This window comes from Scyliorhinus torazame, chromosome 15 (assembly GCF_047496885.1).
Source record: "Scyliorhinus torazame isolate Kashiwa2021f chromosome 15, sScyTor2.1, whole genome shotgun sequence".
Classification (NCBI taxonomy): domain Eukaryota; kingdom Metazoa; phylum Chordata; class Chondrichthyes; order Carcharhiniformes; family Scyliorhinidae; genus Scyliorhinus; species Scyliorhinus torazame.
The window spans coordinates 115,767,387-115,906,369 of NC_092721.1; the positions used below are offsets into that span (position 1 = coordinate 115,767,387).

The following is a 138,983-nucleotide window of genomic DNA, read 5'->3' on the forward strand; positions in this document are numbered from 1 at the left end:
CTGTCGATGAAGAAAGCACACATGAAACTGGATATGGAACAGGATAAGGCAACAGTTTTTGGAAAAACGGTGGACTTACAATTTACACAGTCGGGACACTATTGTATTCCATTACTGACAAATAATTTTTCAAGTAGAGTGGTTAAGGATGTGTTAATGGTAGTTGAAAATGGGACGTTAGCTGATAAAAAGCTTGTGGTATTAAAACTGCATAGGCAATTCGCACATCCATCTCCTCGGAGGCTGAAAAATTTATTAAAGGATGCAGGGGTAAGGGATGACGACTATACTAAACTGATAGACCAGGTTAGTGACCGCTGTGAAGTTTGTAGGAAGTACAGCAGGACACCAGCAGTAGTAACCCTACCTTTGGCCAGGGATTTTAACGACATTGTGGCCATGGACCTTAAGATCTGGGATAAAGGAAATAATATATTTATTTTGCATTTTGTAGATTTAGCAACCAGATTTAGTCAATCAACGATTGTACGAAGTAAAGAAAAGAGAGTAATTCTGGATCAAATCGTGGAAAAATGGATAGGGACAGGAATGGGTCCACCGGCAAAATTCCTTACGGACAATGGGGGAGAATTTGCTAATGATGAGTTTAGAAATATGTGTGAAAACATGAATATCAGAGTTATGAATACGGCTGCAGAAAGCCCGTTTAGTAATGGTGTCTGTGAAAGAAATCATGCTGGCATCGATGACATGCTTCGGAAAATATTGGCAGATCAACCAAATTGCAGCTAAATTCAGCTTTAGCATGGGCAGTACATGCAAAGAATTCATTGCAGATGGTTGGGGGCTATAGTCCTTATCAATTAGTGTTTGGTAGAAATCCTAAAATTCCGTCCATTTTGGATGACCAGCCTCCAACTTGGGAGGGGACTACAATTAGCTCCTATTTTGCTGAACATTTAAATGCATTACATAACAGTAGAAAAGCTTTTTTGGAAGCAGAAGTCTCTGAAAGAATTTGCAGAGCTTTAAGACATAACGCCCATCAGATGCCGTTTTTCAGCAAGGAGGCATGGTATACTATAAGAGAGACAATTCTAATGAATGGAAAGGCCCAGGGAAGATCATCGGCATAGATGGCAAAACAATTATTTTGCAACATGGTAATCAAACTGTTAGGGTCCATTCATCAAGGATAATGGCTACAGATTACAAATTTTCAAATTTAGACAGAGCAGACAGACATGACGAGGAACCAGAGTCATCTGGTACGCATGTGTTACAGAACTATGAGGACTTTAAATGATGTAGACAGGGTTTCTGTGGAGGAACACAACACTTCTGGTGAATTAAAACAGGCCATTTTTCCGAAAGGGCAACTGCCAAAGGTTGGTACAAAAGTGACATACTTGCCTGAAGGGTCTAGTCAATGGAAAGATGCAACTGTTATTAGTAGAGCAGGGAAGGCCACTGGAAAGTATAAACATTGGTTGAATGTACAGCATTCAGAGGAAGGAGTCAAGACAACGGATTGGGAAAACAAAGTTCAAAAATGGAGGGCACAGAAACGCAGTGCCAGTTCAGATAGTACATCGGATAGTGAACAGGTCCGCAGGAAAAGGTTGCGAACTATTGAAAGGACATCCCACAGCAGAAGGGAAAGATCAAGCAGTAGCAGTACAGAACGAGATACCAGGCAGGAGAGTAGTTTGTCAAGATCTCGGAAAATGAGTAAGACTACGATAACTAATAGGAGTAGAAGCAAACACGCACGTGGGATTTTGGTGGCTTCAAATAAATTAGATGAAAAAGTTATTAAAGAAGCTAAACAGCAAGAATTGCACAGTTAGAGTGAATTTGGGGTATACACGGAAGTACCAGATAGGGAACAAAGAGCTCTATCCCACAGATGGATTTGCACGGAATAGGTTCTTCCGGATGGAACTTATAAGGCAAAGGCCAGGCTTGTGGCAAGGGAATTTGAAGAAAACTTAGAAGATCAGGATTTAAGGGTAGATTCACCTACAGCAGGAAAGGTTATTTTAAAGATCTTCTTGGCTCTATTAGCCACAAAGGCATGGGAATGCAAATCTATAGATATAAAAGCTGTCTTTTTGCAGGGGCATCAGCTCCAGAGAGACATTTTTCTCCGTCCTCCTAAAGAAGCAGCTAACACAGAAGGGGTACTCTGGAAGTTGAACAAATGTGTATATGGATTAAATGATGCATCTAGAGTCTGGTATTTTTTGGTAAGGTCAGTTTTGTTAAAGTTTGGTTGTTGCCAGTTGAACGCAGATCCTGCAATGTTTTACTGGCACTATAAAGAAATCTTTCTGGCATTTTTATGATGCATGTCAATGATTTTTTGTGGGGTGGGACTAGTGATTTTGAAGCTATTGTAATCTCTGGTTTGAGGAAAGAATTCAGGGTTGGAAGTCAGGCTTCTGGTGCATTTAAATATATTGGACGGGAAATTGAACAGACTAAGTTAGGGGCAACTTTACGTCAGCAATCTTATTTGGAAAGCATCACCCCAATAGCAATTAGTCGTGGCCGGATTTCACAAAAAGACGCAATGGCTTCAAAGATAGAAAAAGAGCAACTGCGAAGTTTAATTGGGCAACTGAACTGGTTAGGTAGACAGACTAGACCGGACGTGAGTTTTGATGTCTTAGAGTTGAGTACAAAAATGAATGATCCCAAAGTGGAAGACATAATAAGAGCAAATAAAGCATTGACCAACTAAAAATGCAGGAGTGTGTTTTGAGGTTCCCGGTTTTAGGTGACCTTAGGCACTTGAAACTCATAGTTTATAGTGATGCGTCCTACGCAAATTTATGTGATGGGGTTTCAAGCGCAGGAGGTTTTATAATTTTCCTTTTGGGGAACAATGGTAAATGTTGCCCGCTTGTGTGGGAAACAAAGAAAATAAGGAGAGTGGTAAAAAGTACTTTGGCTGCTGAGACGTTAAGCCTTGTAGAGGCGGTGGATATGGCCTTTTATAAAAGTATGATATTGACAGAAATTTTGGGATTAGGGGATTTGGGTAACATACCTATTGACTGTCACATTGACAATAAATCCCTGTGGGAAAATGTGCACTCTACAAAAAGTGTCAATGAAAAGAGGTTACGGATAGACATCGCAAGTTTGAAGCAGATGTTGGACAGAGGCGAAATAACAAAAATTAAATGGGTCAACAGGAGTTATCAACTGTCAGATTGTTTTACGAAAAGAGGGGTGAGTTCACAGAAACTTTAGGATATTGTCAATGAAGGGCGCTTGTTTCTGTGACTGTTTTTTTTTCTCTTTCTCGTCCAAACAAAACAACAAAAAAAAGGGGGGGACATCATGTGTGTGTTTTTGAGTGTCTTGAAATTTTGTTTTCATCTAATTATTTTTTTTCTCCAAGGAAGGGGAGACTGTTAAGTGGGTGAAGAGACATTGCAATTAGTTGTCTCATTTATGTTAAGTATCCATTAATTGACACTGATATGTAAAGGGGCTTCAGGTGGCCTCTGTCAGGTGGTGTGTTGTTAAGAGTTTTGTGCAGAGGCTGTGGAAGTAAAATAAATGGTGTTTGGTGAAAAGGAACAAGAACTTTAGACTCTTCATATCACAGCAACTAAAACGGCTAACAATGAGAACTCTAATTCGAGTCGGGACCATCCGAAGAAGATGTCGGCACCCTTCTGGGCTGGCTTTTATCTCAGGGATTTAATGAGTCCTGCTGTTGGATCTCCGTCCCTCAGAAACGGTTCCTAAACTAAAATATGCCATTCTCGGAACTGCTAAATAGATAAAAGACACTTCCCTACTGGCAAATACCAGGGTCGTGAATCTCCGCTCCTGCGACTAAGTGCCCACGCCGTCGTGAACGCCGTCGAGGTTCACGACGGCGTGAAACGGCCCCGATCTCGACCGATTCAGGGCCCGAAAATCGGCTAGGATTGGGGCCGCGAGAAACTCGGGGGGCGTGTCGCTAAAGCAACGTCGTCACCACGCGCCGGGCATTGGCGCCGCATCATCCACCGCCTAACTGGCGTCACCCGCGCATGTGTGGTTGCCGTCCTCCCCGAGGCCGCCCCGCAAGAAGATGTCAGATGGATCTTGCGGGGCGCGGAGGAAAGGAGGTCCTCCTTCAGAGAGGCCGGCCCGCCGATCGGTGGGCACCGATCGCGGGCCAGACCCCTTTTGAGTGCAACCCCGGTGAAAGAACCCCCCTCGCTCCCCCCACAGGCCGCCCCCCCCCCCCCCAGCGTTCCCGCGCTGTTCCCACCGGCAGCGACCAGGTGTGGATGGCGCCAGCGGGAAGCTGTCGTTTTGGGCAGGCCGCTCGGCCCATTTGGGCTGGAGAATAGCGGGTGTAGTGGAGAATCGCCCTTTTGGGTGTCCGGGGCGATTCTCCGGCCTGCGCCGCGCAGAACTCGACGGAGCTGTTCTCGCCGCTTGGGTGCATTGCGCGCGAGATGTCGTCGGACCGGCGTCGCGGGGAAAAATGGCATGCCAGGGGATTCTCCGGTGAGTGAAGAGAATTATGTAAAAGCAACAGATCTTTCCTCTCATTACAGCTGCAGCTATACTTAGGAGACATTATTAGTGTTTGTGGTTCTTGTAAAGGATATTGCACATTGGAATCCGATTACTCACTCACAGCAGGACAGAGAAGAAACTCTTATTTGCCAACTGTGAACAGATTAATGTGATGCTTTGCAGGCAAATCAGCAAATAAATCACAAAAATATTATTTTCAAATAAGATTATTTTAGTCATGCTTGGAAACAAAATTAAGATACAATGAATATAACAATTGATATGCTCTGTCATAAAAATATAACAGAACTGAAAATGAAATGAAATGAAAATCGCTTATTGTCACGAGTAGGCTTCAATGAAGTTACTGTGAAAAGCCCCTAGTCGCCACATTCCGGCGCCTGTTCGGGGAGGCTGGTACGGGAACTGGTGACCTAATCTGTGAATTAGTTGGCAGCTTAAACAAAACCTGCCTGATAATTGTTAAAAATGAAGGTATTGTTGGACATAACGGGCGGGATTCTCCGTCGGCCGATGCCGAAATCAGGAAACGCGATTGGGCGTAGAATCAGTTCCGACGCCGAAATCGCGGCCGACGCTGATTTGAGGCCAAATTGCAATTCTCTGTCGCCTCGACAGCGGAGTCAGTGCATTCCAGAATGCACGTACAGTAAACACCGTTGACATATCATTAGCGGGCCCGAACTGGTATTCTCTGCTCAGCCACGATTCTCCGCCTCCGATGGGCCAAGTGTCCGATGGCGAGGTTCACTTGTGCTTTTAAAAATCGTGAGATCGCGTCATGGCTGATGAGAGAGAGAGGAGGTAGGACACGGAGAGGTGCGACTGTGGGATGCTGAGCCAGAAACTGGCCGGGCTGGCTGGGGTGGGGACCCTGCCAGGGGCAGGGGGGTGGCTGATAGGGGAAGAGGCTATGTTGCCAGGGTGACCCCATGGGACTGGGGCGGTGCCCAGGCTCGGACTGCCATTACCGTGGCCTGCTGGCAGCCACCTTGCTGTGCACCCAGCTGACCACCCACCTTGACTCCTGGTTCTGCAGAGTGACACCAGCCATATGGGTGACCCCACCACGCCACCCGCGCATCTTACCCTTCACCATACCCACCACCCAACCGGCCGCCACCCGCCGGCGGGGCATCAGGCAGCCCAACCAGGGCAACACCCACTGTAGCCCCCACGGGGGCACCAGGCTGGGGCCACAGAGCGTACCCTGGCAAAGGCAGCACCAGCTGACGATACCCCAGCAGGGATGGGCTCCAGGGCCAGAGTCCTCACTTTGCCAGACACCGATGGGGCCAGGAGTACAGAGATTGGAGTGGGTTGGACATGTGGGGGCAGAGCCCGTAGTGCCATCTGGGGCCACTACACCACCCGGTGGACCTGATTGGACACAGGGGTACGCACCATGCTAACATGTCGGCCTTTCACCCCCTGCAGACAATGGATATTGGAATTCAACCAGCAATGGTCGCCTTCTTGCTTGTGTCACAGCCCTGGGGGATGCCCTGTGGTTGTATGAGCTGGAGCTGCTCGACGAGGAGGAACAGGAGGCAGCTGCCCAGGTTGGAGAGCGAGCCGTCCAATAGGCCGCGGAGGGGAAAGTGCAAAGAAGGCGCTGCATGGGGCCTCGTATGTGCAGACACCGCCTGTCATTCGGGGACCTGCCGGATTGGGCATGCCGTCAAGTCTCCAGCTGAGCAGGGAGTCAGTGCGACATATCTTCCAGATCATGGGGCACTGGCACCGCAGAGGAACGGGAGAGGACACCCACTCACAGTGACCGTCAAGTTGACAGTTGCCCTGAGCCTTTACGCCACGAGGTCCTTCCAAGCACTGAGTGGGGACCCCAACGGGATCTCACTGACCTCCGTGCATAGGTGCATCCGTGTCATCACGGACGCCCTCTATGCCCAGTCGGCACAGTAGACCCATTTCAATGTGGATCAAGTCCACCAGGATGCCCGGGCAGCCGGGTTCGCCACCATCGACGGGATGCCCCATATCCAGGAGGTTATCAACGGGATGCATGTCCCTTACGAGCACCTGCAGATGACACACCGCTCGACACAAACCGAAACAGGTTCCACTTGATGAACATGCGCCTGATATATGACCATCAAATGCGCATCATACGCGTCTGCACCTGATACCCGGACAGTGTGCACGATGCCTTCATCCTGACACACTCGACGATTCCTGACAAGTTCAAGATGGTCCCCTGGCTGTGGGGTTAGTTCCTGGTCAACAGAGGTTATCCACTGAAGTCATGGCTGATGACACCTATCTGGAGGCCATAGACCAACAGGGAGACCTGCTACAACAACGCCCATGCAGCAACTAGGGGTGTGATCGAGCAGTGCTTCGGCCTCCTGAAGATGTGGTTGAGGTGCCCTGACCCTCTTGCAGGGTCCACCGTATGACACTGAGAAAGTTGCCCGCATCATGGTGGCCTCCTGCATCCTCCACAACATCACACAATAGAGTGGAGACATGCTGGAGGAGGAGGATGAACACCAGTCCTCGTCCGACGAAGAGCATTTGGGGGAGGGCGTAGATGGGCAGGGTATGGGACCCAGGCAGTCATGGTGGACAATGTGTGCATCGGGACAACACGCACGGGACAACACTCTGATCGCCTCCAGGTTTACCGGGGTGGGGGTGAGGCTGGCCAGGGGCACGGACACCGCATCCCACCCCCACACCCCTCCCCTCAAAACAGCTCCCTCCATGATACATACCTGCTGTACTACAGGGTGCAGGCCCTGAGTTGGCAGTAACACCAGGTCTGGTCCATAGAACGGAGGATGATGGCAACCCGCTCTGCAATGAGCTCTGGTGCTCCGCATCGTAAGGCAACGTCTGACCCCTGCCCATGGTAGCACTTCCAACTGTCCACCTGGGTGATGCCTGCATAGGAGCAGGTCATTCCATCACATGGTCCTATCGGATCCTTGGGTGATGGTGGTGGGACAGTCGGGGGAGAGGGTAGGGAGCCCAGGCCACCCGCAACATCTGCCCTTCCCCGCCCCCACTCCCCTCCCATCCCCGCATCCCCTCTCCAGCCAGTTCAGACCAGCCCACCCCTCACACCCATCTGACAGAGCACTGAGGCAGGCTGCAACAGTGCAAACAGGTGTGAAATGTGCACAAATATATACAGATGTATGCCCTATCCCCTAAATTTAAACTGTGCCCTGTAGCACTGCCGATTTATCTGGTGTCTAACTTTCTGACCTTACTGGGCCTAAAGCTACGTCTAGGTGGATCCCCACACGGTACAGCAGGAGTGGAGGTGGCCTGCTGCAATTCCCGCCCTGTGACCTGGGTCCTGTTGGCAGCCGTCTTCTGGGGTGACTGGGCCTGGATGGGCCCGGCTGCTGCTTGGATGTTCCAGGTAGCGTGGTGTCGCCCTGTCTGCCCGCTGCCCACCAGGTACGCCAGAGACAGGAGCGGGGGGAGTCAGAGGTGCTGCGGTGTTCCGGCATCTCCCCGGTGGGAGTCACTGGCACAGGCTCCTATACCTCCTCCTCCCTCAGGGTGCCCAATGGCCCCCAGGCTACTCCATGGGGCTGGACTGCGAGCGGAGCTATGCCCTGAGGCTCCCCCTCCACCTGACGCTGCCAGTTCTGGAGGCCTGCTCTGGTCTGGACCAGGGTCCGCATGCTCACGACCATGGAGCACAGGGAGTGGACTATCTGTGTCTGGGACAGTGCCACATCACCCATTGACTGTGCCACCACTTTCTGGGTTTGTGTCACATCAGCCAGTGACTGCGCCATCTCCATCTGGGACTGGGCCACCTCGCTCTGTGTCTGCATCATGTGGGCCTGGGGAATGCCGCCAATGTTCCCAGCCATGGCCTGCTGTGACTGGCAACGCTCAGGGGCGCCGCTGCAATTTCCAGGTTGCTCTGGGACATGGCTGTCTGTGAGGCGGCAACCCTGTCCTGGGCCATGGCCAGAGCCTGCACAGAATGCCCCCGCGCTTGGACATGATGATACATAGCCAAAACCCTCCCCCTCCCCCCCCATGCCTCCACCACAGACGGTACCCGTGCATGGTCGGCACCACCACCTTCTCCTACACGTGGTTGGACTCCTCCAACTATACCTGCTGGATGCTCGCCAACATAGAACATAGAACATAGAAAAATACAGCACAGACCTCATAAAGTCCCTGGCTCTGTGACTGTAATTTCCAGAAAACCGAAATCCATCTGAATGGCAACTAGTTCCTGGAGTCGGCCTGCCCTCCGACCGTCTGCTCCCTCAGGAGTTCCTACCTCCACCTGATGTACCGGATCATCTGTGTGTGTGCACCAGATAGTGTCCCAGGAGCCTCTTCACTAAAGTGGCCAACCGAGGTGAGTGTCGCTGGGATGGTGGAGGGTATTGGAGACAGCTGTGACGGGAAATCTGTGTCATCCCCGGACTCGAGATCCGAGGGTCTTGGGTCTCTTGTTGAGGGCTGCTGTCTGTGCTGCTCTCCTCATCACTACAGGGCACACAGGAGGGCGCCGGCTGTGGCACCGGCGAGGGATGAGGGACACCAGATGGACCCGCGCCATCACCAACAGGTGGGGGTGAGGGTAGTGTGGGTGAGGGTGGGGGGTGAGGATGAAGGTGATGTGGGGGTGGTGTTGTGGGGCGGGGGGAGTGTTGGCATGTGGAATGGGGAACCGCACCTCAGCAGGGTCTCCCTTCCTCACCTGAGGTCGATCTCCACCCCGGCAACCTCCCTTTCCTCTGGGCTGCTGATCACATCCAGGACCCTCTGCTCAGCCACGGTGAGGGGGCGCAGGTCTGGCGGTTCCACTCCAGTTTTCCCCCATTCTCGGCTGTTATGGGCGGCCTTCTCCTGCGGGCGGGGGAGAACAGAAAACAAGAGTGTTAGACAGTCCGACGCATGCAGCCCATGGGATGGGTAGCTGGTGGCTTCAGAGACCAGGGCACCCCTCCATGGCAACCGGTATGGGTGGGGATTCGGACGTCCTCCGACTGGGGGGGATTAGGGGTACGGGTATTTTTGCCAGGAGCACAGTGTTGCCTATTGTCGTGGAAATTATAATAAAGACAAATTCTTCGAGGTTCGATTTAAGGACATTTATTTACACAAATATATTTGCGGAGAGAGAGTGTTCTGGCTTTTTAGCCAGTCCACAACATTCTGAGATTCGATTGAAGAAAGCATATCTTTATAGTCTGAAATAACAGCTTGAAGTAAACAGCCATGTTTATATTAAATAGACCTTGGAAAGTACGTAAGATGAAATACGTAGTACGTATGTTCTTGCCCTTGGCTAAAAACAACTCGAGTACACATTTTGTTATCTTTCGGAGGACAATGTGTTATCATAATAAGGCCAAGACCAAAATATTAAGCAGTATTTCGTTTATGTTGCCTGACCTACTTATTTTCGTTCAAAAGCAGTGTTAAACTATATCGTCAAGCATTTCCCAGCATGTTTCTAAGTTGGCAACTCATTCATTTCCCTTCCACACCTATTCATCCTGGCTGCCCTGAAGAGGTCGAGCAGTTTTTTATGGCACTGCAGTCCGGACCAGATGGTGTTAACCACGGTGATCACTGCCTCTGACACCTGCACCCAGACATGGAAATGGCGGGGCTGGCATCCTCTTTCCTGGGCAGGGGAACATGGTCATCTGCCTCTCCTCCACCAGCATCTAGGAGGGTCTCCAGCTCGGCATATGTGAAATGGCATGCCGCACTCCTTGCTGTCATAAATATATCAGAATATCAAATATATCATAAATATATGCATAAATATCCTGGCCGCGAGGTTTGCTAGTGTCACATGGGAGGGTTTAAACTAGTATGGCAGGGGGGTGGGAACAATAGGTCAAAAGGTGAGAAAATTGAGGGAGAACTAGGGAATAATGCCAGTATGGCTCTGAGGAAGAGCAGACAGGGAGATGTTGCTGAAAACAGCGGGAGTGGTGGCCTGAAGTGCATATGTTTTAAGAAATATGTTGCAAGAAGTATAACAGGTAAGGCAGATGAACTTAGAGCTTGGACTAGCACTTGGAACTATGATGTTGTTGCCATTACAGAGACCTGGTTGAGGGAAGGACAGGATTGGCAGCTAAACGTTCCAGGATTTAGATGATTCAGGCGGGATAGAGGGGGATGTAAAAGGGGTGGAGGAGTTGTGCTCCTGGTTAGGGAGAATATCACAGCTGTACTGCGGGAGGACACCTCAGAGGGCAGCGAGGCTATATGGGTAGAGATCAGAAATAAGAAGGGTGCAGTCACAATGTTGGGGGTTTACTACAGGCCACCCAACAGCCAGTGGGAGATAGAGAAGAGATAGGTAGACAGATTTTGGAAAGGAGTAAAAGGGTTGTTGTGATGGGAGACTTTAACTTCCCCAATATTGACTGGGACTCACTTAGTGCTTGGGGCTTGGATGGAGCAGAGTTTGTAAGGAGCATCCAGGAGGGCTTCTTAAAACAATATGTAGATAGTCCAACTAGGGAAGGGGCTGTACTGGACCTGGTATTGGGAAATGAGCCCGGCCAGGTGGTAGAAGTTTCAGTTGGGGAGCATTTTGTGAACAGTGACCACAATTCAGTAAGTTTTAAAGTGCTGGTGGACAAGGATAAGAGTGGTCCTAGGATGAATGTGCTAAATTGGGGGAAGGCTAATTATAACAATATTAGGCGGGAACTGAAGAACCTAGATTGGGGTGGATGTTTGAGGGTAAATCAACATCTGACATGTGGGAGGCTTTCAAAAGTCAGTTGAAAGGAATTCAGGACCGGCATGTTCCTGTGAGGAAGAAGGATAAATACGGCAAATTCCGGGAACCTTGGAGAACGAGAGATATTGTAGGCCTTGTCAAAAAGAAAAAGGAGGCATTTGTCAGGGCTAGAAGGCTGGGAACAGACGAAGCCTGTGTGGAATATAAGGAAAGTAGGAAGGAACTTAAGCAAGGAGTCAGGAGGGCTAGAAGGGGTCACGAAAAGTCATTGGCAAATAGGATTAAGGAAAATCCCAAGGCTTTTTACACGTACATAAAAAGCAAGAGGATAGCCAGGGAAAGGGTTGGCCCACTGAAGGATAGGCAAGGGAATCTATGTGTGGAGCCAGAGGAAATGGGCGAGGTACTAAATGAATACTTTGCATCAGTATTCACCAAAGAGAAGGAATTGGTGGATGTTGAGTCTGGAGAAGGGTGTGTAGATAGCTTGGGTCACATTGAGATCCAAAAAGACGAGGTGTTGGGCGTCTTGAAAAATATTAAGGTAGATAAGTCCCCAGGGCCTGATGGGATCTATCCCAGAATACTGAAGGAGGCAAGAGAGGAAATAGCTGAGGCCTTGACAGAAATCTTTGGATCCTCACTGTCTTCAGGTGATGTCCGGGAGGACTGGAGAATAGCCAATGTTGTTCCTTTGTTTAAGAAGAGTAGCAAGGATAATCCAGGGAACTACAGGCCAGTGAGCCTTACGTCAGTGGTAGGGAAATTACTGGAGCGAATTCTTCGAGACAGGATCTACTCCCATTTGGAAGTAAATGAACGTATTAGCGAGAGGCAGCACGGTTTTGTAAAGGGGAGGTCGTGTCTCACTAACATGATAGAGTTTTTCGAGGAGGTCACGAAGATGATTGATGCAGGTAGGGCAGTGGATGTTGTCTATATGGACTTCAGTAAGGCCTTTGAAAGGTCCCTCATGGCAGACTGGTACAAAAGATGAAGTCACACGGGATCAGGGGTGAGCTGGCAAGGTGGATACAGAACTGGCTAGGGCACAGAAGGCAGAGAGGAGCAATGGAAGGGTGCTTTTCTGATTGGAGGGCTGTGACTGGTGGTGTTCTGCAGGGATCAGTGCTGGAACCTTTGCTGTTCGTAGTATATATAAATAATTTGGAGGAAAATGTAACTGGTCTGATTAGTAAGTTTGCGGACGACACAAAGGTTGGTGGAATTGTGGATAGCGATGAGGGCTGTCAGAGGATACAGCAGGATTTAGATTGTTTGGAGACTTGGGTGGAAAGATGGCAGATGGAGTTTAATACGGACAAATGTGAGGTAATGCATTTTGGAAGGTCTAATGCAGGTAGAGAATATACAGTGAATGGTAGAACCCTGAAGAGTATGACAGTCAGGGAGCTCTTGGTGTACATGTCCACAGGTAGTCAAAAAGCATATGACATGCTTGCCTTCATTGGCCAGAGCATTGAGTATAAAAATTGGCAAGTCATGTTGCAGCTGTATAGAACCTTAGTTAGGCCACAGTTGGAGTATAGTGTTCAATTCTGGTCTCCACACTACCAGAAGGATGTGGAGGCTTTAGAGAGGGTGCAGAAGAGATTTACCAGAATGTTGCCTGGTATGGAGGGAATTAACTATGAGGAGAAGTTGAATAAACTCGGTTTTTTCTCACTGGAACGACAGAGGTTGAGGGGCGACCTGATAGAGGTCTACAAAATTATGCGGGGCATAGACAGGGTGGATAGTCAGAGACTTTTTCCCAGGGTAGAGTGGTCAATTACTAGGGGGCATAGGTTTAAGGTGCGAGGGGAAAGATTTAGAGTAGATGTACGAGGCAGGTTTTTTACGCAGAGGGTAGTGGGTGCCTGGAACTCGCTGCCGGAGGAGGTGGCGGAAGCAGCGACGATAGTGACATTAAAGGGGCATCTTGACAAATACATGAATAGGATGGGAATAGAGAGATACGGACCCCAGAAGTGTAGAAGATTTAAGTTTAGACGGGCAGCATGTTCGGCGCAGGCTTGGAGGGCCGAAGGACTTGTACCTGTGCTGTACTTTTCTTTGTTCTTTGTTCTGTCATCTTGTTGGCTGGGATGGTGTGTGGGGAGTGCAGTGTGTATATGCGGCTGCAGCTTGTCAGCTTCCTGAGTGTCAATCGTGAATCCACAAATCCTGCACCGTTTCTCATTGGAATCGATTGTGCTGCACTTGGCGCTGGTGTAGCCCTTCAACAGTCGCTGAATCGATCCAGGTGTGGCGCCAGTTTTGCTGTTGTGGAATTCCATGAATCCTGCCCTGGCGTCAATACTTAGGGTGGATTCTCCATCCTGCCGCACCCATTTTCTGGTGTGGTGCACCCCCGCAGGCAGCAGGATTCTCCGTCCCAGCAGCCGGCCAATGGGGTTTTCCATTGTCAATAATTGTCCACGACGTCGGGAAATCCGCGTGCATGAGTGCGCTGCCAGTGAAACGGAGCATCGCACCGGCGGAGAATCCAGTCCTTAGTCTCAGAAACAGAGAATCCCGCCCAATACCTTTCTCCTTTTTATGTAGTTATGCTCTTCACTGCTCTTCATATGAGTATTCTGGTTATGATAAATCCACCACAAATTTTCCCGACAACATCTGATCGAAAACAGGAATTTAATCATCCTTGTGCACAGATCAGACCTCAGTGCTTTAAACAATGCATCCTTTAAAAATTCATGCTTATACGCAATTGAAGATTCTTGTAGTCAATCCGGGTAAGGAAGACCATCAGGTTATCTTCTCGATAGGATATTCGGGAACCAAATGATTGTTTACAATGATCTGACAGGTCCACAGTCACTTTCACTGAGTTCATTATTTCCTGAATTTTAAACTGAATTCAGATTTCCAAACTGCCTCGATAGACTTTTATTCACATTCTCTGGATTGCTAGTCCTGTAGCAATACTGCTATGCTTCTGAGGTACGTGGATGAACAGGGACACCTAGGGATCCAAACACAAAAATTCCTTGAAAGTGCACTCCATTCATCAACAGCCTTTCCATTGAATGTGAACTATTTTCCTTAATTTTCTTTCCAAAAGATCTTCCCTATCTATAATAAATTGCATCTTTCAACTATTTTCCTTCTGTTATTTTTCCAACCCATTTATTACTTCCTTGAAGACATTCCTGCTTGATATTAGGTGAATTGGCCAATGATAAATTGCCCTTAATGTCCAAATTGCCCTTGGTGTTGGGTGGAGGTGTTGAGTTTGGGTAGGGTGCTCTTTCCAAGAGCTGGTGCAGACTCAGGGGGCCGAATGGCCTCCTTCTGCACTGTAGATTCAATGATAATCTATGATTAATCTAGGACAAAGGTTCGGCACAACATCGTGGGCCGAAGGGCCTGTTCTGTGCTGTATTTTCTATGTTCTATGTTCTATGTTCCAAGAGCCGGTGCAGACTCAAAGGGCCGAATGGCCTCCTTCTGCACTGTAAAGTCAATGATAATCTATGATAAATCTAGGACAAAGGTTCGGCACAACATCGTGGGCCGAAGGGCCTGTTCTGTGCTGTATTTTCTATGTTCTATGTTCTATGTAACCCTTCTTTTAGGTCATCAGTATTTTTAAAGATTTTATTCTCTATATTTAAAATTCAAAACATACAGTCCCCACAATTTATAGTGGGTGCATTCATGCAAATATGTTTTGGCCATTATACACAATAGGAGGTATAACATGGCGACACTATAACAATGTCATCGTCATTCATCATCATCTGCAGCTCCCTGAATTAACCTTTTTTCTCATAGGACATAGGCCTGATCAAACATCATGAACATCAACCTCATCCTGGCTGGCGTCATCAGGAAACAGAAGATGCAGGGAACAGAACAACCATTTAACAACAACAACTTTCAGTTATATAGTGCCTTTACTGTAGTAAAAGATTCCAAGACACTCCACAGGAGCATTCTAAAACAGAGTTAGACAGTAGGTTTGAAGGAGTGTTGAAAAGGAGGAAAGCGTCACTAACAACCGAAATGGGGAAGTCTCACCTTCCACGTTCTGGGAAGCACTGAAGGCTGTGAGTAGGGGAGAAATTATTGCCTACAAGGCATGCAGAGACAGGAAAGAGAGGGCAGTGAGGCAACAACTAATCAACTCCATCCTGGAGGTCAACAGACAGTACTCTGAGGCAGGGGCGGATCTACTACGAAACTAATGAAGCTTAAGCTTCAGGGCCCCTAATCCCAGAGGGGCCCAGAAGCGACATTAGTCCACATTGCTTAAAAATTTTGGGTCTACTGTATGAGAAGGGTTTTTAAAAAAATAATAATATTAATAATATAGTGTAATTCAATACAAAATAATAGTTAAAATAAAAATTAAAAGGATATTAAAGTATCATGTAAATGAAAAAATGTTCAAATTAAGGATGTTTCATTCTAAATATATTTAATATAAAATAATTATAAATAATTTAAAACACTATTAACAATTATGACAGAAATACAAACAGTAGATGACGAATCGTAACAAAGGGGAGCCGTTGAAAAGGCAATCACAATGCTAACGTGAATTTTCAACGTGATAGCACTCATGATAGCGATCTAGACAAGAATTTCTTTTCAGTAAAGTGTTCATAAGGATACAATATTTTAATTACCCCAACTCAAAAATAAATGTTATATTTAGAAAAGTAAGGTAAGTAATAAAGGTGAAGTAGTGTTAGATTAGCCTAAGCCTATTGTTTTTATGAAGAGGTGAACGGAAGGTAGGCTACGACCACATAGCCTAGGCTAATACTATATTACAAGTATTTATGAAAAAGTAATAAAAGGGTGAATTTGTGTTAAATTACAGGTGTTTATTATGAAAAGTGGTAAAATTGTGTTACATTACCTTAGCCTATGGGTTTTGGTGGCCTAGTCTTGCCTAACTTAGTCTAGCCTAGCGTAGGCTAGCTTGAACATAGCCTAGTTTAGCCTATTTAGCTTATTTATTATAAATCTTCAAATATGGCACTTTACTTTCTGAGAAGGGGTTTTTAAAAAAAAACTTTCTCAGAAAGTAGATCTAAATTTTTTTACTTTCAAAGCATGCGGCAACCTAAGGATTGCCAAAACCAAACAAAAGAATTTCGAACATAATGAGCCAAAATGGGGTGCATATGGGCCGCGGCGGGTAAGAAGTGGGTGGAATCCTCGGGTAGGACAGTGATCAATGCCATATGTGCTCTACCTGAGTGTAGCTGACCAGAGGGGGGGGGGGGGAGGGTCCTCAGGCAGGGCGGGGACCAATGCTGTTTCTCCACTGCCTGAGCAACCGGCAAGAACGGGTAAGAATGTGGTCATCGTGGGGGACTGCCTCTCGAATTAGGAGAGCAACTGTGAGTCGGGTTCTGTTGACAGACTAGTTCCTCTGAACTATTGTCTGGGACAAACTTGTTCCATTAACAGCCGGGGGACGTTAAAGGGGTGGTGACGTGGGGCCGTGAAAAACTTTCCGCGTTTACACACAACACTTAACGTTAACACTAACGAACAAACATTCAACAAACATGGTGCAGGTTCCATCAGAAAGGACACCGTATCTCTCCATCGGTTCCTTTTTTCTCCATCATCTGGACACCTCACTGCTCAATAGCGAACAGGGTCGCAAAGGGATTCGTTTGGTGGGAGTCAGAATCTAAGTCATCATCTTCTCCCGGCTGCCAAACTCTTGTCTGCAGTAACCGTGCTAAAGCTACTTGGGGTGAATTGGGGTCCATCTCATCATTCCGGATGAGCCTGAACGAATTGTCTTGGTGCCAGAATCGTGTGTCGAGGTTGGAGCTACTATGCTTCAATCCGTAATCGTCGGGCGGTGGGTCTGGGTCAGGGGCTTTGATATAGGTGATCTCAAATGGGTTGGTAGAATCATGCTCAGATTCACTGGGAGTGGGGCCTGGTGCAGGGGTGTAGTCGTAACGTGGTGTGCTGTGGCTATCGTCATCTTGATCGCTATCACTGTCGCTGCTGGTTGAGGGAAGGGAGAGGCGGAGTCGTGCCTCTGGGGGTGGAGTTGAAGTCGTGTCTGAGGACGGGCTGGAGTGGTTGGGGGAGGGTAGGAATACGTCATCTGTGGGCGGGGCATGCTCGTCTGCTGCTGCGAGCAGGATGTGGTGTGTGTGGTTATTCTGTGAGCCGGAAGCCTTGAGCTGGTTTATATGAAATCACGCAGACTTACCATTGGGATAGGTTATTTTGTATACTGAGGGGCTGACTTTGTCCGAAATGGAGTATGGTCTGGAAAATTTTGGGGAGAGGAATGAACTGGGGTTGTAAAGGGAAAGCATAACTTTAGCCCTACTGTAAACTCAGTGGCGTGTACTGTTTTGTCAAAACAGGCCTTGCTCTGTTTCATTCTGGTTCCAAGTCTCACTGCTGCGGCGAGTTGGGCTGCATTTATGTTCTGTACTAGTTGTGTAACCGCATTTTCATGCGGGAGGGCTGTAACTGCAGGGCTGGCCAAATCCAGTCCTAATAAATACTCAGTGCCTTTCATGGGGCGTCCGGTCATGAGGGTGTGGGGGGTGTATCCTGTGGATGTAGATACCGTGTTTCTTAAAAACATCAAAGCAAATGGGAGTACTGAATCCCTGGTGCTATTATTTTGCTGAACCATTTTCCTGAGGGTGGCTTTCAATGTCCTATTCATTCATTCTACAATACCACTTGACTGGGGGTGGTATGCGATATGGAAATTTTGTCTAATGCCAAAAATCGTGAGGACGTTTTTCATTACACGTCAGGTGAAATGGGAGCCTTGGTCGGACTCTATACTGCGTGGGAGGCCCCATCTTGTAAAGATGTGGTGTGTTAATATTTTAGCCGTCGTCAGGCCGTATTAGTTCGTGATGGAAATGCTTCCACCCATTTTGTGAAGGTGTCTATGACCACCAACACATACTTATAACCATTTCTGCACGGGGGTAGGGGTCCTATATAATCTATTTGGAGATTTGTACAGGGTCCATTAACGGGGCGGGTATGACTAAGTTGAGCTTTTTTAGCATATCTGTCCGGATTGTTCTGGGCACAGATTAAGCAATTCACTACGTAGTGTGTGATATCGATTTTTAAATCAGGCCACCAGCAAAGCGGTCTTTGGTGGGCTAGGGTGGGTTCAATTCCTTGGTGTCCATGATTGTCATGGAGCTGACAAATGATCTGGTTCCTGTCCTGGCTGGGAACTATATAAATGCCATCCTTTAAAATCACACCGTCGTGTGTGGTGATTGCATTTCTAAAATTGTTGTACGGGGCTGGGAAGGTTCCCTTTAAAACTTCCCTGAGTTTCTCGTCCTCTTCTGTGCCTTTGCGAAATCCTGAATGTTGTTCTGTGAGACCTGAACTGCGTGTACTGGGGTGCCTTCGGCGGGGGGGGGGGGTTCCAAAAATAACCATGCCTGGAGCCTGCCTTCGCTAAGGCATCTGCTTTAACGTTACCAGGGTGGGAAGAATGGTGATGACTGCGAACCTTAATTATTCCGTATTACCTATCTTTCGCTGTCTCTAAGATATGGCGGAGTAATGGGGCTGAGGGTAGGGGTTTACCATCCACAGAAACAAATCCTCTTGTTTCCCAGAGTGGTAGGAACTCTGTCAAACTATTGCAGACATACAAGCTGTCTGAGTAGATGTCTGCTGGGGTCGGGAACGAGTCTGGGTGATCTACAATATATGCAATCACTGCTAGCACTGCTGCCTGCGAGCCTAAGTGTCCTGGCAACATTAAGGAAATTTCATCTCGGGCACGTCCCTGCGCATCCTCTACATATATACAGCAACTGGTAATTCTCTTTCCATGTAACACTATGGAGGAGCCATGCACATATATCTTCAGGGGTGCGCACGTGTCTGTGGGCTGGAATCTCTGGGGTGTACTACCTGTTTTTCTGGGGGGTGTTTTGGGAATAAATGGGCCTGTGTTGTGTTTTGTGGTGATGCTCTCACATTCGTGAGGGGTGCCTGCATACTGCAGATTATCAGCAAGGAAGGTGTGGGTTTTGGTTCTCTTTACTGTGATGTCCCGTCCCTGTAAAAGAAGGGTCCAATGGGCTGCGCAAATTTGGCTGACTGTGCCATCTTTAAGTCGACCGTCTAACAATAGCTGTGTCGGTGTGTGTTCTGTGAGGATGGTGATGGGGTTGAGTCCTGTAATGTAGGCAAAGTATTGTACTGCCCAAAAATCTGCGAGCAGGTGCCTTTCACAGGCAGAAAATTCTTGCTCTGCGGGGTCTAACATGTGTGAGGTGTATGCTACGGGGCGTAACTGGTCGTGGTGTTCCTGGAGGAGCATGCCGAAAGGGTTCGGTCGGTGCTTGCTATCTCAGTAGCGTACGGGGAATGTGGATCTGGGACCTGTAGTGCGGGGGCTGTGCTGAGGGGCCTTTTTAAAGCGTCCACGGCATCTGTATGCTGTGGAAGCCATTCCCAAGGTGCCTGCTTCTTGAAGTTCGGAAAGGGGCGCTGCTTTAGTGGTGAAACCGTCAATATGGTTTCGGCAGTAACCAACCAGTCCTAAAAATGACCGGAGGGCTGAGACATTGTGGGGAAGGGACAATTTGACGATCGAGTCAATTCTCTTCAGCTCGATCTCGCGTTTACCATGTGTGATCACTGTTCCCAAGTAAATCACTTTTTCTTTCAAAATCTGAGCCTTCTTGGGGTTGACTTTACAACCAATTTCTTTCAGGAGTGCTAGGAGCTCGGCGAGAAGCGAAATGTGCTCTCCCTTTGTGTCTGCCTGTAGTAACAAGTCGTCTACGTACTGGACCAGACAATCGGGGTGGGAAAATTTTGCTAATCCATTTGCCAGCTGTCGGTGGAAAATGGAGGGGGAGTTGTGGAAGCCTTGTGGAAGGCACGTCCATGTGTATTGTTGCCCTTGGAATGTAATGGCGAATTTGTACTGGCATGCTTTAGCCAATGGAATGGACCAGAAGCCATTACTAATGTCCAAAACTGAAAATAATTTTGACTGGAGCCCCTGTTTGAGCATGGTCTCGGGACTCGTGGCTACGGTGGGGGCTGCTGCTGGGGTTACTTTGTTCAGTTCCCGGTAATCAATGGTCAGTCGCCATGATTCATCTGGTTTCCTGACGGGCCAAATTGGTGCGTTGTTTGTGGAGGCTACTGATCTGAGTACGCCTTGATCCAACAAACTCTCTATTACTTTGGTGATTTCTCCCTCTGCTTCCTGGGGAAATCTGTACTGCTTCTGGGGTTTAGGGTCGGGACCTGTAATGTGCACAAAGCCAGCCAAACTGCCACAGTCATGCTTGTGCTGTGCAAATGCTGGTTTATGTTCCTGCAGGACTGCCCTAACCTGTTTGTCTGCACTAATAGCTCAAAGGTTGAACCAGAAGGCTCCTACTGAGCTAATCCTATTTACGTATTCTCCTACTGTGAGCGTGGCGGGGGCTCGTGCTGCCTTTGCCATTTTCCATACACACTTGTTAACTGGATCAAAGGAAAGGTTATGGGAGCTCATGAAATCGATCCCAAGGATATGTTCTGTTGGCTGGGGCAGATCAACTAAAACTACGGGGTGCTTGGTTGCGATGTTCCCTATCTGTATTGCTATAGGGGCTGTGATGTGTCCCTGTTGTAAATGGCCTGTAAAACCGCTGAGTATAATGGTGTCCAGTTGTGGGCCACGTGTCTCGCTGGAACATCGTGGAGGACTTGAGTGTGGTGCGGGACCCTCCTGTGTCCCAAAGAAATTCCACGGATTGTCCTCAGACTTTGCCTGCTACTACCGGTCTACGGGACTTGTCCCAAAGGGTGTCGCAGACCCAAGCTGGGCAGCCCGAACACCATCAGTCGGTGCCGTTCATGTCTGTACTCTCTGAACGGGCGCTAACACTATGGATCGGCTTTGCCCTATTCTTGTTTAGGGTGCCTGTCTGTTGGTTTCTCTGCTGTTCCTGGGGCGCATTGCGCTCTCGTGCAAAGTGTCCTAGCTGTCCACAATTATAACATTCTTGAGGTTTTGGCTGGGGTTGCTGTGCCTGCCCTCATTTACCCATGCGGGGTTCTGGTGTGCTTTAACTGGGTTAATCTCTGCCTGCTCTTCATCGGGTGTTATAAATGCGGTTTTGTCTGCAATTGATTGCTCCCAAGTGCGGGACAATCTCTTCAAACCCATTTTTCATTGTGGGCCTCATCTGAGGGGTCATAATTTGCGCAAGCTTTTTGTCCTGCTTCTGTGGCATGGGAGACTAGAATTCGGGTCCATTTGGCCATATTATCTGGGGACAAATGGGCACGGGCTAACTCTCCAAAAACTGCGGTAAAGTGAATCCACAAACGTCCAGCAAACCCTGTGGGGTGCTCTGTCGTCTTTTGCCTACACTTATTTAGGCCTTCTTCGGGGTCTCCTCTGTTAAAGCCGATTGCATCAAGGATCGCTGTGTGCATCTCTTGGAGTGTGCCGCAATTCTGCAATTTGCTTCCGGCACTTTGCATGGTCTACTGAGCTCTGCCTTTGTTCCGTTGTGGAAGTATGGAGTGCTCGTAGGGCTGCTTTTAAATCATTGCACTGTTTCTGCAATTTCTCAACTTGCTGTTCTGTTTCTTGTCTTACCAAGACCGCACGTTGCATGTCCTGGTAGGCCTTATCGTATTGTGTCTGAAAACTGTTCAAATGCGCGAGACAAGACTGATGTGCCCTCTTGGCATCATCCACCTCTCTGTCTCTTGCTGCTAACTGCTTTTCAAAATCTCGATTCTCCTTCTCTACCTCACTCACGTCTACCTCATTGATTCTGTCTCTCTCCTCTATCTCTCTACGGAGCATCCTAACGACCTCCTCTGTGCCTCGCAATTGTGCCTAACAGGACACAATTGCCATCGGCTTGCAAGCTTTTCTCGAGCTCTTCTTGTGGAGCTCTGACAGGTTCTCCCACCAAGTAAGTCCTATGCTCCCGGGTCCTGTTTCCTCATTATCACAGAATTCACTCCAAAGGGGCCATCCTTTCCCTTTGAGATATTTCCGGATCTCTTCTTCTCAAACGGGACGCTGTCCTATTCTACTACTGGTCGCTGCGACCTCGAATTCCTGGGGGTTCATAAGGCATTCCATTGCCTTCATTGCCATTCTCTCTACTAGGATCTCTACCGAATTTGGAACAGGGGGTGATAAAGCGGTGATGTAAACACGGGTACGGCTTATGCTAATTTCTGGCCTACAAAACTCCCGACAGTTTTACACAAAAAAATCTCTCCGGTTTACCTTGTATCCCTGTTAGTACGCATGCATTAACACACTTCCGAATCTCAGAGGCTTGATCAGTACTGTTTTGACACTTGTGGTTTTTCTTTCTGTTCTCAATTGGATTCTCAATTCAAATTTTGGGTTCTCTCGGAGTGGTTAGGCCACTTCTAAATCGAGTCCCGTCAGATGTCGCCAGTAAATGTTGCTAACTTTTGGTTATTTCTTAATTTGGCTCTATTTAATCACGTTTGTTCAAGAGTCAGCAGGTATCTTTCGACACCACCACAAGGTTCAGAACCGAATACTGATCAATGACTCGATACACCAGTTGGTAAGTTCAAAAGCAATGCTCATTTATTTACACACAGTCAAACCTACTCATGCATAAACTCTACAAACTAAACTATCACTATTACTAAAGCCTATACTTAGCTTTGGGCGCCCACTTAGTCAGAGGAACAATGGCCGTTGCTCGGTTCTAAGGCTGCTGGGTTGAGCTGTTTACAGGGTAGCAACTAGGAGCGTCTATCTCGTAGCGTGCATTGACTTGGGACTTACTTGGTCTGATGCAGCTGCTAGGCAGGTCTCTCTCTTCGGTGAGAACCAAAGCCAAAGGAGGAAGATTCGCCCTTGGGTGATAACTCTTATACTGAAAAGGGCTTTGTGCTCTTTTGGGCGGGCCTTGAACTTGGCCTCAACTAATTGGGTCTTTCTCAATCAGTTGTATCGATTTTCCTCCAATAGAGGGGTGGTTCCCTGATCGCTGGGCGTGTCCTGGTGACTGTCAGTCTGCTTTGTCTTAGCTTCTTCTGGCGCCGGGGAGTCTGCCTTAGCATTGTGATCTAAATGTTTCCCTTTTGTCCCCGGAGATGGCTCATTAGTATGTAGATCGTTTGGTAGTTTCTGTCCTGTCTGAGCGTTTAAGGTTCTAATCAACAGACGGAGCTTTCACCTGCTTGTTTCTTAGCATTGTCCAATTTTCCCTGCATTCTTTGCGGGTGTCCATTTTGTAATCGGAACGTGGCCATCCCAGATGGCTACAGGACAGAGGGTTTTGATCGGGCTGAGGGAGGTAATGGCTGCATTGGGTTGATGCAGGCGGAGAAGGCCCCAGGTCCGGATAGGTTTCCAGCCAGTTTGCCCCGGCACGGTTGGATGCGAGGTTCCAGCGATGGCGGCAGGTGGGGATAGAATATTTTAGGGATTTGTTTGTTGGAGGGAAATTTGCTGACTTGGAGGAGCTGGACGACATATATCAGTTGCCGAAGGGGAATGAGTTCAGGTACCTGCAAGTTAGGGGCTTTATGGGGAAGGAGGTGACTTTGTTTCCGGCACTGCCACCACCGGCACTGCAAGATAAACTCCTGTCCCAAGAGGAAATAGGGGAGGGCAAGGTCTCTGACATATATGGGGCGCTGTTGAAGAGAGAGAGGGTGCTGGTGGAGGAGGTTCAGCATAAGTGGGAGTTAGAGCTGGGTGGGGCTTTGGGGGCTGGATTGTGGAGTGAGGCTTTACCGAGGGTTAATGTGTCCTCATCGTGTGCAAGACTAAGTCTCATCCAGTTCAAAATGGTACACAGGGCCCACATGACAGCGTGCAGGATGAGTTGGTTCTTTCCAGGGGTGGCGATGTGGCGGTGTGCGGGGTAAACCATGTTCATATGTTTAGGGCATGTCTGAGGTTGGAGGGATTTTGGACAGGATTTGCAAGATATGACGTCAAAGATTTTGGGGGCAGTAGCTCCGAGTCAAGAAGTGGAAATATTTGGAGTTTTGGAGAATCTGGGAGTGCAGGCGGAGAGAGACACCGATGTGTTGGCCTTTACCTCCCTGATAGCCCAGAGATAGATTTGTTGTACTGGCGAGACTCGGAGCTGCCAAGTGCAGGGGTATGGATGAACGATTTGGCAGAGTTACTGCACTTAGAGAAAATCACGTTCACCATCAGAGGTGCAGAGGAGGGGCTCACCACGAGGTTGAAGTTGTTCATCAACTTCTCGAAGGAGTATTGAGACGTCAGCGGAGGCGGCAAATCTTTTTCTGTTTGGGCTGGGGGTCTGGGTTAAATGTTTAAAAAGGGGTGGCAAGCAGTGTGTAGTGTGTTGGGGGTGAAGAATTTTTTTGGGGGGTGTAAGGGTGTTGTGGCTCTTTGTTGTTGCTGTGGTTGGTTTTTGTTCTACTTATTTGTTATGTATATATTTGAAAATGTCTCCAATAAAATATTTTTCAAAGACATTTTTATAAACATTTTATGACACTATTTTAAGTACATAAGGTACCTGGATGAGCACCTTGTGAAAATCTGTATACAACCTGTATTTACCCAGTTACTTCAAAAACAAATTCCAAACATAACTTGTTTTTAAAAATAATTTATGCTATCCCTGAATAACACATTTTTAAATTTAATATTGAATGATGGATTTACTCAGAATTCCTCCACAGATTCTCCTGATCTCTGATTGTAATTTTGATGGGAGATTGGCTGAAACCCTGAAAAAACTCAAGTAACTGACTGGAAGACTGGGCAAACCCTGTGATTTCTCTGAGTTGGCTCCCATTGACTACAGGCTAATTTTTCTATAGTTACCAGGTTTATCCTTCTACCTCATACCAAACAAAGATGTTACATTGATTATTAAATAGAAGTATTTACATAATAATGGAGCATCAAAAAACAGCTATTGATAGATTATTTGCTGTCTCCTTCAACAAGACAGGATGCATGTTATCATGGTCTCGGCATGTATCCACCTCAGTTCAACTAATCTTTTCAGTACCAATTATTTTTCTACTGTTATCTTTAAACATTGTTGTATATCTGCCTATTCCAATGCATGTGCATTCTCTGGTGGTGTAAAAACAGAAGCAAAACATTTAATATTGCTGTCAAATTTTCACTTCCTCCATTTATGAGCTGTTATAAACTCCTTTTCAGCATTTTGTTTGTGTGTGCTTACAAAAGGCTTATTTCCTTCATTGTCTTCTAATCTTTCACCTCCTTGTAGATAGATTCATGATTAACAAGGGGGTGAAAGATTATTGGGGGTTGGCAGGAATGTGCAGCTGAAGTTACAGTCAGATCAGCTATGATCTTATTGAATGACGGAGAAGATTCATGGGGCCGGGTGGCCTATTCATGGTTCTAATGTACTTCATATGCTGTTAGTCCCTCTAATCTCCCTTTATGCGTGCATAGGACTTTTCATAGTAACTTCATTACAGTGTTAATGTAAGTCTACTTGTGACAATAAAAAGATTATTATAATATTTTTAAGTAACAGCATAGGCCAACAGTAGTAGCACTCTTGTTTATATGTGATCATGGGTTCAAGACCCACAGCAGGACTTGAGCAAATAATTGAGACACTGGCCCAAGGTACTGTTGCCTTGCTGGTTTCCGTCTTTCAGAAGGGCCTTCAGTCTGAAAATACTTCTCCACCAATGACAATATACAGAGGAAGAACAGATGTGTTTTTCTGAGAATACGTTAATATTTATCCAAGCTAATATTTATCCTACATTCAAAGCCACTAAAACAGATTAAATTGTCTGTTGGTGGGAAATTGCATTGTACACAAATGTTTGCTGCATTTGCAAATAAAACAGACTATACATTGGAAGTAATTCACTTACTGTAAAATATAATGGGACATAAATATTGCTGTATAAATTCTAGGGCCTGGATTCTCCGCAGCTTCGTGCCGAAATTGTTTATGCAAGAATCGTAGCCGGCGCTGCTCCTGCGATTCTCCGGTCCCCGCGCAGATTAATCGGCGCGGCAGGGGAGCCATTGACAGAGGCTCCCCGCAATTCTCCGGGCACAACTGGCTGAGTTCCCGACAGCATGGTTCAAACCACGTATTGGCCGTCGGGAACTTCAGTCCGCGGCCATCCTGGTGGGGGGCGGGGGGGATCAAGTACCGGGGGGGCCTTATGGGCGGCTGGGTCGGCGATCGGGCGTGTAATATGTAGCGATGGAACCTTCTTTCCTTGTCCAGGTCCGCTGGCTGAGTACGCCATCGCGTTTGGGGTGGCCGCCTGAGGCCGCTGGCGTGCACATGAGCGGACACGGAACTGGAAGTGCGGGGGCCCGTATCCACAGCTGAAGCTGCAAGAAGCACTCCGGGACCCTGTGTTGCTAACTTTTGGTTGGTTCAATTGGCTCTGTTTTATAACCTTTGCTCTCGAGTCGCCAGGTATCTTTATGATACCGCCACAAGGTTCAAGTTCAAGTAATGATCAATAACTCAATACACCAATTAGTAAGATTCAAATCAAAGCACATTTATTTACACACAGTCAAATCTACTCATGCATAAATGCTACTTTCTAAGCTACTTCTACAACTAACAGGCCTATACTTAGCTTTGGACTGGCCCACCAGGTCAGGGGAATAAATGGCCTTTCGTTCGGGTTCTGAGTCTGCGGGATTCAAAGGCTGGTATGGACTGGTAGCTAGGAGCGCCTATCTCGTAGCGAGCATTGACTTGAGACTTACGGTCATTTGGCGGCAGCTGAACAGGTCACTGTCAAGGGTTGGTTCGCGTTGCTGAGTGACCCGGTCAAGAAGGACAATTTGAACTTGGGGGCTTTACTTTATAGTCCCCAGGAGCTTCCCACCTTTCGTGGCGGACCCCGTACCTGGCTCCAAGTGATTGGACTTTGTTCCAATCGCTTGGTTCGATTTCTCCAATACTGGAGCGGTTCCCTGATCGATGGGCGGTCGTGAGGTGTCCGTTAACCTCTTTTGTGTTGGCTCCTGCTGGCGCCGAGGAGTCTGGCTTGGCCTTATTTATCTCAAATGTTTTGATTGTTCCCAGGGATCGCTCATTAGTATGTAGATGGCTGCTGCATTATTATGCAGATGGCTGCTTGTATCGATGCTGTCTGGGATTTTGCAGAGTTTAATACACAGTAAACTTGCACCTGCTAGTTTCTGCCTGTGTTGGCTGAATTTCCCTTCAGCCTTTGCTGTTCTCCATTTTACGTCGGGAGTTGGCCAACCCAGGTGGCTACACCTGCCAGCCCCCTGCAGATAGGAGAATAGATGCTAATATTTTTAAGGAATCTCCAGAGTAAAACTCCAGCATTTTTACGCTGTCGTGCGGACATAGCCCCATTTTTATAGAATCCAGCCCCAGTTCTTCATACTAGTTTCTTTTTGTTGAAACTACAAGTGCCTATAATACAACTAACATCTAATTTCCTGTCTTGTCCAAGTTTTTTGTTTGGAGTCACATTTGCCACCTCCAGTGGTATGATTTTCCTTCCCACATAACTTTGAAAATGCTATTTCCTTAGGACACTTGGATATAAACCATTAGGTTTCAATGATTTGGATATCTTGAGAAACCTCCTTTGTATCACCTCTTTGAACAGCAAAGAAAGAGGTAAACTATTTGTATCTCTGTCATTTTCTCACCCTATATATAATTTTACCTTCTTCATCGCTTAATTGCACTAACCCTGACTTGACTATCCTCATACTATTGTACCTCAAGAAACCATTTCAATTTCCCTTCAAGTTCTTTTTGCAAAGTCTTCTCTGATACATAGCCTTTTTAATCTTCCCTTTTTGTAGCGTTGCTATTTTATTTATCTTGGCTTTCATTTTCTTGATACACCCTGTAAGCATAATTTATTTTGCTCAGTTTCAAATTTGATCTGATCTCCTCATTCATCCATAAAATACTTAGAGCTGAATGTGACATGGCATCTTAATGGGCAGGGCTCGCACTTGGAAAAGGTGCCCGGCCGCTTAACAGGGCAATGATCCAAGTAAAGGCCTCAGGCAGGTTTGAAGTCTGCAATGCTGGTTAAATGTCGTTCCCCCACCCAATCAGAGATAGCTGCTGGAGTGTCAGGTAGCCAAATGTGCCAGGTTATGGTCACTGTAAGGGACAAATCACATGGTACAGTGCCAGGTGTGTGTGTGCAATTTACTGGGTCTGAAAGGAAGCAGAAATGTTTGGACCTTTGCTGAAGTCAGTTTTATTAAACTGAATAATGTGTAAAATTCCACAGGGGGTCAGCATTAAGTTCTTTTGTGGGGAATATATATGGCATGCATAGTTGATATGAGAATATTGAGCAGTTGAATCATTAGAATATGTATTCCTAAATAGATGACCGAGAGAAGGGAGCGACGGGAGGAGGAAGAGATGGTGCTGGACTACCCCACGGAGCCCTCCTCCAGGCTATGACCATCAAGTGTGAGGTTTTAATGCCAGAGCTGGAAGGGAAGGCCTCCTGCAATGAGCTGAGCTGCCTGGAAGGGGGCCGGGGGGAGTGGGGGTGGGGCAGGGAGGGGGGAGGAAGGTGGTAGAGGCAGCATTGGTGTGGCGCCTCAAAGCTGGAAGCAATGCTGGAAGAGACTAAGTGCCCTTTAGAAATCCACAAGGGTAAGTCTGCACCTTGTTCATCCATGTACACAGAATATAAAGGAAATGCCCAATAAGGATCATGTCTCGTGAGTACCTCAGAAGTCCAAGGCAGCATTCTGCACAACAAACGTGGTTCGTGGCTCCGATGCCACTGTGTAAGTGTCGCTATGGTTGAGAGGGGCTTAGATTTGAGAATAATAAATAGCATATTGTCTGCCAATTATTGAAAGCTTGGAAGTGTCATGAAATGATTGTCCTTGAGAATGAAAATCATTGCGCTGTTGCACCTCATTTCATTAAAAGTGGGCCCACTACGTAAGTGAGAGGGAGCAGAACTGGAGGTGGAGTGCCTGCCCTGGGAATCCTTATGCCACTGGAGGAGGTTCTTCTGTTGTCTTTAAATGAATTGAGCCAGTCTATTGGCGGAGATGAAATTGAAGGAAGTTTTGAGTGGTGAGATGGCAAAGGGCTTAACCAAATTTGGAACAGAGCTGGGCAGAAGGCTCGGGTTATATTTCATATAAGCCTTGCATGCTTATATGAATTGCAAATTTTGCTTATGCATGTAAAGGTTTGAGTGCTTCCAGGTGGAAACCATGTGAGAATGTTATAAACGGTGTATGGTTGCAAGGTGCCGTATCTCATAATCCATATATCGTGCAAATGATGTTGAATCGTGACCTGCTGCCAACTGGAAGCATCTCTTAGGGCATTTTTGATTGGGACAAGCGCCCCTCTGCCATTGGCGCAGTCCACCTCATTGCTGCAGCAACAGAAGGTCCACCTGCCACCCACCAGGAGGTATCTAATGTGAACCCTTAAAGCCTCAGGTGCAGAGGACACCCACCAAAGTCATCTAGGGCAAGGGGACAAACAGATCTGCTGCTCTCCAGTGTAGCAGCAAACTAGATGGGACCACTTCTACACAGAAGAGAATCCACCAGTCACAAACCAGCTCACACGGGTGCATTTTGTCCATGTATTCCTTAGATAGGCCATTGACCACATGTTAATAAACCACCAGTTCTTAACTCATCAATGATAGGATCAATAATTTATGTTTTTCCAATTGTGAAGGTTGGCCAAGATGCAACAATGCCCAAGGGATCGAGTCAGTGAGTGTTCTGACAGGACCCAAAGAAATCGTTATGCAGGTGGAAAGATGTGGAGACATGGAGTACATCGGATGCCAGAAATGCTTGACCGGTCCCGCAGTTTATTTGTTTGATCAAAATAGTTGGAATCTCTATCTTAAAGGCCACCCTTGTGTCACGACCATCGATGTGCTTGCATGGCTGCCCTTGCACGTCTCCCCTCTTCCTCACTTAATCAGCAGAGGAATATAGGAGTTGTGGCTGCTGCCTGGTACTTAACACAGGTCTGCATAATTCTTCAATGGCGGGCACAGATAAACTGGAATTTTAAAGAGTGATAGACGTTCCCATTTATAAGTGTACAAAACGTGGCTTGCTGTAGCAACACGAGTGCAGACCACTGCTCCCAAAAACCTGGCATTACTGCAAGCCTCTAGCTCATTTAAGTAGACTGTGGCAGTCCATGGAGAATGCAATGTACGGACTGCCTTTCGAACATTGCATTGGTAAGATTTTAATGCAGTGATGGGCAAGAGACTGCATAGTGCCACTAAAGTCTGCACAGGCTGCCTGAAAGGATCTAGTTGCAAAATAAAAATCAGTGCCAGTGACTTTGACAGCTACTGGCATTGGACGACCACCTATGCATTTGGAAGTTAGCCATCTCCTATAAGCATCTCACAGAAATGTCAGTGGTTCTAGACAGCAGTCTCCACCAGCATGGTGTCTCAGGCATTTGAATGTAACTGATTCTTTGCCTACATCCTTGATTGGGAGCACAAGTCCTTGCTTTGTGCCTTGGTGATTGAAACATTATGCCTTCACCAGTGCCTTGCTCCGCGCAGATCTGTCCGCAATGTCCTCCTCACTGGAAGAAGGATCTCCCACAGAGACCACTATCCCCATCTTCGTAAAACCCAAACAAAAAAGTGCAGATGTGGGACTAACTGCACACGAACTCATCAATCAGCAAAACGCATACACTAGAACCCTTCCAATAGCGAATGATAACACCAGCAGCCTGAACTACTTAGGTCAAACAAAAGGCTCAGCCGCAGCCTTTAAACCCACTCTTCCTTTCATCAATTGCAAAAAAAAAAGAGTTCCCACCTAACTTGCTTCACACTCTTTAGTGGTGTAGCATCCAGCATGTGAATTATGGCAGTCAACTGAACTCTTAATAAGCTTAACTATCCAACTGTCAATAATTGAATATGGGGGCAGGCCACAATTTCTAGAGCTGTCCATTTTGCCAATCATCAATAGTATGTCGACATAAGAATGTTACAGACCCATTTTCACCATGTAACATGCAGCCCCTAGTCTTAGATACACTCCTTTTCACTCTTACTGGAGTGCACATGATTTCTATCACTTCCTCCTCCTGTCAAACATTTGGATGTTGATCTGTAGTTCTATTTACCTTTTGCCTTCTATTAAATCTAAGGTCTTTGGTCTCTTTACTTAAGTTTATACAGGTAAAATTTAAATTATTCTATCCATAAAATAGTGTGCCTGTTGAAGAATCACATTCACAAAGCAAGACTCAATTTAACACTGATAAATACAGACTGGATAGGACACCATTATCTCTTGTACAGGAGGTGATCTTTTCTCATCGTGGACCTGTCTTTACTGCAAGGCACTCCAAATCAGACAATTTTCAATGTTATAAAATTTGGGCTTTGAAGGGGTAGATTTGGGTACAAGACCTATATAACAGGTTTAAATAAAACCTACGGGTTAACACGAGTTCCTGCTTGCCGAGGCTAGCAGCCTTTCCATGGACAAGCCATTGCAACAGATAATGCTCCCAAAGATTTGTAGTTTCGACAAGGATGTTTGCACCCATAAAGTTAATTGACAGCAGGCAGCAGTCCCTCGCATGATCATAGAATACATGTTAATGGAAAGGAGTCTGGGGGCTAGAGCTCAGGTGTATACTTAATAACCGTCTGGAAGCTTGTAGATAATGGAAGCTTGTAGATAAGTAAAGGCACTATTGTGACTGGCAATATTATACTATGTGTGTGCTGTGATTAGTATTAGTAACTGTACTCCTATGTAATCCTAATTATTAGTTGTGAATGGACATATATAGTTTTGAACAAATGTATTATTTTGACTGGTATTAATTACACGAGATAACACACAAAGTATAATTGCTTAATTCTTGCTGTGATCGGGAAGCTTGCAAACCATCTAGTGACAGCTTAGCTGCCCTGCTATAGCTTGCAAACTCAACTCTTAAGTGTCGTCTAGTCTGTTGGCGAGTGAAGTAGGTTATAGTTGAATAACTACTGTCGAGGGCTTTCTCCTGTAGTGCATGGAAAGTGTGAATGAGGTGGAACCTAATATTCGCTGTGGCAAAAAGATTGTTTCAGAAATAGTTTTTAATCCAAATAAATATATTTTGTACTTTTATATAATACATATATACACAAGAGATTGCAGCATATTGTTTTATCCATTTCTGAAACAGAAAAGGCATTGAATCAAAACACAAGACATTTTTATGGTAGCCACGCAGTGCAAAGGATTTTTAAAAGGTAAATAAAAAGATTCAGACTTTAGATTGAAAGGCCTCTTAAGTCACATACAACACATTTTAATGAGAAATGCCGGACACAGATCTTTGAAGGAAAACACATTAGTCAGCTTGCAGTTCAAGTTCAATGTTGGAGCATACCATGTGCAAATATAATCTGAATGTAAACTGGTCTGGGGCTTGCATAATATATTTTAGTTGCTAAAATACAGAATGCCAGATTCCTTTTGACCACTGCAACATGGAATCCAAAAGAATTTACAGTGTGCAAAACCATGAATGAAAATTTTGCATATATTATTGCCTTAAAAACAAAATGTGCCCTGTTGGCAGCAATTGTATGATAAGAGAGTCAGGGCTGAAAATTCATCAAGTGTTTAACAACAGTGCAAACCAAATTCTGCATCTGTATATACTCCACTTAATTCACAACATATAACAAAACCAATACCAAAGATGAAAATAAACTAAATCAAAGCTGACATTATTTGGACAATGGTTTTTGCGAGCCATGTTCTTGTAACAAATATATATCTTTGCTCATTTTGGTTTCCAAATTCAGGAACAAATACAAAGCTTGCTGCTTCAAAGCAACACAATATTGTGAGAATGCCTATGAAACTGTACAAATTCAGCAATCATACTACAAATAAGTGAAGCATCTTCATGTGAAATAAAACAATAAGACAACAAAATTTAGCATTGCAAACCTTGATAATAATTCACAGTAACACTGGATTTTTCAGTCACAATCATTATTTTACAAGCCAATGTTCAGCATCCATAAGACAGGATTTTGTAAAGAAAATGGTGGAAATTAGAATAAAACTTCTCTAAACTGACAACTGCCAGTGTTTTAGAGCATATAAAAACAGTACTAATTAAAACATTTCCAGAATATAAAACAGGGAATGAACAAGAGAAACAAACATTAAAAATCAGCGGGAGGTGCCAGTGAAAATACAACTCAAGAGGGTTGGGAATGGGAGAGAGAGAAAAAATGTGCACCTTCCTATACCAGTTATAGTCGTTTCTTTCTTGCTACAGTTGATTCTTAATAGAGTTTAATGTCAAGGGGTTGGAAAGATGGGCATGAGCTGAAAATGACCTTAAACAGAATGGTGACAGGGAGAATCGCTGGAGATTCACCACAAGTATCTGCATATTGATGGCAGAGCATGGTGATGGTAGAGCATATCGAAACTACATTTATTACAATTGAATAGCTTCTCGGGCATAATTAGTGACAGAAAATAGGTCCTTGCTTTTCTAAAATTTAATTTCAGGTGAGATGGTCATCCTATACCCAAGAAAGTTTGCATTTTTTATACAATGGGAATAAAATTCACATATGTGAAAACATAAATGTGAAGCCAGTGTTAAAAATTAAGGAATTTATTCAGAGATGTGGTTTACCAAAAAGCCTAACGACAATACAATGGTTGCAAGTGCAAAAAATATCTGAGGTGCAGTCTTGGAAGTCACGCAATAAGGTGGGAGGAGAGTATTTGACCAAAATTCCCCAAATGGTATCTTTCTGAATTTAACTAAGCAAAGGTGTACTTGGCAGTGTATTAACAATTAGGGATTTGTTGGAGGAAAGACGTTGAACAGAAAACAAAAACACGTGAAAGCCAATCTGCAATCATGCACCAACAATTTACACACAAATAATTGCAGGCCCAGCTGAAAATAAAACAAAACAAAAACTCAATTATGACTCTACAAAAAAAAAAAAAACAGATTGTTGTAAAAATCTAAGCCCTTCTGCTGGTCTGAGAGAAGGCAGCGCCAAGTTCAGTACCACAATTGTAGAGAAGACTTCAATCAATTCCTGACATTTGGAGGAACCCACCTGAAAAAAAGCTGATGGTTGACTTCAGTACCGTTCTCTCCTCCTGAATGCCCTCCCAAGAGTCAATCAGCAAAATCAATTGAGCTGATGACTTCATAAAAAAGTCACACCTTGTTGAGTAAGGTGTAACTTTTTTTTAAAATGGCAATCTGCTAAACTACCAAACTTCATAGTAACTACTGCTGAACAAAATGTGTGCAATGTGATGGTCACAATTAGGATTAAGTTTTAATTAAATGATTTAAAAGCTAATTGAAAAAAAAAAATTGTTCATGATATTTCAGCTTCTACGTTATCCCCATGACAATGTCCTCATCTTTATTTCACGGAGGAAGAGGTTTGATATTAGGACTTTAAATCTCCTACAAGAATTATTTAACGTGGCTGGCTGCTTGGATAGCCTGAAATCCCCATTAATAACACATCTTTTCCAAGCAATTAATTTGTAAACTTCTTGCCACAAAGATCGCTAGGTCTCTCAGCGAGGATTTTTTAGTGGTCAGTAGTGAGAGCCCTTGATTCGCAGTAGACTGCAAATTTAAGGCCAGTGTCAATAATAGTCTTAGCTTGTGACAATTAATATAAAACTTTCCCAAATCAGAGCCAGCACATTTTCATGCTGTGGCACTTTAACCCCAAACATTAATATCAGCAATTTTCTTGCAATTCCAAAAATGGCATTAGGAATGTCTGGAGGTGGTGGGCATGGCAACATTTGTGCAGTGTATGAACAGCATTAGATATGAAGAAAATGACAGAATTTCAATCCAGAGTGCATCATATTACATATTCTCATTAAGACATGTGAACTGGACTAAAATCATAGATCTTCAATGCTTCCTGCAAAACAGTGCAAATGAACAGTGTGCCATCCATTTAATTAACAACTATGCAAAGTATATCCCCATATACACAGCCCTCACTGCATTTCAGAAATTGCACTATGATTTTTTTTTTGTCCCAGGGCAGCCACACTTAGCTTCTTTCAATGGACTGTTCTGTTTTGTGAACTTACATTTACTAGGAGTACTTGACTTTGACGAAAGACATTTAAACAGGAATCAACAGCATTTAGCGAAACTATTTTCCAGTCAACATCATTTGTCTTCAACTATAACAAGAGGTGAAAAGGCAGTTCTAACCCATGCTACTCAGCCCCTTTGGAGTGCATTCTCTTGACTGCTGATTTCTTTCTCAATTGGAAGGAATGACTCTGCTCAGTTTAATTACATAATTCGAAACATCATATTACTTTGGTTCTGATTGAGCTTTAAGAAGTTTTCCATATATAGATTAGATCAAGATGATAATACTGATACCAAAATTGGCTTTTGAAAACACTTTTGGAATGCAGCTTTAGACCCCACCAAGTCAAAATCACAGTGAGCGAAGCGGTTGTCGGGTCACAAATACCAATACACGGCGAATGGCAATAAGGCGATCTTTGAGTGATATCATTGAGAGAACAGCCAGCTGAGCACGACTTTCTAAAGGTAAAACAGCTAACAGCCACCAGCACCAGGCAGGACCATTTTGACTTGACTGCAATAAAAAAGGACAACAGTTTAAAAAAGTGTTTTTGAACTAAATGCTATCAGCTTCAAACCCTCTGCCAAAAAGAATAAGAAAGATATTACACACTAATCACTTATTTACTGTTGATCTCTAAAGATGTCCTGCTATAGATATTTAAGAGGTAGAAATAGTTGAAATACAAAATTCACAAACTGGTTCGAAATTTGATATTCATATATCTTCCGGATCTACAAACGTTTCAGTGGGATGTGACAAAAACCTCTGCCCAGTTCAATTTTTTTAATTTTTTTTTTTTTAAAAAAACAGTGAGATCCTTCTCTCTCCAGTGAGTTCCACGGCTTCCAACCAAAATCTTGCTAGAGGGTGTTTTGACAGTTTCTTTGTTGTTTTCTTCCTCCTACCACATATTGGCCCAGATTTCATAAAGGGAAATGAAAAATGAAAAGAAAATCGCTTATTGTCACAAGTAGGCTTCAAATGAAGTTACTGTGAAAAGCCCCTAGTCGCCACATTCTGGCGCCTGTTCGGGGAGGCTGTTACGGGAATCGAAACGTGCTGCTGGCCTGCTGTGGTCTGCTTTCAAAGCCAGCGATTTAGCCCTGTGCTAAACAGCCCCTTAAGAGAGAGATTCTAAGAGTTTTCGTTATTATCAACATTTCTGGCATCTACACTTTGGGAAGCTGCCATGAAGAGACAGCCTGCTCCTTCCCAGAATGTGCTGTTAGTGTCTTGCTGATTGAAATTGGTGCATTGAAATCTGTGCAATGTGAAGTTACTGTAATTGTCACATTAGTTCACAAACGATATGGGGCAGTGCATTCAGGAGTAAGTGAATATTCAACAACTGACAAATAATAATTACTCACAAACAACCTCTCCGACCCTTTGAATTTAATCTTGGCAGCGTTAAGTCTCATTCCTTCAGAAATAGTGTCGGAGATTTAGAACAATTCTGTGCCACATTGCCATCTATCTTTCCCAATCTTTATTTTGATTTTTATACTCGCCTTTAGATTTCTTCAGGCTTCACACAGGTGATGTAAACCCTCAAGAAAAAAGAACACGGTGCTGGGTCAGAGAGTACGTGCGCGAGAGAGAAAACGAGAGAGGGAGAAAAAGAGAGAAAGAAAAAAGGAGAGGGAAAAAGGAGAGAGCACGCACAGAGAGCACGCAAAAGAGAAAGAGAGAAAAAAAGAGAGAGAGAAAGAGAAAGAGAAAACGAGAGAGGGAGAAAACGAGAGAAAGAAAAAAGGAGGGAAAAAGGAGAGAGCACGCACAGAGAGCACGCAAAAGAGAAAGAGAAAAAAAAGAGAGAGAGAAAGAGAAAGAGAGAGAGAGAGAAAAAAAACAAGAGAAAGTGCGAGAGAAAAAGAGAGAGAGAGAGAGAGCGAGAGCGAGAGCGAGAGCGAGCGCACAAGAGAGAGCCTGGAGGACATAGCTGCCTGGCTGAGTTTGCAGCAGGTGATGGGAGTACAATCACAAGCAAGAAACCTTCTTGGCCTCATCCTCACCAACCTGCCACAGAAGAAGTGTTGGAAGGTGTGACCACTGCACAGTCCTTGTGAAGATGAAGTTACATCTTAATGCAAAAGATAGTTTTCATTCTGCTGTGTGGCACATTCACTATGCTAAAAGGGTTAGACTCAGACAAATCTTGCAGCTCAAAACTGTGCATCTATTAGGCACCGTAGGCTACAAGCAGAATTGTATTCCAGCGCAATTTATAACATTATGGTCAAGCACATCCCTCACTCAACCATCGCCATCAAGCCAGGGAACCAACATGGTTTAATGAGCAGTGCAGAAGAGAATGCCAGGAGCAGCACGAGGTATACCTAAAATTGAAGTACTAACTTGGTGCAACACTGATCTATATTCAGTGGAATCAGCTACTACACGAGTTAATTGATCCCACAACCAGAGCTTTCAATTCCTACCATATCCAGTCATGAATGGTGATGAACAATTAAACTGAAGAAAGAAGGCAGCTCCATGAACATTTCTCAATGATGGTAGAGCCCAGCAGGTGTTTGCAACCATCTTTCACTAAAAGTTCTAAGTGGGTGGTCCATCTTGGCCTCCAGCTGAGGTCTCAGAAGCAGTGTTCAGCCAATTCCATTATTGCATGTCAAGAAAGTGCTGGGCACACTGGATACAATACACAGGCTTCAAAAACATCCCAGGTATAGTGAAGACTTGTGCCGAGAACTAGCCATGCCTCTAGTCAAACTTTTCCAGTTTAACTGCTCACTGCTATGTACCAAATTGGAAAACTGTCCTGCCCACAAAATACATGATAAATCAACCAATTATCATTCCATTTGTCTACTCTATCAGCAGCACGATGGAAGTTTTCATTGACAGTGCTATTACACAGCACTTGCTTCGCAATAACCTGGTCAGTTTCGTTTTGCTTGGCTCCAGGTCTTTTGTCCAAATACAGATAAAAGAACTGAATTTGAGCCAAGTGTGATTGCCCTTAGTCTCAAATGCAGCTCTTAACCAAGTGTGGCATCAAGAAACCCTTGTAAAATTAAATTAATAGGGAATCGGGTGAAAAATCTCCACTGGCTAGCATCACAGCTATCACGAAGGAAGATGGCTGTAGTTATTGATGACCATTAGCACAGCTGCAGGACATCACTGTCAGAGTTCCTTCTGGGTAATGTTCGGCTCAATCATCTTCAGCATTCCCAACAATGCCCTTCTCTCCATCATGAGGTCAGAAATGGTGACATTCACTGATGATTAGTGTTCAGTTCCATTTGCAACTTCTCAGATGATCCATGCCTACAAGCAGCAAGACCTTGACAAAATTCAGGTCTTGGCTGATAAGTGGCAAATATCAATGCCACCCGAATGCCCAGCAATGGTCAGGTCTAATAAAAGAATTTAACTGTCTTCTTCATGGCATTCAATTACTTCATTATTGCCAAATTACCACCATCAATATCTTGGGGTCAGCTTTGACTAGAAACTTAACTGGACCAGCCATAAATACTGTCACGATGAGAGCACATCGCAAGCTGGATATTCTGTGGCAAGTGGCTCACCTCCAAATAAGAATGTGATGGAATCCCCCCGCGGAGAGAACACCAGAGGTGATCGTCTCCCTGGATGCAGAAAAGGCCTTCGACAGAGTCGAATGAACTACCTCCTCGAGGTACTGGAGCGGTTTGGACTAGAAGCGGAATTCACCGCCTGGGTGAGGCTCCTGTACAACGCTCCCAAAACGAGTGTGTTCGAACTAACACCACCAGCTCTGAATACTTCCAGCTACAGAGAGGAACAAGATAGGGCCGCACCCTGTCCCCACTCTTGTTCGCGCTAGCGATCGAAACCCTGGCGATAGCCCTGCGGGACGTGAAAAGCTGGAAGGAAATCCGGAGAGCAGACAGAGAGCACAGAGTTTCACTCTATGCAGATGACCTGCTCCTCTATGTCTCAAAGCCATAGGAGGGACTGAAGGCAATACTGCAAATACGGAAAGAGTTTGGAACCTTCCTGGGCTACAAACGTAACCTGGGCAAAAGCGAGGCATTCCCAGGGAACCCAAACGGGGGTGGGACAGAGCTGGAGAGCTCCCGTTTAAAACGGCCCAGAACAAATTCTGTTACCTGGGGATCCAGATAGCCAGAGACTGGACACAGATCCACAAGTGGAACCTGACCAGCCTGGTGGAGGAAATAAGAAAAGACCTTCAAAAGGTGGGCTCAATCACACTCTCCCTGGCGGGGAGAGTGCAGACGATCAAGATGAACATACTACCAAGGTTCCTCTTCCTATTTAGATCCATCCCGATCTTCATCCCCAAGGCCTTTTTCCAAAATGTAGACAGTCTGATCATGGCGTTTGTGTGTGGGGTGGGGGGTGGAGTGGGGGGGAAGAACCCGGGAATTCCCAAACCGACACTGCAAAGAAGGAAAATCAAAGGGGACTTGGCCTTACCAAACCTACAATACTCCCACTAGGCAGCAACGGCAGAAAGAGGGAGGGGATGGGTACAAGAACCCGGCACAGATTGGGTACAAATGGAGTAGGCATCCTGTCAAGGAATGACCCTCCGGGCCCTGACCACAGCAGCACTCCCATCCTCCTCAACAAGATGCACAACGAACCCAGTGGTAGTGGCCATGCTGAGAACGTGGACCCAGCTGAGACAACACTTCGGGATAACTAAAATTTCCCCCATGGCCCACGTCTGCGTCAATCACAGATTCCCCCCCAGCTATGCTAGATACCACCTTCAAACGGTGGAGGTGGGACAGTCGGGGACTTCTACGTAGGGCACAGACTGGCGACACTGGGCAAACTGATGAGGAAGTGGAAACTAGCAAAAGGACAGGAAATCAGACATCTCCTCCTCAAAGAGACAGTAGGGTATCCCAGGGTCCCAGAAACCGGAAAGGCACAAGCAGCGAGAAGGGGGGGCGCTATGTGGGAAAATATACGGACAGCTACTGGATAGAGCTCGAACACCACTGGATGAGACCAGACAAAAATGGGAGGACGACCTGGTGACAGAGGTAGGGTGGGGACTCTGGAGCGAAGCACTGAACAGGGCGAACTTCACCTCCTCCTGCGCAAGGCTCAGCCTAGTGCAGCTCAAAGTGGTGCACAGAGCGCACCTGACCAGAACCCGAATGAATAGGTTCTTCCCGGAGGTGCAGGATAAATGTGAACGGTGCCAGAGGGGCCCGGCCAACTACACCCACATGTTTTGGGCTTGTCCCAAACTTGCTAGGTTCTGGACAGCCTTCTCCGAGGCAATGTCCAAGGTGGTGGGGTGAGGGTGGAGCCGTGCCCGATAGTGGCAATCTTCGGGGTTTTGGAACAGCCAGAGCTACACAAAGAAGGGGGCCAACGCCTTTGCTTTCGCTTCCCTAATCGCACGCCGGAGAATCCTGCTCGGCTGGCGATCAGCAGCACCACCCACGGCTGCAGATTGATTCGCTGGCCTTTCGGAATTTCTCCACCTGGCGAAGATTAAGTACGCCATCCAGGGTCGGAGGAAGGCTTCCTGGATACTTGGGGGAAGTTTGTCGGCCTGTTCGAGGCCAGACATGAGGAGTAAGCCAAGAATTTTAAAAAAAAAACAAGAAAGAGGAGGAACCATAGGATTACAGAACCCAGGGGGGGGGGGGGGGAGAAACTACAAGAGGGGGGGGGGGGGGCGGGGGGCAACAGGGCAGGGGAGAGGAACTATAGACAGGGTCTGTTGAACGAAGGACAAAATAAATCTCTCTGTATCATAAAATAAGTTAGTGCGGGCAAGAAAAATGTAATGTATATATACGGCGGTTTATAAATATGAGAAATGCCAATAAAATTTTTGAAAAAAAAAGAATGTGATTGAATACATTCAATCTTGCCTGGATGAACACGACTCCAATATCCAAGAAGCTCAACACCAGCCTGCTTAACAGGCAGAACATTATTTTTCTACCCCCGCCACTGTGGTATTGCGTGTACCATTTATAGGATGTATTGCAGCAACTTACTGCTCCTTCAATAGCATAAGTTGTAAGTACCTTCCAAACCCAGCACCTCTACCACCCAGAAGAACAAAGGCTGAAGGGACATGGGTAAAATACCACCTGCAAATGCTGCAGGTCACACACTATCCTGACTGGGAACTATATTGGTGTTCCTGGAACTCCCTATCCAATAGCACTTGGGAGTATCAAAAACATAGGGACTGCAGTGGTTCAAAGAGGTGACTCACCACCATCTTCTCAAAGGCAATAGAGATGGACAATAAGTGCTCGCCTGGACAGTGCTCAAGTCTGAGAAAATGTGGGAGCGGTCAGCAAAGAGAGCACGACAGCCTTGCCTCTACCCTGACCACAAAATCTGGGCCATTGTTTAGGGTTGGAAAAATATTTGTATCCCTCTTATTTTGTGGCTGCACCACCCATGTCCTATTTACTTCACAAGAAAGAAACTGCTATGGAACTCACTGACTGTCAGTTCAATATAGTTGTATTGCTAAATGATTGTGGGCCTCCACATAGGTATGTGTATTGTGCAATCACATTTACCTGAGGTATTGGCTCCTTTCCTGGCATTGGTCCAAAATGATTCAGAATTTGAGTTCTCATATTGTCCTTGAGGGAACTAAACCAAGTGAAAGCTTGGTCATACACAGAGTCAGACAAACAGACAAGTTCATGATACTCCTCTCCTTCTACCTGTTGGAATCAAGATAATGAGCTAATCTTAAAAAGGTAGAATAACATTTGGTAACATTGGACTTGAAACATTTTTTGCACGATTGGAATTAATAGTTACATCAGCTTCAAAACATTCAACCTGTATCTATATTGGAACTCATTAGCACACTGTACTCCAACTTCGTGAAACTATTCAAATATCATGTCATTTAATCTTACTCAGGACTGGAGGAAAGCAGTGAGCAACAGGGTTGGGTGGCAAGCCAATAAAATGCACTTCAAAACAAAAGAAAAATTGATATCTCCAGTCACATGTTGAATTGCTGCAGATTTTCTATATCTCAACTCAACTTTTTAGTGAATAAAGTGGAGCTGTGGGATACTTCATTCATTTATTGAAAGATCTGCAATCAGAATCATTACCCCCAAACAATACAGGTGGGATTTCACCAATTTTCTCGTTTAACGTTACACATATGAAGTTTGCACGATTGCTGTGCTTTGGGACTGCCTCTATAATTTAGGGTAAAATGGAGGAAATAAGGAAAGTCTCGTGATCCAAGTCCTCTTTAAACTGCACTCCTGCCTGGCCATGCACCAACCCATCAAGTGCTGCAGACTTGATTAACACTGTTCACATGGCATAAGAAAATTCTGCTGCGCCAACTATCAACACTTCCATGAAGCTATGATGGCACGTACATTTGCTGATCCCAGTCAGTGTGACCAGCCTGGCTATGTGGCATCAGATGATTGGTTGCCAGCTCAATCACAGTGCAGGAAGAGCGCGTGCTCTGGAAACGGCAGATGGTGAACTGGAGGTGCTATTCAAGGAGTTTTTCTGACTCGCTGCAAAACGGGGAGTGGTTTTTGAGAGACCACGAGAGACCACAAATATTTGATCCGGAGGCACAATTCTGGGTTTGACGTGTGAGGATTTACAGAATGGGAGAAAGTGAGCGGGGAAGGGGAGAGGGGTTCTGCTCACCATTTCCCTCCCAAATCCTCCCACTTTCCACCTCTCATGACTCGCCAACTCTCGAGTCCAGAGTCATCAACCCTTCTGCTCACTGCTTCCTTAAGTCCTGAATCACCAACCCGCTGTTTGGCATCTCTAGAGTCAGGAGATAGTTTAAAGACACCAACATACACAACACAGGTGTCCTCGAGTGAGGCACCATGGGACCAATTTTACCTCAATTGGGACATTCTGCACACTATGGTTCGATTGCAAGGTGGTGACTATCTTTCACCTTTGGGAATCGGATTGGACTCTAGCTCATCAGAATCTCCTTTTCTACATGTGATAAAGATTCAGCATAAGGATAGCCACAATTTAGCATCACATTAACTTTGGAGGAAGACTAATATGCAACAGAAATGACACAAGAACTCAGAATGCGAACACTAGGTACTGCTCTTTTAGTCCTTTTTGCTTAGTTTCAGGGGGGATTTTTGTTAAAAAATCCACATGTTTAATGGGATAAGGTTAGGGTTAGGTGAAATGCCTAGAGAACCCAGGCGGAAAAAGCTTGAAAGCAGAAGTTCGTCGACTGAGACTTCTCGGGGCTCGGTGGAGAAAATAGTGGAAGGCAGCCTCTGTGACTCTGGCCACTCCACTAACGGCCAAGATGCTTACCAGCCCTTGGCAGCACAATTTGACAAAAACTGGCGGGTTGTGTCAGGGGATCTCCGCAAATCAATGGAAGAGGCCTTGGCACCCATCTCATTTGGCATTGGAGAGGACCAACAAAATGGTGAAGGCACACAGCAACACGATAAGCGGAGATGTTGCTGTGACCGATGCGAATAAAGCACCAAAAGCGAAGTGAACGATTGAGAATTGCTCCAGGAGGCAGAATATCCAAATAGTGGGGTTTCCAGAGGGGATGGAAGGCCCAACTCTCAGTGCATTTTGCGAAGATGTTTGGGAAGATGGTGGGGGACGGTAGACCGACATCCCCTCCCAAACTGGACCGAACCCAACTGACACTTCAACAGAAGCCTCGTTCCGGCGAACCACCACGAGCAGTAATCGTGAAATTTCACAGCCTCCAAGCAGGTCCCGAGAAGGGCAAGGGAGCATTCGATTACGAATGGGAAGGCCATGCCATCAGGTTTTACCAGTATGTGGTAGCGGAGCTGGCAAAGCGGGTGGCGTTCCAAGGCCAAAGCTGCCCTGTATAAAAGCAGAGTCAGTTTGGGGTGGTGTACTCGGCACTGCTAGGAGTGACTTCTGCGGAAAAATACTTTTTAAAAATGTGTCGGTAGAGGCAGATTCCTTTGTAAAAGAAACATGGGCTGGAGTGATTGAGATGATTGAGTTTTTTGGATATTGGGGATGGACTTGTTAATATGTGGAATTGTTGGGGTTCCTTGTTCATGTTTGCATTTTTCTTGTTTTTCAAGTTAGGTTTGGGTAGGGGGTTTAGTTTTGTTCTATTTGTTCTAACTATTGAGAAAATATATAGCTCTCGGTTAGGGGCTGGTTTAGCACAGGGCTAAATAGCTGGCTTTTATAGCAGACCATGGCAGGTCAGCAGCGCGGGTTCCATTCCCGTACCAGCCTCCCCGAACATCGGAATGTAGCGTCTAGGGGCTTTTCACAGTAACTTCATTTGAAGCCTACTTATGACAATAAGCAATTTTCATTTCATTTATTAATTTAATTAAGGGGTCTTTTTCTGCAAGCAATTTTCTTCACTCTGGGCAGAGCCACCCAGTTAGCCGATGAGTTGGCTAACCGGAGCGGCGCTGAGGGGTTGACTACAGCTCATTATATTAGTTCGATTTTAGATAATGAGCTTAGTGTTTTTGTCCTGTTTGAGGCTCAAAGTTGGTTTCAGTGGTTTATATCCACCTTACTGTTTTTTGTAGGTGGATTTGAATGTAGTAGTCGCCGTGGGCAGGGATGGGAGGGGTATTTTGCTCATGGCGTGTACAGATTTCTTTGTTTACTCTGGTTAGTGGGATCGGCAGCCATCTTGGGTGGGCCTGGTTGCTGCTCTAAGTAACTATTGGATAATCCCTCTTGGTGGAAATCGCTGAATCCGGATTACGGGGAGGCAGGAGGCCTCTAATTAAATTGGTCATCTGGAATGTCAGGGGCGTTGAATGGCCCAGTGAAAAAGGGAGAGGGCATTTGATCACCTTAAAAAGTTTTTTTTTTTTTTTTTAATTTAGAGTACCCAATTCTTTTTTTCCAATTATGGGCAATTTAACGTGGCCAATTAACCTACCCTGCACATCTTTGGGTTGTGGAGGTAAAACCCATGCAAACACGGGGAGAATGTGCAAACTCCATACGGACAGTGACCCAGGGCCGGGATTGAACCTGGGACCTCGGCGCCATCAGGCAGCAATGCTAACTACTGCGCCACCGTGCTGCCCCACCTTAAAAGTTTTAAATCCCAGGGCATATGTGACGCAGTGGTTAGCACTGGGACTGCGGCTCTGAGGACCCGGGTTCGAACCCCGACCCTGGGTCACTGCCTGTATGGAGTTTGCACATTCTCCCCATGTCTGCGTGGGCTTCACCCCCACAAACCAAAGATGTGCAGGTTAGGTGGGTTGGCCACGCTAAATTGCCCCTTAATAGGGGAAAAAATAATTGGGTACTCTAAATTTATTTTTTTAAAGTTTTAAATCCAACGTGGTGTTTCTGCAAGAGATTCATTTGCGGGTCAGAGGCCAGAAAAGGTTGTGGAAGGGGTGGGTGGGACAGTTGTTCATTTGGGCTTTGATGGTAGGGCCCGGGGTGCAGCAATTTTAATCAATAAAAGGGTTCAGTTTTCTGCTGCTAAGATATTGGCTGACCCCAATGGCAGACATGTTACTGCCTGTGGATCTTTAGCAGGCACCTCAGTGGTCCTGGTTCATGGCTATGCTCCAAACTGGGACGATACTGATTTTATTAATAGGCTGCTGGTCTCCACCCCGGATTTGGATTTGCAGCAGCTGATGTTGTTTTGGGGGGGGGGGGAATGGTGTTCTGGACCCCAGAATGGATCAGTCCAGGCCCAAATTTCTGACTCCATCAGGGGTGGCCAGGGCGTTGCTGGTTTTCATGGAGCAGATGGTGGGGCACCCAGGTGACAATGGTTTTTTGCACCCGCGTGACATTTCTCCCATGTGCACCAGGTCTACTCGCATATCGACTTTTTTGTGGTGGATAAGTCTCTCCTCCCTCTGGTGGTTTGAGACCATGCCCCACATTTTGTTTATTTGGCACTAGAGTCAGGTCCCTCTCAGTGACCACCATGGAGATTGGATAGTGTTTAGCAAACAAGAGATTTTGTGAATGTATGCCCACTGCCATCGAGGAATATATTAAATTTTAATGAAAAAGGGAGTCTATCCCATCTTCTATGCTGTCGCCCTCAAGGTGGTTATCTGGGTTTTTTTGGGGGGCGGGGGGCGATAATTTCCTACAAACTTCACATGGAAAAGACAGCAGGGGTGGAGCAGCAGAGGACTCATCCTCGAGGTTGACCATCAGTACTCACTTGTCCCAATCCCAGGGTTGTTGGCAAGTACGGAAAAGCTGCGGACACAACGGAGGAGGCAGTGGACCAGCTGCAACCTTCGAGGGTTGTATTTGATGAACACAGGTAGAAGACCAGTCGCCTCTTAGCTCACCAGCTGAGACGGCAGGTGGTTTGCTGAAAGATTTTGCAGGTACGGACGAGAGTGGCAGCCTGGTTTCCGCCCTGCCTCAGGTCAATGCGGCTTTTGAAACCTTTTATCATGATCTCTGTACATCGGAGCCCCCGCAAAAGAGTTCGGCCATGTCTGATTTTCTGGATGGGTTATCCATCCCAGTGGTGGAGAAGGAGAGGCGTTAAGAGTTGGAATCCCTGTTGGACCCAGAGGAAATTAGGAAATGCATTGGGTTGATGCAGACGGGCAAAGCTCCTGGCCCTGATGGTTTCCCCATTGAGTTTTACAAATAGTTTGCGGAACAAGTGATCCCTCTAATTTTAGATGGGTTTAATGACTCATTGTTATGTGGTTCGTTGCCCATTAACTTGTATGGATCTCCATTTCCTTGATTCTTCAGAAAGACAGAGTGTGGGTCATACTGACCCATCTACTTTTAAATGCGGACACTAAGTTACTTGCAAAAGTGCTGGTACTGCAGTTGGAGCCCTGACTCCCAGACGTGATCTCGGAAGATCAGACAGGCAGGGTTAGCAATTGTCAGCCAATATACATTGTCTATTAAATATTGTTCTCTCCTACATGCCCGATCCGGAGGTGATCATTTCCCCAGACGCTGAAAAGCATTTGATAGGGTGGAGTCACTTTGGAGTTTACATCCTGGGCTTATTTATTGTATAGGGCTCCCACTGCTAGTGTTCGCACTAAAGTTTTGAATTCTGGCTTCTTTCTTTCCACTGAATAGGGGCACAATGCAGGGATGTCCATTGTCTCCACTCTGTTTAGGCTGATTAGCACAGGGGCTGTTTAGCACAGGGCTAAATCGCGGGCTTTGAAAGCAGACCAAGGCAGGCCAGCAGCACGGTTCAATTCCCGTAACAGCCTCCCCGAACAGGCGCCGAAATGTGGCGACTAGGGGCTTTTCACAGTAACTTCATTTGAAGCCTACTTGTGACAATAAGCGATTTTTATTTCATTCATTTTCATGTTTTTGCTCTGGCAATAGAGCCGCTTGGCATAGAACGAAAATCTTCCAGTAAGTGGAGACGATAAATCAGGAAGGGGTGGAGCAAAGGATGATCTGCTTTATATTTATGGACCCAGTATTCATTATGGAGGAGATATTGAAGCTGCTTGGGAGCTTTGGCTCCTTCTCGGAGTACAAGTTGAATTTGGACAAGAGCAAATACTTCCTGGTAAACCTCCCGGGAGGAGTCTACCTGGCATTACTATCTTTTCACCTTGCCAGATCTAGTTATCTAGGAATGAGTGTGGTCCACGATGGGCCTCGCTTCATAAATTAAATTATACTAGTTAATGGGGTCAAATATGCAGAAGTGGGATGATCTTCCCTGTCCTTGGCAGGCAAAGTTCAGACTATAAGAGAAATGTGTTCCTGAGATTTTTATTTATTTTTTAATGTCTCCCCACTTTTCTCCCCAAGTCCTTCTTTGTCAAAATTAATAAATTAGTGTCCTCATTTATTTGGGCAGGTAAGACCCCAAGGATCCGTGGAGGATCCCGAGAGATAGGTAATCAGAAGGCTTAACTTTTCCAATTTATTATTTTACTAGTGGGCAGCCAATATTAAGAAGGTACTGGGGTGGTTCAGTGATCTGGTTTCCATTCAGGGCAAATAGAGGAGAACTCCTGTAAGAGTTCCAGCCTTGGTGCATTAGTAACCGCATCGTTGCCATTCTCTCTGGTGACATTTTCCTCTAATCCGGTAGTGGTGTCCACCTCAAGATTCTGGAAGCAGTTCAGACAGCATTTTGAACTCAGTTCCAAGTCTTTGTTGGCCCCTATCTACAATAATCACTTTTTTTGCCAGCGGGTTTCGATTAGGTCATGGAAGGGAAAGGGTTTGGAGACCTGTTCGTGAAGGGAAGATCTGCCAGCTTTAAAGGAGCTGTCGGAGAAATGTCAACTTCCTGGTTCCAATCTGTTCAAATACTTTTTATGATTTTTCACACAAGGTTTTCCCTCTTTCCCTTGACACCACCCTCCTCCCTGCTGAAGAGGATTTTGTCTTTGGCTTGGTCTGTTAGGAGGGGATTATTTAGTGCATAGATGGCCAGATCCCACCAGCGTAGTCGGCTCCGTTAAATGAGATAAAACTGAAATGGGGAGGGTGAATTGAGTCTCATTCTGGATGATGAGGTATGGAGTGAGGCCCTCGACAGGGTCAACACCACATCATGTGCTCGGCTTAATCTGATCCAATTCAAGGTGGTTCGCAAGACTCATCTGACCAAGGCGAGGATGAGTGGATTCTTCTCTGGGGTGGAGGACAGGTGTGAGCATCGTTTTCAGGGGCTGGCTAACCACATTCCTTGGTCTTGTCCCAAGTTAGTAAGCTTTTGGGTCTCTTTCTTCAACACTGTTAAGAGATACTTAATATTGTTCTGAAGCAATGTCCACTGGTGGCCATTTTCAGGGCATCAGACTCGTCGGTGCTGCAGATGGTGTTGAAGGCAGATATCCTCGCCCTTGCCTCGTTAATAGCCTGGAGACAAGTTCTGCTTGGGTGGAGGTCTCTTACTCCGCCTAGTCCCTCAGCTTGGTTTGGTTACCTCATGTCGTTCTTACATTTGGAGACGGTCAAGTAAACGATTAGGGTGTCTGTAGAAGTGTTCTACCCAAGATGGCGGCCAATTATTTCCTTTTTTAAAGAGTTAGTTACCATCAGTTAAGGGGTTTGGTTTAGTTTTGCAGGGTTACGTTAATTAGTGCTTTTGATTGGTTGGGTTCTTTGTCATTGTAACTTGAATTAATTGTTTTACACTATTTTGTTTATAATTAAACATTTTCAATAAACACATGTTTTTAAAAAATAACAAAATTCATTCTGCACATGTATGGGGGAGGGGGGTGAAAGAGAATAAGATGCAGCTAGTTCTACATCTTAAGCAGAAAAGAATGTTGGCCCTGTTGATCATTCCACCTAACTTTATTTTATCAACAAACTTTTCGAATGGCGTGAAGTAAGCTGCGAGGACATAAAAGAGGCTACAAAAAGATATAGACAGGTTAAGTGAGTGGCAACAAGGTGGTAGATGGAGTATAATGTGGGGAAGTCAGAGGTTACTCACTTCAGTAGTAAAGAATAGAAAAGCAGATTTTTTTTAAAGCTGTGAAACTTGTAAATGTTGGATGTTCAAAGAGACTTGGGTGCACTTCTGCAAAGAACACGAAGAGTTAACACACAGGGTTGGTACAGAAATTTAACATACCATTGATCCTGCTTGCTGCACCTGCAAATTAACTTTTGTGTCCTCCATCGTTTGAAGACAGTGATAACTTATTGGCTCATGCTCTACTCAGCTGTATTAATTAAAACTGCACCAGATTACACTCAACTACATTAAGGAATACTTTTTACACTACCCAACAGCACTAGTTCCTGGAAAATGTTATGCTGGTATTATGCAAATTAATTTTAGTGGAAACTGGAACCTAACCAGCACAATTACTATTTCTACCCCATCTCATTCATTGAAAAAAAATAATGCAGTGTTTTCCATGACTGGTTTCAAGGAGTTTGGATTATTAGAGACCCAGTATCATTGGACTAGTTTCTGAACTGGGACATTAAGTCGTTAGGGTCAAGAAGGAAGAAATTATACATAAATCTCAAAACATTTACCTTTGTGTCTTCAAGATATTCAATGTTGGCAGTATTATAACCATCTCTTTGGCCATGGCGTAAAACTTTAAATCGACACTTGCCAATTGTATCAACTACAGAACGACCATCAGGAAAAAACTTGACATCCCTGATTTCAAGCATGCAGCCATAATCAGCAAACCTGAACAAAAAGAAAAGGATTATACATAAACTTAAGATTCAAAAAATAAAAAATAAAAGCGTTGCAGACAATAAAATTAACATCTGCATTCCAACAACATGGAGATAAATAATTCTACTCCTGCAGCCACAAAGCCCTTTGCAAAAGGTTAATTAATCAGACCAGTAAAAGATGAGGCTGTCACTACAAACAAGGATACAATGAATGCTGCAGCACACACCTGTGCTACCAACAGATAACCTCTTTAGGTCCATTTTTAGTCTGCTCATTAGTGAAGTTTCATTCAGGGCTTAGTTAGATGCACACTAGACTAGTATTTTGCCACATAGTACTCTTTAGGTGTCCAAAATCTATTCCTAGGTTCTCTGCCCAGGCGTCCAACATACTTCATTTCATGTACATCTCTCCCATATTTTGAATAGGCTTGCAGCAGGTCAAGGATAGAGAGGCACAATCACTAAGAGCTGTGTGTGTGCACATGTGTAAACAGCTAAAAGGATCAGAAAGTTGAAGATACGGTTAGAGCAGGGATTATGAATTGGACAATTTTACTGCTGCTGGTTAGCACTGCTGCCTTACAGCACCAGGGACCGGTGTTCAATTCCAACCTTGGTTGACGGTAGAGACTGCGTAGTTTGGGTGAAGATCATCTCTAGCAATCTCTGATCTAATACAGCTACTGAAGGATGTGACCCAAGGGCCAAATCAATTCAGTGGAAAAGTGAGAGATCTTACATATCAGAGGCCAAGTTAAGAGAACTTTGAACTGTATGTAGTGCCACATAGCTGCAGGAGTGATGTGGGTGCTTGTGAATTTGCAAGACCCATCTTTGGTGTACTGACAGTAAAATATACCTTTCCACTTGGAAGTATCAATTTTCCATATTAATGTTCATTTTGCATTGCTTGTAATTTGTGTAAAATAAAAGTTACAAAAAAAGTGAAACCTGCTTGGTAATTTCTTCATTTAGGGATAGTTTGGTATATTTGGTTACAGGGATAACACATCGTAGAAAAATCTTGGTTGGCAATATCATAATCCACTTATGCATTAGGCATAATCACTGGCATAATGTGCCCTGATCTCAAAACAGATTAGAAACAGGAAGAATCTAACATACGTGGAGCTTTTCGCATTTCCAAACTAATATTTCTGAAGGGTTGCCACTGTCATAACATCAGCAAATGTTACCACCATTTTGCACACAGAATGGTCCCACAACAGCAAGAGATATAACCAGATAAGCTGCATTGGTCTCATGTTAAAATGGTTAGGATACTTGGAGAACCAAACACACCCCGCGACACACACCCGCTCACAGCATCTCTTACCCTTTAAGCTCATTTCCAATGCACATTCCAAATTGCTTGGTTCCTGTTTCCATACACCTGCGAATCATTAGCCGATAACGTGGTTCAAAAACATGAAGAGGGCATGGAATAGTTGGGAAGCTCATTGTGCAGACAAAAATTGGAACATCTTCAGTTAGGCTGCAATAGTAAATAAAAACATTTTACTCATTGTTCACTTGCTGGGTAACTGGTTGTAGACATAATAATTGGAAAGACCAAGTTAATAGAAGCTACAATGTAAAACATTAAACCTTTTCATAGGGGAGTGAGTAGTTGACACTAAATTAGAGAACTGACTGGCACATTTCTTTTTAAATCAAAGCATCAACTGAAGCTAAGTATCAGTGGTGTGGAATACCTTGAAAATTATAGATGCAGGGTAGAAAGCAGTCTACATAATGACCACCAGATGGTGTCCAACTTTAAAAAAAAAAAAATTCATGAATTTATACACAGAAATACAGAAAGTCAGATTATTGAATCAGATCCAACCAGTTTTGGAGTTACCCTTCATTCACCTAACCCACTGCAAAGAAGAAGAAAGGACACAAGCAACCTACAGAAATATATTCATAAACAGATTCGGAGGAGTCAAGCAGTTCCCTCATGGACAAAATGGCAGAGGCAGTGTCTGTGATGGCAGCCTCCCCGATCACCACAGACATGTTGACCAGCATGTTAGCTAAAGAATTTGATTTGAAAGTAGTGGAGGCAGGCGGAAGAAAAGTGATGCAAGTCACTTGATGAAATCCTGGGCCCTCTTCAGGTGAAATTAGAAAAAGGGTTGCCAAAAGAAGTAGGGGGCCCGAACCCAACTACATACCCTGCTTGAATGGTCGGGACACATCGCTCCAGAATTGGATAGAGCCCACCAGACCTGTCGCAAGAAACCCGACAGAACAAGCCACCACAGTGCGCTTCCGTAGTTTTCAGGAGAAAGAACAGGTCCTGAAATGGGTCAAAGAACATCGGGATTGGAGGTGGGAAGACAATATTGTACAGATATTCCAGGACATGGGAGTCGAGCTGACGAGGAAGCGGGTGGCCTTCAACAAGGCTAAAGTCGGCTTCTACAGGAAAGGAGTTTAGTTTGGGGTGATGTGCCTGGCGATGCTGCGGGTCACTTAAGAGTCAAGGGGCTTGTACTTTGATACACCGGAGGAGGCAGATGCATTCATCAAGAAACATGAACTCGGTTAAAATTAATGACGCTTTGTTTGGCCTTTGACCAAAATAGGTTGGGAGGAATATTGTGGTATCCTATATACAATTCTTGTTGTTTGAGGGTGAAATTCTGCTCATCTGTCGAACCAGTTCGACAAGTTTAGCATCTGTAAATAGTTGGGTGAGGGGTGGCTAGTTTGTTGATGGTGATTATGACATTCTTTTTGTTTCACGGTGGATGGTTTTGGTGGCTATTTTGGGTGGGCCTTGGGCCCGTTTTTCTTGAGTAGGAACTTGGTGGCCCCTAGCAGTGGAAATGACTGACTCGGGAGGGGGGGGGGGGGGGGGGAGGAGAGAGAGAGAGAGAGAGAGAGAGAGAGCAGAATACTCGGCAATGGTTATCTCTGACCACGCTCTATAATTTGTGGGCTTCGCCTTGGAAACGGATTCTAGCTTGCGCCCACTGTGGAGACTAGAGGCAGCACTGCTGGCGGACAGGGGGCTCTGTGAGCAAATGACCAAAACCATTGAGGAGTGCACCTTTATTTCTCCCACCTGTTGTAGTTGGGGGGGGGGGGGGGGGGGGGGAAGAGAGAGAAGAGCGAGAGAGACAGAGACAGAGAGGTGTTGCAAGCCCATTTTGATTTGCTGTCCAATGGGAAGGCGGTGAATCTGTTTTTTTAAGCTGAGTATGGGGAGAAAGTCAGCCGTCTTCTAGCTCACCAGTTGAGGCGGTAGGCAGCTTCCCAAATGATTATACAAGTCAAAAACCCGAATAACAGTTCGGTTTCTGCCCTGAATGAAGCCAATACTGTCTTGGAGTCCTTTTACAGACACCTCTATAGGTCAGAGCCCCAGGAGAATAAGTAAATCATGTCGGTGTTTTTAGATGGGTTGTCCTAGATGGTGAAGACAGAAAAGGCGGGAGGAGTTATAGGCCCTGTTGAGCTCAACAGGAAGTTCTGAAGGGTATTGACTCGGTCTTGAGTAAGGCCCCTGGTCCTGACGGGTTTCCATCGAATTTTACAAGATGTTTGCGAGCCAGTTAACACCATCAATAGTGGGCACGGTTAACAATTCCTTGTCACCGTGGTCCTGCCCCCTACACTCTCCCAGGCTTCTATATCCCTAATTCATGGGAACGTGTTTCTTACAGACCCATTCCTCTCCTCACCGTTAACACCAAATTGATAGCTACAAATTGATAGCTACAGTGTTGCCACTGCGTTTGGAGCCATGTGTTCCGGAGGTGCTAGCAGACAGGTTTCATTCAAGGTCGTCAAGCGTCGGCTAATGTGCCGTGATTATTGAATGTTGTCCTTTCCCCCTTCCCAGTTTCCAAACCAGAAGTTGTGTCTTTGGACGCGGAGAAGGCGTTCGACAGGGTAGAGTGGGAATGCCTCTTGGAGGAGGTTTGGTCTTGGGCAGAAGTTTATTTTGTGGGTCCGACTGTTTTACAGTGCCCTACTCAGTATACGCAACAACGCTTCGAACTTGGGATATTTCTCATTAAGTAGGGGCACTAGACAGGAAGTGCTTTGTCACTAGTCCTGTTTGCACTAGCGATTGAGCGGTTGGCAATACCTCTGAGATCTTCAGATAGGTGGAAGGGTATAGACCGAGGGGAGAAGGGAGCACGGTGTCCCTGAGAACTGGGACCTATTTAAGACAAAGATGTGAGGTGTGAAGCCCTTCGTAGGGCGAATATCCACATCCTCCTATGCATGACTTAATCAAGGAAGTACATAGGGATCACCTAACTAAAGCTAGGTTGAGCAGTTTCTTTTCGGGAGTGGAAGACAGGTGTGAGTGGTGTTCTTTGGGATCTGCTAATCACACCCATGTTTTGGTTATGTCCCAGGATGGATAGCTTTTGGGTCTCCTTCTTTAACACGTTAGCGATTCTTAACACTGATCTGGAGCCTTGTCCTTTGGTGGCCATTTTCGGGGTATCAGACTCGCCGGGGTTGCAGACATGGGTGATACGGATGTTCTCGCCTTTGCCTTGCTGATAGCCAGAAGGAGAGTTCTGCTAGGATGGAGGTCTGCTTCTCCGTCCAGTGCGTTTTTTTCCTTCTAATATTGTACTTCGTAATTTCCACGTTGTTATGATTGCATTGCTTATAACAATAAACTCTTCAATAAAAAAATATATATATATTTTCAAGTATCATACATGTAACAGGTTCGCAAAATCTAAGCCCACGGGATAAAAGAGGCAGTGACAGCACGGATTCAAACTGAACTGAGCGATAGAAAACAGTTGAAAATGGCTGTTTCTTTCCAAACTGGAAGTAGGTAGATAATGGAATTCCAAGGTTCAATACTAGGGCCACTGCTGTTTTTGATAATGTAGACATGTAGTAAATGGTGAGGTAGATAGAAACAGATGTCAAGAAAACACAGACACATTGGTGGAATGGTTAACATGGGTAGATAAAAAATTCAACACAGAAGTGTGAGATGATATATTTGCCAAATGAGGAGGGACATCAAGCATCATGTGCGGGGGCCAGCAGGCTAGCTGGGTGGGCTAGTTCACGGAAGCGCAATGGGAGTTGAGTGGAAGGATGGGGGCAGGGGTAAGTACTGCTGACCGGGGTAAGTACTGCTGACCGGGGCAAGGCTTTTAAAGTGTAAGGGGAGGAAGATCGATGATGGTGGGCGCCCGAGGGGGGCCCCCGACCATGCTGGTCACGTGGAACGTGAGGATTGAATGGGCCGGTCAAGAGGGTCCGTGAGGGGGATCCAAGAGGGATCCTTAAAGCGATTGAAGGCGGATGTGGCCATACTACAAGAGACGCGCCTGAAGGTGGGGGACCAGATTAGGCTGAGAAAGGGATTTGGGCACACAGGGATAAGGCGGAGGGGGTGGAGATAGAAAGGCTAGTGAAGGAAATCCTGCAAGTGGACAGGAGATATGCAGAGGCCCCGGAAGAAGGGCTGCTAAAGGAACACCAGAGGCTGCAAATGGTACTCCACAAGTGGAGTAATCCAGAAAGTGGAGGAGGAGTCGGTGGTAGTGTTGGAGGGCATTTTGTGATACTGGACTATGATATAAATTATAGGTGGCCCTGTAACTACATTTGTGCTCCTATATTACTTTTGAATAGTTCTGATGAAACAAAAGGTACTCATTGGCTTAGATGCCTGTTTAGAAGAGGCAATTTGTAGAAGTAGATTGTGTATACACAATGCTGTTAATATCAGAAAAGACACAAAATGGCTGAACAAGCCACATTCCCTGTAAACTATCTCATGAGAACCGACCGTGGGTATGTATAGGGAGTATCCCAACAGCAACTGATAACAGCTTCACAGAACAAGACATGCAATGCATCCTTGATAAAGCTCAAGGCCTCCAGTTGCAGACAGGACATCATTATGTTAGTTTTGAATGACTTCTGTATGAAGATGGGGCGGGTAAGACAACACCCACTTTAACCATATATGTGATAACTGGGATGCTAGGAAAATTGATTGACTGCATGTAATAAAGTGTGACGCGAATATAGTTGATTGATTGTATGTAAATGAGAATACAACTAATTCCGCCCCTTGAAGCCTTAGCTCAAGTGAGAAAAGGTGCTGTCAATAGGCTGCGGAGTCTCAGGCCTTCTCTCCCAGAATTTTGACATAATAAAGTGATTTTTTAAAACTTATACTCAGGCCTTCGTGTGAATATTTTCACCTCTACCAGTAGAACATGAAGATCGGCTGGCCTCGCTGGAGGTGGAAATGGGGATCCTGATCAGCAGCCAGAAAAGGCTGAGAGAGAAATTGAAGGATCTCGAGAACTGCTCCAGGAGGCAGAATTTGAGGATTGTTGGATGCCCGAGGGCATTGAAGGAGCAGAGGCTGCCAACTTTGTGGCAAGTATGCTGGAGAAGTTGATGGGGGAGGGAGCCTTTAATCGGTCCCTTGAGGTAGATTGGGTGCACAGGGCGTGAGGAGGCCGCAGATGGGGGAACAGCCGAGGCGATGGTGGTGAAGCTGCATCGATTTCTGGATAAAGTAAAGATCCTGAGATGGGTGAAGCAGACTAAAAAGGTGCACCTGGGAGGGGAGTGAGTTGCGGTTTTACCAGGACCTGGGTGCGGAGCTGGCTAAGCAGAGGGTTGGGTACAATCGGATAACGGCTGCCCTCTACAAGAAGGGGGTTTTGTACCCTGCCCGCTTGTGGGTGACGCTTCAAAAACAGGAATTTTATTTTGACTCGCTGGTGTTTGATATCTACAAGGAATTGATGGTATGGGAGGATGCCCTGGTGGAGGAGATTAAGCACAACTGAGAGGAGGGACTGGTGAGGGGTGGGGGAGGAGGTGTGGGCCAAGACATGGGTAGAGGTCATGCAGATAGCCAACGCATCCTCTGCGTGTGCAATTTTGAGAGCTTCATCCAGTTTACGCTTGTGCATAGGGCTCACATGATGGTGCCGAGGATGAGCCGGTTCTTTGCGGGAGTGGAAGACCGGTGTGGGCGATATGGGTTACCTAGCAGAATTCCTGAGGTTGGCAAAGGTCAAGTTCACTTTGCGGGGGTCAGCAGAGGTGTCAGCTGGGGGGGAATATATGTAAAAGCTCTTTTAAAAATATTATTCAAAAAAATCATGGCGGATTTAGGTAAAATAAAGAGAAACTGATTGCAATGCCTGAAGGATGTATAACAAGCAGCCACAGAGCTAGCAGTGTATAAACCAGAGGAAACTTGAGGCAAAACATTTTCACACAAAGAACAGTTAGAATTTGGGAGGTCACGATGGGTTGGTTAGTACAGCCTCAATAGGAGCATTTGAAAGGGAATTAAATAAATATTTGGCGAAAGAGAATACAATCTTAACTCATAAACTTAATCTTTAAATGGATATTAAGTTCCACATACTTGGACAGTTCCTTCATTTCTTCTTCATGAAGCCTTCTCCTGTCATTTAGTTCTTCCGGCAGGTATTGAATGATCAGTTCTTCTGTCAAGAATGTCTTACTGAAAGCTCTCGTTACCAAATACTGCAACAAACAGAAAGCAAAGTGACAGTCCAATTAGAAAGCCTAATTGGATGGATAAACATGCAACCCTTATGCTTTTTGAAGTTAACCTTAAAGGGTCTTTGGAAGCTTTTAATATTGTAAATGCTATTATAGAGTCAGCGACGTTTACAGCATGGAAACAGGCCCTTCGGCCCAATTTGTCAATGCTGCCCAGTTTTTAACCACTAAGCTAGTCTCAATTGCCCGCATTTGACCCATATCCCTCTACACCCATCTTATCCATATAACTGTCTAAATGTTTTTAAAAGACAAAATTGTCCCTGCCTCTTTTACTGCCTCTGGCAGCTCGTTCCAGACACTCACCACCCTGTGTGTGAAAAAATTGCCCCTCTGGACCCTTTTGTATCTCTCCCCTCTCACCTTCAAACCTATGCCCTCTAGTTTTAGACTCCCCTACCTTTGGGAAAAGATGTTGACCTTATCTATGCCCCTCATTATTTTATCAACCTCTATAAGATCACCCCTGAGCCTCCTACTCTCCAGGGAAAAAAGTCCCAGTCTATCCAGCCTTTCTTCAAACCATCCAAGTCCCAGTAGCATCCTCGTAAACCTTTTCTGCACTCTTTCTAGTTTAATAATATCCTTTCTAGAACAGGATGACCAGAACTGTACACAATATTCCAAGGGTGTAGAACTTCAACAAGACGTCCCAATCGTGTATTCAATGTTCTGACCAATGAAACCAAGCATGCCGAATGCCTTCTTCACCATCCTGTCCACCTATGGCTCCACTTTCAAGGATCTGTAAGCCTGTACTCTAGATCACTTCGTTCTATAACTTTCCCGAACACCCTACCATTAACGGAGTAGGTCCAGCCCCAATTTGACCTACCAAAATGCATCATCACATTTATCTAAATTAAACTCCACCTGCCATTCATCAGCCCACTGGCCCAATTGATCAATATCCCATTGCAATTCTAGATCATCTTCACTGTCCACTATGCCGCTAATCTTGGTGTCATCTGCAAACTTACTAACTATGCCTCCTAAATTCTCATCCAAATCATTAATATAAAGAACAGTGGACCCAGCACTGATACCCGAGGCCCACCGCTGGTCACAGGCCTCCAGTTTGAAATTAACCCTCTACAACCACCCTTTGTCTTGTCGACCAGCTAATTTTGTATCCAATTGGCTACCTCACCCTGGATCCCATGAGATTTAACCTTATGCAATAACCTACCATGCGGTATCTTGTCAAGGTCTTGCTAAAGTCCATGTAGACAACGTCGACTGCACTGCCCTCATCTAGGTTTTTGGTTACCCCTTCACAAAAACTCAAATCAAATTTGTGATTCATGTCTTTCTCCTTACAAAGCCATGCTGACTTTCCCCAATTATCCCTTGCCTCACTAAATTCCTGTAGATCCCGTCTCTCAGAATACCTTCTAACAACTTACCCACCACAGACGTTAGGCTCACCAGTCTGTAGTTCCCAGGCTTTTCCCTGCGGCCCTTCTTAAACAAAGGCACAACATTTGCTACCCTCCAATCTTCAGACACCTCACCTGTGGGTATTGACGATTCAAATATCTTTGCTATGGGATCTGCAATTTTGACCCTAGCCTCCCACAACGTCCTAGGATACATTTCATCAGGTCCCACTTATCTACCTTGATGCGCTTTGTGCATCTCCTTCTGGTCATTAACTGAGGTTCTGAATGTAAAATGGATGCCTCTCAGCAGGTTGGGTGCGATAGGTGAAGGGCAAGCAGCAAAATAACAAGGAAGTCACCTATGTGGGTCTTGATAAGCCTCAATAGCAGTGTCAGAAAAATATTGGGATCTGCCCACCCCCCACCCTGGATTTACTCTTTTGCCCTTTATGTATTTGTAGAAGCTCTTTGGATTCTCCTTTGCCTTATCTGCCAAAGCAATCTCATGTCCCCTTTTTGCTCTCCTGATTTCCCTCTTTAACTCTACTCCAACAACCTCTATACTCTTCAAGGGATCAACTTGATCCCAGTTGCCTATGCATGTCATAGGGCTCCTTTTTTTTGACCAGGGCCTCAACATCCCAAATCATCCAGGGTTCCCTCGTTCTATTAGCCTTGCCCTTCACTCGAAAAGGAATATGCTTATCCTGAACCCTGGTTAACACACTTTTGTAAGCCTCCCACTCACCAGCCATCCCTTTGCCTGCCAACAGACTTCTCCACTCAACTTTTGAAAGTTCCTGTCTAATACCATCAAAATTGGCCTTGCCCCAATTTAGAATTTTAACTTTTTTGACCCATCATTCTTCATAGATATCTTAAAACTAATGGAATTATGGTCACTGGTCCCAAAATGATCCCTCCTTTCTGTCACCTGCCCTTCCTTATTTCCCAAGAGGAGGTCAGGTTTTGCCCCCTTTCTAGTCAGGTCATCCACATACTGAATGAGAAATTTCTCCTGAATGCAATCAACAAATTTCTCTCCATCCAAGCCCCTAACGCTTTGGCTGTCCCAGTCAATGCTGAGAAAGTTAAAGTCCCCAACTATTATCACCCTATTTTTCTTGCAGCTATCTGTAATCTCCTTACATATTTGCTCCTCAATTTCCCACTGACTATTTGGGGGCCTGTAGTACAATCCTTTCAAAGGGATCTCTCCCTTCTTATTTTCCAGTTCTACCCATATAGACTCAGTGGACGAACCCTCGGATATATACCCTCAGTACTGCAGTGATATTCTCCCTAATCAATAATGCAACTCCCCCTCCTCTCTTACCTCCGGTTTTATCTTTCCTATTGTATCTGTACCCTGGAACATTGAGCTGCCAGTCCTGCCCGTCCCTTAGCCATGTTTCAGTATTGCTATAATATTCCAGTCACATGTACCCATCCATGCCTCGAGTTCATCTGCCTTGCCCGTCAGGCCTCTTGCATTGAAATAAATGCAGTTTAATCCTTGCTCTCTGCCATGCTTTCTCAGACCATCTGTCCGGTCATGTTTTGTACACTCTCCGTGTTTTATTTCTCTTAGCCTTACTGGACCCATTCACATTCTCCAGTCTCTCATGTACTGTGGCCCTTTGTTGATTTTTGACATTGGTTTCTCTGCCTTTCACTTTTCCCCTTACTGCCTTTTGTTTCTGTCCCATTTCAGTCCCCAGTTTACTTCCCTCCAACATCCTGCATCAGTTCCCATCCCCCTGCCACTTAGTTTAAACCCTCCCCAACAGCACTCGTAAACACTCCCCCTAGGACATTGGTTCCAGTCCTGCTTAGGTGCAGGGACAATCATTGGAACACTCTTGTTTGATATCAGAGATATTGGCGCGATTTAATGGGACAAGAGTCCCGTTTTGTGCGCGTTTAGCAGGGCGTTTCTCAGCGTCTGAAAAACATTGCGTTATTGGTTTTAAATATTTTTTATTCTCCTCCTTTTTCACATTCGGTCCCAAATTTACACCCACCAACAATAAATAATAATCAGTAACAAATTTGTCAATCCCCATATCAATAACAACGATCCCATCCTCCCACCAAACCCCAAACATTAGCCCGCATGTTCACACAAACAAATGACAAAAAGGAATTAGGGATCACCCATAGTCGCTATTAACATACACAGCCCCCCCTCCCCCAACCCTCTCACCCACCCGCCCCAACTAATGTTCAATGATATCCAGTTCTTGAAAGTGCATAATGAATAATGCCCATGAATTGTAGAACCCCTCCATCCTTCCCCTCAGTTCAAATGTAACCTGCTCAAGAGTCAAGAATTCCAACAGTTCCCCAACACGCCAGGGCACATGGTGGAGAGGTTGCTCTCCAACCTATCAGGATCCGCCTTTGGGCGATCAACGTGGCGAAGGCTACAACATCTGCCTCCGCACCCGTTTCCAACCCTGGCTGGTCCGACACCCCGAATATGGCCTCCCGGGGGCCCGGGTCCAGTTTCACGTGCACCACTTTAGAAGTTACCCCAAAAACCTCCTTCCAGTAATCCTCTAGCTTTGGACAGGACCAAAACATATGAATGTGATTAGCACCCCCCCCCCCCCACCCCCCCGCGCAACGTTCACACACATCTTCTACTCCTTCAAAGAATCGGCTTGTCCTCGTCCTAGTGAGGTGTGCTCTGTATACAACCTTCTGCTGTATCATCCCCAACCTCGCGCACGAGGTGGCGCATTCACTCTCCAGAGCACCTCATACCAGAACCCCTCCTCCATATCCTCTCCCAACTCTTCCTCCCACTTTGCTTTGATCCCTTCCAGTGGTGCCTTCTCTTCCAAAATAGCTGCGTAAACCATCAATACTACTCCCTTCTCCAGTCCCCCCCCCCCCCCCCAGTCATCAGCACCTCCTCCCGCAATGTGGAGGCCAGCTCCACCGGGAAGCCCTGTATCTCCTTTCTGGCAAAATCCTGAACCTGCATGTATCTAAACATTTCCCCCTGCTCCAGCCCATACTTCGCTTCCAGCTCCTTCAATCCTACAAACCGACCCCTAAGAAACAAGTCTTTTAGTGTCTTAATCCCCTTCTGCTCCCATTTCAGAAAATTTCCATCCCACTTCCCTGGCTCAAATCTGTGGTTCCCCCGAATCGGCATTTCCCTCGATTCTGTCCCCAACCCAAGTGTTGGCAAAACTGCCTCCAAATTCTCAATGAAGCTATTATTACCGGACTCCCTGATTATTTCCCCGGGACCATCGGGAGCGATGCTGTTGCTAGTGCTTTCAATCCGGACACCCTGCACAAACTCTCTTCCATTCTGACCCACTGGGAATTAATCCCTCTGACCCAACTCTGCACATTCTCCACATTCGCCGCCGAGTACCCATACATCAGGTTCGGAAGACCCAAACCCCCTGCCTGCCTTCCCCTCTGTAACAGCGCCTTTCTAACTCTGGCCACCTTCCCTCCCCATATGAACAAAGTAATCCTTCCCTCAATCTCTCTGAAAAAAAGCCTTTGGCAGGAAAATCGGCAGTCATTGAAAAATAAATAGAAATCGCGGTAACACGTTCATTTTAACCGCCTGTACCCGACCCGCCAGTGACAGAGGGAGACCATGCCACCTTGCCAGATCAGCTTTCACTCTCGCTACCAAACTAGAAATGTTGTACCTGCGGAGCCTCCCCCACTCCCGGGCAACCTGCACCCCCAGTTACCTAAAGTGAGTCCCTGCCCTACGGAATGGCAGCCTCCCCACCCCCAGCGAATACACCACAAAATACTCACTCTTGTCTGTACCCCAAGAAAGACCCAAACACTCGAAGCAGCTCCAATATTCCCCCTATCGATACACTCGGTTCCGACACGTATAACAGCAAGTCATCGGCATATAAGGACACCCTATGCTCTATCCGCACCCGCAGCCCCCCCCCCCCCCCGCACTATTCCTTTCCATACCCCTGAAATTCTTAATGCGATGGCCAACGGCTCAATCGCGAGTGCAAACAGCAGGGGGGACATAGGACGTCCCTGCCTAGTCCCAAGGTGGAGAGAAAAGTATTTCGAGTGATTTTGTTTGTGCGGACACTCTCCCTCGGTTCCTTATATAGTAGCTTTACCCATTTCACAAATCTTGGTCCAATCCCAAACCGCTCCAGAACTGCCATCAAGTACCCCCATTCTACCCGATCAAACACCTTCTCAGCATCCAATGCCACAACCAGCTGTTTCCTTCCCCTCCGCCGGTGCCATAACGGCGTTTAATACCCTTCTAACATTTGAAAAGAGCTGCCTCCCTCTCACGAACCCCATCTTATCTTCACCTATCACCTTCGGGAGGCACTCCTCCAGCCTACCCGCCAGTACCTCCACCAATACTTTTGCGTCCACATTCAGAAGTGATATGGGCCAATACGACCCACACTCCTTCGGATCCTTATCGTTTTTTAGCAACAGGGAAATCGATGCCTGCCCCAACGTTTGTGGCAACACCCCCTTCCCTATCGCCTCTTCAAACATCTCCACCATCAGGGGTGCCAGTTTATCCTTGAATTTTTTATAATATTCCACCGGAAACCCATCCGGCCCTGCCACCTTCCCCGACTGCAACCCACCAATCACATCCTTCATCTCCTGCTCCACTGCTAACATTGCGTTATTCAACAGGCCTTTGCCATTTAAAAACATTTTTAATTTGGCCTCAGGTGAGGAACACCCCGCCCAAGGCCGCACTTACCTCATTTCTGCACCGACGAGCTCAGCTCCCAGTGCAGGAAGACGACTCACAGATCAAGGTGCCATTTTTAAATGCTGCCCTGATCTTTCGACCACCCCTCAGCCACCTCACCGCAGCCTCCGGGCACCCCCACTGCACCCAATTTAGTTCCTGGGGTGGCGGCGGGGGGGCTGGAGGACCCCCAAAGCGCAAGGCACCCCTGGACCCAATCCCTGGTATGGGCAATCTGATGCTACCATCCAAGCACCCTAGTGGTGCAAGGATTGCATTTGCACTGCAGGTAAAAAAAAAAGTGAGTACATGCAAGAATGGGAGTCCAATGCCACTTGTTCTGTGGCGATTCCTAGCTTTGAGAAATTGTAGAGAAGATATGGAAGAATTGCACATGTACCATTAACAGAATGTTTATTATTGGCATTGAAGCGGGTTGAAGTTATCACCATTTACCAATAAATTAATGTAAAGGTTTTCTTTTTAGAACTTGTTCACATAGTTTTTCTTCTCAAATCTCACCAAGGGCAATAATTCCTCTGGAAATTTAAAGTGAGCCAGTTAATTGTTTCAGAAGTCCTTGCGAAAATTAACTTGTGGGCAATATCTTACTTTCATGAGATGCAAGAATTTATAGTGGTAAAATAACAGACAATTGGATTATTTCACTCATTAATTTTATGAAATTTAGCGAAGCTTTATAACTAGTATAATGCAATTTTGTTTTTCATTAAAAATACAATATGTACAGTACTAACCTCTGCTACATTTTCTTTACAGAGCGGGCAGTCAAAATTATGATCCAGACTGCGTTCTAGACACTTCAAACAGAAGGTGTGCCCACAAGCAGTGGTGACAGGTTCATAGAACAACCTGTGGAAGAACAAAAATGCTTGTTTTTAAAAACTGCATTTTTTTGGAAGCGCAAAACATTCCAAGTTCTTAATCAAATTACAGGTAATGAAGCTGCATCATTTCCCAATTTATTTGTACTGACAAACTGGAGTGATCCTATTGTCATTCATGCTGTCAGGGAAGCTTAATTATTCTCACCAAGAATGCATTGAAGTCCACTGTACAAGCATTTTACACTCTGGTGAAAGTAAATTGTCAATTCTTAAATGGAACAATTTCTAATTTTTTTCCTTCAGAGTTCAAGATTGTGGAATGGAAAGCCTTTTTTAAAATATCTTTAATTCTGTTTTTAAACATTGACATTTTAAACATAACACAAGAAAATCCTCACACCCCAATAACAAAAGCCCCACTTCCCACAGCTGACCGTAACCAACTCTTTAAACAAAGCCCCATCTCTTGTGGAAGCCCTCACTCACCCCCTTCAAAATAAACCTTTTCCAAATACTCCATCAAATCCCCCAGCCATGCTGAGGCACATGTCAGAGAAGCTGATCTCCATCTCAACAAGATCCACCTGCAAGCAATCAGCCCCCGTTCCTGTCTGCAGCAAGTCCAACACCCCAAACATGGCCCCCAGGCGACTGGACTCCAAATCCACATGCAAGATCGCCGACATGGTGCTGAAAAACCTCCAAAATTTCTCCAACTTCGGACAGGACAAGAAAAAATGCACATGGTTGTCCTGGCCCCACCCACACCGCCCACAAATGTCGTCCACCCAATCAAACAACCGGCTCACCCTCGGCTTCCGTCAGGTGCTCCCTATGCCCCACATCTCCCCAGTCTCGTGCACAAGGCTGAAGTGTTCACCCACCTCAGCACCTCACACCACAACTCCTCCTCCATCAACACCCCACCCAACAACGAGGAGGGCAGCGCCACCGGAAAAGTCGGGGAAACTTTCTTCGCAAAATCCCTCACCTAGATCTACCTAAAGGCCTCCCAGCGCGGGATACAAACTTCACCACCAACTCTTCCAAACTCGCGAACCACCTTTCTAGAAATAAGTCCTTCATTTCCATCACCACCCACTCGCAAAACCTAGCATCCAACCTTGCTGGGTCAAACACATGATTGCCTCAGATCGGCTTAAACACCAACCTCACACCTAACTTTTTAAAAATTATTTTTTTTTTTTTTTAATTTAGAGTACCCAATTCATTTTTTCCAATTTCAATTAAGGGGCAATTTAGCGTGGCCAATTCACCTAACCTGTACATCTTTGGGTTGTGGGGGCGAGACCCACACAAACACGGGGAGAATGTGCAAACTCCACACGGACAGTAACCCTGAGCCGGGATTGAACCTGGGACCTCGGCGTCCTGAGGCAGCAGGGCTAATGCACTGCGCCAGTGCTGCCCCTACCCCTAACCTAAAGGGATATCAAAATTGTCTCTATATCTTCAATGTGGCTACTACCACGGACTCCCCAAATATATACCTGGGGCGAACGGGAGGGGCGTCGTTGACAGCACCCCCGATTCCCTGCCAAGAGCCTGCCTCCATCTTCACCCACAAAGCCTCCGGCTCTGTAACACAACCTTCTCAGCGTTCGCCGCCCAATAATAATACAAGTTTGGAAGGGCCGCCCTTTCTGCACCACCATTTTCCGAATCTTTGCTACCTTACCTGTCCAAACAAACGACGAAATCAACCGTTCCACCCCCATAAAAATGTTTTCGGGAAAAAGACCAGTAGGCACCGAAATAAAAATAGAAACGGTGGCAAAATATTCATCTTTAATCGCCTGAACCCAGCCCCCTGTCAATGATAGGGGAGGGCTGTCCCACCTCAGCAAATCCGCCTTGACCTTACCCACCAGGCCCTCGTGAAATTCAATTTACAGAGCCGGGCCCATTCGCAAGCCACTTGCACTCCCAAATAAAAAAGTGGGTAGTTGCCGCCTGAAACAACAACAACAACCACCACCCCCGCCCCCCAACCCAGCTCCCACCCTTGGAAAAGACATCAAAAAACACTCACTCTTTTCCAGGTTCAATTTACAACCCGAAAAAGTCCCAAATCTCCTAAGCAGCCCCATTATACCCCTCACCGTAGAGCCAGGGTTGGAGATGTACAACAACAAATCATCGGTATACAAAGACACCCTATGCTCCACCCTCCCACCCCCTTCCACTTATCCGAGTACCTCAGCCCAATGGCCAAGGGCTCTATTGCCAGGAGGGCAGGACATGTAACTGAGAATACCCCAAATTCATCTCTGTGCGCTCTCGCCTCCGGTTCCCTATGTAACAATTTGACCCACACTACAAACTTAGGCCTAATCCCAAACAAATCGCTCTATGCTACATGGTCAAATGCCTTCCTCTGTGACCAGCGCCACCACCATCTTCGTTCCTTTCCTTCTGCTGGAGAGTGCACTACATTTAACAAATGGCCCACGTTCGAGGACAACTGCCTACCTTTTACGAACCCCATCTGATCGTCCCCAAACGTCTACAGGAGGAACTCCTCTAACCACATTTAGATATTGGCCTATACGTCCCACACTCACACCAGGTCCTTAACCTTCTCTAACAACAACAAAATGAATGCCTGCCCCATCGTCTCCGGGAGTTAGCCACATTATCTTGAAGCCACATTACCTTGAAACATCTCCACTAACAGCGGCGCTAGCCTATCCAGCGGGAACCCATACAGCCCCAGTGCCCTGCTCGTTTCCATCTTCCCCACTGCCACCCATAAGACATAGGAGCAGAATTAGGCCACTTGGCCCATCGAGTCTGCTCCGCCATTCAATCATGGCTGTTATTTTTCTTATCCCCATTCTCCTGCTTCTCCCCATAACCCCCGATCCCCTTATTAATCAAGACCTCCTTCATCCCCACTGGCTCCTCCTCGTGGACTCCAACCCCTCTGGAGTTGTGTAAACTTCGCCGGGTAGACCACTCCAAACCATACGTTGCTCTTGTACGGACGGAGCCTTCGCCTTACCAAAGCCACATGTCTTGCCAGCTCCGCCGTGAAACCTTCGTATATACGAATGCCACTACCTTCCCACCTCTACTCTCGATTCTGCTTCACCCATCTCAGCACTTTCTCCTTCACCTGGTAGCTATGAAAGCAGAATATCACAGCTTTTGGTGGTTCTTTGCCTTTGACTGGAGCCCTATCTAGCTCAAAGAGGGAGGCATCCTCATCCATCTCCCCCAACACTTTGACGAACATCTCTGCAAACTACTCCATCGGCCTCTGGCCCTCATACCCTCTGGCAATCCCACAATCCACATATTCTGCCGTTGTGACCGGTTTGGCACTCAGCCCTTTGTTACAGCTCCTCACCCTTCGATGTAAACTGGTCGCTGTGCCACAACAATGCCTCCTCCACCCCTTCAACATCTCTTGCTCCCGCACCGAGGCCTCCTCCACCCCCTTCAACACCTCTTTTTGCTCCCGCACCGACGTAGACGTCTTTCCCAAAACTTCCTTTATCAAAGCCAGTGCATCATCCACAAACTCCTTGGGCGAGGCCATCATCTTCTTCCGAAGCCTATCAGAATGTTTGCCAAACTACTGCTCAAACTCCACTGCCAACATCTCAGCCAGCTTGTCCACTGTAATGGGAGCAGCCCCACCCAGAACTCCGCACCAAACCCGAACTCTCAGGCAGACTATCGCTCGTACCTTTTCGCCTTGTATTCTTCTTCTGGGTTTTTGACATCTTTTAGTTGCCGCAACTTTTCTAGAGATCAATAATAACATTTTCCCCAAAATCTGGGTGAAAAGGGCCAAAAAACGAAAGCTCTAGCAGTAGCCACCCAACATGCGACCTTCTCCTACATGTCGCCACCACATGGAAAGCTGGTAATGAATGAGCTACAAACAGTGAGCCAGCTTCCCAATGGCATAGAGTCATAATGGGTTGTGTCAGTGCTTAACATTTTATTCCATTCTATTAATAATGATCCAGAAGACTACATTGGCAGCAGTAATTAAATTGCCAGTGACACAAATCATATAGCAGAATCAGGATCTTTTGAGGGCAACAGATACAAATGAGAGTTTGATAGTGTGGTACTGAAGGCAGGCTGAAACAAAGGCTGCCTCATGAAACCCTGGCTGGAATCAATACTGGCTGCAAAAGCACCCAAGTCAAAGCATAAACCTGTTTTTTGTTTTTTTTTTTAATTTAGAGTACCCAATTAATTTTTTCTAATTAAAGGGGCAATTTAGCATGGTCAATTTACCTACCCTGCACATCTTTGCATTGTGGGGCAAAACCCATGCAAACACAGGGAGAACATGCAAACTCCACACGGATAGTGTCCCAGAACCGGGATAGAACCTGGGATCTCGGCGGCGTCATGAGGCAGCAGTGCTAACCACTGCCATAAACCCGTTATTGATTACCCACTCCAAGTCTATGAATATGTATTCCAAACACAGGTGATCAACTTTGCAGCAGGACGATGGACAGACAAAAGAAGCCATCAGACTCCTGAATGAGCTGATGGTTGGTCAGACAAAAGGAGTTTCAGAGGACAATGAACCACCATTGATAGCACAATTGCTTCACAGCTCCAGGGTCCCGGGTTCGATTCCGGCTTGGGTTGCTGTCTGTGCGGAGTCTGCACGTCCTCCCCGTGTCTGCGTGGGTTTCCTCCGGGTGCTCCGGTTTCCTCCCACAGTCCAAAGATGTGCAGGGTAGGTGGATTGGCCATGATAAATTGCCCTTAGTGTCCAAAATTGCCCTTGGTGTTCGGTGGAGGTGTTGAGTTTGGGTAGGGTGCTCTTTCCAAGAACCGGTGCAGACTCAGGGGGCCGAATAGCCTCCTTCTGCACTGTAAATTCAATGATAATCTATGATTAATCTAGGACAAAGGTTCGGCACAACATCGTGGGCCGAAGGGCCTGTTCTGTGCTGTATTTTCTATGTTCTATAAACAGGAGTATCTTGTATTTCCCATTAACCAGTGGGGTCTGGCTAGGACAATTGCCGGTGGGGAGTGTACACATATGTCTCATCCAAGCTTCCCAATATAAGAAAGGAGCATCAAACAGATCTGGAGAGAGAAGCTGGGAGATGCCGGGGACAACCATCGTAAGAAGACAAGGCCCTGGGTTTCGAACCCAGAGGAGACAACAACATAGAGTGCTAGAAGCCTGCCAGCCTCCTTTACTAAGTGTGGGTAAAACCCAAAGCTCAGCTGTGAGTCGGAGTCATATTTTCTTGAGTAATAGAATTGTGAATAAAATGGAGTAAAACTGTGAACCTGTTTTGTCCTTTGTTCATCTCGTAAATAAAGACACCTGGGTAAATGAGTAAGTAAACTGTATCGAATGTATCAGAGGTTTTAAAGGTACAACAATAGATTACATGGTGCCAAAATTGGCAAATGGTCTTGAAAACAGTCAGTTACGCATTTAAGGACATGGAATAGAACAGTTACAAGGCTTAGCATCCTGAACTGTATAGCTCAGACCTCCCAGTACAAAATCTGAATTAGTTTGAGTAAACATTTGTGTTTTTTTAAGCTCCTGGACCTTGAAATGAAATGAAAATCGCTTATTGTCACAAGTAGGCTTCAAATGAAGTTACTGTGAAAAGCCCCTAGTCGCCACATTCCGGCGCCTGTTCGGGGAGGCTGGTACGGGAATTGAACCATGCTGCTGGCTGCTGACTTGTGTGATTGTCCATGAGGAATTAGAAAAATTAATAGAGAAATTTGGATTTTACTAGAGGCCTGGTTTTATGCCCCTCCCAGAAGATTGCAGACAGTATAGAACAGTGTTTTACAAACTTTTTTTTCCAGGGACCCATTTTTCCCAAGCAGCCGACCTTCGTGACCCACCATTTTTATTTACCTTTAATTCAATAGGTGAGCCTGCTTGGTCCTCACAATCTCACTTACTTTGTCATTCAATGTTACATTTCTACATGGGTTGTTCATCAGAGGTCCTGGAGCTCACCCCAGCATTGCTTTATTCTGCCGTGGACTCTTCTGCGAAGCTCTGTCTAGCAGATTCAGTTGCAGTTCCTGGCCTGTTGGTCTCTCTGGCCCTCTCTTCCTTAGCCAAAAAGATCCATTGTCAGTTCTTCACCCAGTCCTGTTGCTTGCTTGCTGGCAGCTACAAAACGGAGGAAACTCTTCACAGTAATTTTGTGCCCAGAGTACGTGACGTCAGTGTATCAGGCACATGACTTGCTCCCTGCCGCCGCTTCTTAAATGTTTTAATTTAATTTTTAAAAATCTGCTCCTGGAACCGTACGCTGACGTACTGAGGCAGCTGTCTCACCACTGGGCTCCGAGCCTGCACACTGCTACATCCAGGTGAGGGGGGCACACATGTGCACGACACCGGCATTCTTGAAAGCTGGTTGCAACTGGCATTTTTAAAAGCTGGTCGCTGCCGTTGGGCACTTCTTCCTGCGATGGGGAACGCCACAAACTATCACTACGCAACCTTCCCGACACTCACCCGCGACCCACCTACGGGTCATGACCCATGTTTGAAAATGACTGGTAGAATCCCTACCATGCAGGAGGAGGCCATTTGACCCATCGGGTCTGCACCAACCCTCCCACAATTTAGCATAGACAATCCACTTAACTTGCACATTTGACTGTGGGAGGAAACTGGAGCACCCAGAGGAAACTTATGCAGACACGGGGAAAATGTGCAAACTCACACAGACAGCCACCCGAGGTTGGAGTCGAACCCGGGTCTTTGGCACTAACCACTGTGCCGACCAGTTAGTAAAAAAAGATAAAATATTACTTTTACCACTGCCACCACCATTTATATAGTGCCATTATCATAATAAAAATGACATAGAGCATTTTAAAAGTTAACAAAATTTACACATAATCACATAAGGAGAGATCAAAACAGGTGACCAAAACCTTGGTCCAACTAATAGATTTTAAGGATGACTTCAAGTTTACAAGGGTAATAGAGTCAGCTGGGAGCACAAGTTAGGAGGTAACAAACATAGATGAAAGTTCCAACAGATCAGTTGAGGCAAGGGCAGAGCTGGGTGAAGTTACGGAGATAGAAATAGGCAGTGTTTTGTGATGGAGATTTCATGGAGATTAAATATGACATCATAGTTAGATCAGGCTGACTCAGCCTCTGCCATAGCGAGGGATCAGGTGTTTGACAAAGAATAGAGTTTGTGACAGGGGCCAAAGACAATGGGTTCAGTCTTCCCAACATTCAGTTGAAGCAAATTTTCATTCATTCAGGACTGAACGAATGCTGGGCAAGTTTGACAATTTAAAGACAGTGGAGAAGAGAAGTGAAGTGGAGGTGCAGTAGAGCTGCATATAATCAGCTTACATGTGGGTGGACGCATTCCCAATCATTATCAAGGCACAGCATGTCAATGAGAAATTGCAGGAGGATTGAGGATAGGTCTTTGGCGGATATCAGAGGTAAAAACATGGGAGCAGAGGGAAGCCACTTCAAGCGACTTTCTGGCCAGGACTAGATAAGGTAAGTACAGTACCTCCAGGCTGGACAATGGTGAAGCAGAATCGTCTAACTGTGTCAAAGGTTGTAGAAAAGGACCAGGGATTGTTTACTTTTGTCACAGATAGAAAGGAATTTGTGACTTTGGCAGGAGCCATTTTAGTACAGTGGAGGTGGAGGAAACCTGACTGGAGAAAGTCAAAATGAATTTGGAGAAAGATGGGTATCAATTTAAGAGATGGCAACATATTCAAGGGTATGTGAGGAAAGGGAGGTTAACGGTGGAGCCGTACCTAGGTGACCAAGCTACCGGTGCCTGTGGATGGTCCTTCCCGAAGGAGGTTAATGAATATTAAAGATGCAGAAGTGGAACTCCATTGTTTAAACTTCAAACTATCAGTAAATCAAAGCAGAGTGGAAAGCCATTGTTCAAATATCCTTGCTGCTGCTGGTTATAAAAAGGCTCTTAGGGTCACATTAAGAAATCAAGAGTGGTCACCCTGGTCAGATTCAAATTGAATTATTTTGGTTACAGAAACCGACCACCTCCCAGAAAAAGCAGATTTTACTAAAATCCAGATGAGTCAATTTATGCAGCTGAACTCCCCTTTACACACAACTTGTGTCAGATACATCTGACCCTATCTGTTCTGACATGATTTCCTCTTGACTAATTCAGCTGAAGAGAGTAGGCACATATGGACCAATGGTCTTGTTCCCTCCTCGATACACAAGTAAACAAGTTCACTATTTGATACTGAACTTTTAATTGGTGTAACAAAAGACTACAAATACACAATTACAATGGCCCAAACCAATGTGTAAAATGCAATACAAATTTTCAGGGTAATAAATTTGAGGAAATTTGACCCATTTGTACACTATTACTTGATCTTTTATATGGATTCAGCGAAGCCTCTGCTGTTCATTAGGATAGCTTTAACTCCTTGCAAAAGTGAAGCTAACATAAAAATAAACTTTCAGTAGTTAGGCTTGGAGGGCCAAAGAGCCTGTTCCTGTGCTTATTGTTCTTGGTTGTGAAGGGTTTGCAAATTTTCACTTTTTGTTTTAGGCACAAGGATCATGGGCAGAATTCTCCGTTGGCTGACGCCAAAATCGCGAAACGCATTGGGCAGAGAATAGGTTCCGATGCTAAAGTCATGGCGGGCCAATTTGATGCCAAATCGCAATTCTCTATCACCTCGACAGCGGCATCAATGTGCTCCAGAATGCAGGTACAGAAAACACCGGGGGTTGCATGTCATTAGCAGGCCGTCCCGGTATTCTCCAGGGATTGTGATGCTCCGCCTCAGATGGGCCGAGTTTCCAGCGGCACAGTTTGCTGACAGTTGTGCTGCTGGCCAGGGGGTGGAAGGGCACGAAACACCATTGCCGGAGTCAGCAAGGCAGTCATGCAACTGCACACACCACTAAAAGCCCACTGTGAACTTAGGGCCATGGGTCATATAGGTGACCCCCCTCTGGCCCCAGCTGACACATCAGCTGTATGGGCACGCTCCAGCACAACCAGTTCCATCTTCTTGGCTGGGATGAGTGTGTGTGGGGATTGTAATGTATATGTGGCTGCAGCTTGTCACCCATCAACCATGCAAACACAATTGGTTAATGTGGTTCATTGAGATGTTGGGAGCAATATTAGTTTGAGAACTGACATACATGCCCAAATTGGTAGCTTCCTTCCTCAGAACAAATCAACAAGTCTGTCTCACATGATACAATGCATAATTTCCCGAGTGATGTATACAGAAAACATAAAATTCAACCCACTTATAAAGGTGTACCACAAAAAAAAAAAATCCATGAATGCATCTTCTTAAAGATTGTGCCAAGTGTAACCAGATAGAAATTTTACTGCTTCAAATGTAACTTTCCTTTCTAAAGAGGGACTAAAGTAGTATGGAATCAGATACGTGCTTTCCAAACGGAATGTTTATTCTGATTTCTCATTGTGCAATCTCAGCATGACTCAACAAAGGAAGATCCGCATAAATTATGGTATAAATTTTTACATGGGCAAATTATAAATGGATAAAGCATAAGGCTCTATGTGATATCTACAGAGTCATTAAAACTGGTATTTCTAGCAATAACCTACATTATATTAACCTGCCGGTTTTTCTTTACATTCCTCTTCAATATTTCCATACTGTTTTTATTTCAAAATCACAACACGTCAGTTTTTTTTAATGCATTCATAGCATTCGGACGAACACTCGTTTAGTCTGACAGCCAAATGATAGCTGAGCCAGCTGAATACAGTAGAGCAGATCTCTGCTGCCTGATATTCCAATATATCAAATCTCCAGCAGGTGGCTTTTACTGGATGTTTCATTTCTCACAAACTAACTGGTATTAGAAGATCTCTCTCCTCACTCCTGAAATATCTGTATCATTTAATATGGTATGTCTAGATTATTAAAGCATTACTTTAAATGCATGGATTTAAAATATTAATTTTCCATCGCTAATTTTATATGCTCTACTCCTAGCTCTTCGGAAGTCTGCTAAAAAACACAATGGCCTTAAGCTATTTTGATCATAAATAGAATATATTCTAGCACTTTGTTGCAAAGATAATCTGTACAGATTTAAAAACAATTAATTCCACATTATATGAAGCAGTGCACAAGGCTAATTTCTGAACAATTTATCAGACAAATATTTGGAAAAAACTCAAAATACCTCATACAAAGCGAGCATTCAAAGTCAGATGGATCCACAAGTTCACTGGGAATCTCTCTTGAAGCTTTAAAATTATCAAATGGCAAGGGCACAAATTCATCTAGTTTAGGAGAAAAATGGTAATTTTTTGATAACTATTATAAATATACTAAACACAATTTGCAGCTCCCTTCCAACTGTTTCACTTTTAGCAGGACTAAATTTTGACTAGTTCCAATAGCTGCAAAATATTCCTTCATTTCATCTTGGGAAATTAAAAGGTGGAATGATCAATAAATATCTTAGAACACCAACTCCTGATCAGAAAGGTGTCTGGGATGTTGCACATGCACACACTAGGGTAAATATTCAAGTGATCCTGATGCCTTCTGCTTGGCAACAGTAGTTACAAGCAATCATAGGATCAGAGCACTAGAGCCCATCATGCCGGTTCCTTTAAAACCTTGCATTTGTATGCACTTAATGTCTGATCCACTTGAATGTGCCTCACTCATCTCACACTGTCAATTCATCATTACAAATGCCAACCATTCAATTATCATGCAAAAAGCCCTATGAATTTGTCACACCTCATTTACGACATTTAAACACATGGTAGTTTTCTGTCTTATACTGTAAACACTTTCACAATCCACTGAATAAACTTGCAAATCTTCACCCACCCATTGCTTGATCTGAGGTACACAAAAAAGATGACTGTCCAAGTATGAAACTTTAAAAAGTAACTAAGGCAGAGAAGCACACCAAAATAGCGAACCTTTTTTTGCCATTTTGCTGGGGGTTTTGAAGCTCTGACAGATCTCGGTGTCATGTGATATCTTTCTCTTTTGGCTGCCATCAGTGAAACTAGGTGGAACTGTTTCAGCTGTCACAGAGGTTTCACCTGGTGTAGACTTGCACTTATTCAATATCGGACCTGATGCATTTGGCTCGGGTGTCAAAATTATGTTCACTTTGGAAAAAAGCTAGTAAGGAGAAAAATAAATAAAGTACATCACAATTTGAAATCCAAATTCATGTGGAGGCACATTTACACGTTTATAAGAACAACGGTCAAGGTTCCTTCCTACAGTCAAGATTCCTTCCTATAAATCCGTGGTATTAACGTACAAGTCATTATTTTATTCTGCTCAAACCAAAATTTCCTGCAAATACATCAGTTCATCTCCACAGAAAATCTGCAGAGGCTAAAATCAGGCTGATTTTAGTCAGATCATTAAACTACATGTACAATTTCACGTCAAGCATTTCTAAAACGCAACACTTTACATTACCTATCGCCAAGTGAAACTAACTAGACTTAACCCATCCAATCTAAACTTGGTCCAGAATAAAATTAACCACAGAAAATGAAGCACTCTGGGCATTACTGAAAAAAGTAGAATACAACATGTTATTTGCCGAGTCCGAACTTATTCAGTATCCTGTTTGCACTACAACTAGATTTGTGTTTGTAGTCACTTCCAAAAGTTAGAATGCATACCTCAGAAGGTCCAGCAACTGCATAGTCTCTGGCAATTGATGCAGAACTAAAAGTGCTGAGAAAGGTAGGTTTAGGTCTTATGCGAGATGATTGCGATCGCAAGTTGGTCGGTCGAGAATCCGGCATATTCTCCAAGACAGGAGAAAACATATCACATAAGAGCTAAGATAGAGATGAAAGTCAATATCTTATTAAATCATCCAATATGGACACACAATAAAAAAAGGTAGAATATTTTGAAAACATTTGGCCTGCCAATCACACTAGTCCGTTCGCATATGGAGGAAGGGAGCAATTATTAACCAAACAGATAAATGGACCATATAGCAAATTTATTTTTTCGCCAACTGAAAAAGAGAAATCATTTATAATCACATTCAATTTTTGTTCCGATTTTCATCTAATGTTAACTGACCAGTGAGCAGCATGGGTACATGTTAGTACACCTGTGCCTAACTGAGAATTTATTTGATTGAACAGGTTATAATAATCTTTATTAGTGTCACAAGTAGACCTACATTAACACAGCAATGAAGTTACTGAGAAAATCCCCTAGTCACCACACTCCGGTGGGAGGAAACCGGAGGGCCCGGAAGAAACCCACGCAGACACGGGGTAAAGTTGCAGACTCCGCACAGACAGTGACCCAAGCCAGGAATCGAACCCAGGTCCCTGGCGCTGAGAAGCAACAGTGCTAACCACTGTGCCACCCTAGGTTAAGAGTTAGGAGAACGCGACTTCCGGGTGCGGCGATGACCAGCTAAGTCGCACGTTTCGGCAGCTCCCGGTGGAACGGACCTTTGGGCTCATAATAAGAGTTCCAACGGCAATTTTAACGGCTAAAAGCACTGTGCGGTCAACCAGAAGGGAATCCCCCCTGGAAACGGATGGAAAAAGGAGAGGAAAGTGGCCGGATTGCGGTGGATCCTTTAGAGCAGCGGAAAGGAAGGCAAGCAAAACCCAAGATGGCGTCGGAAGGTGGCAGTTTAATATGGGGCCCTGAACAACACGAGTTTTTGAAACGCTGCGTGGAAGAGCTTAAAAAGGAGATGAAGAAGGAGCTGTTGGCCCCGATATTACAGGCGATTGAAGGGCTAAAAGATGAGCAAAAGACCCAGGAGCGGGAGCTTCGGGTCGTGAAAGCAAAGGCTGCCGAGAACGAGGACGATATACAGGGCCTGGTGGTGAAGACGGAGATGCACGAGGCACACCGTAAACGATGTGTGGAAAGGCTGGAGGTGCTGGAGAATAATGCGAGGAGGAAGAATTTAAGGATTCTTGGTCTTCCTGAAGGTGCAGAAGGGGCGGACGTCGGGGCATATGTGAGCACGATGCTGCACTCGTTAATGGGAGCGGAGGCCCCGACGGGTCCGTTGGAGGTGGAGGGAGCATACCGAGTGATGGCGCGAGGACCGAGAGCAGGAGAAAGTCCCAGAGCCATAGTGGTGAGATTCCTCTGTTTTAAGGACAGAGAGATGGTCCTCAGATGGGCAACGAAAACTCGGAGCAGTAGGTGGGAGAACGCGGTGATCCGCGTGTATCAAGACTGGAGTGCGGAGGTGGCGAGGAGGGCGAGCTTTAATCGGGCCAAGGCGGTGCTTCATAAAAAGATTAAATTTGGAATGCTGCAGCCGGCAAGACTGTGGGTCACATATCAAGGGAAGCACCACTACTTTGAAACGGCGGATGAGGCGTGGACATTTATTGTTGAAGAGAAATTGGAATAAGCGGGTTAATAAAAAAGAATGTTTGAGACAAAGTGGTGGGGCGAATATGGGGGGTGAAGAGGGGGGAAAAAGGGTGGACTTGGAGATAGGGGAGGAAAAAGAACGGCGTCCACCCTGGAGAATGGACATGGGACTAATGGCGGATGAGGGGGTGTGTCTAAGGGTGAGGGGGTGTACTGAAAAGTACTTGGAACTCAATGACAATGGGGAGGTCCAGGTGGGAGTGGTCTGGGAGGCGCTGAAGGCAGTGGTTAGAGGGGAGCTGATATCAATCAGGGCACATAAAGGAAAGCAGGAGAGTAGGGAACGGGAGCGGTTGCTGCAAGAACTTCTGAGGGTGGACAGGCAATATGCGGAGGCACCGGAGGAGGGACTGTAGAGGGAAAGGCAAAGGCTACACGTAGAATTTGATTTGCTGACAACGGGTACTGCAGAGGCACAGTGGAGGAAGGCACAGGGTGTACAGTACGAATATGGGGAGAAGGCGAGCAGGTTGCTGGCCCACCAATTGAGGAAAAGGGGAGCAGCGAGGGAAATAGGGGGAGTGAGGGATGAGGAGGGAGAGATGGAGCGGGGAGAGGAGAGAGTGAATGGAGTGTTCAAGGCATTCTATGAAAGATTATATGAAGCTCACCCCCCGGGTGGGAAGGAGAGAATGATGTGTTTTCTGGACCAGCTGGAATTTCCTAAGGTGGAGGAGCAGGAGAGGGTGGGACTGGGAACACAGATCGAAATGGAGGAAGTAGTGAAAGGAATTAGGAGCATGCAGGCGGGGAAGGCCCGGGACCGGATGGATTCCCAGTTGAATTTTACAGGAAATATGTGGACTTGCTCGCCCCGCTACTGAGGAGAACCTTTAATGAGGCAAGGGAAAGGGGACAGCTGCCCCCGACTATGTCAGAAGCAACGATATCGCTTCTCCTAAAGAAGGAAAAAGACCCGCTGCAATGCGGGTCCTATAGGCCTATTTCCCTCCTGAACGTAGACGCTAAGATTCTGGCCAAGGGAATGGCAATGAGGATAGAGGATTGTGTCCCGGGGGTGGTCCATGAGGACCAAACTGGGTTTGTGAAGGGGAGACAGCTGAATACGAATATACGGAGGCTGCTAGGGGTAATGATGATGCCCCCACCAGAGGGGGAAGCGGAGATAGTGGTGGCGATGGATGCCGAGAAAGCATTTGATAGAGTGGAGTGGGATTATTTGTGGGAGGTGTTGAGGAGATTTGGCTTTGGAGAGGAGTATATTAGATGGGTACAGCTGCTGTATAGGGCCCCGATGGCGAGCGTGGTCACGAATGGACGGGGGTCTGCGTATTTTCGGCTCCATAGAGGGACGAGGCAGGGATGTCCTCTGTCCCCATTATTGTTTGCACTGGCGATTGAGCCCCTGGCAATAGCATTGAGGGGTTCCAGGAAGTGGAGGGGAGTACTCAGGGGAGGAGAAGAACACCGGGTATCTCTGTATGCGGACGATTTGTTGTTGTATGTGGCGGACCCGGCGGAGGGGATGCCAGAGATAATGCGGATACTTGGGGAGTTTGGAGAATTTTCAGGATATAAACTGAACATGGGGAAAAGTGAGTTATTTGTGGTGCACCCGGGGGAGCAGAGCAGAGAAATAGAGGACTTACCGCTGAGGAAGGTAACAAGGGACTTGTTCGCTACTTGGGGATCCAGATAGCCAAGAATTGGTGTACATTGCATAGGTTAAATTTAACGCGGTTGGTGGAACAGATGGAGGAGGACTTCAAGAGATGGGACATGGGGCGAAATTCTCCCCCAACGGCGGGATGCCCGCCGACTGGCGCCAAAGCCGGCGCAAATCAGACGGGCATCGCGCCGGCAAAAAGGTGCGGAAGTCTCCGCATCTTTGGCGGCCTAGCCCCAACATTGAGGGGCTAGGCCGACGCCGGAGGGATTTCCGCCCCGCCAGCTGGCGGAAATGGAGTTTGTTGCCCCGCCAGCTGGCGCGGAAATGCGGCGCATGCGCGGGAGCGTCAGCGGCCGCTGTCAGTTTCCCCGCGCATGCGCGGGAGCGTCAGCGGCCGCTGAAAGTTTCCCGCGCATGCGCAGTGGGGAGAGTCTCTTCCGCCTCCGCCATGGTGGAGGCCGTGGCAGTGGCGGAAGGGAAAGAGTGCCCCCACGGCACAGGCCCGCCCGCGGATCGGTGGGCCCCGATCGCGGGCCAGGCCACCGTGGGGGCACCCCCCGGGGTCAGATCGCCCCGCGCCCCCCCCCAGGACCCCGGAGCCCGCCCACGCTGCCTGGTCCCGCCGGTAAATACCAGGTTTGATTTACGTCGGCGGGACAGGCAATTCCTGGGCGGGACTTCGGCCCATCCGGGCCGGAGAATCCAGCGGGGGGTCCCGCCAACCGGCGCGGCTGGATTCCCGCCCCCGCCCAATCTCCGGGAGCGGAGACTTCGGCGGGGGCGGGGGCGGGATTCACGGCGGCCAACGGCCATTCTCCGACCCGGCGGGGGGTCGGAGAATGACGCCCATGGTATTCCTGTCACTGGCAGGGAGGGTGCAGGCGGTTAAAACGGTGGTCCTCCCGAGATTCCTCTTTGTGTTTCAGTGCCTCCCGGTGGTGATCACGAAGGCTTTTTTCAAAAGGATTGAGAAGAGTATCATGAGTTTTGTGTGGGCCGGGAAGACCCCGAGAGTGAGGAAGGGATTTTTGCAGCGTAGTAGGGATAGGGGGGGGCTGGCACTACCGTCCCAAGTGAGTAAGTACTACTGGGCCGCCAATATCTCAATGGTATGTAAGTGGATGGGAGAAGAGGAGGGAGCGGCGTGGAAGAGATTGGAGAGGGCGTCCTGCAGGGGGACTAGCCTACAAGCTATGGTGACGGCGCCGTTGCCGTTCTCACCGAAGAAATACACCACAAGCCCGGTGGTGGTGGCTACTCTGAAAATCTGGGGGCAGTGGAGACGGCATAGGGGAAAGACGGGAGCCTCGGTGTGGTCCCCGATAAGAAATAACCATAGGTTTGCTCCGGGGAGAATGGATGGGGGATTTGGAACATGGCAAAGAGCAGGAGTAACACAATTGAGAGATCTGTTTGTAGATGGGACGTTTGCAAGTCTGGGAGCGCTGACCGAAAAATATGGGTTGCCCCAAGGGAATGCATTCCGGTATATGCAACTGAGGGCTTTTGCGAGGCAACAGGTGAGGGAATTCCCGCAGCTCCCGACGCAGGAGGTGCAGGACAGAGTGATCTCAAAGACATGGGTGGGGGACGGTAAGGTATCAGACATATATAGGGAAATGAGGGACGAGGGGGAGATTATGGTAGATGAGCTGAAAGGGAAATGGGAAGAAGAGCTGGGGGAGGAGATTGAGGAGGGGCTGTGGGCTGATGCCCTGAGTAGGGTAAACTCATCGGCCTCGTGTGCCAGGCTAAGCCTGATACAATTGAAGGTGTTACACAGGGCGCATATGACTGGAGCACGGCTCAGTAAATTTTTTGGAGTAGAGGATAGGTGTGCGAGATGCTCGAGAAGCCCAGCAAACCACACCCACATGTTCTGGTCATGTCTGGCACTACAGGGGTTTTGGGTGGGGGTGACAAAGGTGCTTTCGAAGGTGGTGGGGGTCCAGGTCGAACCAAGCTGGGGGTTGGCTATATTCGGGGTTGCAGGAGAGCCGGGAGTGCAGGAGGCGAAAGAGGCTGATGTTTTGGCCTTTGCGTCCCTAGTAGCCCGGCGCAGGATACTGTTGATGTTTAAGGAAGCCAAGCCCCCGGGTGTGGAGACCTGGATAAATGATATGGCAGGGTTTATTAAGCTGGAACGGATTAAGTTCGTCCTAAGGGGATCGGCTCAAGGGTTCACCAGGCGGTGGCAACCGTTCGTCGAATACCTCACAGAAAGATAGAGGGAATGGGAAAGAAGAAGACAGCAGCAGCAACCCAGGGGGGGTGGGGGGGGGGGGGGGGAGGAACCAGAAGGACTCTCAGGGATGTTAGTGTATAAGTATAATATGTATAGGTTGTTGTTATAGGTAATTGTATACTGGACTGCTGAATTGTATTTTTGGAGAGTATTTATTTGGGACAAGGCAGTTGCCATTTAGTTTTGTTTTTTAATTTTGATGTTGTTTAGATATTATTTTATTTCTTGTTTAAAAAACTGGCCATTGTTATTTATATTACTGTGTAAAAGATACACAATGTACTGTAATGGTTGGCCAAAAATTTTGAATAAAATATATATTTTTTTTTTAAAAGAGTCAGGAGAACAAACATAAATTACCTTTTGTGCTTTGAGTTTTACGGAATTCCAATCTGGTCTCAAAGCAATGCAGTATAAATATTCCTTTAAAGCTTCTTCAGTTCTACCTATTTTGACAAGGGCTTGAGCTTTCCAAAAATGTCCCTATCAAGAAAACAGGGACAGAAATAACTGAACAATCTGGTGTGGGCAGGGTCAATTCTGCCATTTAATAATACATGCATTTTTTTTTGGTTTGGCTTAAAAATCTAACGACGCATTTATTACCTTTGTCTTTAGTGGTTTGAGTGTGCATGCTACATCACCATCACATAGTGCTTCCTCATGATTTCCTGTAGTTATATGTAGCTCGGCACGGTAACACCGCATCAAGTAGTCATGAGGTACTGAGGAAATATACGGAGGATAAAATGTTTTAATGTCAAATTAAATATGGTTGACCCATATCAGTTCTTCAACAGCATTTAATAATTTGACTTGCACATCTTACAGCTGGTAAGTTTCCTGTGCATATTCTAAGATGCTCTGATCTTTCATTCTTTGGTATTAATGCAGGCAATTGTAAAGTGTGTCTCAAGTCTAACCACTGGTTTTTGAATAAGCTACTTTTTCCATAAACGACAACTGTAGTTATTTTTCTCATCATTAAAAGGCCCGATACATTCTATTTGGAATGCGGGCAATATGCATCCTCCTCTAGCCAGGATAGTGCAAGCTACCAGATTCTTATATTACAACAATTCATTTTCTGGGCAGTTTAGGTCAGTTGGTTGGCTAGCTGGTTCATGATGCACAAAGAGCCTAACAGCACAGGTTCAATTCCTGTACCGGATGAGGGTATTCATGAAGGCTCCAACTTCTCAACCTTGTTCCTTGCCAGAGGTGTGGTGATCCACCATCATAGAACATACAGTGCAGGAGGCCATTCAGCCCATCGAGACTGCACCAACCCACTTAAGCCCTCACTTCCAACCTGTCCCCGTAACCCAATAATCCCTCCTAACCTTTTTGGTAACTAAGGGCAATTTATCATGCCCAATCCACCTAACCTGCACCTGTGGGAGGAAACCGGAGCACCCGGAGGAAACCCACGCAGACACGGGGAGAACATGCAGACTCCGTACATGCAGTGACCCAGCGGGGAATCGAATCCAGGACCCTGGCGCTGTGAAGCCACAGTGCTATCCACTTGTGCTACCGTGCTGCCCATCAGTCGGCTCTCCCCCTCAAAGGAGAAAGCAGCCTATGGTCATCTGGGACTATGGCAATGTTTTGTTTTTTTTAAATTGTGGAAAACAACTCCTCTCTCTCTCTCTCTCTCCCCACCCCCACCCCCCACTCAAAAACCTGGTAAGTAAATGTCTAGAGCAAAGCAAAAATTACATTTATGAACATATTTTGTAATTTGATATTTGGAAGTGGGAATTTCAGTAAAGAGAAACTTAAGTTAAGCAGAACTGCCTGCTGGGGACAAAGTTTAAATACTATAGCCTGTGCTACCAAGTTGTAGTAGCTAGCATTTAGGATTGAAAACTGCATGCAGATTAAAAGTTTAATAAAACAAAATTATCTTATCTTCAGAAATTGTCAAGAAACAGAAACCCTATCATATTATTTAAAGCTGCAAAAATATAGCATTGTCAACTCACAATGCCCAAATTTCAAGCACAGGATTCTAATGCATGAAATTATAACCATGCACTTCCGAAGTCTAGAACATATGACGTACTACAACGAAATGTTATCAATTTGGACATCTAAATAACAGCGCTAGATTCTTTGAAAAAAAGTGCAACTTTTAGTGATGTGTGCAAAATGTTGGTCAGCTGTTTATAAATGTGTTCAAAATGGGCTGTTGCACAAATATTTACAAGTAGATATCATCCAGTTAAAAATTAAACCAACTATATTTCCCAGAAAGCAGCTTGTGTGCTTAATCCTGATTAAACAGTGCTCAGAACTAACTCTGGATATGGGGAGGAGTAGTGGCATTGTCACTGGACTAGTAAACCAGAGACCCAGGTTCAAATCCCGCCACGGCAGATGGTGAAATTTGCATTCAATAAATCAATTCAATAAAAATCTGGAATTAAAAGTCGAATGATGACCATGAAACCATTGCTGATTGTCGTAAAAACCCATCCAGTTTCCTTAGGGAAGGAAATCTGTCGTCCTTACCTAATCTGGTTTACACGTGACTCCAGGACGACAGCAATGTTTGACTCTTCACTGCCCCCTCGAGGGCACTAAGGGATAGCATTAAATGCTGGCATGGCCTGCAACGCCCATGAACGAATAAAAACGAAAACTGGCTGCAATTTATTCTATTTTAAAAATATAGAATTTTGTAAACATTTTATAAAATTCATGATCGGCAGGAAAATACCCATGGTGGCATTCAAATAGCACTTGAAACTTTCTTCAGCAAGCTCATCTTCGGATCTCACCGACATGAGCTCATGACAACCCCACTTATTATAGATAGTGTGAAGTTCATCAAGAAACATTTCACTAAAGAGTGACTTAAATTATAAACTTAGTTTTCAGTTCCTATATCGATAAGAGTTTAATCTCCTTTTTGGAGATCTCTCCCCTGGTCTGCTTCTGACCAGGAGCATTCCCGAACATAATCATGCCATCACAGGTGCTTCCGTCTTCAGCTGCCAAGGTCCCAAACTCTCTCCCTAAACCTCATCTGTCCTTCCTCCTTCACGATGCTGCTTAAAACCTGTCCCTGCCCAAGCTTTTTGGCCAGATGCCCTAATAACGCCCTGATGTGGCTTGGTGTCAAATGTTTGCTTTGTAACGCTCCTGTGGGTGTGTGATTACCTTAAATACACGATATAAATACAATTTGCTGGCGCTGCTATTTCAGCCAGTTACATAAGTGAAAGCAGAAGTAGGTCACTCGGGTTTAATTGACCTATTCCAGATCCGGAACGCCACAAGTCAATCACTCCCCAGGCCTTACCCAGAAACAGAGCCCGCTCGCAGAGTCCCAGGGCAGCAGAGTAATCCCCGCTCCTCAGCAACCCGGCCGCCTCCAGCTGCAGCCGCCGGCAGCTGCACTCGGACGGGAACCATTTCTCCAACAAGTTGCACAGAACCACATTGAGCCTGAAGTTCGGTTCGGGAGAGACCCCGCTCCCGGCCTCAGGGCGCACGGACACCGGCAGCTGGCAGAGTTGACACTGGCTCACCGCCTCCTCCTCCACACACCTGCGGCAGAAAGTGTGCCCGCACGGCAGCGACACGGGCTCGAAGAGCAGCTCCAGGCAGGCTGGACAGCTCAGCGGGTCCGAGGGTGCCTCCTCCCCGGCGCCAGTCCCGGCCTGCTCCCCGGGACTCCCAGCTGGAGGCCGGAGCCGGCGGGTGGCCTGCGGCCTCGGCAGCGCCTCTTTCACGCGGATGTTGGCGGCGATGCAGTCCAGCAGGTGCTGCAGGTTCTCGGGCCGCAGGCGGTCCAGATCCGCGGCGCTCTGGTAGGCCTCGAAGGCCTCTGTGAAGCGGCCGCAGCGGGCCAGAGCGTCGGCCTTGTTCAGGTAGAGATGCCGCTGAGGGCCCAGCTCCAGCAGCTGGCACTCGTAGATATCGGCCGCCAGCTCGTAGTTCAGCGCCCGGAAAGCCTCGTCCGCCATTTCCAACATCTCGGCTGGAGCCTCCATCGCCCGGAACCACCGAGGCCCAGCCGACGAGGGAGGGAGAGGACAGAGCAGCGGGCCCGAGTCGCTGCTGCCAGCCCAGAACAACCACCCACTCCCGCTGCCCGCCTGTGCTTCTAAGTCCGGTCTCCGCCCCTCTCACCCAGTCATTGGGCCTCCACCCGTCCGCCACTCAGGACATTATATAACCGAGTGAGGCCGAGCAGCTGTTGTATAAAAACACGGAGCTGACAGCCCGCCCAGGGCGTTAAAATTAGAACATTTCGTTTCGATCAGATTTATTTATGAAATAAAGGGTTGGCTTTTCGGAGCCTTTTTCACCTCCAAATGACAGACGAAACCACCGAGTAACTGGTATCGGTTTCCAGGAAAAAGGGCTGGAAATCTGAAATGAAAACACAATGTTGCTTTTCCAAATAACTTGATAAAGACTGCACTGGGTTAGCCCCCGTACTAATTAATAACAGTGAACCAGGTTCGGCTGTGCCTGCTCCCTTGCTCTTAAACGGGCACAATAAATAAAATAACCTAAAAAAATAAACTTCCACTTCACAAAATTGAACTATAAATCTATATTTATAATATAAATCAGAAGGCGAAATACTGTGGATGCTGGAAATCTGAAATAAAAATAACCCAGAATACTCAGCAGCTTGGGCAACACCTGTCCAGGGAGAAACAGAATTTGTGTTTCAGGTGGCTGAAGGTCATCCACCTGAAGGCTCAACTCTTTAACTTCTGACAAGTGTAAGTGAGCCGCATTGGGAGCCCTACTGATAATCCTACATTGGGGGCAGTGGAGACGCCACAGGGGTGAGGTAGAGGCTTCGGTTTGGTCCCCGATCCGGGAGAACCATCGGTTCGTTCCGGGGAGAATGGATGGAGGGTTCCTGAGCTGGCACAGGGCAGGAATTAGAAGGATGGGGGACCTGTTTTTAGATGGGATGTTTGCGAGCCTTAGGGCCACACAGGACGCCATCTCCCCCTCCATTATCCACTTGCGTATCATCGCCACATTGGCAGCCCAGTAATACCCACACAGATTAACACTCAGGATTGTTCAGCCTGCTATCCAATTGCGGAATCACATCTAATGTTAGACATCATGGGCGGGATTCTGTGATCCTGAGGCAGTGTTTTTTTAAAAAGAAATATTTTTATTCAAATGTTTACATATTTTCAACAACAGAAAAAAGAAAAACAAAGAACACATAAATAAACATCTTACAACTACATCACAAATTCCCCCAATATACAAACCCCCCATTAAGCAATAATAAACACAGTAGAAAACACAAAGTACACCCCCCTCCCCACCGGGTTCCTGCTGCTGCTGACCACCTTCTAACGCTCCGCTAGAAAGTCTAGGGATGGTTGCCACCGCCTGAAGAACCCTTGCACAGACCCTCTCAAGGGAAATGTTACCCTCCCCAATTTAATGAATCCTGCCATGTCGCTGATCCAGGCTTCCACGCTTGGGGGCCTCGCATCTTTCCACTGTAGCAGAATCCTCCACCGGGCTACAAGGGACGCAAAGGGCAGAATACCGGCTTCTTTCGCCTCCTGCCCTCCCGGCTCGTCCGACACCCCAAATAGTGCTAACCCCCAGTTCACCACCTTGACACCGTCCTCGCAATACCCCTCCAGAACCCATCCAGCGCCAGGCATGCCCAGAACATATGGGCGTGATTTGCTGGGCTCACCGAGCACCTTGCACACCTGTCTTCCACCCCAAAGAAGCTGCTCAGCCTCGCCCCTGTCATATGCGCTCTGTGAAGAACCTTAAATTGTATCAGGCTAAGCCTGGCGCAAGAGGAGGAAGAATTAACCCTACCAAGGGCGTCCGCCCACCCCCTCATCTATTTCCTCCCCAAGCTCCTCCTCCCATTTACCCTTTAGCTCCTCCACCGAGGTCTCCTCCTCCTCCTGCATCTCCTGGTAGATTGCCGAGACCCTGCCCTCTCCAACCCACACCCCCGAGAGCATCCTATCCTGGATCCTGCATGCTGGAAGCAGCGGGAACTCCCTCACCTGCCGTCTTACAAACGCCCTTACCTGCATGTACCTGAAGGCATTTTCGGGGGGGAAGCCCGAATTTTTCCTCCAGCGCCCCAAGGCTCGCAAACGTCCCATCTAAAAACAGGTCTCCCATTCTTCTAATTCCTGCCCTGTGCCAGCTCAGGAACCCTCCATCCATTCTCCCCGGAACGAACCGATGGTTCTCCTGGATCGGGGACCAAACCGAAGCCTCTACCTCACCCTTGTGGCGTCTCCACAGCCCCCAAATTTTCAAAATCGGCGGGAGCGGCAGCGGTGCTGTCACCAGCGCTCCCAGACCCGTGCCCACACAGGATGCCATCTCCAGCCTCTTCCACGCCGCCCCCTCCCCCTCCATTACCCACTTGCGTATCATCGCCACATTGGCAGCCCAGTAGTACCCACACAGATTAGGTAACGCTAACCCTCCTCTGTCCATACTCCGCTCCAGAAACACCCTTCTCACCCTCGGGGTCTTTTTCGCCCACAAGAATCCCATGATGCTCCTGCTGACCCGCTTAAAAAAGGCCTTAGGGATCAGGATGAGGAGGCACTGGAATACAATAAGGAACCTCGGGAGCACCGTCATTTTCACCGACTGCACCCTACCCGCCAGGGAGAGTGGCAGCATATCCCACCTTTTAAATTCCTCCTCATCTGCTCCACCAGTCGCATCAAGTTGAGCTTGTGTAGGGCCCCCCAGCTCCTGGCCACCTGGATCCCCAGGTACCGAAAAATGCTTTCCGCCCTCTTAAATGGAAGCTCATCTATCCCCCTTCCCTGGTCCCCTGGGTGTACCACGAAGAGCTCACTCTTCCCCACCTTGAGCTTATACCCGGAAAAGTCCCCAAACTCCCTGAGGATCCGCATCACCTCCGGCATCCCCCCCCCACTGGGTCCGCCACATACAGTAACAGGTCATCGGCATACAACGATACCCGGTGTTCCTCCCCCCCCCCCCCCCCCCCCCCCCCCCCCGGACCAGCCCCCTCCAGTTCCTGGACTCCCTTAGAGCCATAGCCAAAGGCTCAATTGCCAATGCAAATAGCAAGGGGGATAGGGGGCACCCCTGCCTCGTTCCCCGGTACAGCCAAAAGTATTCCGACCTCCTCCGATTCGTGGCCACACTCGCCACCGTAATGTAGCCTAACCCAACTAATGAATCCCTCCCCGAACCCAAACCTCCACAACACTTCCCAAAGGTACCCCCACTCCACCCTATCGAAGGCCTTCTCCGCGTCCATCGCCGCCACTATCTCCGCTTCCCCCTCCACTACAGGCATCATGATTACGTTAAGGAGCCTCCGCACATTGGTATTCAGCTGCCTTCCCTTAACAAAACACGTCTGGTCCTCATGAATCACCCCCGGGACACAGTCCTCAATTCTGGTAGCCAACACCTTCGCTAACAGCTTCGCGTCCACGTTGAGGAGAGTGATTGGCCTACACGACCCATACTGTAATGGGTCCTTGTCCCGCTTCAAGATCAGTGAGATCAGCGCCCTGGACATCATCGGGGGTAGGGCCCCCCCCTTCCTCGCCTCATTGAAAGTCCTCACTAATAGAGGGCCCAGCAGGTCCATGTACTTCTGGTAAAATTCCACCGGGAACCCATCTGGCCCCGGTGCCTTCCCCACCTGCATACTCCCCAGCCCCTTAGTCAGCTCCTCCAGCCCTACCGGTGCCCCAAGCCCAGCCACCTGCTCCTCTTCCACCGTCGGGAACGTCAGCCGATCCAAAAATCGGCGCATCGCCCCCTCCTCCGTTGGGGGCTCAGACCTATACAGCCCCTCATAAAAGTCTCTAAATACCCCATTTATTCCCACCGCACCGTGTTCCCCCCTTTATCCCTAACTCCCCCAATCTCCCTCGCTGCCTCCCGCTGCCGAAGCTGGTGTGCCAACATCCGGCTAGCCTTCTCCCCGTACTCATACACCGCCCCTTGCGCTTTCCTCCACTGCACCTCTGCCTTCTTGGTGGTCAACAGGTCGAACTCAGCCTGGAGGCTTCGTCGCTCCTTGAGTAGTCCCTCCTCGGGGACCTCTGCATACCTCCTATCCACCCTTAAAATCTCCCCCACCAGCCTCTCCCTCTCTCTCCTCTCCTTGTGGGCCATAGTGGAGATTAGCTCTCCCCTTCAGTGCCTCCCAGACCACCCCCACCTGCACCTCCCCATTATCGTTAGCCTCTAGATAGCTTTCAATGCACCCCCGGATCCGCCCGCTCACCTCCTCATCCGCCAGCAAGCCCACATCCAGGCACCACAGCGGGCGCTGGTCCCTCTCCTCCCCTAGCTCCAGCTCCTCCCAGTGCGGGGCATGGTCTGAGATGGCTATGGCCGAATACTCCGTGTCCTCCACCCTTGGGATTAGTTCCCTGCTCATAACAAAGAAGTATATCCGGGAGTAGGCTTTATTGACGTGGGAAAAAAAAGAAAATTCCCTGGACCCCGGCCTGACAAACCTCCATGGGTCCACTCCTCCCATCTGGTCCATAAACCCCCTCAGCACCTTGGCCGCCGCCGGCCTCTTACCCGTCCTGGACCTGGAGCGGTCCAATACTGGATCCAGTACCGTGTTGAAGTCCCCCCCCCCCCCCCATTATCAAGCTCCCTGCCTCCAGGTCCAGAATCCGGCCCAACATACACCGCATAAATCCGGCATCGTCCCAGTTCGGGGCATATACATTCACTAATACCACCCGTATCCCCTGCAGCTTACCACTCACCGTCACATACCTACCTCCATTGTCTGCCACGATGTTCAGCACCTCAAACGACACCCGCATCCCTACCAAAATCGCCACCCCTCGATTCTTTGCGTCCAACCCCGAGTGGAAAACCTGCCCTACCCACCCATTTTTCAGCCTAACCTGGTCTGCTACCCTCAAATGCGTCTCCTGGAGCATAACCACATCTGCCTTCAGTCCCTTCAGGTGCGGGAACACACGGGCCCTCTTGACCGGCCCATTCAGGCCTCTCACATTCCAAGTTATCAGCCAGACAAGGGGGCTTCCCACCGCCCCCCCCCCCTCCCCTACCGATTAGCCATCCCCTTTTCTAGGCCAGCCACGTGCCCGCGCCTCCCGCACTCTCCATTCCCCCCAGCAGCAGACCCCCGCCCCGGCTCTCTCTCCGAGCTCCAGCTCCCCTGTGGCCAATGCAGCAGCAACCCAGTTCCCCACCCCCCTGCTAGGAGGTCCCCCCCACTCCCCCTAGCTGCGTTGCTCCCCCCATAGCACTCCCGTAAGTCTGCTGACTCCGGACATTCCCGCCACTCCATCGACCCCTCAGTGTGGTAGTCTCTCCCCTCCCCTCCTGTCCATCAGCGGGCGCTCCTCTCCAACACCGCCCTTCCCCCCTGGCCCCACCCCCTTCCTTCCCTAGCGTGGGAAAAAGCCCGCGCTTTCCATCAAATCGGCCCCGCCCTCTCTAGTGCAGATCCCTTTTGCGGCGTAATCCCAGCTCCCCCACCTCGGGCCTCCCATCTCCTCTCCCCCCCAAAGGGGCCCCGTCCTTCCAACCACCGACGCCCACACTCTCACAAAACCCCCACTTCGAACCAATTCACCCTACCCCACCCAGCACCCAAGCAAACAATACAGAACAGAACAGAACATCCCCCAAAGCACAGTAACCACAGTAGCCCCCCCGCGACCTCCCCTCACAACCGACCCTCAGTCCGTGTTCAACTTTTCGGCCTGAATAAAGGTCCACGCTTCCTGTGGCGTCTCAAAGTAATGGTGCCGGTCCTTAAACGTGACCCACAGTCGCGCCGGCTGCAGCATCCCAAATTTCACCCCCTTCAGATGCAGGAGCGCCTTAGCCCGATTGTACCCGGCTCTCTTCTTGGCCACCTCTGCGCTCCAGTCCTGGTATATACGGACCTCTGCATTCTCCCACCTGCTGCTCCGCTCCTTCTTTGCCCACCTTAGGACATACTCCCTGTCCACCAAGCGGTGGAACCGCACCAATACCGCCCGCGGCGGCTCGTTAGACTTGGGCCTCCTCGCCAGGACTCGGTGGGCCCCATCCAGCTCCAGGGGCCTCGGGAAGGCACCCGCGCCCATCAACGTGTTCAGCCTCGTGACCACATATGCTCCAGCATCCGACCCCTCCAGTCCCTCCGGGAGACCCAGAATCCGCAGGTTCTTCCTCCTCGACCGATTCTCCATGTCCTCAAACTTCTCCTGCCATTTCTTATGCAGCGCCTCGTGCGCCTCCACCTTCACCACCAGGCCCAATATCTCGTCCTCGTTCTCCGAGGCCTTCTGCCACACCTCCCGGATCGCCGCCCCTTGGGCCTTCTGGGTCTCGACCAGTTTGTCGATCGAAGCCTTCATCGGCTCCAACAGCTCTGCTTTCAATTCCGTGAAGCAGCGCTTGAGAACCTCGTGCTGCTCTTGCGACCACTGCGCCCACGCTGCCTGGTCTCCACCCACCGCCATCTTGGCTTTCCTCCCTCGCACTTTTCGCTGCACCAAAATTACTTTTTTCACCGCTCCACTCCTGGTCCAATCCATACAGTGCCGGGAAAATTGTACTGTCACCTTCCCACACTGGCCGCTGGGGCCCCTAAAAAGAGCCCAAAATACCGTTTCTGGCGGGAGCTGCCGAACGTGCGACTTTGCTCAGCATAGCCGCAACCGGAAGTCCCTGAGGCTATGTGTTGATGCTGTCGGAAACGCCGTCGCATTTCTCGACGGCGTCAACACGGCTTCAGGATCAGCAATTCTGGCCCCTACAGGGGGTCAGCATGGCACTGGAGAGGTTTACACCGCTCCAGCTGCTGATCCTGTCGTGAACTGGGCGCTGTGGGATCCGCGCATGTGCGGTGGCACCGGCACCAACGCGCGCATGCGCAGTGCTCCCTTCAACGCACCGGCCCCAACGCAACATGGCGCAGGGCTACAGGGGCCCATGCGGAAGAAAGGAGGCCCCCAGCCAGAGAGGCCGGCCCGCCGATTGGTGGGCTCCGATCGCGGGCCAGGCCACATCGGAGCCCTCCCCCGGGGTCGGACCCCCCCCCACCCTCCCCTCCACAGGCCGTCCCCCGACCCTTCCACGCTGAGTTCCCGCCAGCTGAGAGCAGATGTGGATGGCGCCGGCAGGTCTCGGCTTATTTAAGACGGCCGTTCGGCCCATCCCGGGCTGAGAATCAGCGGGGGGGAGTGGCCCTCGGCGCAAATGGCACCGATTCTCCGCTCTGCGGAGAATCATGTGCTGGCATCGTGGCGCGATTTGCACCGGTCGCAAGGATTCTCCGGCCCGGCCCCGGGCTGAGTTAATCCCGCCCCATGTTCTGAGTTTTGCAAGCATCAGCTAGTCCAGTACTCTACCTGTTGTGAACAGCTGAAGCTATGTGCTATTTAATATGATATTGATAATTCAATTCAGCACAACTGGGCTTCTTCATTCATAATATCTTTTTAAAAATAGGTACTTAGTATTCACTAAATTAAGCTATTACATCAGTTAGTTACCTTTTTCTTGAAATTTTTTCTAAAATCTTATTTCATTGGTAATGTTTTGCATTTAATTTAAATTTATTCTTTCTTGCCAATAAAACCCTCAATGACCTTGTCCACTTGCACTGATATTTGTTTTAAACCCACTAAAGTGACTCAAATTGGTGATGACTTCATATTTCCAGCACCCCCTCACAGCGTCGCAGAAACAAGTATTCAGGGCCATGATTCAGGTAGGCCACCTCATACTCCTGAATTTCAGCACTATAGTTAAGATGCTTCCAGAAAATCATGCAGTGCAAAGGATAATGTGGTGTGTGACAAAAGGACTAAGGAAATGAGAAAACCACTGGTTGGAGGCTGTTGGTGGTATGGGAAAACACTCTTGCATAAAGAAATTTCAACTAATTTCACATTGGTAAAATTAATAACCATGCTTCCGGTGATGGTGATGTGCTTCTGCATGACAATCTGTATGATTGTCATGCAGGTGGAATTCCTTCAAACCAGGATGAAAAAAGGCACTTTTAGTCAAATTTTGCCCAAATTTCGAAGAAAGAAAATCCATCAACAGCAAAAGGAGGGCAACCAAGAAAAGATGCCAGGAAACGGCAGAAGGCCACAACCAGCAGGCAGACGAGACAACGGACCCATGAGGCGAAGGGGCCCCAGCCAGGAGAGAGAGCGGCCAACGACCCGCGCATCAGCATCCCCCCACCACCTGGAGAGGAATATAAGAGCTTCCTTATGAAGGAGCTGATTGCCATGAAGGAGGCGATCAGGATAGAAATCCAGGTGGCGGTCAAGGTGGTGGTGGCAGAGGCGATGGCCACCATGCAGAAGGCAATCGATGGGCTGGGGATGAAAGTGGCGACACAGGAGAGGACGATTCTCAACCTGGAAAAGGCCTCAAAGGACCAGAGCAACTGAATTGTCGCCCTGGAGGCAGAAGTAAAAATATTGGTGGTGATCCAGGGGAACTTAAGGGGGAAGTCGAGGACCAGGAGAACAGGTCCCGACGACAAAATATCTGGATCATGGGCCTGCCAGAGCGTATCAAGGGCAAAGACCCGATGGACTACGTCACCCAAATGCTGGGCAACGTAGACGGCAGTGACAGCTTCCCCAAACCCCCGGAGCTCGACGGAGCACACAAGTCGCTTCGACCGAAACCTAAGGCCGGTTAGCGGCCGAGCGAGATTATCGCAAAACTCCACCAATATCAGGACCGTGAGAGGATCCTGCGGTGGGCACGCCAGAAAAAAGAGAGCACTTGGGAAGGACACAAAATCAGAATCTACCAGGACATTGGGGCAGATCTAGCAAAACACAGGGCTGAGTTCAACCAGGTGAAATCAGAACCAACGACCTGGATAAGGGACAGGTATGGCAACGATAAGAGTTGTGCAGGGAAAGGCTGTGAAAGAGCAAAAGACTCATTGGACAGTGAGCATGTTTGCGTGGGACTGTGCTGCCTTGTTCCGATCATAAAGGGAAGACTGGGTCATAGAAAGAAGCGAGGACAGGGGAAGGCAGTTGAGGGTTTAAACAGGGAAAATGGGCTGTCAGCGGGCATAAGGAAGGGGCTAGACCAGTCCAGGGAGGGGGCCACTGCACTAGCAGGCTATTGAGTTGGATGATTAGCCATGATCGTGATGAATGGCGGAGCAGGCTCGAAGGGCCAAAAGGCCTCCTTCTGCTCCTATCTTCTATGTATATATCCGTATGTTTCCTAACTTGAAAGACATTATATAATTTCAAGTTATTGTTGCTAACTTCCATATATATATATATATATATATAAATATATATATATGTGTATTTCTTACAAATCATTACATTTCTGAAACTCTATTTCTTAAATGAGTGCAATCTTAGCTTTTTTAGTTTACTTTATTATGGTACACTAAAATCCAACAATCTAAGACACCATTTGATCAGCTAGCCGTGTTTATTGACAGAAAGGGATTCTATTTGCACGTCCAAATATGTGCAAGTTAAGAGGATTGGCCATGGTCAATGTGCAGGGTTACGGGGATAGGGCGGGGGAGTGGGCCTAGGTGGAGTGCTCTTTCAGAAGGTCGGTGTAGACCCGATGGATCAAATAGCCTCCTTCTGCACAGTAGGGACTCCATGGATTCTACTAATTTAATTTTTGATCACAAGTAGTGAATCATGTATGTGTGTGCTTGCTATCTCAGCAGCAACCATGATGCCTATGTGCTTCAATATTCGCATGTACCACAATTGTTTACAAATCAAGGATAAATCCTAGGTGACAAGGGCTACCCTCTTTGCGCTTGGCTGATTCCATTCTCCCTATGTTTGCGTGGGTTTCGCCGCCACAACCCAAAGGTGTGCAGGGTAGGTGGATTGGCCACTCTAAATTGCCCCTTAATTGAATAAAAAATGAATTGGGTACTCTAAATTTATTTAAAAAAAAGAAATATCAGAGCAAACCATCGGCCTGCTGAAGATGTGCTTCTGCTGCCTCGATCGTTCTGGGGTTGCTCTCCAATTTGACTCAATAAAGCTGTCACACATAGTCTTCCCATGATGTGCACTGCATAACATTGTCATGCAGCTGGGTGGCAACACCAGCATAGAGGAAGAGGAGGAAGCAGAAGTCACATCTGATGAGGGTGGCACGGCGGTTAGCATTGCTGCCTCACACTGGCAGGAACCCAGGTTCAATACCAGCCTTGGGTAACTGCGTTGGGCTCCTCGGGGTGCTCCAATTTCCTCTGACAGTCCAAAGATGTGCAGATTACGTCTGCTTTGGGGGGGATAGGGTGGGAGAGTGGGCAGATGCATCTGTTCACGACATGTCATAAATGGGCAGCGCGGTAGCCAGTCATCCTCTGGCAGTTGCTTCACAGCTCCAGGGTCCCAGGTTCGATTCCCCGCTGGGTCACTGTCTGTGCGGAGTCTGCACGTTCTCCCCGTGTGCGCGTGGGTTTCCTCCAGGTGCTCCGGTTTCCTTCCACAGTCCAAAGATGTGCAGGTTAGGTGGATTGGCCATGCTAAATTGCCCTTGAGTGACCAAAATAAAAGGTTAGGTGGGGTTACTGGGTTGCGGGGATAGGGTGGAGGTGTGGGCTTGGGTAGGATGCTCCTTCCAAGGGCCGGTGCAGACTTGATGGGCCGAATGGCTTCCTTCTCCACTGTAAATTCTATGATTCTATGATTCTAGGACAATAGGGAAGGAGAGGGTGACATGGAAGGGGGTCCAATCAGCAGGCTGCTGCTGATGAATGAGTCATGGAACTTAATGTATGAAAGGTAAAGGCCCACTTCATACTGAACCGATTCTAACCACCTGGTCACCATTAAATGACATAAAATGAACAGGTTTACACATATTCCATGGATGGTACATATAGTTGTATCTAAGATCTCACAACGTTCTTCCTTGGTCATCATACAGAGACCCACATCCCAATCTGTGAGTAATCAAACAGTGTCCCTTAAACGCATGATATTAAACATCATACATCCCCGAAAGCAAAACATCATGAGGTCCTCATATGTCTCAGTGAAACACCACTGCAATCGTATTGGGTGAATGACCAATTTGAAACATATCTGCTTGCTGTGGTGAGGTGCATCCTAGCATCTGAAGAAATGGTTCAAGCAGACTGCTGTTCTCTCTGCCCTGTAGCCTTCGATGGCCTCTGGCTGCCCTTGAACTGGATCGAGCAGGCCATATAAGGCTCTCTTAAACCATACAGGAGAGTCCTCAGTGGCCACTGCGCTGAAGGGGTTTGAGTCACTGGCAGAAGGGTTGGGGAGCTCCTGACAACATTAGGGTGCCTTGAAAAGTGCCCTCTTTCAGACTGCATCTCTTCCAGCCTCTCACAGCAACGTGTCATCGCCCTTCTTCCCATCGACTGAGGGCACCTGGTGGGGTATCAAGGGGCACCAACAACCTCTCGCTGGCCCACTGCTGCAGTGAGCTTATGCAACCAGTGTTCTTCAGGGTTGCACTGATATTAGGCATTTATTGTATGGTCTCCTCAGTCTCTTCATAGCAGTTGCTGGCCTCTCGATGGAAAACATGATACGCTCCCTCTACCTGAGGCATTTGAGAGGTCAGGCTATGGATGGACTTCTCCATTGCCTGTGCATGGTTGCTCAAAGCCTTTGGCTGCTCCATCGATTCTCCCCTGTTTGTCTCTGAAACTCCAACTGGTTGAGTGTGTCCCTCATCACAGGCACTTCATTATCTGGAGGCGCAGGAGGGAGCTACCTTTCAATTGTCCTCTGACTGCTATCACTGCCTCCTTCATCTGCATAACTGTGCAGTGACTACCAGATTGTGGCCTTGAGTTGGCACATGAATGATTCCTCAGTAAGGTGTGTGTTTCTGTGTTGGTGCTGGCTTCGGGGACAGGTGTGATGTTGTGCCCTCAGAGACATCGAGATTGTCTTCCTTCACGGAGGCGTCAGATGGAACACGTAGGACACAACTCTCTGCGGTAGTTGACTCTGCAAATTAAGCAGGAAAGCAATTGTTGGTGTGATGATTTAAAGGACCACTCCACTACCATTCATGGGTGCAGCAATCTGCCACAGTAATCAGAAATGATAGGTAAGTGTATTTCCTCCTCATTCTCCATGCCCACCAATCCAAACAGTGTCAGATATGGACTCCAAAGAGAAAATGCTGGAAAGTCTCAGCAGGTCTGGCAGCATCTGTAGGGAGAGAATTCACCAAACCAGTCAATGTTCCTTTGCAATTTCACAATCACGTCAGTCAACTTAAATATATGTTTTTTTATATCTTCATTCGAGTCATTGATAAATATAGTGAAAAGCTGTGGCCCCGGTATAGGTTCCATGGAGATCACATTCAGCCACATTCTGCCAATTGGAGTACACAGCCACTATCCCCCCTCTCTGTCCCCTAACTTCTAACCAATTCCCGACTCATGTCAGATAGGCAGATACTTTGTGTAACCAGTAGCAGGCCACTTTCAAAATGACACCAGCAGCATCATGAGCTGTAAAGCAACCAACTCCATATCACGTTATAACCAACCCTACCCTTAATGAACTTGCATATCTCGGTGATATTCTTGAGAAATAAAAACTTCCCTCAATTTGTCGTTCTTCTGGCTCCCGCTTCTTCTACCTTCCTCTTTTGTTTGCCCCACCATGACCATGTCTTTAGTAACCTAAATCTCCTCCACTGGAATACCGCTTCCAAGAATGCTTTGCTTCTCCACTTCCTCTTCAAAATCCACTTCTTTGATCAAGCATTTAGTCACCTCCTCCTAACACCTGGTTCCTTGGGTCTTTTTATTTTCCTCTGCCTCCGTGAAGCACCTGGGATCTTTTTCCACATTGAAGGTGCTATATAAATTCATGTTGAAATTGTGGTGATTGTAAGGCAATTTTGGGAAAGGCATAGAGAAGGTATAACGGAAGTTCACCAGTGTGATTCACCAGGAAACCATAGTTATATGAAGAGAGCGCTAAGAGAAGGTTTAACTTGGGGTTTTAAAACCATAGATGTCTTTGATTAATTAAATGGGGAAAAGTGTGCGGTAAATTTTCACCTATATTACTTAGATGTAAAGTATCAACTGAATAGAGTACAGAGTGGAAATAAGACAGCAAGGATTTCATGTCCATAACTGACACATTTACAGTTCCAAAAGCAAAATACTGTATGCTGGAAATCTAAAATAAAACAAAAAATACTGGAAATACTCAGCAAGTCAGGCAGCATCTGTGGAGAAAAACAGCTAATGGTTCAGGTCAGTGACCTTTCATCAAAGATCACCGAGCTGAAACTTAACTCTGTTTCTCTCCACAGATGCTGCCTATCCGGGCAGTCAGTAGTAGGGGAATGCTTTGGGGTGCAATGGGAAATGGCGAACGAAAGAACAGTGTCGTGATCATGACTGGCTAAGGGGTAACCATATAATTAGGATTAGCTTTTCAACCCACGTTTCAACTTTAAACATTTTGCAAGAAAAAGCGCTGGAGGTAAATCGCTGGAGGTAAATCAATCGTTATGATTATTTGGAAGATGGGTTGGACCTGAGAGAACAGAACATGAACCAATCGTTTCTTAAATTTTTCCATTGTTCGTTGCTCAAAAAACTAAGGCATAAAAAAATAAAGTAAGCTGTTTTTTTCTGAGAAATGTCAGTTGTGTATGAACTTAGTGTTTGTACCGATATAAGTAGCATGTAACAATAAGTTATTAAAATTAAGACTCTTAATATAGTATGATAGAGCTTAGAAGGAAGCCATTTGACCCTTGCAGGATTCATGTAAAGATTTATTTTCTCCAACGCTAATTACTTTTTGAGATAAGATGGATGCTCTTAGATGTGAAGAAATAACTTGTTTAACTTGATGATTCCTAACACTGTACTTGTGAAATTGTCAATGATAAGGAATAAGATAACATTTAAATTTGAAAAGATTTATTTAAATTACTTAAGATAATTATGCTAAGATCAAAATTACAACAGCTCCAAAATCTCAAACAACATGTGAAAAATCAAAATGTATTGGAGGGTTTATACTACCAGACAAATAAATCCTCATGCTGTAAACACTCATCTCTTCATTAAATAATTTCTAAATCACAGCTGTGCTTTTGCATATTGCAATAAAAGTGGTGGAGTGTTAAGTACATCTGCAGCATAGCTTGTATTACTCATTACTCTCCCAATGCAACTTAACTTCATGTGGCGTAGTTTATATTTAGAAGTATTTTGAGCCATCCACTTTTAGGAATTGTGCCAGATTTTCTGAACCTTTTGCGAACATATGAATTCGGAGCAGGAGTGGTTTATTTGGTCTCTTGAACCTGCTCCGTGATTTGATAAGATCAGGGCTGATCTGATTGTGCCCTCAACTCTACCTTCCTGTCCAACCCTTATAACCTATATGAATTTATGGATTATGAGCAGGAGTAATTTTCTAGGCTGGCATGTAGATGTAAGATGTAGATGTAAGGGTTATAGTTGGTGAGTTTGAGTAGTTTGAATCCAGTTCCCAATCAATATGTACCGGTGGGCCTAAAGCAGAACACTAATAGCAATTTGATACAAAACTGTCAATCACAGATGCTGAATGAATAATACAGAATGCTCCTCTGAAATTGGAGCAGAGCAGAAAGAGTATCACTGCAGCTGACAGCATTATGGATGAGCAGGGAGCGCCTGGTATTGACACTAGGGGAGAGAAATTTGTCCACTTAGCACCAGTTCAAGCAATGTTACACATTTATGTCAAATCCCTGGAGGCCAGCAGCGCTATGGACCACACAGTAGGGTCTGTCGTGCTGCCTGCCCCTGAGCATTTGATATGAGTTTGTGTAATGCAGTTGTAAATGGTGCTACATGAATACGCTTCTCCCCGGATGCCTGAAATTGGTAAGTATTCCATTCAGCAGCATTAATATCTATAAAGCATACTTTTAGTTCAATTTTCAGACATTGAATTAAGAAAGAAAAAGATGTATTTAAATAACACCATATCACATCTTCAAAACATTTCGGAGTGCTTTATTCAGCAGGATTCTTTTCTATAGAACTGTCATGTGACCGAGGAAGGAGGACAGAAACAAAAATGAAGTGGCATTGCTGAGGTGTACCTGCCATGAGAAGTGGTGGGTAAGCGCTCACAGTTTGCATGGGTTAGCTGGGACCTTGTAGCTGCTGTGGGTGGTGTTCTCGTTCATTTCTGGGGGCTAGTCTAGCTGGTGGTGGGGTCTCCTGCAATCTCGGGCGAAGTGTCCTGACTGCCCACAGTTGTACCATGACCCCCGGGGCACGTAAGGTGGAGCAGGCTCTCTGGTGTATTGCTCCCTTGGGTATGGTTCCCTGGGATATTGGACTTCTCATCTACCCTCATTTATCATGCGTGTCCCTGACTAGTCCTAACTGGGTGCATGTTTGCTTCTATCTCGTCCTGATATGTCTGTCGGTGTAGGGTTTGTTCCCATGCTTTAGAAAGTCGTTTCAATACCCAAACTTCATTGTGTGTGTAGTCTGCGGGGTTGTAGTTTACACAAGCCTTTTGACCTGCGTCTGTGGCACGCGAGACTAAGGTCTGGGACCATTTAGTGGTGTCCTCCTCATTTAGGTGTGCGCGGTTCAATTGTCCGTAGACTAACATGAAATTAATCCATAGGCGACCAGCAAATGCGTTCGGATGCTCTCCCTTCTTTTGCCTGCAGTGATTTAAACCCTCGACTGGGTCTCCTTTGTTATACCCGATGGCATCTAATATGGCTGTTGACATTTCCTGTAGGGTTCCTCCTGCTACATTTTGGGGTTCTGGCAAAGCTGATCTTACGGACTGGCTAAGGCTCATAACTATTAGCTTTACTTCCTCTCTCTAGTCTAGGCCGTACATAACTTTTTGTTGGCGCGTCTCCTCAAAGAAGCTGTGCGGTTCTGCGGTGGGCTGGAATGGACTAATTTTCATGCAAGCTTCTCTGAATTGGGTTATGGAGAGTGGGGTGGTTTAAACGATATCAGGCTCATCCTGATCCGATGACTTGCGTTGTGTGGTAACCGGATTCATGGGGGTTGAATTGTGAGTGGGTGTGTGTGCTGCCTGTGCAGTCGGTGGTGTGGGTGCTTTTCTTCTTGGGGCATGGGGGGCTCGATTTTGATTTCCCGTGTCCTCTACATAGCTTTGGGCGCTTTCATTTAACTCTTGCCAATCGGGAGCATCTTCCTCATCTAAATCCTGCCCAAAAGTGCACCTGAAGCCATTCTGTACTGACAGTAGCGACTAAGTTTTCTATCTTCTGTCGGCATTTAGCATGGTCAACGGTACTCTGCCTCTGTTCCTTGGTGGAGTTGTGGAGCGCTCTTAAAGCTGCTTTTAAATCTGCGCATTTGCTAGTTAGCTGGGCGACCTGTTCTGTTTCCTCTCTTACAAGGGCTGCGCTCTGTGTATCTTGGTAGGCTTTATCGTATTGGGTCTGGAAGCTACTAAGGTGAACTAGACAAGATTGATGTGCGCATTTTACATCGGCCATTTCTTTATCCTTAGCTGTTAACTGTTCCTGGAGTTGCTCAATTATCTTCTCACTTTCGTTACTGTTTCCCTCGTTCTTTTCTTCCTTCTCAATTAACTGCCTACGGAGCATCTTCACGACCTCCTCTGTGCCTCGCAACTGTGCCAAACAGGACACTATTGTCATCGGCTTTCTGACTTTCCCTACATTTTTCTTGTGGACCTCGCTTAGGTTTTGCCACCAAGTCTGTCCTATCTTTCCTGGACCTGTCTCATCATTAGCACAAAAATTCGACCAAAGAGGCCATCCTTTCCCCTTTAAGTATTTACTTAACTCTTCCTCCCATATGGGACATTGCTCTGCTCTGTTGGTCGCTGCGACCTCAGGTTCCTGTGGATTCACCAATCTTTCCATTGCTTTAGTGGCCATTACTTCTCTTAGCTCTTGCTCTACTTTTAATTTGGGACAGGGGAATGAGGCGGCGATTTGAACAGCGGGTATGGCTTAAGCTATTTTCCGGCTCACAATCCCTCGATAGTTGTACACAATTCTAACGAGTTTACCTTACTCTTCCTGTTAGGTACGCATGCGGGTTAGTACACACTTACGAAATTTGGTTATTTGGTCGATATGGGACTTGCACTTGTGGTTCTTTCTCTTGCTCGCAATTGGATTCAAAGTTTGTGGGTTCTCTCAAATCCCACCAGAGTTCGCCAATAATGTTGCTCTATTAATAATGTTGGTGAACCACAAGCCTTCCCTTATATCGATCAAATGACCACACAACCAGTTAGTTAGTTCAAAAGATGGTTTATTTACACACACAAGAGTTATCTCGACATGCAAACACAATATCTACTACGAGTTAAACTACACCTGTCAGCTCAATAGCCTATACTTAACTTCAGGGCGACCAACACTGTGCAAATGGATAAGGCCTTTATCTGGATTTCACTTGGCTGGTTCAAAGAAAGTGGCTCTGTCTCTGCTGGGCTCATCTGTCAGGTAGCGATCATTGGTCTTGAACTTGGCTGGCTGTTCCTGCTACAATTGGATTGGCGTTCTATTGTCCTGGGAAAATGGGCCAGAAAAATGCTAACGAGCGCGGGTTTCGATCAGGCCTGGTTACCTGTGTTTCAGATACACATAGGCTCTGTATCTGTCTGAGTCCTGGGTTAGCCATAATTCCCATGGTCCTTTGCAGGTGGCCATCTTGGATGGCTACAAGTTTGCAGATGATACAAAGATTGGCCGTGAGGAAAAAGGTATAAACCACAGAGAAATATCAATAGTTAAACCAGGTGGGCAGAAAAGTACAAAATGGAATTTAATTCGAAGAAGTGTAAGGTGATGCATTTGGGGAAGGCAGAGAAGACAAAGAAATACACAATGGGCGCGATTTACCAGCCTCGTCACGCCCAACTTAGTGGCGCGACGATGAATTTGAATCTCACAAGAGGCTTCTCGCAAGATTCACGATGCTCGAGATGCCTCAAGAGATTCAATTGAACCTCACGAGATGTCGCAATCTGGATGTCGTCCGGGCTGGGTGAGATCCAGATCAGCATATTTAAAGGAGTCATTGGGCTCCTTTAAATATGCATGCGCTGAATTCTCCCAGTTCCTGGGAACTGGGAGAATTCAGCGAGGCCTCAGCCAGGCATCATTTAGTACAGGTCCACATAAACGTGGACCAGGCGTAACAACACCTGGGGGGGTTTCTCAGATGACTGGAGATTCCTGGGTGGGTTGGACAATGCAGGGTGGCACTCTGTCTCTCCCTCTGGCACTCAGGCACTTTGGAACTGTCAGTATGGTAGCTTGGCATTGCCACCTGGGCACTGCCAAGGTGTCAAGATGGCACTGCCAGGCTGGCATGGACACTGCCAAGATGCCAGAGTGACAGTGCCAGGGTTACCACTGCCAAGGGTCAGGGCCTGAAAGGGGCCATGCACATGAAAGGAGGGGTATAAAGGGTCAGTGGGGTGAAGGGCAGGTATGAAGGGGCCTCGTATATGTTGGGGGGGTGAAGGGTGGTCATGGTCCTGAAATTAGGGACCCTGAAAGGGGGGGGGGGGGGTGGGGGTGGGGAGGCCTGAAAAGGGGGCCCCTCAATGACCCCATAGCGGGGTGTCCTAACTTGGTGGGCTATGGAATAATGCCTATATGTGCATGGGGTGACATTGCCCATGGGTGGAGGCGTGGGGGAACAGCAAGCTCACTGAGAGATCGGGGCACCCTTTCAAAATGATGGCACAATCTCCGAAGAGCTGGTTCGCTGGTGGGTTCAGCTCCCCATTGCTGAAAGAATTTCTAACTGTGGGCTTGACCATGGAGAAACTCCCCTAGGCTCAAGAAAATGACTAAGAGAGCGATCTACCAGCCACATCTTGCCGGAATCGGATGGGACCGGCCGGTAGATCACAGGAGAGACCCCCCCCCCCCCCCGAGATCCCCGCGGCTGTTATGCCTCGCCGTGCTGACGCCAGATTGATCAGCTACCTCGCTGAGGACACCATAGCTGGGCGCCGTTTAGTACTGGTCCCCACAAACGGGGACCAGGCGGGTCCATGCCTGGGGGGGTCTCTCATGCGATCGGAGGCCACGGGTGTCGGCCTCTGGGCAATATGGCACCTCGGCACTGCTGGTGCCAGCCTGTCACTGCCAGGGTGGTAGTGCCAAAGTGCCAAGCTGATATTATGTCCACCCCAGGGATCGAGCCCGGGGGTGCCCTGCCTGCATGAGGTGGGGTTCGGGAAGGCCCAGAGGATCAGGGAACAGGTGATTGGAGGCATTGTGTGGGTCCAAGTAGTTGAGTCGGGGGGTTGAGAGATCAGGGCGCCATTTAAAAATGGCATACAATCTCTTCCTGCACTGAGGAGGTCTGCTCATCGGAACACCCCCGAGCTGGAAATGATGCTAAGTGTGGCCTCTGGGTGTGTTCCTCACCGAGCCACGTAAACAAGACAGAGCGCGGTTAGAAAGCGGGGTCATTCCTGGTGCTACAACCATGCTAATCCCGCCTAGAATTGGTTATGTTTAATTTTGGTTAGATCGCGCCCTAAGTATGGATGAATACCGGTGTGGATCTCACCTAAAAAGCCAGTGAGAAACATCCCACCAAACTCGCCCAAAATGCCACTTAGAAATATTTTGTTAAGTCGCCTCCAATAAATGGTAGGATACTGAGAAGTGCCAAGAAACAAAGATATCTTGTAAATGCCCACAGATCCCTTAGATTTGCTTGACAGGTAGTTAAGTTAGTTATGAGAAACCTCTGCAATACTTTCCTTTATTAGTCGAACATTGAGCAGGGAGGTTATGTCTGAACTATATAAAAATTAGTTAGGCCATAGCTATAGAGTACTGCATACAGTTCTGGTTTCCACATTATAGGGAGGGCTGCGATTGTATTAGAGAGGGAAATCAGGAGCTTGACAAAGAGGAATGGAAAATCTTAGCTATGTGTGTCATGATATTCAAACACACACATCATGATGGACACACTAACAGGCAAATCAGAGTACACAACACCACAACCAATCACAGACAAGAACACCAACCACATAAAAAGCACGAGCACGACACCTGGAGGTCAGTAGGTCTGGGGAGAAGGAAGCATGAAAGAGCTGTTGAAACACCACAAGCAGGGAGCCCCCCACGTGCAGAGTGCAAAGACCAAGTTGTAAATAGTGAGTTTAAATAAACAAGTGTTGTACCATATGCAACTGTGTTGGCTCTTCTGTGTGTTAGAACACCCAACACCACATGGTACAGGAGTGGATCGATACCTGCCTACCAACCTGCCATTCTGGACATGGACCACACCGGCAAACCGCAGCCGATGCAAGTCACGGGGAACCTAGGCACCAACTGGAAGCTCTACAGGCAGCGATTTGACCTGTACATCCGTGCCACCGAAAAACAGAATGTCTCGGATGATTCGAAGATTGCAATGCTCCTCTTCTACGCAGGCCCCCACCCAAATGATGTCTTTAATTCACTGGTGTTCGAGGAAGGCGAAAACCAGGCCAAATATGACACGGTCATCCTCAAAATGGACCAGCACTTTCAAACTGAAGTAAACGAAACTTTCGAAAGATACATCTTTCAGCAACGCCTGCAAGGTAAGGAGGAGCTTTTTCAACCCTTTTTGACGCACCTCCGGATTCTAGCGCAGTCCTGCGGTTACGGCACCACCACAGAGTCCATGATCTGTGTTGGCTCTTCTGTGTGTTAGAACACCCAACACCACAATGTGGAAAGATTTGAAAGAAAGAATGGAATAGAGGGGGCTGAGGCGAGATTTAATTGAGGTAAATAAAATTGTGAGGGGCCTAGACAGCATGCATAGGAAGGACCTATTTCACTTAGTGAGGAGGTCAGCAATCTGGGTTATAGATTTAAAATGATTGGTAGAAGGATTAAATGGGAGCTGAGCAACATTTGTTTTTGACCCAGAATGTATGTATGGATGTTGTAGTACAAGGGTCTGGCACATATAGAGTTAACATGGGACTGAGTACAGTACCATCCACACAGTGATGTAAGAGAACACATGACCTGCACCGAGTGAAGTGTTGCACAGAGCCATGTGTAGAAGCAAGCATGGAGACAGCTCGCAGTTTGGACCCTTTACTGTGCCTATGTATATAGTTTGTTGTAATTAATAAATACTTACTGTTGAACTACCCAAGACTACGGATCCCTTAATAAGACCAACAAACCATGCCTAACACCTTACGACAGCTGTCTGGAACTCACTGCCTGAAAGTGCTAGAGGCAGAAACCCTCATCACATTTATAAAATCTTGGATATGCATAATCTACAGAGGTATGGAACAAGTGGGAGTAGGCTGGATAGATATTTTCTGGCTGGTTTGAAACAAGGACCAAATAACCTCCTTCCGTCCATAAATGTTCTATATGTTTCCATGGATGATGGAAATCTGAAATAAAAATAGAAAATTCTGGAACTACTAGCAGGTCAGCCATTGTGAAGAGAGAAGGCAAGTTAACATCACCGATCTTTTTCTGGCTTTATCTTTGGTTCCTTGTGAACTTACGCTTCTATGAAGAAACAAATTAAACAATTCTATAGATGTTTACAAACCAGTTCAAGACTAAACATATCTATCTTTTATCGCTCACTCCCATATGAAAATAACATGCCATTAATGATAGAGAATAGCCACGGTAACCATAAAACATAACCTCAATTCCACATTCCCACCTACACCTGATAATCTTTCACCCGTTGCTTATCAAGTAATCTATATACCAATGCCTCAAAAATATTGAAAGACTCTGCTTCTACCACCTTTTGAGGAAGACAGTTCCAAAGATTCACGACTCTGAGAGGAGAAAAGTTCTCCTCATCCCTGTCTTAAACGAGTGACCCCTTATTTGGAAACAGTGACCCACTTGTTTCTAGATTCTCCCACAATAGGAAACATCCTCTCCACATGCACCCTGTCAAGACCCCACAGGATCTTATACGTTTCAATAAGTTTTCTTCTAAACTCTGGACATATAAACCACACATTGTTTTCATCAAAATTATGTCATCATAACAGAATGCATGTTTTTGATTTCCTCGCAGTGGTTGGGAAACTCTGGGCGGGATTCTCCGGTCGCCAAAGCCGAAATCGCATTTGGTGATCGGCCAGAGAATCCCTGTTTGTGCCAAAATGGGGGGCAATGCCGCTTTTGCAATGCTCTGCACCCTCAATCGGGACGGCTTCAGGACGTCACCTGAGGTCCTCTCTTGATGCTCCAAGGGTGGCGAGGCTGATTACAGGGTGGCAGTTTTTGTCAGGCTGGGTCTGTGCGCAGCCGGCACAATGTTGCACAGCGCAGCCGCTGAGGCTGCCGCCATGCGCATACGTGACCACGGACCTGTCAATTCTCTAGCCGTATCCGCAGGTAATGCCGGGGGCATTGCTCTGCGTGCCTGCTAGCCCCCCACCAGACGGAGGATCGGTGCAGCTTTTGCACCGTTTTTTGGGGCGTGAAACGCCACTGTTCCCATGCCGGCGTCAGCACTTAGTCTTCAAATCGGAGAATCCAGCCCTCTGTCTTCCAGTTTAGCTCAGTGGGTTGGCCAGCTGGTTTGTGATGCAGAGCAAGGCCAATAGCATGGGTTCAATTCCCATACCGGCTGAGATTATTCATGAAGGTTCTGCCTTCTCAACCTTGCTCCTCGCCTAAGCTGTGGTGATCCTCAGGTTAAATCACCACCAGTCAGCTCTCCCCCTCAAAGGGGAAAGCAGTTTATGGTCATCTGGGACTATGACTACTTTACTTTAATGCCATGGGGTCCTTTATGTCCACCTGAGAGAACAGATCGAGATGAAAAGTTATCGACCTGAAACATTAACTCTGTACAGATGGGTGTCTTGCTTGCTTATCCATCTTCACCTTGGAAAGTGGCCTTGCAATTTAAGTAGTGTCTCATTTCAAATTGCAAAATTTCCAGCCAGTTGAAAGTTGAACACTTATATTTTCAAAAATAAAGAGGCATAGCCTGGTGACACAAGATGCAGTGACACACATACTACAAACATGCACCTTCTAACCAACAACCACCGTTTCCGAGACTCTCCAATTAATTCCTACCATCTGAATATAGCTAAATGTCTAATTACTATAAAATAAACATATGTACGTCTGAGCATTCAGGATGAATGAGAGGAAATGTTCAAAGGATTGCTGAGTGTGGCAGGATAGCAAGAGCAAGGAGGATCACCAGTCAAAAAATTATTTTCTTGTTTCCTAGCAGGAGGGTAAGAAAAATGTTAGAAGAGACTAATTAATGATGGAAGTGATTTTACTAGGTTTTGGATAGCACAGACCTGCACAGAACCAATTTCAAGCTGCAAGACATCTGTTAGAATATTGGATGGATTCCAATTGGAATCAACCCAATTCACCAGTAATTCATTTTAACTCTCAGGTTTCAAACCTGACTTTAAGCCCACAAGGTAAGGTGTTTCAAAGATGCTTTATTTAAAGAAAAATATCAATGAGTATATAGTTATAATATAGAATTATGGAGCCATCTTCGTGGTTGCAGTGAGTGTGTGATAAATGGAGCGCTTAAAAACATCTCCAGCACTTGGCCTTTGCTTCCCTGGTAGCCCGGTGATGGATACTTCTAGCTTGGAGGGACTTAAAGCCCCCAAAGTCGGAAGCCTGGCTGTCAGACATGGCGAGTTTCCTGGGCTTAGAGAAAATCAAGTTTGCCTTGAGAGGGTCATTGTTAGGGTTCGCCCGGAGGTGGCAACCATTCATTGACTTCTTTGCGGAGAATTAATCGTCAGCAGAGAGGGGGGAGGGGGGGAGGGGGGGCGGGGGGGGGGGGTGTAGTATAGGGGGTCAATTAGGCAGATCTGGGTGGGGCGGGCTACGGCAATTGCACTATGTCCTTTGTTTACTATACAGTCCTTTTGTTTTATCGTTCTGTAATTCTACTGTTTACAATGCCAAAAAATATCTCATTAAAATTGTTTATTAAAAAAAAGATCTCCAGCTGTCAGACTCTTTGATGCCAATTCTGGCCCCAGTGGTTCTAACATGAGAGCAGTTGACCCAGGGGAAAGGTCAAATAAAAGCCTCATCAGAGTAACATGCAGTCTGCCTAGGCCCAAAAAGGGCTCTCATGTCCCCATGTCCGTCTTTGGCCTGCTGCAATGTTGCAGTGAAGACCAGCGCAAATTGAAGGAACAACACCTCATCTTCCAATTAGGCACATTACAGCCTTTGGACTTCATGTTGAGTTCAACAATTCAGACTGTGAACTCTCTCCTCCACACCATTTTTATTTCTATCAATGTATCTTCATTTCTTCCATTGATCTTTTTTCCCTCACCATTGTCCCCCCTGCCCCCACTCCGCCCTACTTGGGCCATCTGTTCTCTGTTCGTAGTTGCCTTTTGACCCACTGCTCACCTTTGTTCTGCCATTAACACATTCTAATTTCTTTATGTACCACTTTCAGTAGCCTTCTTAGCCTTAATCACCTACATTTACATTCCCTTTGTCTTTCTGTCCACAACATCATTGCCAATCTACACCTATTGCTGGCCCCCTCTCCAGCCCCTCTGCTCCATGCCACCCCTCCCTTCCGTATAAATCTGACCCTATTTTCAGTTCTCTACAGCTTTGACAAAGAGTCATCCAGACTCATAACGCTAGCTCCCTTCCCTCTGCACAGATGGGGCTGGTTTAGCGCAGTGGGCTTAACAGCTGGCTTGTAATGCAGAACAAGGCCAGCAGTGTGGGTTCAATTCCTTTACTGGCCTCCCTGAACAGGCGCCGGAATGTGGCGACTAGGGGCTTTTCACAGTAACTTCATTGAAGCCTACTTGTGACAATAAGGGATTACTATGATTATTAGATGTTGTCAGACCTGCTGAGCTTGCCCAGTATTTTCTGTTTTAATCAACAGTACAGGCCATCATACCCACATTATAATATGATCAACAGGGAGCAAAGTCCAGGATAATAACCGAGATGCAGAAATGCAAGGCAGCCCTCAAGATAAGGACTTCTTCACTGGCGTACGTATAAGGTTTAAATCAAGCATGAGGCAGGGTCAGGATCAACAAGCACTCTTCAGGATCTCTCAAGGATTCCAACAATTGATGCACAGGACACCATAACTTCCACCATGCCGTCTCGCTAAAACCCAGGCACTCGGGGGAGGGGGTGGGGGGGCTCCCGCCAGGATCAGTGCTCTCTCTATTGCAAGAAACTCCTTGTGTGCCTCAATAAAAGCACCCAACAACGCTTGGAATTGGGCCTTGACAACCTGTACCTCAGAGCTGTGATTTCCAGCCAGAACAACATCTTCATTGGCAGCCATCATCTGTCGATACACACCATATCGTCAGGGCAGGAGCGTGCTCAAGAGGCAGAGCCCCACCCCAACTCCTTCCAGCTTGATGCACTATCAATTACGACAAGACAAGAGTAGAGAGTAATCAACGCTTTATTAAGCAGAGATGTGTTGCGTCCTGCAGCTGCTGCCAAAATGGCTGCAGCTCGGTGAGCACACACATTTATACTGTGCCTACTGGGCGGAGCCAGCAGGCAGGTATCTACCCCGTACCTGTAGTACAGGAGCCTTAACGTATTACTTCTCATATACCTAATATATACAAACAGTGGTGACAACCACATTCACCCCCTGTTAAAAAGAGTCCAGCGGGGGGGGGGGGTGGAAAATCTATTTACATGTATGTGAGCATTTTTAAAGTTAACAGTTCAGGGAAAGTTCACAATTTTAGCCGGTCGGGTGCCTTGATCCTCCGTTATGAGCGCCGCAGTCCCGGTGGCGATGCAGGTGCCGGCTTGGTCAGAGGTGACTCCGGGAGCGTGTAGTCCTCCTCTTCATCCCCGGGTGGGACCAAGGGGAGGACGGATCGTCCTGGAGCAGGGGCTGTGGTGCGCTTGGGGGAGGATGGGTGGCGCCGGGGCAGCTGGGGGTGGGGGGGGGGAAACCAGCTGATGCCAGGTCCCTGAGGGAGACTATGCCTTGGCGGCCGTCAGGGTACACCACGGTGCACTGTGGGTTTGCATGGAGTAGCTGTACCCTCTCGACCAACGGGTCCGCCTTGTGGAGCCGCACGTGCTTGCGGAGGAGAACGGGTCCTGGAGCTGCCAGCCAGGTTGGGAGCGAAACCCCGGAGGTTGACTTCCGTATCGGGGTGGATGAAGCTCTCCATGCTCCCGGAATCGAGAAGGCAACGTGTCCTGTGGCCATCGACTTTGACCATCGTTGTTGCGGTTGCGAGGTTGTGTGGCCGGGACTGGTTGAGCGTGATGGAGGTGAGCTGCGGCTGGTGTTGGTGGTGGCTGGTCGGTGATGGAGGTGAGCTGCGGTTGGTGTTGGTGGTGGCTGGTCGGCAGCGGTTGCGGGCGATGAGTGTCCCAATCAGGTGCCTGATGAGCAGGGGTCCTGAGGCGCCATCCAAAATGCGCCGAAGATGGCGGTGTTAAAGATGGCGCCGTTAAAGATGGCGGCGCCAAAGATGGCGGCGCCCACGGGTCGCATGAGGTCTGATGGGGGGGAAGATGGCGGCGCCCATGGGCCGCACGTGTTCTGATGCGAGGAAGATGGCGGCGCCCACTGGCCGCACGTGTTCTGATGCGAGGACGAAAATGACGGCGCTCACGGGTCGCACGTGGGGGATGCAGGAACAATGGGCCTGGTTACAGCGGCGATTGACCGGGCCTGGCACACTGCAGCGAAATGTCCCTTCTTCCCGCAGGCCTTGCAGATTGCGCTCCACGCCGGGCAGCGCTGCCGGGGGTGCTTTGTCTGCCCGCAGAAATAGCACTTGGGCCTCCCGGAGTTGGCTGGCTGCCACGCGGCGCCTGCTTGGGGTTGGCTGGAGGCGGTCGCTGGTGGGGTCCACGATGTCCAGGAGGGGGGCGCCGTGCGGTCGGGGGTGTACGCTTGTACATTACGGAAGGCTACCGTTAGTGAGGTCGCGAGTTTCTTGGTCGCCGCGAGGTCGAGTGTACCCCCTTCTAAGAAGCGCTGGCGGATGTACGCCGACCCTATGCCCATAACGAAAGCGTCCCTGATTAGGAGTTCGGTATGTTCAATGGCCGAAACTGCCTGGCAATCGCAGTTCCTCACCGGGGCGTTGTTGCTGCGTGGACAGGAGGTGCCTGGCGTAGAGCTTGTTGATCGGCCGGGTGTAGTTCTCTTTCAGAAGCGCCATGGCCTCAGTGTAGTTGGGCGCATCCCGAATAAATGAAAAATAGCAGAGCTCATCCGCGTTTACAGGATCTGGAGTTTCTGTGCTTCTGAGGGTTGTTCTGTCGCTGATCCGATGTAGGCTTCAAAGCAAGCTAGCCAGTGGTTGAAGGCCGACGTGGCATTGTCTGCTTGAGGGTGTAGCTGCAGGCTATCTGGCTTGATGCGTAGGTCCATCGCTGTAAAATCTCTGCTTAATAAATTGATGCACCATCAATTACGATGAGACGAGAGTAGAGAGTAATCAAGGCTTTATTAAGCAGAGATGTGTTGCCTGCTGCAGCTGCTGCCGAAATGGCTGCAGCTCGGTGAGCACACACATTTATACTCCGCCTAATGAGCGGAGCCAGCAGGCAGGGATCTACACCCATACCTGTAGTACAGGAGCTTTACCGTATTACTTCTCATATATGTAATATATACAAACAGTGGTGACTACCACACAGTTACCATGAACAAACGAGGATTTAAACATTGTAAATTGGCTCTATCATTCAGAAACATATTGGAGCGAGACAGCTAGTCTTACTGTAATGCCCAGATTCCAGAGTTAGCTGAGGAGTGGGGTCTATTTCCTTCGCCTTGGAGACCCCGGGTGAGTGCCATTCGGTGTGCCGTTTTTGAGTGTTGCTGATTGGGCTGAGGTGCCTGCGGGTGTTGTGGGGGGCCGGGAGGGGGCTATTTGGCCCATCGAGTCTGCACCGGCCCTTGGAAGGGGTACCTTATAAAAGCCCGCACCTCCATCTATCCTCCTAATCCAGTAACCCCACCTAGCCTTTTTGGACACTAAGGGCAATTTAGCATGGCCAATCCACCTAACCTGCACTTGGACTTGTGAGAGGAAACCCACGCAGACACGGGGAGAACGTGCAGACTCTGCACAGACAGTGACCTAAGCCAGGAATCGAACCTGGGACTCTGGAGCTGTGAAGCAACTGTGCTCTGTGCCGCCTGTAAGGCACGGTATCAGTATAATATCACTGTAAGATATATGCAATAATTATATTGAATCTAACAGAAGTGTTACACAATTTTGTATTTTCAAAAGGGTATTATTCTAGCCAACTCTTTTAAAATTTCTTTTGATTCAGCTAATGTCTTCAATTAAAATTAATTGAGGTTCACTTTCTTAAAATCATTTATTGCTGGTTTGTCTAATTCCTCCCACCCCACCCCAAGCTGCAAAAGTCATCAGGCCTTAAGTTGGCTTGAGGTGGGCCTTTCACCCACATCTGGGAGGAAGTAACACCTCCAAAAGCCATCGGCTAATCAAATGGCTGACAGCCCTCTGGTCCCTGCAGCACCACCAGGAGTGATGGCTATTGCTGGGACTGCAGTGCGTCCCAGAGAGAAGCATGCTGCAATGGAGCTGGACTGCCTGGCCACCCATCAGTTGGGTTTCACATGGCGAATTTAACACTTGGCGCTAGCCTCCTAATGCTACAGGTAAAATGCCAGCAGCAGCAGGAAGAACAAGCTCTTAAGTGACCATTGGTTGGCAACGTAAGGGCCTCAATTGGCCCTCAGGCAAGTGGGCTGCCAAGACCTCCCTTGCTGCTGGCAATATTCAAGCAGGGAAGGGGGGACAGGGAAAGGAAAAGCAAGGCGTCACTGGCATGGTGCCCAACTTTATGGCTGGAATGGAATCCTCCACTATATGTGATTCACTTTCACTACCCATTGAAATGGCCCTGCAAACCATTTAATAAAAACAAAACAAAAAATCTACCAGCACCTTCTATGAGCAACCAGAAATTGGGAATAAACATGACCTGGCAACAAATAAAGAGTGGCTATTTCCTGGCCATCATAGCAAGGCCTGTCATTGGAGTACCTGAATGGGGAAAAATGTCACAACTAATAACTAGGCATAAAAATATAATATTAAGCGGAATTCATTAAATTGATTCTGAACTCTGGAAAGAGTTACAATCCCAGCTGATGTTATTACTGGACAGACAAATTCCTGAGGAGGACCCTGGCTCAATAACTTTCATTTTTCTTTAGAGGCAGGAGCGAACAGAGTTGCAGGACTGCTGATTAACTTTTTACCAAAGAATAAAACATTTATTACAAATGAAAAGATTGACTATAATTCAATACTCCTCCACTCCAGCTCTATTGTCACAGGTATACCTAGATTTATAAACATAACCACAATTTACAATTTATCTTATACTCGGATGTTGTCAGTAAGAATACAGTCCATGTAAACCAATGGGCCAACTGTCAGATACACCACACTCTGAAACAACATCTGGGGATTTCTCATCAAATCTTCCCCAGATGCTTGTCACACTTTGAGCCAACTGGTTCACTGGAACTATGACTTCACACACCAGTGTTTCCAAGCTCCACTCTTGAAAAAAACACACCTAAGAATCTTCACCCAAACAACACTTTCTCTTGGGTGTCTTCATCAAGGATCCAGCCCCAGGATTTCAATCTCTCCTTTCAGTATTCCTCTGCCTTAGATTGCCACTTTGAAGGGCAGCACGATGGCGCAGTGATTAACACTGTTGCCTCATGTCTCCGAGGACCCAAATTCGATCCCGGCCCCAGGTCACTGTCCGTGTGGAGTTTGCACATTCTCCCCATGTCTGCATGGGTTCCACCCCCACAACCCAAAAGGATGTGCAGAGTAGGGACATTGGCCATGCTAAATTGCCCTTTAATTGGAAAATAATTGAGTAATCTAAATTTGTGGGGGAAAAAATCAAATTAAAAAGTGATTGTCACTTTGAATTTAGTTCTTGCAGACGTATCTTTAACTCAGTGCACTTTCCTTGCTTTTCACTTTAACTTCATCCAACTGCACCTTACTCAACTTCTTGGGCACGATTCTCCAATCCCCCACAGGCAGGCCTCCACAGCAGCTTGATCGTGGTGCCAGGCACAATGGTGCCAAAGAGAAGGAAGGGAACATCGGAGCATGGGCAACAATGCCAGAGAGAAAGGAACCTTGGGGAAAGGGCAGTAGTACTGGAGAGAAGGGAGAGAAGGGAACTCGGGACGAGGACTACAATGCAAGGTGAATGGGGGTCATGACAGCACATACTGAATGTTGTACACAAACACCTGGATGGTGGGGTGAAGAAAACGGCCAGGCAAATGGAAAAACATGTCAAAGATGAGGACCAGGATTCTCCGCTGGCGGGATTCTCCGTTTTGCCGGCGCCCGGGGGTTTCCCGACAGCATGGGGCTGCCCCACAATGGGAAACCCCATTGACTGGCTGGCAAAATGGAGAACCCCGCTGGCCGGTTGAGGCAGCAATGCGGCGCGGCGGGGCGGAGAATCCCGGCCGAGCACTCTTTCACAATTGAGATTGTTTAATTTGAGTTCAATTGACATGCTTGGAGTCAGGCTAGTCAAGCAATTGTGCCCATACAAGTAGCACTACTTTCTAAGAGTGCCATTGATTGCTGCTCTACATTTAACCCCTCGCACACAGATTCCAAATCCAATGAATGCTCTGAGGCTGCAGAATTATTCAGTGACTGGGTAAGCTTGAAGATCCCCTTAGAAAGGTGGCCATAGAATGCTGACTGAGGGATGTACTACTAATCTCTTGCTTTATGTTTAGTAGAAATTGACATGCAATTGGCATTCTCCAAGCAAAGCGCAAGGCCTTTTGCGCAGATTAGGACAATACTTTCAACTGAGGTAAAATGTTCAGGATGCAGTCAAGTGATCAAAGCTGTCACCACTTGGTCATATAGTGTGGGATAGTGGTGAGGGATTGTGGAAACCATCATGTGCACTCAACACTGGACACCCATGTGGTGGTCAGGTGATGACTTGAGAAAGAGTGGTCCTCAGTAGACGAATGGTGACTTTAATGTCCCACTCTTTGATACTGCAGTGAGGAGACAGTCAGGAAGATGGGGCCTGGTGATCTTGCTGCTAATCTCATTGCTTATAGTCAAGAGAGAGCATGGGGAAGAACACAGCAATGGTGCGTGGCTCGCCAAAAGCATGAGCAGAACCCACAAGACCAAAGGTAGGCAGAGCCTCCTCCTCATACAGAGGATGAACCTCAAGAGAGCCATCATTCATAGGCTTCTCAATAGACCTGGTGGCAATAGAATGTGCTACCTGCAGATGAGCGAGAACCAGTGTCTTTGATGATTGTGCAAGTCAAGGAAACTGGTCACGCACATTTGCCACCTTCTGCAGGGTTTGGCACCATGGGAACTTGGAGGGCATCTACTGTCAGTGGCAGTGAAAGTGACCGCTGTGCTAAATTTCCAAGATGGTGGCTCCTTCCAGGACTCTACTTGGGATTTGTGTGGGATCTCGCAAGCCTCCATCTGACGAATGTGATATAAAATAACTGTTTTAGAGATATCAGTTACAGTAATGTGGAGATAGGCCAGTCTCATTCTGGTGAGTTCACAGACAAAGGATTTCAGAACGCATGGCAAAGCAAGGGGGAGGAGTGTCCAGCAAAGGAGGAGAAAAGGATGCTGGGTCATAGGGGGCCAGAGGAAGGGATTGGAAGTGAGCCAATTAGGATGTATGGCCAGGTCAGGAGGGGTATAGGATGACCTATGGGAATCGTGTATGTGAAACTTGATGCCATTTGAATGTATTTGCAGAAATCCCTTTGTCTCCTTCTTCATTCGTTTCCCGGGGTCTTGGAGACTAGTTGTGTCCTGTGCCTGTGTGAAATGAATCAGGCTTGCAAGTCAAATAAAATAACTAATGCTGTACCTGCAAATCCATCTCGACTTTTATTGAGGCCAGACTACTGTGTAAAGAAATTTATATTTGTCATTTGGTGCCGGGAACCCGGGATTTCTCAAGATGGTCATTGGCCAGCTGCATACTCAGAATTAGACTGATTATGGATGGAGGGAGAGTGGAAAAATGGGCCCACAATGTAAAGCTGGAAAATGACCGCGCATTGCTTTTTCCCCTCTTCTTATTGTCTGATTAGTCTGGTCACTCGCGGTTGGTACGGAAAGATCGTCTCGACGAAATCAAAGGTCAGTCTGGGGATTAGAAAATTAAACTGAAGGGATATCATAATTGATAGTTCAGTTTTGGGTTAATTGTGTTGTTGATGAATTGATGGGACATCGGGAGATGGTTCAGTTCTACGAGTGTTGTTGATGAACTGATGGGACATCGGAAGATGGTTCAGTTCTACGAGTGTTTTGAATAACTGATGTGACCTCAGGATGAGGGTTCAGTTCAATGAGTGTTTTTAAATCTAAAGATGGTTTAATTTCATATGTGAGTGTTTTGAATAACTAATGTGACCTCAGGATGAGGGTTCAGTTCAATGAGTGTTTTAAATCTATAGTTGATTAAGCTAAAATTGTATCCTTGGACTGAAGTGGCGAGAAACGATAAATTTTAAAACAAACTGGATGCTGCATGTTAGTTAAAGCAGAAGTCTCTCAAAGGGTTAACAGCAGCCAAAGTTAAAGACTACAGACAGTGCTTCTCACACGGGCGTTGAGATAACAGCAGCAGCCTGTGGTGTAATCGGATACCTTTCTTTCAAGTCAGTGAACTCCAGCAAAGTTACGTTTTGAATTAATTAAAGGAAACCAGTGGGTTTCTCCACCTCTTTGATAAAAGTTTATTATTTTCGAAAGCAATTGATTGAAATTGCCAGAATCTTAAGTTTTACTTACTTGACATAATGTCAAGCTCATTTTATTTATGAATTAATAGAAACTTAAAGAAACTCACTGACACCATTTAAAAAAGTGTAAATCTGGAAATGACAGCTGACTTTGCTCCGGTATAAATCACCGCAGCTAACTGCTCCCTCATTGATAGCAGCCAACATTTTGTGAATGTAAGAAAAACTTGTTGAAAGAAAATTGTTAAGATAAAGAATTAATTAAGTTGTAAAAGTTATACAAGTTTGCGTTAAGCAAATCGTAAATTTAGTTCTGAGTTGAGATCAGAACTAAGCTTGCAGGTTGCAGTAATTCAATTTGAATTTTCAAACATTTTATGTTTTAAAAGAACACTGTTAGAACCTTTTCAATAATTTTGCCAAGGAGCAAAAATTGCCATTGGTCATAAATAAGCAAATAAAAAAATAAAAAAATATAATAATAAAAAAGAAAGAGCCAAAGTATGAAAGCTAAAGAGTTAATCAGATTATGGAGACAATATTGTCAACATGAGAGGGATAAGATCATGTTATCAAGTTGGCAAGAAAATGCCCTTAAAATGGGAATTCCAATTAGTGAACAGGGTAACAAAAAAAAACATTACAGGTCTTGAAAAAGGAGTGTGCATTCAAAAAAACACGCAAGTAAAGACAGGGAAGGCTTGGGTCAAACAAAAGATGGGCTACGTAGTTCAATGGCTGGCCTTGAATTGACAGAATATGACGAATTGGACAATTTGACCACATCGGCTAGGTTTCCGACTGCACCTGTAGCACAGTCTGCACTAATTCCAGAACCACCAGAGTATAATAATTTATATCCAGTCACTGCTCCCCAGATTCAAATCATGCCAGCCCCTCCAGCCCCTTTGGTACCATCTTCACTGTCTGAGAGAGAAGGGGGGCTCTGTTCCACAAGCCCAATTAGCTCTAGGACCCGATCTCGGACAGCGAGAGAAGGGCCTGATACTATCCAGAAACAATCAAGCATACCACCTAAATCCCTTCAGACCGATAAGGGGGAACAGAAAACTCCGAGAACAAAGGGAGAAGAAAGGGATGGTTCTGAGGAGAAAGAGCTCCCTCTAGTGACAGGGAGGGACGTCGAAGTCTTGGAAGAGCCAGAGGAAAGAGCTAGAGTGCCCCCTGGTGAGACTCGGAGACAGTTGCCGATTAGGAAAATACCAAACCCTGACGCTGTGACGGCCGGGGCCCAGCCCACGATAGACGTTTATTTCTCATGGAGACCCAGTGAGATGATGGCTATTATGGCTACAATCCCAGACAGAAAAAAAATCTCCTGCTGCTTTCGTGGATTACTTGAGAACTACCATCTCAATTTATCAAGCTGATTCTAGGGACCTCTGGGCCCTAATCCAGCAGGTTTTAACCCCAGCAGAGTACCGCAATCATCTTAATCACTTAAATTATGCTAGCCACGCCGCACTTCAGCAAGCCCATGCGTTGGACGACGATAGACGGACACAAATCCTGAATGCGTTGAATAGCACATTTCAAAAGCCCATAAATATTTCTGCTATCTTAGACCTCAAACCTAAAAAGATTGAAGAGCCAGAGGAATTTCTGGAACGTTTTAATGAAATCTACCGTGGGCAGTCAGGCGACTTGCCATATCAAAATGGTCAGAATTCCCCTCAATATTGTGCTATGTTAATGCGTTGCCTACCACCTTCCGTGGCTACTGCCGTGAAATGTAATAACATGAATTGGACAGAGAACGACCCTTCCCAGATGGCAAGGGCAGTCAGATTTTATTGGAAGAAGGGTGTCGGCCAGGAAGGAGGCTCAGTTACAAAGGTTAAGACTGAGTATGTAATGAAAAAGGATGATCTGAGACCCCAACCAGCGCCAGAAACGGTAGCTTACCAGCTGGAACCCCAATATTGTGATTTTGGGTGGGTGGATCAGCGAGGGGGAGGATATCAAACCCACCCAAATGGACCCTCAGCTCCTCTTTATGGCCCACCGTATGCACCAACAGCTTTACAACCGCCGCCCCCTCTGAGGGGCCATTGGTCTACTGGGAGAAGAGAACGGGGCAGATATAGAGGGAACAATTCATGTTTTAATTGCGGCCGTGCAGATCACTGGCATCAGGAATGCCCCTTTAAAAGACAGGCAGCAGAAGGAGACTACTCGACCCAAAGGAGGGGGTACCCACCAAGGGGAGGACAGATGAGATACACTGACTTCTCCCAGGCAAACCCTTTCCCAACACAGGATTGACTAGCTAATTTAGTCATAAGGACTCTCCAATCGGACAGGGAACCTATTATTTCTCTGCAGATCGGAGATCAACATCACTCATTTGTAATCGACACTGGAGCAGCCATGTCTTCGGTACAATCAGAACTTCGACTACCACTATCCGACCACACGCAGCATTTGTCGGGGTCCCAAGGACAGGTGTGTGAGTATCCTATCTCTGAACCTGTGACAGTCACTTACGAGAATAAGTCTGCAGATCATCAGTTTGCAGTGACTACTGGATTGGACTGTAACTTGTTGGCCCGAGATTTACTGTGTATCTTCCAGCTACAGCTAGAGTGTGGAGACGAAGGGGTAACGGTTCAATCATGGAGGATGAGACAACAGTGCTATATTTCTATCAACCCCCAGTGGTGGACGTTAGGCATTGAACATTCACTGCATCACGTTACCCTGGCCTATGACAGGACTGGACAAAACAGGGAGTTGGTAACAAATACCGGCCATTAATTGGGACCGAATGGCCAGTCAAAGTTACAGCCACAGTCACGGGAAAAGAAGGTACAGCCGATTTTGTTACAATACCACCACATTTATGGCCACAGTCAGCTTCGGTAAGCCCTCATATTACACGTCAGGTCCACGACCAGTACCATGCCAGGGACCTGGGGCCTATGGTAAGGAGGGCAGTGGATCATTCAGATCCAACAGAGTACGTACTTCAAGTCACGCCAGACGGCACTGCCATAAAATATTTTGAGGTCCCTGAAACGATTAACTCTCGACTGCAGCATCACCGGGGACAGCACCACAGGTCTGGGCGGAATACCCATCACAAGTGGGAAAGACAAATGTTATACCTATTAAGGTAACGATTAAGGACCATGTAAAGCTGCCTTCCATTCGGCAATACCCCCTGAAACCCCAAGCTGCCCCGTCTATAGACAAATTAATCCGAGAGCTGTTGCAACAGGGTATTTTGGTCCCTTGCCAATCAGAATGTAACACCCCCATACTTGCTGTGCCTAAACCAGCCAAGCCAGACCAGTACTGATTAGTACAGGATTCACGTTCAATCAATGCCATCACATAGCCGTTACATGCTCTCACTCTCCAACAGGATATTACGGTGTATAGCTCCCACTCGGTCATCGCACTACTGAGGCAACTGCAGACTCAGCATCTTACCGCAGCTCGTCAGAATAGGTATGAGATATACCTTTTGAACAATCCACGTCTGACATTTAAACACTGTACCACTATCAATCCAGCCTGTTTTCTTAGTGGTCCCCCTGTCCATGAAGATGCACCTGGCCACGACTGTTTAGCCTTGATTCAGGAAACTACCACAATAAAGGACGATCTGAGTGATATTTCGTCAGAACAACCTGACATGATTATGTGTGGTCAAATATCCCACTGGGGTTTAGTTAATGACCTACTACAGGCCCTCCTTATGCCCGCGCAGATTTCCGTCATTAAATGCGCTGCCCATACAAACGGTAAGACCCCAGTTGACGTTGGTACTGAACGAGCAGATTGTGCAGCGTGGACAGCCGCGCAAATTCAGCAAGTGATGGTGCCTAAAATGTTAAGTCAGACTAAACGATCTATAAATATGTCTGCTTCTGACAAGCCAATGCCAACCATCCAAGACGTCATAAGGTTACAGGAGGACGCTCCTGAGAGTGATAAACAAATGTGGAAACGGTTAGGTTGTACATATGATTCTGTTTCCTCTTTATGGACCACGCCAGCACATCAGACTTGTATGTCTGATGTACTGGCTTTATGGGTCACTGAATGTGTACACTTTGCAACTCATTGTGGGGCTCGGGGGACTAGCGATTTGTTGCTGGACACTTGGTGCCACCCTAAAATGCAGGGGTTGGCTCAGAGTATCAGCACTCGGTGTTTGATTTGTCAGCAATATAACACCGGCAAAGGCATCCCTTGTGGTATGAGGCAAACCGCGTTGCCCACTGGTCCCTTTGAGACCCTCCAGGTGGATTACATTGAGTTGGAAAGGTGTCAATGTTGTCAATATTATAAAAATGTTTTGGTTATTGTGGATGTGTTCAGTAGATGGGTCGAGGTGTAACCGACTATCGATAATAAAGCTGCTACTGTGGTTAAAGTTCTGACATGGGAAATCACTCCCCGGTACAGAATACCAGCTCAGTTGAGTTCTGATAACGGGCCTCATTTTCTTGGACAGATTAACCTGCCTCCCTTCCCCAGTGCTATTTTACAGGTGTGGAGCATGATGGGGTGGCTACGCACCACCTGTGTGTTCTTCGGCCTCACCTCGCTTGGAGTGTCATTGGCGACGGACATGGAAAAGGGAAATATTATCTACATTTGTAACCCCAACCAAACTACAAGGACATTTCGGTTATGCAGAGGTGATGTTCTTCGCTGCCCCCATATACGAAGACATGGTATCGACTCAGGGAAAGTCATCAGGCTAGCGGACAATGCAGGACTCATGAAGCAATTGCACCGGTCCCGGCGATGGGAAGGAAACATTACATGGACATTGCCTTGTTTTTGGAGTACATGTAAATTTGAATTTGGATGTGTTAAGCTTGGTGCCATAAAGGTCAAATCAGACCGTCAGGAGAGAGTAGGAAGAGGTTGTGAAAGAGAGAGGGGGACTAGAGAGAGGACGGAGCGTGTGAGAAGGGAAGTACAACTAGAACGTAGGTTATCAGGAGATACACTTAATTCATTTAGAGGCCAAACTGAGGAAAACCCGGGTAGTATGATTCTTTTTTACCAGATTTACCACCGCTTGTATGGCCAGGGACGGGTTGTCTGCTACCCGAACCCCGCAGCGGTGTCTAGGTTATTTTCTGTTTCACCGCTTTGGGGCACTCCCCAAACGGTGGTTCATTGTCAGCGTTCCGAGCCACAGCCCGAGCAAGTCACTCTTCCTTACGGTCCAGGTTCAGCACCACCGGCTATTTGCCTTCCCCTTCCTCGGGATAATTCCCACTCACAGTATGATAGGCTGAAACGGTGGAGGGCGTACATACCTAGCCACTTCACTCCCAATAGGGTTTCCCGGTCGTATGAGAATTGTTTCAGCAGTGAAGGATACGGCTGTTTGCTGGTAGAGGTGGAAACAAATATAACATGTCTGTTCCCCACCTGTACGGACAGGAGGTGTCATATCACCCAGGCGTCTGGCCAAGGCGTTTGTTATAACACCAACTGCGTTCCATTGACCGCCGGCCTCCAGCTCCTTTGTGGCTGGGCGAATGTCTCTCATATCACTGTTGGGACTAGGGCTTTCCGCATTGCTAGGCGGCCCGAATGGGCGTTTCAAAACTGGATAAACTGGGCTACTGGGGGATCCCTGCACAGTCGATATACTGATTGTGATGCTAGCCTGCACACGGAGCAAGGATACTACTTTTTATTTAATGGCACAGCGACCAATGTTTTGTCACCCCCATTTCCCCGCCAAATTGCTATTGGGACTCTAGTCCCTACCACAGTCCCCTGCCCCTCGGCGTGGATGCTGCATACTCAGTTAACCCGCCGGGCAGTCTCAGCTGAATTCTGCGAGAACTGGAAAAAAAACCTCAGGTTCTCGCACCCAACCGGGGCCACTCAGCCGGGTGGGGAATTCTGAGCGTCTTGTAGCTGCGGTTGTTTGCAATGCAGAACCGGTATGCCCTTGACTATCTTCTGGTCCGTGAGGGTGGGGCATGCGCCATAGTACAGGGCAAGTGTATCATGGCAGTTCAAGACTTAACCGCCAACATCACTAAATTTATGGATCGCATACGGGATCACCTGGACGGAATGCAGGATCCTGGCTCTTGGGGTAACTGGGGATTTGGAGGTTGGAAGGACTGGTTGATAAATATGGCCATGTATTTAGTAGTGGCTATTGGCTGCATCTTTGTGGGCCCAGCCATCCTTAAATGCGTGATGGGTAGAATGCGGGGTGCACTGGAACTGATCAACGCCCCTAAAATCTTGACTGTCAAAATCCATGAGGGTGCAGCGGATGAAGGGGGGCTACTACAGGAATTGGAAATGTAGCAACGGATCTTTTTAGATGAGGGACCGTAGCTATGGATTGAATAGTTCGGTTATCATGGAATGATAAAAGCAGGGAATGACGAATGTGATATAAAATAACTGTTTTAGAGATATCAGTTACTGTAATGTAGAGATAGGCCAGTCTCATTCTGGTGAGTTCACAGACAAAGGATTTCAGAACGCATGGCAAAGCAAGGGGGAGGAGTGTCCAGCAAAGGAGGAGAAAAGGATGCTGGGTCATAGGGGGCCAGAGGAAGGGATTGGAAGTGAGCCAATTAGGATGTATGGCCAGGTCAGGAGGGGTATAGGATGACCTATGGGAATCGTGTATGTGAAACTTGATGCCATTTGAATGTATTTGCAGAAATCCCTTTGTCTCCTTCTTCATTCGTTTCCCGGGGTCTTGGAGACTAGTTGTGTCCTGTGCCTGTGTGAAATGAATCAGGCTTGCAAGTCAAATAAAATAACTAATGCTGTACCTGCAAATCCATCTCGACTTTTATTGAGGCCAGACTGACGGGTAAAGAAATTTATATTTGTCACATCCACAAATATGTCCAGGAGATCACGGATGCCATTTTTGCCAAGGTGAACAACTTTGTTAACTTCTAGAGAGACCCGGTGGGCCAAGAAGCAAGAGTGCTGGGATTTGCTGCAATTTTCAGATTCCCACAGGTGCAGGATGCCATCGGCTGCTCTCACTTGGCTCTTAACGTCCCTGACAACAAGTATTTCAGTATGTGAACCAGAAAGACTTCCACTCTCTCAATGTCCAGCTGGTCTGTGACTGTAACAAAAGGTCATGCACGTTTGTGCAAGTTACTCCAGAAGCATCCACAACCTGTACATGCTCAGCAGGTTTCAGATCCCTGACATCTTCCAAGGACACCACATGCTGCAGGGTGGCTTCTCAGATACAAGGGCTGTCTGCAAAAGACACTACTGACGACGCTCATGCAGAAGCCTCAGACTCCTGCTGAGAGAAAATACAATGAGGCTGATGCTGCAACCCGGAATTTGGTGGAGCACATCATTGGCATCCTAAAAATGAAGTTCCGGTGCCTCAACAGATCTGACAGAACACTCCACAGAGGGTGTCCCACAACATTGTGGCTTGCTGTGTGCTGCACAGCCAGGCAGTTAAAAAGGGGGAAGACCTGGGAGATGAGGAGATGGAACAACTGAATGCCTTCTCCGATTAGGAGAAGGTTGAAGGGGATAAGGGCGCCAAAGTCCTGGAAGACTAGGATGCAGGCAATAAGGCCTTTGAACTTGCTCGATTTCGTAGGCATGCTCGTGAAGCCCTCACAGCCACAAAGATTTCAGGAGGATGATGACGAGCTGCAGTGAGGACACTCCTCAGATCTGCACATTGCATCTGGGAATGTCTGAAATCTATCTGGCTGAGGGAAGTGCACACACGCTCTGTGAAGAGGGTCATTTTACAGTGTCGTAACTGAGATACAGCGGGCACATAGACTTTTACAGCATTTGATCTTTTGGCAAGCTTCATCACTTGTTTCCTTAAGCACCACATCTTCACTTGGGTGTGGGGGGAGGTGGCTTGAGGGTGGGGGGCCTCTCCTGAGAACAGACACAGAACATCAAAAAATCTTGTGATGCTTGGGTACAAGATTCTTGCAGCAAACACAAGCCACATTGAGGTGCAGGCATCACTGATCTAGAGAGTGAAGTTGAATCTGGACATTCACTGTGCTCAGCATGTTACACATTGCACAAGTGGGATGCCCTGGACTCCAACACTTGCCTTTCTTTTGTGCAGGAACCAAGGTTTCACACCTGACTGACACAAACATTGCTCATCATAACCTCCAGTGGCGGGCATGGAGTGCGTGGTCGCACACAGGGTGGTTCCTGCTTGAAAGGCGTTGGTTTTGGCCCCCGCTACCCAAACTTTGGAGAATTTTGGCAGAAAAGTTGTGCGGAGGGCAGCACGGTGGCACAGTGGTTAGCACTGCTGCCTAACGGCGCCGATGTCCCAGGTTCGATCCCGGCTCTGGGTCACTGTCCGTGTGCAGTTTGCACAGTCTCCCGTGTTTGCGTGGGTTTCACCCCCACAACCCAAAGATGTGCAGGGTATGTGGATTGGCCACGCTAAATTGCCCCTTAATTGGAAAAAATGAATTGGGTACTCTAAATTTATTTTAAAAAAGAAAAGAAAAGTTGTACGGAGAGTGAAGGGGGATTAGTTCTCCTCCCATGCGCATGTCTGGGGGTTACCTAACTCAACAGAAAACAGTGAGGCCCTGGCTAAGGAGTTGGAGGAGACTCGTGGTGAAGCATCAATTACAAAAATGGAGGAAGGGGAAGGGGATGAGGGCGCCGTGGTCCTGGAAGACTAGGATGCAGGCAATAAGGCCTTTGAACTTGCTAGATGTCGCAGGCATGCTCGTGAAGCCCTCTTCGCCACAAAGATTTCAGGAGGATGCTAGTAGAGCAGTTGATGAGCTTCATTTAGAATGAATCTCGATAGCAGCGTAAATAAATGCAGAGTGACTGGTCAAAGGTAATTGAGAGGGCAGTGGCACTTCTTCACGGAACTTTGGAACAGGTCGAGGAGAGCCTGGAGATATAGGGGATGGTGATCCGGGGGTGGAGAAGGTGGCGTCCGGCCAGAGTGACAGGATTGTGATGCTGGAAGGGGAGATGGTGATCCTGGCGGACATGGATAGAGGATTCGTTAACTAACAGAAAGCAAGGACTGGGGATAAAAGGTGTTTTTCTGGTTGGCTAGTAGTGTGCCTCAAGGATCCGTTTTGGGACTGCAATTGTTGACAATTTACACAGATGATTTGGAGTTGGGGACCAAGTGTAATGTGTCAAAGTTTGCGGATGACACTAAGATGAGTGGTAGAGTATAGTGTGCAGAGGGTGGCACGGTAGCACAGTGGTTAGCACTGCTGCCTCACAGTTCCAGGTTCAATTCCGGCCTCGGGTGACTGTGTGAAATTTGCACTTTCTCGCTGTGGCTGTGTGCGTATCCTCCGGGTGCTCCGGTTTCTTCCGGGTGCTCCGGTTTCCTCCCACAGTCAAAAGATGTGCAGGTTAGGTGAATTGGCCATGATAAATTGCCCCTTAGTGTCTAAAAGATGAGGTGGGGTTTGTGGGTTACGGGGTGGAGGTGTGGGCTTAAGAAGATGCTCTTTCCAAGGGCCAGTGCAGACTAGACGGGCCGATTGGCCTTCTATGATTCTATGACACTGAAAGTCTGGAGAGGAATATAGGGGGCGAGATTCTGTCATCCCAGGGCAGAGTGTCCACGTCGTCGTAAACACCGTCGCGTTTTACGACGGCACGAACGGGCCGCTGGCCAGGACTAATTCTGGCCCCTACAGGGAGCCAGCACGGCGCTGGAGCAGTTTACGCTGCTCCCAGCTGCCGATCCCGGCGCGAACTGTGTGTCGCGGGATCCGCGCATGCGCAGTGGTGCCGGCGCCAACATGCTCATGCGCAGTGGCCTCCTTCAACGCGGCGGCCCCAACGCAAAATGGCGCAGGGCTACAGGGGCCGGCGCATAGGAAAGGAAGCCCCCAGCCAGAGAGGCCGGCCAGCCGATCGGTGGGCCCCAATCACGGGCCAGGCCACATCGGAGGGCCAGGCCACATCGGGGGGGTCGGATCCCCCCTCCCCCCCACAAGCCGCCACCCGACCCTTCAACGCCGAGGTCCCGCCGGCTCAGAGCAGGTTGGAATAGCGGCGGCGGGACTCAGAGTTTTTTTTTACGCCCGCTTGGCCCATCCGGGCCTGAGAATCGCGGGGGGGCCATGCAGAGCAGCCCGCGACCTGCGCAGCGCCAACCACGCCAGCGCCGCTCTGCGGAGAATCGCGTGCCGGCATCGGGGTGGCGTGACCCAGTCACAGGGATTCTCCGGCCCAGCCCAGGGCTGGGAGAATCCCGCCCAGGGAGTTTAAGTGAGTGGGCAAGGGTCTGGCAGATGGAGTACAATGTTGGTAATTTGAGGTCATCTATTTTGGTAGGAATAACAGCAAATTGGTAAAATAATTGCAGCATGCTGCTGTGCAGAGGGACCTAGGTGTCTTTGTGCATGAATCATTGGTTGGTTGCAGGTGCAGCAGGCAATTAAGAGGGCAAATGGAATTTTGCCCTTCATTGCTGGAGGGATGGAGTTTAAAAACTGGGATGTTATATTGCAGCTGTATAGGATGCTGGTGAGGCCACACCTGGAGTACTGTGTACAGTTTTGGCCTCCTTGAGAAATAATTTACTGGCACTGGACGGGGTGCAGAGTAAATTCACTAGGTTGATTCCAGAGTTGAGAGGATTGGCTTATGAGGAGAGACTGAGTAGACTGGGAGTATACTCACTGGAATTCAGAAGAATAAGGGGAAATCTGATAGAAACATATAAAATTATGAAGGGAATAGCTAAGATAGAAACAGGGAGGTTGTTTCCACTGGCGGGTGAAACTAGAACTAGGGGGCACAGTCTCAAAATAATGGAGAGCAGATTTAAGACCGTGTTGAGGAGGAACTTCTTCAGCCAAAGGGTTGTGAATCTGTGGAATTCCCTGCCCAGTGAAGCAGTTGAGGCTACCTCATTGAAAGTTTTTAAGGCAAAGATAAATAGATTTTTGAACAGCAAAGGAATTACGGGTTATGGTGAGTGGGTGGGTAAGTTGAGTTGAGTTCACAGCCATGATTTTACTGAACGGCGGAGCAGACTCGAGGGGTCAGATGGCCTAATTCCTGTTCCTAGTTCTTATGTTATGTGTAAGACGCTGCGAGCAAAGGTGGAGGACCAGGAAAACATGTCCATGTGGCAAAACCGAGGATCGTGGGTCTTTGGGAGGTGACAGCACATTCAATGACTTTAGGGGGAAAGAAACATTGGAGATGGACCAGTAGTTTGCAAGGATTGTGAGGTCAAGGCTCATTTTTTTTTGATGAAAGGACAATATCATACTTAAAGAATATGACACAAGAAATCTCGATCCTTCTGGTGGTGATATGCCTGGATCTCTTGGCTTTCCTGATTGCTTATATTTGTGAGCATTTTCTCTTTCTTCCAAACAGATTTGATTTATCAAAAGGCAATGTTTTCCTCCTCAGCTAAGGAGAGATCTTAAAGGACAGCCCCCATAAGAAATGCTGCCTGTGAGGATCTCCTAGAATCTGCTTAAAAAAAAATGTCTGGACCAGGGTGGCTACTGAAGAATCTAACTGACAATCTGCCACGGCTAGGAGTTGAGTGATCTAATTATCTCTGAGTGTACATCATTCAGTTTAATGTCAGATCCTTGTAAAACCAAGACTGAGTCTAGAAGTCTAATCTTTTTAGTCAATGGTTAACTGTAGCTTTTGTAATACAAATTGAGGCAAATTGAATGCCACGGTGTCAGAGTTGGTATGATGATAGCAGCTTTGCTTCAGAGTTGTAAGATAACAAGTGCACATCTCATTCCAGAGAGTTGAAGCACATAATTAACACTGACACATCAGTGGTGAGCGAGTGCTGCACATCAGAGGTGCCCTCCTTCAGGCGAGACTAAATACTGAAGTCAGTTTGTCTTCTCAGGTAGATGTAAAATATTCCGTGGCACTTTTTGAAGAGGGTGGTATTTTTCCTTCAGCCAACACTACCAAAAATACATTACTTGGTCATTTATCTCACTGCCTTTCCTGGGATTTTGTCCCGGTACCCTTGGGAAAGCAGGAAAGCCCCTAAATTGGGTTTGCACCAGGTCCAAACAGAGCATAATGCTCCTGGCCCGTGGCACCAAACACAATCTGTTTCACGCCCGCGCATTTAAATGTGTATTTCCAGGTTTTACCAGGAGTCTCCCGGAATTCAACGCCTCCGCTGGTGCAGTGTGAGGCCGGTGGGAATCACTACTGATTTCCAAAAACGGAACCAGTCATGATGGTCACGCCGGACGGCTCAGAGGCCATTTAATAATAATAATCTTTATTGTCATGTGGTAGTCACCACTGTTGTATTATATTGTATATATGGGTATTACGGCAAGGCTCCTGTACTACAGGTACGGGGGTAGATCCCTGCCTGCTGGCTCCGCCCAGGAGGTGGAGTATAAATGTGTGTGCTCTCCGAACAGCAGCCATTTCGTAAGCTGCTGTAGGAGGCCACACATCTCTGTGTAATAAAGCCTCGATTACATTCTACTCTCGTCTCTTCGTAATTGATAGTGCATCATGTCACAAGTAGGCTTACATTATCACTGTAATGAAGATACTGTGAAAAGCCCCGAGTCACCACATTCCGGCGCCTGCTTGGGTACACAGAGGGAGAATTCAGAATGTCCAAATTACCTCAGAGCACATCTTTCGGGACTTGTGGGAGGAATCCGGCGCACCTGGAGGAAACCCACGCAGACACAGGGATAACGTGCAGACTCCACACAGGCAGTGACCCAAGCCGGGAATCGAACCTGGGACCCTGGCACTGTGATGCAACAGTGCTAACCACTGTGCTACCATGCTACCGTTAAGTCCCTGGATGGTCAGAGAAATGGGTGGGTAATGCCCAGACACTGCTCGCTAGCAACTCCAACCCTGGTTGGCACTGCCAGGGTGGCACTGGCAAAGGGCCAACTTGGAAGGGGCTCCCCAGAAGGGAGTGGGGGCATATCACTCACTTGGGAGGGGCCTGATGAGGGTGGATGGTGAGCGGGGGGGCTGCTGGGTCACCCTCATGCCTGCATAGTGTGGCGGGGGAGTAACTCGCAGAATTAGTGATGGGGAGAGGAGGTTGCCTCTCCGGGGTGAAGGGTTGGGGAAGTTGGCCATGTCTGCGGGGGTCACGATGTCTGTGGCGCGGCGGGGGAAGTGCAGGTTAACTCTGAGATCGGAAGGGCCCCCCGATCTTTGAGGAGCCAGTCTTGCTGGCTTCTTTCGTTCCCCACTCCAAAGAAGAACTTGAAGTGTGAGAGAATTCAGTGACAATCTCTCCATGCTCCAAAAAAATGACTAAGTGTGGGTAGTTAGCGATGGGAATTATGTGGGTGGATTGCAATCGGAATTGTGCTGGAACAGCCAGAAGGATTCTCACTGGTTTCCTGCCCGAAATAACACTTTTAAGTCATTTTTGGGAGAATTCTGCCTAATGGTTGGAACACTTGCGCGAAGAATAAATCAGATCTAACAGAATGAAAAGTACACTAAGATTATTTAACAGAAGAACTAATTTGGAATGTTATAATACCTCAATTATCAGACATTTTCTTTTAGAAATATGTAGAATTTTACATTCTTTGCAGCACTACATAAGAACTAGGAGCAAGAGGAGGCCATCTGGCAACTCGAGGCAGCCCCGCCATTCAATGAGATCATGGCTGATCTTTTGTGGACTCAGCTCCACTTTCCGGCCCGAACATCATACCCCTTAATCCCTTTATTCTTCAAAAAACTATCCATCTTTATCTTAAAAACATTTAATGAAGGAGCCTCAACTGCTTCACTGGGCAAGGAATTCCATAGATTCACAACCCTTTGGGTGAATAAGTTCCTCCTAAACTCAGTCTTAAATCTACTTCCCCTTATTTTGAGGCTATGCCCCCTAGTTCTGCTTTCACCTGCCAGTGGAAACAACGGCCCGCATCTATCCTATCTATTCCCTTTATATTTTTATATGTTTCTATAAGATCCCCCCTCATCCTTCTAAATTCCGAGTACAGTCCCAGTATACTCAACTTCTCCTCGTAATCCAACCCCTTCAGCTCTGGGATTAACCTAGTGAATCTCCTCTGCACACCCTCCAGCGCCAGTACGTCCTTTCTCAGGGAAGGAGACCAAAACTGAACACAATGCTCCAGGTGTGGCCTCACTAACACCTTATACAACTGCAGCATAACCTCCCTAGTCTTAAACTCCATCCCTCTAGCAATGAAGGACAAAATTCCATTTGTCTTCTTAATCACCTGTTGCACCTGTAAACCAACTTTTTGACTCATGCACTAGCACACCCAGGTTTCTCTGCAGAGCAGCATGTTTTAATATTTTATCATATAAATAATAATCCCTTTTGCTGTTATTCCTACCAAAATGGATAACCTCACATTTATCAACATTGTATTCCATCTGCCAGACCCTAGCCCATTCACGTAACCTATCCAAATCCCTCTGCAGACTTCCAGTATCCTCTGCACTTTTTGCTTTACCACTCATCTTAGTGTCGTCTGCAAACTTAGACACATTGCCCTTGGTCCCCAACTCCAAATCATCTATGTAAATTGTGAACAATTGTGGGCCCAACACTGATCCCTGAGGGACACCACTAGCTACTGATTGCCAACCAGAGAAACACCCATTAATCCCCATTCTTTGCTTTCTATTAATTAACCAATCCTCTATCCATGCTATTACTTTACCCTTCATGCCATGCATCTTTATCTTATGCAGCAACCTTTTGTGTGGCACCTTGTCAAAGGCTTTCTGGAAATCCAGATATACCACATCCATTGGCTCCCCATTATCTACCGCACTAGTAATGTCCTCAAAAAATGCCACTAAATTAGTTAGGCACGACCTGCCCTTTATGGACCTATGCTGTGTCTGCCCAATGGGACAATTTCCATCCAGATGCCTTGCTATTTCTTCCTTGATGATAGATTCCAGCATCTTCCCTACTACCGAAGTTAAGCTCACTGGCCTATAATTGCCCGCTTTCTGCCGACCTCCTTTTTTAAACAGTGGTGTCACGTTTGCTAATTTCCAATCCGCCGGGACCACCCCAGAGTCTAGTGAATTTTGGTAAATTATCACTAGTACATTTGCAATTTCCCTAGCCATCTCTTTTAGCATTCTGGGATGCATTCCATCAGGGTCAGGAGACTTGTCTACCTTTAGCCCCATTAGCTTGCCCATCACTACCTCCTTAGTGATAACAATCATCTCAAGGTCCTCACCTGTCATAGCCTCATTTCTATCAGTCACTGGCATGTTATTTGTGTCTTCCACTGTGAAGACCGACCCAAGAAGCCTGTTCAGTTCCTCAGCTATTTCCTCATCTCCCATTATTAAATCTCCCTTCTCATCCTCTAAAGGACCAATATTTACCTTAGCCACACTTTTTTGTTTTATATATTTGTAGAAACTTTTACTGTCTGTTTTATATTCTGAGCAAGTTTACTCTCATAATCTATCTTACTCTTCTTTATAGCTTTTTTAGTAGCTTTCGGTTGCCCCCTAAAGATTTCCCAGGCCTCTCGTCTCCCACTAATCTTTGCCACTTTGTATGCTTTTTCCTTCAATTTGATACTCTCCCTTATTTCCTTAGATATCCACGGTCGATTTTCCCTCTTTCTACCATCCTTCCTTTTTGTTGGTATAAACCTTTGCTGAGCACTGTGAAAAATCGCTTGGAAGGTTCTCCACTGTTCCTCAACTGTTTCACCATAACGTCTTTGCTCCCAGTCTACCTTAGCTAGTTCTTCTCTCATCCCATTGTAATCTCTTTTGTTTAAGCACAAAACACTAGTGTTTGATTTTACCTTCTCACCCTCTATCTGTATTTTACATTCCACCATATTGTGATCGCTCTTTCCGAGAGAATCACTAACTATGAGATCATTAATCAATCCTGTCTCATTACACAGGACCAGATCTAGGACCGCTTGTTCCCTCGTAGGTGCCATTACAAACTGTTCTAGGAAACTATCGCGGATACATTCTATAAACTCCTCCTCAAGGCTGCCTTGACTGACCTTGTTAAACCAATCGACATGTAGATTAAAATCCCCCATGATAACTGCTGTACTATTTCTACATGCATCAGTTATTTCTTTGTTTATTGTCTGCCCCACCATAATGTTACTATTTGGTGGCCTATAGACTACTTCTATCAGTGACTTTTTCGTCTTATTATTCCTGATTGCCACCCAAATGGATTCAACCTTATCCTTAGAAGCACGGATGTCATCCCTTACTATTGCCCGGATGTCATCCTTAAATAACAGAGCTACACCACCTCCCTTACCATCCATTCTGTCCTTCCGAATAGTTTGATACCCGTGGATATTTAACTCCAAGTTGTGACCATCCTTTAACCATGTTTCAGTAATGGCCACTAAATCATAGTCATTCACGATGATTTGTGCCATCAACTCATTTACCTTATTCCGAATATTGCGAGCATTCAGGTAAATTACACTTATGTTGGCTTTTATACCTCTGTTTTGAATATTAACACCTCGATCAGTAACCTCTCCTAAGTTATATTTCCTCTTAACTTTTCTCCTAATTTTTCTTGTCGTTGAACCCATATCTTCATGTAACAACCTGCCGCGTTGCTTAACATTTATGTTTTTACTTCCCGTTTTATTCCTTTTAGTATTACTGGGCCTATTCACTGAGCTCCCCTCAGTCACTGTACCTTGTACTGTCGACCTTTTTGATTTTTGACTATGGCTTCTCTGCCTTACACTTTCCCCCTTACTGCCTTTTGTTTCTGTCCCTGTTTTACTATCTTCCGACTTCCTGCATCGGTTCCCACCCTCCTGCCACATTAGTTTAAACCCTCCCCAGCAGCTCTAGCAAACACCCCCCCTAGGACATCAGTTCCAGTCCTGCCCAGGTGCAGACCATCCAGTTTGTACTGGTCCCACCTCCCCCAGAACCAGTTCCAATGCCCCAGGAATTTGAATCCCTCCTTCTTGCACCATCTCTCGAGCCACACATTCATCCTATCTATCCTGACATTCCTACTCTGACTAGCTCGTGGCACTGGTAGCAATCCTGAGATTACTACCTTTGAGGTCCTACTTTTTAGTTTAACTCCTAACTCCCTGAATTCAGCTTGTAGGACCTCATCCCGTTTTTTACCTATATCGTTGGTGCCTATGTGCACCACGACAGCTGGTTGTTCACCCCCCCCCCCCCCCCCACACCCAGAATGTCCTGCAGCCGCTCCGAGACATCCTTGACCCTTGCACCAGGGAGGCAACATACCATCCTGGAGTCTCGATTGTGTCCGCAGAACCGCCTGTCTATTCCCTTACGATTGAGTCCCCTATCACTATAGCCCTGCCATTCTTCTTCCCGCCCTGCTGCGCAGCAGAGCCAGCCACGGTGCCATGAACCTGGCTGCTGCTGCCTTCCCCTGGTGAGCCATCTCGACTGGGGCTGGTTTAGCTCACTAGGCTAAATCGCTGGCTTTTAAAGCAGACCAAGGCAGGCCAGCAGCACGGTTCAATTCCCGTACCAGCCTCCCCGAACAGGCGCCGGAATGTGGCAACTAGGGGCTTTTCACAGTAACTTCATTGAAGCCTACTCATGACAATAAGCGATTTTCATTCATTTTCATTCCCTCAACAGTATCCAAAGCGGTATATCTGTTTTGCAGGGAGATGACCGCAGGGGCAGGGCACCTGCACTGCCTTCTTACTCTTGCTCTGTCTTTTGGTCACCCATTTTCTATCTCCCTCAGTAACTTTCACCTGCGGTGTGCCCAACTCGCTAAACGTGCTATCCACGGCATCCTCAGCATCGCGTTTGCTCCAAATGAGTCCATCCACAGCTCCAGAGCCGTCAAGTGGTCTAACAGGAGCTGCAACTGGACACACTTCTTGTACGTGAAGGAGCCAGGGACAGTCGAGGTGTCCCTGAGCTTCCACATCGCACACGAGGAGCATGGCACGGGTCTGGGATCTCCTGCCATGTCTTAAACCTTAGGTTAACTTGTACAACTACAATTTCAAAAAACAAAAGAAAAGAAAAATAAATAAATTAGACAATGAAAAGAAAAACTACTTACCAGTCACTTACCAGAGTTAAAAAAAACACCTCCCCACCCTGCTTCAAATTCCCAAACTCATTCTGGCTTTGTCTTCTCTGGCCCACTGGGAGAACTCACTGGGAGTGAGTTACAAGTTGCTCTTTTAAATTGGCCCGGGTTGGCTCTCCCCCCACCTGCTTTTAGATCAAAGTAGCTTAAAGTGACAGACACTTAACTGCCAGCCAGTTATGTGAGTGGGGCGGGGGGGGCAGCCCTTGTTAACCTTCACTACACAATTCTAGATTAATTTGAACTCCTGAAATTCAAAAAGGAATTGATAATTGCAATATAATTTTTAATATATATATTTTTATTCACGGCATTTTCAAATTATTTACAGAACCAGGTAACTATCGTCCACAACCATAGTCCTCACACAAAACCCCTCTTCGTCCTAACCCGATCCACTTTACAATTATATAACAAAAAACCCACAAAATTAACACGTAACAAAGTAAAACATCCCACACTGCACCCCCCACCCCACCAGCTGATGTTTACAACTCCTTAAAGAAGACGATGAACAATCTCCAACTCGAAAAGAACTGCTCGTCTCACCCCCAATGGCAAATTTGACCTTTTCCAGATGTAGGAATTCCACCAGGAATTCCATTCAGCCAACCCACCACCTTAGGCGTCTCCGAATCCAACCACCCTAACAAGAGCCACCTCCTGGCTATCAAGGACTAAAATGCTCACATGTCAACCTCTCTCCCCACCTGCATTCCCGGATCTTCCAGCACCCCAAATATCGCTCGCTACCCATGGGCTCGGAGCCACCCTCACCCCTAGTATTTCTGACATAGTCCCCGCAAAAGACTTCCAGAACTCCTCCAACTTCGAGCAGGCCCAGAACAAATGGGTGTGATTGGCCGGTCCTCTTAAGCATCTATCCTCCACCACTGGAAAAAATGACCCATCCACAAGTGTGCTATGTGCACCAATTGTGCGGTATGGTAGCACAGTGGATAGCACTGTTCCTTCACGGTGCCAGGATCCCAGGTTCGATTCCCGGCTTGGGTCACTGTCTGTGCGGAGTCTGCACGTTCTCCCCGTGTCTGCGTGGGTTTCCTCCGGGTGCTCTGGTTTCCTCCAAGTCCCGAAATACGTGCTGATAGATAATTTGGACTTTCTGCATTCTCCCTCAGTGTACCTGAACAGGTGTCAGGTTGTGACGACTAGGGGATTTTCACAGTATCTTAATTGCAGTGTTAATGTAAGCCTATTTGTGGCACTAATAAAGATTATTATTATTTTAAACTGGATGAGGCTCAGTCTTGCACATGAGGAGGTCGAATTTGCCCTTCTCAGGGCCTCACTCCATAATCCTGCGTCAAGTATCTCCCCCAGCTCTTCCTCCCATTTCTGCTTAAAATCCTCCACTGGGGACCTCACCCTTTCCATCAATTCCCCTCACATGTTCAAGATCCTACGCTCCCCTATCTTGTCCTCAGACGGAATTATTTCTTGCAACGACGGGGGCGTGGCCACATCCTTCCTCATAAAACCCTTGACTTGCAAGTACCCAAAACCCATTACCTCTCAGTAACTGGAACTCCTCCTTCAACTCTCCCAACTCCGTGAACCTACCCCCATGAACAGGTCCCTAAAACACTAATCCCCATCGACATCC

General features: G+C 46.9%; 1 protein-coding gene across 3 annotated transcripts; it reads right to left on the reverse strand.

Annotated features, from left to right (window-relative positions):
• Positions 1-32,538: 32,538 nt before the first annotated feature.
• Positions 32,539-86,859, reverse strand: LOC140391757 (LON peptidase N-terminal domain and RING finger protein 2-like). Of its 3 annotated transcripts, none has more exons than XM_072476597.1 (12): positions 86,714-86,859; positions 82,998-83,116; positions 82,752-82,874; positions 76,767-76,928; positions 76,041-76,248; positions 75,284-75,383; positions 64,987-65,101; positions 57,948-58,069; positions 51,882-52,040; positions 50,387-50,549; positions 41,950-42,099; positions 32,539-35,914 (listed from the first exon to the last, which is right to left on the reverse strand). In XM_072476597.1, the coding sequence occupies exons 2-12, from the start codon at positions 83,097-83,099 to the stop codon at positions 35,750-35,752; spliced, it is 1,569 nt and encodes a 522-aa protein (XP_072332698.1). In that variant the 5' UTR covers positions 83,100-83,116; positions 86,714-86,859; the 3' UTR covers positions 32,539-35,749. The 3 variants fall into 3 exon arrangements, with proteins under 3 accessions (XP_072332698.1, XP_072332696.1, XP_072332697.1); XM_072476595.1 differs by lacking the exon at positions 86,714-86,859 and adding an exon at positions 85,702-86,644; XM_072476596.1 differs by lacking the exons at positions 32,539-35,914; positions 86,714-86,859 and adding exons at positions 49,833-49,919; positions 85,702-86,661 and having other exon boundaries at positions 42,015-42,099.
• Positions 86,860-138,983: the final 52,124 nt, after the last annotated feature.

Bases quoted from the DNA above. Each gene is read 5' to 3' on its own strand.
- LOC140391757 (XM_072476595.1), bottom strand. From the start codon at position 86,395: ATGGAGGCTCCAGCCGAGATGTTGGAAATGGCGGACGAGGCTTTCCGG. The intron at 65,102-75,283 runs GTATTTTGAGTT...GTTCTTCCACAG, and splicing joins GAATGCTCGCTTTGTATGAG to GTTGTTCTATGAACCTGTCA. The intron at 52,041-57,947 runs GTATGTGGAACT...TTACTATTGCAG, and splicing joins GAAATGAAGGAACTGTCCAA to CCTAACTGAAGATGTTCCAA.